Source organism: Alosa alosa, chromosome 4, assembly GCF_017589495.1.
Source record: "Alosa alosa isolate M-15738 ecotype Scorff River chromosome 4, AALO_Geno_1.1, whole genome shotgun sequence".
NCBI lineage: Eukaryota > Metazoa > Chordata > Actinopteri > Clupeiformes > Clupeidae > Alosa > Alosa alosa.
Window position 1 is genome coordinate 873,211 of NC_063192.1, and position 144,179 is coordinate 1,017,389.

At 39.8% G+C, this 144,179-nt stretch overlaps 2 protein-coding genes and 2 long non-coding RNA genes across 8 annotated transcripts in view; 1 reads left to right on the forward strand and 3 right to left on the reverse strand.

The window, feature by feature from the left end:
* Positions 1 to 3,249: 3,249 nt before the first annotated feature.
* Positions 3,250 to 61,429, reverse strand: mlh3 (mutL homolog 3 (E. coli)). 4 transcript variants are annotated; one of them, XM_048241718.1, is made up of 11 exons: positions 58,421 to 61,429; positions 51,747 to 51,823; positions 51,475 to 51,579; positions 50,082 to 50,166; positions 35,819 to 35,896; positions 29,273 to 29,381; positions 21,234 to 21,393; positions 14,071 to 14,094; positions 13,863 to 13,941; positions 8,433 to 8,584; positions 3,250 to 5,262 (listed from the first exon to the last, which is right to left on the reverse strand). In XM_048241718.1, exons 1-11 carry the CDS (start codon positions 60,963 to 60,965, stop codon positions 5,167 to 5,169), a joined length of 3,510 nt encoding a protein of 1,169 aa, XP_048097675.1. In that variant the 5' UTR covers positions 60,966 to 61,429; the 3' UTR covers positions 3,250 to 5,166. The 4 variants fall into 4 exon arrangements, with proteins under 4 accessions (XP_048097675.1, XP_048097676.1, XP_048097678.1 ...); XM_048241719.1 differs by lacking the exon at positions 3,250 to 5,262 and adding an exon at positions 8,868 to 8,902 and having other exon boundaries at positions 8,445 to 8,584; XM_048241721.1 differs by lacking the exons at positions 3,250 to 5,262; positions 8,433 to 8,584; positions 13,863 to 13,941; positions 14,071 to 14,094; positions 21,234 to 21,393 and having other exon boundaries at positions 29,289 to 29,379.
* On the forward strand, positions 15,882 to 17,856 carry LOC125293668. The gene is made up of 3 exons (XR_007193392.1): positions 15,882 to 16,094; positions 16,701 to 16,815; positions 17,454 to 17,856. It is a non-coding gene; the product is annotated as an uncharacterized LOC125293668 (long non-coding RNA).
* On the reverse strand, positions 17,770 to 19,140 carry LOC125293669. Its single transcript, XR_007193393.1, has 2 exons — positions 18,865 to 19,140; positions 17,770 to 18,064 (listed from the first exon to the last, which is right to left on the reverse strand). It is a non-coding gene; the product is annotated as an uncharacterized LOC125293669 (long non-coding RNA).
* Positions 61,430 to 69,705: 8,276 nt separating the features above from the next.
* ctnnbl1 (catenin, beta like 1) overlaps positions 69,706 to 144,179 on the reverse strand; it is an 88,699-nt gene continuing 14,225 nt past the window's right edge. Inside the window, exons 3-16 of one of the 2 annotated variants that reach the window (XM_048241724.1) lie at positions 124,311 to 124,417; positions 123,499 to 123,638; positions 116,276 to 116,373; positions 114,804 to 114,897; positions 110,828 to 110,919; positions 110,602 to 110,674; positions 108,465 to 108,523; positions 104,320 to 104,468; positions 98,954 to 99,135; positions 98,479 to 98,576; positions 95,842 to 95,922; positions 86,414 to 86,551; positions 74,658 to 74,730; positions 69,706 to 69,996 (exon numbers count right to left, since the gene is read on the reverse strand). In XM_048241724.1, coding sequence (XP_048097681.1) covers positions 69,908 to 69,996; positions 74,658 to 74,730; positions 86,414 to 86,551; positions 95,842 to 95,922; positions 98,479 to 98,576; positions 98,954 to 99,135; positions 104,320 to 104,468; positions 108,465 to 108,523; positions 110,602 to 110,674; positions 110,828 to 110,919; positions 114,804 to 114,897; positions 116,276 to 116,373; positions 123,499 to 123,638; positions 124,311 to 124,417 — 1,473 coding nt within the window. In that variant the 3' untranslated portion in view covers positions 69,706 to 69,907. Of the gene's footprint in view, positions 69,997 to 74,657; positions 74,731 to 86,386; positions 86,552 to 95,841; positions 95,923 to 98,478; positions 98,577 to 98,953; positions 99,136 to 104,319; positions 104,469 to 108,464; positions 108,524 to 110,601; positions 110,675 to 110,827; positions 110,920 to 114,803; positions 114,898 to 116,275; positions 116,374 to 123,498; positions 123,639 to 124,310; positions 124,418 to 144,179 lie in introns of both variants that reach the window. The other variant, XM_048241723.1, reaches the window with a different exon arrangement.

Here is a 144,179-nt window from a genome sequence, read left to right on the forward strand (position 1 = left end):
CATTGTTCGTGATCGCCATGTGGGTGAGGGGTACACTAATCCCGGTGCAGTGAGCTGCCTGCAACAACAGCGGTGCTCGGGGAGCAGTGTTGGGGTTAGGTGCCTTGCTCAAGGGCACTTCAGCCGTGCCTACTGGTCAGGGTATGATAAACCATGTACTAAGGATAGGCATTATCTTGTCTGTGTATGAGAGTGCGCACGCCTGTGTGGGGCAGGCCTATGGGTCCTTGTAAAGAGGTAACAGGCCCAACTACCAACTATCAGCCAAATGCTGTTTAAAATGAATTTAGTCTGACTATCTTATCAATAATGCTACTTTTCATGCCAGCAGCTGCTTGTGGTTCTAAAACAGCTTTAAGTGGCAATATTCTGGTCTACTCAGCATAATTGCATAGACCAGTGAAACTGCTCCCTAACTTGTAGTCTGACCTTCATTCATAAACTTCAAGCGTGACAACTCTGTCTTGGTCTCTGTATTTATCCCAATCCATGAATTAGTGAAACACACACAGTGAACACAGTGAGGTGAAGCACACACTAATCCTGACGCAGTGAGCTGCCTGCAACAACAGCGGCGCTCGGGGAGCAGTGAGGGGTTAGGTGCCTTGCTCAAGGGCACTTCAGCCGCTTTCTACTGGTCGGGGTTCGAACCGGCAACCCTTCGGTTACAAGTCTGAAGCGCTAACCAGTAGGCCACGGCTGCCCCAATCTTACATCCGTTGCTCTCACAGATTCCTGCAGCTAAGCTTAGATGTACATTTACATTCCAATAAAGGTTATTGATAACATGCCAAGAGACAGTTCCTACTTGCCTCAAGCAGTCTGTTATTGTTCCAGTACCGAAAAACAAAAGTCCATCATGTCTGAATGACTACCGCCCAGTAGCCCTGACGTCCACAGTGATGAAGTGTTTTGAGAAGCTTGTGAAAAACATTATCTGCTCATCCCTCCCTGCCTCCTTCGACCCCCTCCAATTTGCTTACAGAGCCAATAGGTCTACAGAGGATGCCATCTCAAACCTCATGCACACCACCTTAACTCACCTGGAGGAGGGGAATGGGAATTATGTGAGGATGCTGTTCATTGACTTTAGTTCAGCATTCAACACGATAGTACCTCTCACCTTGGTCACAAAGATGAAGGCCTTAGGACTGAACACCACCCTGTGTCACTGGATATTTGACTTCCTCACCAACCGTTCACAAGTGGTTAGAGTGGGGGGTCTGACATCTGACTCATTAACCATCAGCACTGGTGCTCCCCAAGGCTGTGTTTTGAGTCCACTGCTGTACAACATCTACACACGACTGCAAAGCCAACAGTAGTCATACATCCATCCTCAAGTTTGCAGATGACACAGTGATCTTGGGCCTGATTAGTAACAACAATGAACAGTTCTACTTGGATCAGGTTGATGAGGTGGCACAGTGGTGTCAATCTAACAGCTTGACACTGAATATCAATAAAACCAAGGAAATGGTAGTGGATTACAGAAGGCAGCAGCAGAACTACAGTTACACCCCACTAATGATCAGCGGGCAACCTGTAGAGAGAGTCACAAGTTTTAAATACCTTGGTGTCCACATTACTGAAGACTTAACATGGACTGTTAACACTCAATATGTTCTGAAGAAGTCCAGACAACGACTCTACTTCCTTCGTCAGCTAAGGAAATTCAAAGTTTCTACATCCATCATGAAGGCCTTCTACACTTCAGCGGTTGAGAGTGTTCTAACTGGTAGCATCATCACCTGGTATGAGAACTCCACAGTTAGAGATTGTAGTACTCTGCAGAGAGTAGTGCGCTCAGCTGAACGTACTATAAGAACTCAACTCCCTGCTCTACAAGATATCTATTCCAGAAGAGTACTCCTAAGAGCCCAAAAGATTCTGAAGGACTCTTCTCATCCTAACAATGGATTATTCCTACCGCTGAAATCAAGAAGATGCCTATGTAGTCACAAAGCCAGAACTGAGAGACTCAGGAGAAGTTTTTATCCCCAGGCCATCCGAACTCTGAACTCACACTATACTGACTTTGCACTCATTCACTCCTCAGCACTCTCAAACATTTCCCAACTCTGAACTCACACTATACTGACTTTGCACTCATTCACTCCTCAGCACTCATGACCCCCCCACACACACACACACACCCACACACACCTACAAGACTTTTAGCACTTTTACATCCCTCTCCCTATGCTACAGACCTTTTATTTATTTTCTTATTTCATCACACGTCAAAACACACACACACACACACACACACACACATACACATATCTGACTTTCTCCAACTTTTGCACACTTTTTATTTATTATTTTTGATTTCTCCTCCATCTACCCATGTCCTTGATTGCCTAGCCTTTCTGCCCCCCCACCCCCACCCAACACACACACTTATATCATCACTGTCACTTCACATACATACAGCACACTGCTTGCTACAGTAAGCCTCCTCTACATACTTGCTCCCACATACACAGCACATTGTCTTCAGGATCTTCTCCAACACACATCCTCTACATACTTACAGCACACTGCCCCCACCTACCCACACACACACAGTCACTGCTCCACTCCCCTCCCGCCCCACACACACATCTTCACTGTCATCACTCACATACATTACATACAGTACTCTGCTTGCAATAGTAAGTCCCTGCCCCCCCCCCTACATACACAGCACATTATTTCATTTCTCCAACACACTTACAGCACACTGCCCCCCACACACACATCTTCACTGTCATCACTCACATACATTACATACAGTACTCTGCTTGCAATAGTAAGTCCCTGCCCCCCCCCCCTACATACACAGCACATTATTTCATCAGGAAGCTTCTCCAACACACTTACAGCACACTGCCCCCCCCCCCAATACACAGCACATTGTCTCATGAGGAAGCTTCTCCAACACACATATTGCACACTGCCCTCTCCCCACATACACAGCACACTATCCCATCTCCCCTGTCATCCCCCCAACACACACACCAAGACCCCTGGCAGTTGGGTTAGCCCCTTGAGCCGTGGATCTGCCCAAGGTTTCTTCCTTGGTAAGGGAGTTTATCCTTGCCCCTGTTGCTCTTGGGTGCTCCTTGTTGGTGCCCCCCACCCAATCCCAATCCTCCCCCACCTTTTTTATGCAGCCCTTGCCACTTAATCTACTAAACCCCTCTTCTTCTTCTTCTTCTTCTTCTTCTTCTACTGCACTTTTTACCCCCCCCCCCCAAACTTCCTTGTATCCTTGTATCCTTGTACCTGAGGCAACCCTCAAATTGCTATCTTTGACGTTACAGTCAGGAACGCCTCATATAGGGATCACGTTTTAATGCAGTTTAGGAAAACAGTGCTCCTATAGGCTTAGCAAACATTACGAAAAAGCCCTTTCATTCCACGGCTAACTGTAACAAGTTCAACTGATGTTACTCTGCCGGACTTTTCCGTCTGCCTCTCTCACTTTCATGCACGCACACGTGAAGCACTGCCTTAAAAATAAATCCAACTGATAATAAGCTACTTTACCATGATAAGCCCATATAAAACTGTGAGAATGGAATAATAATAATGGTTTCCACACGCACATAGACTCAAATAGACCTATCCTGTCCCGACTTGAAGTAAGCCTTTACCTACATTAAAAGAAGACAGCTTTGTGAATTATTGTGTTTTAATCGCCACCGCCCAAGCAACACAACCAACCCATAATCAGCAAATAGCCTAGTCCTACCTCACTATAGCTACCAATATAAATGCACTTAAACTGTAGGCCTAGACACACACTAACAAACTCTTATTTGGCTACTTTTACAACCTTTTGTGTTGGCATTTAAATATCCAGTGCAAAACTAACATGGGCAGAATGATTGCTGCTGAATTTGAACCAATGATCCTTAGATCAAAGCTCGCTCCTCTAACCACTGTGCTACAGCATATCTTGTATATTGAAACTGCAATAATTTTTAACACTTAAAGCCCATTTTTCAAGATGAAGACCCCTGTGAATGAACGTGTAGATAAATAGTGTAGGAACTCGATTTTTTTTTATAGCTTTCCTGGCTAAATGGTATAAGTTAGGCCTATTAGACATGGTGCTGGCGACCCAAATAAAATCTCCTGCGACCCACCCGTCTTTGGGAAACACTGGTCTAATAGACCTAACTTATACCATTTATCCAGGAAAGCTATCAGTTTTCTATTAGGATATAGTCTGTTTACCACAGTCGGGGCCCTCTGTGCAATTTTGCATTTAGAATAGCTCTGAAACTGGGGGGCGAACGCATCGCAGAGGGGACAATGTGGACATCTCACTCGCAAAATGAAACATTTCTGTAGGGCGCCTGCCATGGACCTCGCAGTTGCAAAATGCAAGGGACATGAATCAGCCTATTTGCACGAACATTAACGGACACCAGCCCTTCAACTTCACTGATTAAAATCTAGTCAACTAAAGCAGACATCCATATGCCGGACATGGCTATTCAATTTGCGCCAAACGTTCCAGAGGAAAATGCGGATTCAACTTTCCAAAAAAAGAAACCTCCACAAATAGGCTACAATAAAACGACTTGAGTTATTTGCTATGTTTGCATAGGAATTGACGGTGTTATGGATCCATTTGTCTGCAAAGCAACGTAGCCTACAACATCTCTCTTTAGAAATACAGGAACAGCTTATGCTGAAGAGTGACGACTGCGTAGCATGCAAGAATATCCCCAAGAAAAGTTTGAGAACATGTGGTCTAAAACAATATTGGTGGTTGCATGTTAGATCTGAAGTGAAATGGGTCGCGATGGTCTGTCATTTTTAAAAAGTGGGTCCCCAGAAAAAAAGTTTGGGAAACACTGCTCTAAATGGTAACCGGTTAGAGCATTATAGAAGAACGGTTAATAAAAGTCCTAAAAAAGTAAAAATGACATTGCCTTTACAAACTGATTTATGGGCGGTGTAACTTTACGCACAGAAAATGTCCTTGCTTTATTTCAACAAATCTGCCAAATAAAACATATAATAAAGGATCAAAGACAACCGAAATATTTAAGAAACAATGTTTAGTCAGAAATAGACATCCAATATTGTGAATACTTCACACATGAATAGACATGAATATAAAGAGCTTAATACATTTCATACCATAAATAAATGTTTCAGCATGAGCTATACATATTTTTCTTCCCCTGATCTTTTTTTCCCATAAATAAGCCAAGCATTGTACATTCTCTTCAATTTCCGTAGATTGGGTTTTGAAGTATCCTGAAAAAAGAAAAAAAAAACATAAAACATAAAACATATTTTATTATTTGTAAAGCACTTTTGGTCATCCTTGATCCTTAAATGTGCTATAAAGATAAACTGACTTGACTACGAAAGGACCATTCACAATAAGAACTAGAAAATGTAATATATACAAAACATATATTAACATAAAATGCAAAACAAACTTTTATTTGGAAACAGTTGTGGGCAGAGGAAACAGTTGGTGGGAGTCATAGTTGATGACAACTGACAGTTTGAATGGCTGACCAGTTAAACAGTTGGATAGTTTAAATTCTTGGAGCATTGTTTTGAGCATTTTAATATGCATTTATTAATATAACAAGTGTTGTTACCAGTGATAACAACGGATCACGCAAACGTCTCCAATTAGGCCTCTTTGTCATAAAATTCGTTACAAGAATGACTGTCATGCTGTAGCACTCCACCATGCGTAGTCATTAAAAACTAGCTCGTCGTTCCACGTTACCCGAAAGTAGCTAGAAAATGGCTAGAAAACCATAGATTATACAACTGCCGAATCTAGCAAGCATCTTCGTGGCCCACTGTTGCGATTCCTTCGTTAGTATTTTGCAGAAAGCAGGTAGGCCAGTGGTCAAAATGACACGATAAGCATGTGTGAGTAATACGAGTGATTTTTATCGAGGGAGCTCCAATATAAGTGATAAGGCTATTTAACAATAAGTAATGACCCAACGGTGAACCTGAACAACTTTAGGAAAAACTTACAATTGGTGCAGCTACTTTCATCCAAACAAAAACTTTTCAAATAACTGGCACTTGCCTGCCCAATGTTATTTCTGTTATTTTTTTGTTTTGTTTTATTGACTGTGCACCTCTGCATTTTAATCATTCGCCCCCTCAAATTGAGCTACACTGCCCACACAGTGCGTTGAATGCGTGTGAATCCTGCTTGTGCTATTGTTATTGCCATGGTTTACGTGTGGTAATGAATGAAGCCATGCCGCGCATGTTATGCGCCAAGGAGATTAGACTACACTAAATTACATACGCTACTCTACATTATGGTTTGTCTGTTTATTGTATGATACAACAAAATGACAAGCGATAACGAGAGTCCACTATGCTTTGCCTGTCATTCTCACTTGTCACTTTCTTTCTATATTTCACCCTGGCATGAAATAGATTTGCGGGAGATTCTAATTCACATGCTCCAGTGAGCTTTCCGGAGAAGTTGGATGTCTGCTCGTTTTTGCATAGTTTTAAGAAAAATATAGTACCGGTGTACTTTGATGTGAAAATGCGTGGTAGATACACAAAACGCGTACAGGTTGGCAGGTCTGCCTAGGTGGTCTTTTTGGACCTTGCAAATGCTTTTTCATCTGTGCCTCAGAGTCTGTCATTGAAGGCATTCAGCTACTTTCAGGTCCCTGAGAAGATTTCTGCTTTAGTTAGTGCATTTTGAGGACTTTCAGGTAAGTATACCACATCCTTTGGAGGTTGACATCATAGCTGCATGTACCATTTCACCATTAGTTTTCACCATGACAATGGAGGTAATTATAAGGGCATCAAAATGGGTTGTTAGAAGGTGAAAGGCTGCAGGATGGCACTTGGCTTCCTCCTATCCGAGTCTACATAAGACACTAACACACAACAACGGCTACATGTACCCGTCAGTTGTTAACCAAGTTGAATGGTCGTCAGAAATGGGCAAGGATGTATGTGAAACCTAGCAAACGTATAAATGTATCTATTAAGAGAGAGAAACTATAAGAAAAGCTTTATAGTGATGGTGACATGTTTCCATCTATTGTGGAAAAACCTGTGAAGAGTTCAGGCAGGTGGTACAGTTCCACACTGAATGACTAATGACAGGTCTTGGTGCATAGACAATTAATTGTTGAGGCTATCCATTCCATCGATAGAAACTTTTTGGCTGGCAAGCTTAAGTTGGGATGCTTACAGTTTGGGCCCTTGCCATACATCTGGAGGCCTTTGTCTGTGCATGACTGCCATTTCAGAGGTGGATAAATTTGAGAGAATTGTTAACAATGTAGTTAGGAAATGGTTCGAGCTAACTATATTCCCTTTGAAGAGGTGATGGTGGAAGCAGTTTAAGTATGAAAAACTAGTAGCAGAGGTTAGAGAACTTGGCTGGCAAGCACACATAAGAATGGAGATCTGCTAAAGGCTTTGTAGCAAAGTCTGCCACAACACTTCTGTTAGATTTTGGTTTTTGAGGACTGTCACTGTAAAACAGTGGCTATGGCTAAGGTGCTCACAGACTACTTGGGGTAATCTTATAATCTGAATTGACTCTGTGATGTGTGAAATCTTTCCGCTGTGTTCCTGGACTGCATCAAGAGCTTGCATGTCAGCTGGGAATGTTGCTGATCGGATCATAAACGGCCACAGCAAAAAAGAGGAATGACTAAAGAATTAATTATATTGATTGGTATGTTGATAAGTTGCTGATCAGATCATAAACGGCCACAGCAACGAAGAAGAATAAGCAAATAATGTGTCGGTATTTGTTGGTAGAGAACCCCAAGTGGTATCTGATTTACCAGACCCACCTCCCTCCACACCATTGAGCCTTCTGGAGGTGTCATGGGTCTAATTCAATACAACACCAATAAAGGAAGGTGCCTGCTTAAAATCCTTGAGAAATGCTTTCGAAGGTTGTTCTGTTGGTGATGTTTTTTGCCCACAAAGGTTGCTTTGTTAGTCATTTGTTTTTGACGGTAAGTAGGCTTGGTTGTTGATTGCCAGCTATGCGAAATCCCCTATCTATAGCACTACAAATGTAACATCTCTCCTGTGTATATTTAAAAAAAAAACAATTATCAAGGGCCCATACTGAAAATTCCTGGAGTCTTCCTTTACAGTTGATGTCAAAGCCATTACCATGTTTGTATGTTAGGGTCAGAAAGATACATTCAAATTTGAGCAAGTATGTGACTTTCTTTATCAGAATAACCTACTAGACCCTATGCAGTCTGGTTTCAAGAGTGGTCATTCTACTGAAACTGCTCTTCTGTCTGTGACTGAAGCATTGAAAGTAGCTAACTCCTCTGCTCTGAGCTCTCTGATTGAAAAATCCAATAAGTACTTAAACCTTCTCATTCTCCTGTCAATCAAATACACTGACAAACACTGAAGAGAAGCAACACTACATTATTTACCATTTGCTCATTGTCCAGGTACTGGAGGTCCACGACTGGGGTAATGGAAGGCCGTCCATGAGCACATTGGAATGGTAGCTGGCAGGCTGCAAGGGATCTCACCAGACTACGACATTCTTCCTGACTTAGACTATGGTTAAATTTGATTGCTCCTGGGAAGTATGCATCAGTTCAAAGAGAGAGAGAGAGACAGAGATACACACGCATGCACACACACACACAGCATTAGCTTTTATAGAACTGATAAAGTTCTGGTTCATGGTAATTCTTAAAAGTACACAGAATAAGTTGAGTATTCATCATAAAGCTATAATTACAGCACCCGCCACATTTACTGGCACACCTAATGAAGTTGTAAAAAAGAGACACCCCCCCCCGCCCTTTTTTTTTGCAATCTCACCATGAAAAAATGACAAAAATATTCATCATCTTTACCTATTCTGTCAGGGATGTGTCCAAGGTATAGAGAGCTGAAAGATATATTAACACCATAACCCAAAACTTTTGTAATATTTGTTGTCACATCTGTCCAAAAGGTCTGGATAGCAGAACAACACCAAAAGACATGAGCATGATCAACCATGGTTTCATCACATTCTCTCCAGCAGCATAACTGGCTACCTGTTTGTTTAGCCTTTTGCTTCAGAGTAATAAAAAAGCTAATAAGATTTTTTCCAACAAAAGTCTCTCCAGGCCAAGGAGTTGGTTGTGGATGATTGTATTATCATACCGGATACATAATCATCCCCAGTGGCGGAACAAGTCAGAGCCGGGCCGGGGGCGGGGCACATGACCGGGCCCTTTAGGCTATTAAACTAATCATAACATAATTTTACAACATTTTACAACATAGTTTGACCTCTCTCTGTAGTTAGAAGTGTCGAACAACTTCTACCCATATTTTTAGTAAAAGATTCACCCACTGACTTTCTATTTGCAATATTTCTCTCTCCCTATCAACACAGCCTATCAATGCCTGGATTGGTGTATTTGTTAGAGAAACCTCTATAGTCTTCCATCTGGCTTCATACAATGGGTTACACCAGCATACAAGAGGCCTCAACTAAGTTGATATGTTGACAGGGCCATGCCCTCCCCTCTCCCTTGGTAACTGAAGGGTAGATCATTTTACCCCTATTGTTCCAAATGAATCGCGATATATACTTATTCCATTCTCTAAACTGTTTTAGCGGAATTTCGATTGGAAGTGATAGAAAAAGATATAATAATCTGGGGAGAATATTAATTTTAACTGATCTGATTCTATCACCAAAGTCAAGAGGAAGAAGTCCCCACCTATTAAAATCATTGTGTATCTTTTTGTTTATGTGATTATAATTAACATCAAATAACTGTGATTGGTCTTTAGGTAAATACACTCCCAAGTACTTAAATTTAAAAATTGTATTTCTCAATAAATTCTTGTGGGGGGGGGGTGTAACTGAATGCAATAGCCTGGGTTTTCTGTACGTTAGGAACATATCCTAAGTATGTTCCATATGTTTCCAGCATTTTCATCAGTACGGGCAGGCCAGAACCTGGGTCCCTTAACGTAACTAGTACATCATCTGAATATAGACTCACTCTATATTCCTCTCCCCCTATAGATATGCATTTCAATTCTGTCTTTAATATACTGCTTAAACAGAGGATTAAGCAGCATATTAAAATCTCCTGCACAGATTAGTGTTCCAAAAGTTTCTGATGCGAATAAATCAAACACCTTTCTGTAAGCCTAGCTTTTTTAACTTTTCGTGTTCCACTTCTGATAAGTGAGTCTCCTGCCAAAATGCTATGTTGATCTTCTCCGTTTTAATTTTAGCTATCATTTTACTGCATTTAATTGGATTATTTAGCCCATTCACATTCAGAGAGAGTACGTTATAGTACTGATAAAGCATTGAGTTTACCTTTGTAATGTTGTACCCCCATGCCCTCAAACAATCAACGAAAAGATAAAGAAAAAAAATAAAAAAACTCCAAGAACTATAATACAAAGCGTTGAACAGAGCTACCAACAAAAAAGGTGAAATATTGCCTTTAGCAAATGAGGGGTGTTGGCCACAGAGTGGGGTCCCTCAACAAGGAAAAAAAAGTCTTGTGGCTTTCAGTCTATGATATAAAGGTATCAGCAGTTAACGTAATCCAACAATGAGGAATTATTACCAGTTAAATCATTCCTCCTCCGCCACGGGGCCTGTCTCCGTCCTGCGATACCTTCTTCAATCTCTCACGAACCTGTTGCTGGAACTGCTCCCTCTCTCCACTGGTTCGGGTCTCAGTCATCTCCCATGGCATCAGTCTGGCCAGCATTTCCTCCGTAATGCCCTCGGTCTTGGTCCCACAAATTACTTTGTCCATGCTAAGCCCACGCTTTCGCAAATCCTCCACTGCTTGTATCGCGTTGTTATACATGACCGGGCCCGTCTTAAAATGAACTTGCATTCTAGCTAGGGGAGTCTGGAAACATATTCCATTCTCCTTCAAGGCCTTCTTAACGGTGCAAATTCCTTCCTCCTCTTCTGCACAATCATGGTCAAAATACATTCTTTCTACCAGGCGGTATATATGATCTTCTCTTTAACTGAGAACTGGAGGAAGCAGACCACCATAGAGTGCGGTGGAGCGTTTGCAGTTGGTTTCGGTCAGTGGCGTCGTTAGACCTGGGCATTCGGGGCTATAGCCCCGGATCCTCTGGGGATAGCCCCGGATCTATGGGCCGTCAACAACAACAAAAACTCTAATCGTGAATGAAATAAATAGCCCCGTAGAAGAGACTTTTGTGTTTTGTGTCCATTGTGTTCATTAACAGCAGCGCAAGACAATCTGACGGATCTGGGCAGGTTTAGAATCATTTGTTGCAAAATGTTGCAATTTCAATTCTCCTCTACGCTTATTACGCATTGCTGTTTCGCGGCTTCTACTAACTAGCCTTAGCTTAAATGTAAAAGGACAAATGGATATTAGAAGTTTATTTAGAGAAAAAAAAAAGGGCAGAGCAGGGACAAGAAGTGGAAACTCTTCAGTGTGTCATCATCTCCCGTGAACCCAGGAGGACATTTCGATCAGCTCAGTTTCAATATATCGTGATTTACTATTGAATCACATGCGCAGTAAATAAACCTGACCTCGTTTGAGGGGGCTTCCAAGCAATGCATGTTGGGCTTGATTTTGACAGAATGGAACTATTTCTTTGGGCAAAAGTTTGTGATCTACAACCCAAATGCATTGCTTTCAAGGCACCCATAGCCCATTAATTGAAGGGGATGACGTCCAAATGTTTATCCCGAGATCTAACGCCACACCTGTCAAGTGCACGACAGAGGTGCATGACGATGTTTATTCTACAGGCTATTTTAATGTGATATTTGGGGTGTTGTATGTGGTGCACTTTGGCAGAAGAGACGTTCTCCTCAGGGGCGCCTGCAGGAATTAATGCTATGTGTACTAATACTAATGCGTGACGTGAGTCATTACGATTGGCCTTCCTTTTCATTCTCAAAGTAGGTTAAAATTGCATGTTCATCAGCACGATTTTCAAAATCTCTCGGGGGAGAAACCCCCGAACCCCCGGACAAAAAAGAACTCTAACTTCTGGGCTCTAGCCCCGAATGTTTTAAATAGCTAGCGACGCCCCTGGTTTCGGTGCTAAGGCCCTGTGTGCACTGCCCCAGTACGATCATCTCCCAGTTTCGTCTATCATATTAGCGACGAACACAGTCGTGGAGCTGCCCTCTGCATCCTCTGGAATGCCATAAATTTGAATATTTTTGCGTCTGGAATGTCCTTCCAACTCGGTCAACTTTTCTTGCAATGCTCTCTGACTAGAAAGCAGTTGAGTGAGAGCACCCTTGACTCCAATGTCCCACCACTCTGCATCGGCCATGTTCTTCGCCAGTTCTGTAACACTCTTCTCCAGTCCTTCTATGTGGCCGGTCAAATCTTGCATTTTTCTGTTTGTTTCTGTCATGAATTCGGCAATTTGTTTTTTATATCCTCTCCAAAGCACTTGCGAAATACGAACAGATCACTTTTCAGTTCAGCTCGTAGCGTTGCCATTCCTGTAGCCACAACCTCGCTCCGGCTTCACGAATTGGCACCAAACTTTCGTTGCCTTCATAGTCTCCACCCTGTAGGATGTCGCTGGCTACAGCCTCCTTCTCTATATCTCTTCCCACGTTATTTTGTGTCCTTCCTCCTCTCTTGGATTTGTCCCCGCTCATTATTGTATATATATTAATCGATTTGAGTGAATAGGATACTGAATTAAATGGGGAATTTTAATGCTGATACCGGAGCTGTGAAATTACGCAGCCATGCCAGCCAGCTCGCCACCGGAAGTCTCATTGTGCGTCTTTTTGAAGGAATAATATGTAGCATTTCTTCTGCTGTTCCAAGCAATTGAATTCACAAAAATATGATTGTAGCTTTTCAGACCTGTTTTCAATGCCTTATCACATCCAACCAGGCTGTTATTTTGTTAATGCAGAGGTAAGACTTTGAGCAAAACATGACATATTCATACCAACTTTACCAGGGGTGCCAAGGAATGTGGATGTATGTTTAGTGTAAGTATGCTATTAATCACACAGGTTTAAAGATATAGAATAGAATAGAATTAGGGCTGTGCTAACGTTTTGCTGAGCCTACCCTAACTAACAGACAAAGTCCCTTACTAAATTTACTACATTTATTGCACACTTGAAAAAATGTCTTCAAAAGTATGTTGAAGGTGGTTACATTTATTTCTATTCCAATAACTTCACACACTACATTTCCGTTCACACTGTGTAACTGTTTAGTTTAATTTCTTGAACTGCTCTATTTCTTATCCTCGACTGCCACCTACTGGAAAAGGCAACAACCTAGTAATTATGTAAATAAAAATCAACATGTTTGAATGATTAAAAAAGGATAAATCACAGGGAGTATTCCACACATTACCTTGATGTTATGGTAGCCTACTCTGGACATGTCACTGACAGTGAGTGGTAACTTCAGTCATTTGCATTTATCATGCTAAAAATCTGACACCAGGCACTACGCTGATGCCTGAGCCAAATGGAAAATTATCATAAAAGAGAGAGACATTGAACTTTAAACTCTATAATGTTGGTTTGGCTCTTCATTGATTCACTCATCTGCCAAACTTGTTTTTAAGATGTTCATAGCAAAAATGGATGCATGTGATTAATTTAGATTAATTAATCACAGAGTATGTAATAAATTAGATTAATTTTTTAAGTGATTGACAGCCCTAACTAGAATAGAATATACTTTAATGTCCCCATGGGGAAATTTGTCTTGGACTCATCAAAGCATAACTTAGTAATAGACATACATCAACATGGACATGACAGACAACACGTTACATAATAATGTGCACCATCATATGAGGAGACATCAAAACCATTAGTAATCTGGACTCACCATGACAGGCCTGAGATGCTAGTACATTATGTACTGTTAGTGGTAGGGTGGTCTGTAGTCTTCTTGTCAAACGCAGCGACTAATGGAAAACACTATATTTTAGCAATATAATCAACACACCATTAAATCTTTATGTAGACTTGTAAGTTCCTGTTTAAAGAAGTGTTATGTATTGATAGTGTTCAAATAAATAAGGGAGGTGGCTCACCTTAATCTGCTCTCGGAGATACTCCTAATTTTGCAGTCAGTAAGCAGGAGAGAATAAAACAGCATTTTGAATGCATGTTGAAAGCTTTTGAATATCACATGCCCCCACCCCCCTGGTATAGTTTGAAGAGTAATACCGCTCTCTCACTTGTTTCCAAAAACCTTTTTACAACCTATTATCCAACTGACAACAATAAACATAACTGATGAGTGTGGCTGAACCGTTTCCCAATTTCAGGGTCTTTTTTTAATCTTTTGTTGTACCAGGTCACTATGCACTCTCTAAATCCACAATATGGTTATTCTTAATATGGTCAATACTTGGAATATTAATGTCCGTGTAAACGTTTTGTGACAGATGAGGCGGTGAAGTCCCCTCTATTTAGGCTACCTGCACAAAACATACCCAAGTACGAAAACCCTTGCTTTTCTTGTTAGGGAAATGGTGGATGTGATGTCCTGACAAGTTGGAATTAGTGCAACCACAATGATTAATCACTATGACTTTCCAAAAAATCAACAAACTTTATCTCTCACCACTGCTCAGACTACACCTGCAAAGACAACAGAGCTCAAGTGCCAATTTAATCACAACTCTCGGGCCCTTCAGAAGACTGAACCCAGAAAAAGGACTGGAGCACACAATTAGTTATTCCGAGCTTTACTGGTGCTGATGATAAACATTTCAATGCGATAGCGTCTTCATCAGTTATCAGAGTGTTTGTGTTCAAGCAGCTCTTTAATTTTGTGAAGGAAACGAGGATGTAACGATAGGAACGATAGGCAGCTTGGACCTGATGCACATAAAAAAATTACTGAAATTTGGCACAGTTTGATTTGACGTGAAGCAATTACTCCATAGTACAGTGTTCCGTACCCAACCCTAATAAAAATGTATAGTTTTTGTACAATATGCTCTAAAGAACTGATGTTCCTCAGTATTTGAGTGTCTCTCCAATGCAACATACATTTCTATACATCCCATTTCCTCTTTCCATAAACGGTTCTCTAATGAAGATCATGCAACATCCATTGTTAGGATAGTGAGGGCTGTCCCTGAGTCAGACAAGTGACTATGTGATACACAGCTCTGGAAAGAATTAGGCAAATTTGAATATGACCGTCAACTCATTTGAATGTCACTCCGCAACCATAGGATGACATCAGACAAATTTACAGTGGTCTCTCAATTTTTTCCAGAGCTGTACATTAAATGATGATTAATTGTAGATGGTAAAACAATGAATAACAGAACACAGGCTAAGTCTCGAACAGTAAAACTGCACAGACCCCAGAATTCTACAAGCCTCCAATAGCAGGAGAGACAAAATGCATATGGGGTATTGTGCATTTTTGTGAGTTTTTATCCATGAAATGTCCATGTATTGTTATATGCCTGTATGCAATGGTTTTGTCTAGACACAATGTAATTGACCTGTCGCTAAGCCCCACCCCCCATTGTTACCGTGTGAAAACTCGGACAAACAAACCAGACTTGATTAAAAATCAAGCGGCAACATTCTAATCTGAACAATGAAGCCTACCCGGAAGTTCGAAAAACTGCAATACATCGCAAATCCGCTAGGGACTGGTCCCAAAAGCGAGCAAATGTCCATAGACTCCCATGTTAAAATGTCCGTTTTCACAGCGTAAATACATGTTTTTAAAGCCTGGTCCCATGGACTTTTATTGTACTTTTCGGTAGTTTCCCAGTGCCTGACAACTGTGAGGGGGGTGATTTTTTTTTCTAACTCATTAGTTTAGATCACATTTAGATATAAAATATGTGAATAATTAAGGGCGTGGTCGGCTTGATTGACGGCTGACGTCGAGGCATACAGCAGCAGACGTTGCCAGCTGAGTGGAAACCCTGAAACTTTGACGTCTCAGCCATGATTATACACAAAGTTACCACATCCTTTCTGAACATTTTTATTCAAAAAGCTGACATAAAATGGTTTGCTAATCTATTAATTGAAGCCTACTAACCGACACTTTCAGAAGACTTCGTTCCAGTTTTTTCAGGTAAGTGACATTCATTCCACTACTATTTCACGTAGCACTAGATGTTAGCATTATTTAGCATCGAGTGGGCACTAACGTTAGGCTACGTTAGCGTCATATCGCCTCAAATAAGTTAATGTCGAAAATGATGACCGAATGGCAGAAGCACACACATACATTTAGTTAACTTGAATAAAGTTAACGTTAGTGAAAACCATTGTGCTCCCGTTATGAGTTAGCTTAACGTTGGTCATACTAGCCAGGTGTGAGTCAATGAACAGACAGCTCTAAAGTTAACGTTAGTTCACAAACATACTGGGGCAACAAAGCATGTTCTCGTCAAAAAACCTTTTGTAAATACGCTCTGTGGGAATGCTTAGTCCATTGACAATTTATACAGTCTTTGGGTTGTCACGTTTAAGATAAAAAAAACTTCAGCCGAAGCATTAAAAGGCTTGTTGTCGGCTAGCTGAGGCAAAATTGTGAACCGCTATGAACCATTGACAGTATACTTTGAACATGGAGCTGTGATAACAAGCGATAGTTATAACTGACGTTTGAAACTCTTATTGATGCCATTTATTTGTTAAACACAAATTTGAACGAACACTTCTTGTCTATGCAAAGTTTCCCTGTAGGTAATCCAGACAGGCTGGGTGCTGGAGAGGGCTCTGGAATCCTAACTTCAATTCTCGTCTGTGCAGTCGACACTCAGAAGCATCACTTCAGCACTGATTCCATGGTACTTTGACATTTTTCATACATTTAATTGGAGCAACCTACTGGTTGTATATTCCAGACATCGTTACCATATACTGAACAAACATGAATGCATTTCAGACATTTAGAGTGGCCTTTTATTTTGAGCAGTCCAGGGCACATCTGTGCAATAACTATCAAAATAATTTATCATTAGCATCTTTTGATAAGTCACACACAGAAAGTAGTTGCATTATGCCTTCAAATCAGCAGGTTTTGGTTGGACACAGATTGCATAATTAAACAATATGGCACCAGTGGCTGGCTATTGTTTGACTGGACCTTGGCCTAACTGTTAATAACTACCTCAATAGGGTGTAGATATGAGCTTACACTGTTTCACTGAAAACACAAAAATACAAGAAATATTTATTCTACATTACTTTAAATACACCACATTTGTTTTTGCTTATTGCCCGCATAAACAGGGCATGTGCAATACGCGTGTCCTGCCCCCATTCAGCTAAGTGTTCTGTGAGTTTGTTGTTCATTATAAATATTGGGAGTGAGTCTGCAAATCTTACTTTGTTGTTGTCATATTTTTAGTTTAATTTGTGAGCACTTGTTCATAGTTTACAGTAAGTTCAAGGATGTGACATATACCAATATTTCTGTTTTCAGATCTGGAACATTTTGAAATCCTACCAGATGGGGCAGAAGTCATTGAGCAGTGGCATCTTCTGATTTCAAGGACTTTGTTCACCTTTATTTACAGCATTTGCATCTGTGTCTTTAAAGTGATCTAATATGTATTGACTATGTACTGGCTTAGTACATATTAGTTTTTGTTATTTTAGTTTCACAAATTCAGTGGTTACCTGTAATGCTCAAGATATACAAGTAAAAAATCACCTTTACTTCTGCATCTGGGTCTTCAATTCAACCTACTGACTGAAGCTGACGGATTTGTATAAATGTTTTTGAAAGCACAGGCAAATTGGTTTGGCATGAGTTTTAATGTAATTCACAGTTCAGAAAAGTTCCATAAACATTTCCAAGTGCAAGTTCAGTGCCATCAACAGTAAGTTTGCTTTCTGATATTTAAAGAACAGAAATGGGTTTGGCATAAGTAAAGGGTAGGTGTAACAGTCCATCAATAGACATAAAGTGAAATGTACTGTATAGTCTCAATGGGTTCAATATCACCACACCCCAGCCAAACCACTTCACCTGGACCTCTAGTCCCAGGTTAGAACCCATGGACCTCCTTGCCGCCTCCTCCCCATGGCGAACTGCCAAAATAGAAAGGTAAACTTTTCATTAGTACCTATATATCTTACAAGATAATACAATAATGCAAACCAACACTACTTGTTGTAATCAACAAAAGTACAGTTATTGCACAATGCTGTAGTACTATTGTGCGATTTGAAATGGGTCTTTTATGCCAAACACCGGACACTGTAACTGGATTTAACGTTTTGATAATAGCCTGACAAGAAGGGGAAATAAGGCAAGCTAACCGAACATGAACGCTGGATCGTGAAATGGCCACCGATGAGAAATTTCAATGTCATCTTAGACCAAGCTACCACTGACAACTTTAGAGCAATATAGCGATTTCAAAACGTGATATTAAGAGTTAATCAAAATGAATTCATGATGTACAAGTTAACTAATACCCTACTAGGATTTTGTTATCAATTCACACCACACGTTGACAGAATACAGCGAGCTGGCTGATGTTATCGTAAATTAATTAACGTTACAATGATGGCTGCCACTGAGGATATGAGATGCTAACGTTAATCACAAAACAATAAAGGCAAAGATACATTTTTGTCAGTATGAGTTGCTGAACCTGTAACGCTAAACTGCTAAATTACTCTACGTTATTTTACCTTAACTTCAGCAAGGGAGGGATAGCTAACGTTAGTTTATTTTACCTAGAAGCTAGAATCTGCAAACTCAACTCTTCATTCTCAACTTTTCAACCGTTCACCCGAATACCTTTCAGCATACAAAATTAAAAAGTGTCTGAACATGGCATGAAGAAACATACATGAACTTCACGTTAGCAGATCAAACTTACCAGCAAATTATGTTGCAGCAAGTCTGTGCCAGTCCATCTTGTAGGCCTAACGTTACAGATAGCTTAGCTGAGGCTGCTCGGCTGACGACGAGGCGGGTTCACCGGCTTGCTCAGGAGGTGGGCGGGGTTAGGATTTCCCAAGGTTTTCCAAGATGGCGCCGCCCATAACCCCCCATAAACGGCTTCATAACCGTTCTTCAGAAAATCTATGGGTGACGTCACAGACGCTTTGTCCATTATTTTTTACAGTCTGTGTTAAAAATACATTGTGGACAATGGCAGCTGACAGTATATGAAAGCAGGCTTTGAGGACGTTTTGGTCGATAAAAGGATTTACTTTCCTCCAGAAGCTATCAAAAGGGACTTAATTATGCTATGGATGGGTGTATTCAAAACTTTAGAATACATACAAGGTGACAAGCAGTTGTGGTGAGTAGCCGTGCAAATCCCACTGACGTTAATGCTAGCTAGCTAGCTAGTGGAAGATTGATACTAAGATATGTTAGGTTACGTTAATATTTGATGTAGTAAGAATATAGTAGTTGGTTAATGAGCATTTTCATCTTGGGATTTAACAGGGAACCTGTGCCCATGCTGTTGGCTTAGTTGCCTACATTACGTGAGCTGTTGCAAACGCGAGAGACGTCCTGTAGGCTACTTTTGATGAAAATATACCCCGTTTTTTAGCCTCTCGGGGTACCGGCTATCAGTATTACACGTCCCCAATGCAAAACGTTTGACCATGGTTATCCATCGGGGTTTTTTGAGTTAATAAACTCCATAAATAACCATTAATTTGTCATTTAATGCCTGCCCCCTGTTGTTTCCTATGGAGTTGTCCGAGCTGATGTCCGAGTCCAGTTGAGGCTGGACTGTCATTGGCTCATCAGCGTTCTAAGGGTGGCGCTTAGCGACAGGTCAATTGTGTGCAATCAACCGGTATAAGATCACTTGGATTTGCTGCAGGAACTTTGTTGTTGGTAACATGTCCCCAGTCGTGATTTCTATCCTCGATTGTAATTAAAGATGGTACCTTTTTTACTGCTAGCTGTGTTGCCTTATTGCCAGAATTTTTCCCACAGAAGTTATTGTAAAAAGCCTGTCACGGAGCAGTTGCCATGTCACTGGTCACATAGCAGAGTCACATAGCTCAGCTGGAGGCTCCCGCAACTGTTGTAATGCGGTGTACGTCTGTCTGTCTGCCTGTCTGTAACTGATGCTCGTAATGAATTGTATCACGATGTTTGACCCACGGTTCGATACGAATCTCGATTTTTTATTTTTTTTTCGGGGATTGGCAGTGGCAAGGGCTGCATAAGAAAGGTGGGGAGGATTGGGATTGGGTGGGGGGGCACCAACAAGGAGCACCCAAGAGCAACAGGGGCAAGGAAAAACTCCCTTACCAAGGAAGAAACCTTGGGCAGATCCTACAATATAATATATCTATTATTTTATATCCTGATATAAAAATATTTTTTCTGAATGACTGATATTTATGACAGCACACTTTATGCAGATTAGCCTATAGTCTAGAGCCTAGGCCTACTATTTTTTATTACAACTCTTATTACTTCTTTAATTTAGCTGTCTGGTTGAAGCCTGGAAAAATTGTAAACAAAGGCTAAGCTAGCAAATTATGCTACCATCATAGTCTACTGATTGGACTGTTCAGTTTCCCCATGTGTGTTTAAGTTTCAAGGTAATACTTGTTCTCCTTGGGACAGGCCCTTTTGGGAAACGTTGGTATTGAGATGATTAGTCAACTTCAATGCAAGAGTATTAAACAAATATGTGCAGCATGCTAATGATGCTAAGCAGATTTAATAGTAATTTAGATAGTCGTCTATGCGTCCTTGCTTTCACGATTGTGAATGTTTTATTTAAGTCGCGCGTGTTCATTGAGCAGGAGAGGGAGGGAGAGTGAGAGGGAGGGAGCGCGAGAGAGAGCAGGGCAAGGAGAGGGGGTTTACTTCTATACTGTTTGGTATAGTTGCACACATAGTCTACAATGAAAGCAAGGAGAGGTATGAAATTATTATTTATTTATTTATTTGTTTTTGGACAACGTAGGCTACCGATAAGTAAAGCAGGAGTTGTGGGTTGCTTTTTTTGAGTTGTGATTCTGCCTTTTCACACCGCGACACAGTATCGTGGATATGAATGTCGCGATTTCGGTTTCGAATCGTATATCGTTACAGCCCTAGTGATTAGAGTGACACAATCATGAAGGATTCCGGGCTCATCAAGGATTCCCGAGCTAACAAAGATCCAGCTTTGAGAACTACAATTTTCCTATGGCTTTTAGAACAACAACAAAAAAACACACATACATCATGCATTAGAATGTTGAATGACAGGCAAACTTATACCTCTACTAGAGACTTGACCACAGAGAGTCTACCACGGCGCAACTTGGTGTTTTCTCTCTCCAGAAAACATGCAGGAACTTTCCGCAATAACACACACGACTTGTCACTGTGAGGAAATTCCATATCCAGTCCCAGAGAGCTGAGAAGAGGCTGGCAGGATCTGCAAGAGTATCAAAAGCATCACATTAAAAAAAAAACACGGTCACTAAAAAATACCTGTCTAAAGTAGTTCTTAGATATTTAGTACATCGTATTCCCTCAACTACAGAATTATGATAAAAACAAAGTCTATTTCAATGTGAATAGTTGCAAGAGTTCCACACAGACCTCAGAGATAAAGAAGACTTCAGAAGTACACGTTTGTGCTCATAGGCACAATATACTTTCCAATAGCACAATTCTGAGCTTTGGGGGACCTGTGCATCACGGTATTGGAGCTAACTTCCCAAGAGCAAATAAAAATATAGGCTTTACAACTTCCAATTGCAACCACCAAATGTGGTGTTGTTTTAAAGGAACATGCCGACTTTTTGCGTGTGTGCTTACATTAAGGGATACTTCACCGATTGGCATTAAGCTTTCATTAGAAATCATTAGAAACCTGGTAGTATTTTCGTATGATCACATTTCTCTCCCTCATTTTCCCCTGAGACAAGAGATATCTGTATTTCCTGCCTGGAAAAAAAAATCGTCCGATGATGCAAAAAAATTAATTAGCTAGTTCTGCATGTTTTCAACCCACCCATAGGGGGTGGGACCCCACTCCCAGAATGTACAAATAGTGTCCTCCATCTTTCTTTGAAGCTATGCTACCAGGTTAGGCCCTTGCTCTTCGGAGAAAGCTGAGAAGTAACGATGATGGCAGAATGGGATATTGAAGATCTGGAGGAGGCAGCCGCAGCAGCTGCTGCAGCAAAAGAGCAAGACCTGCCTGTCATTTAGTAGGAAGAGCCTGGGCTGACTCAAGCTGGAGAGGACTGGTGGTGTCAGTGCTCTTGCTGTCCACCAGGCCATGAATTTCAGTGATGCCAGTTTCTTCTTGAAGAAATTGCGAAATCGGCTAAGGAAACAACAGTGTGTAACCAGAGTACCATAGCTTTGCACCACATATGGACAGGGGGGTCCCGGAGACATATCTCATGAGGATCCCGAAGGTGAGAGACTGGGGAAAGCCTAACGTTACTGCGGCTATCAAGAAGCTGTTGATGCTCAGGATGAGCTATAATAAGTTTAACATTGTTCATATAGGCTATTTCTTTTTAATTAAAAGTTCATGTTGGATGTGGTTTATTTTCTTATCCTTAGTGTTGCTCTATTAGATAAATTGTGATTTCAATTGGGAAAAAAAGGTTGACAACATAGTGTTTAATTCCTCCCTCATGGTCCGGATGAATGAAACATCGGGCATATGGGACAAAATAAACATACAGTTTAAGCGAAACATACATAGTTTAACCTATGTAAACTTTGATATTTTTCAACATATCCTAAATTAGGGGCGGCTTTTCATATGGGCAGTAGGCTATGGGCAGCCGCCCAGGGTGGCATCTTTCCAAGAGTGCTCGCAAAAAAAAAGTCGGAGAATTTTTTAGCTTTCATTTGCGTTTATCAGTTTTCTATCGCTCATTTGCACGTCAAGTCAATCATATGTCACTGTGTAGGAAGTGGGCACGCTATATACTTTGCAGGCGCCTGTGCTTGCTGCTGAGAAGGTCTCATACATAGAAGATGAGAAGGGGAAGGAGGCATGCCGCCGGGGGATCCTTCTCCCCGGAGCGGGGGAGTGGGGAATATCGCACAACTAACGCAAGGAAATTACCAGTGCATGAAAATGCAAAACAAACTTTTATTTGGAAACAGTTGTGGGCAGAGGAAACAGTTGATGGGACTTGATGACAACTGACAGTTGAAATGGTTGAACAGTTAAATAGTTGAGTAGTTTAAATAGTTTCCTAGTTGTGGACAGAGGAAATAGTTGAACAGGATCTGTAGTCTTAAGAGAGCCAGATTGTATGCTTAAAGCCTGAGACAGAGTATATAGTTGAATGTAGATAGTGAAATGGATGTTGATAGACAAAGTTGAATGGATGTTGATAGGCAGATTGTTTAATGGATGTTGATAGATAGTTTAATGAGTGGATGAGTGAATGGTTTGAAGGGGATGAATGGATAGAAAGTTGGATGGAATGTGCCTTATATCCTTGTAGAATGGAGAGACACAGAGAGAGTTGGCCTAGTTGAGCAGAAAGCAGTTGATACAGGTGCAATCAGTTTAACTGGCTCTTTGATGGGGCCTAGTTGAGCAGCTGGCCGTCGATACAGGTGCAAATCAATTTAATTAGCCTATTGTGATGTCATAGTGCCAATGCAAAGTCTATGGGGAAAATAAGCTTGTTTTTTGCTAATATCTCAAAAAGTATAAAGTTTACAAAAGTGAAAAATACATTGCTCAAGTGTCCTTTTCAAGACCTACGTTACAAAGTTTGAACGAAGTTTCTACATGAAACGGTCGAAGCTGAATTAGACGCAGAAATTTTGGTTAGGAGAATTAGAAGAAGAAGAAGAAGAAGATGACTTCGGATAACAGAACAGTGCATTTTCATGCACTGTAATTAGTAGTAAATTCTGCTGCTGCTGGACATTAGTCAAATGTCGGATATGGTAGCCTATGCTGTCAATTCGCGGGGCATCTGACATGAAAATATGTAAAATACACGACCTTCGTGCAAACAGGCAATAATGATGTGCTGTTAACGTTTGCAAAATAGCGATTTTTGAAAACTTACATATGAAGAACAGGACCTTGGATATATGGCAAAAAGATTGAGTGCCACATAAAACAATGATCGTTTTAATTTTAGAATCCTTATTAGTACCAACATGTTACATTAATGAGTCCCTCTGTGTGCTTGTACAGTGGGTACTGGTTAAAAATGGACAAGTACAACTGCAGCCGCTTGGGGGCAGCATAAGTCCGCTGTGGTGTTCCATGGTCGTACCGGACGGAGCGCTCGACAGCAAGGGCTGTGATTGGCCGCTTTTTTAGTGTGTCGTTTGTCTGCGTTTTTAGCAGCCCTGTAGCCTATAAGCTTTGTACATAATGTCAAACATAGTTTTGTATTCAGTGGCAGGATTTCTTGATTGTACAGTGCCTGTCTCTCAGTAATGTTTTAAAATGAGAGCTTCGTCAGCTGGCAGTAGGCTACTTTGTCGGCAGTCATGAGAAGTTTGCTTGCTAACAGAACATAAATATGCTGCCCAGAAACCTACACTAACAAGGTTGAAATATAGCCTTTGCCTACAGCATCTCCTTAACAAAATTTTAACAAAATGACAGTGTTCATATGACAAAGAAAAACGAATTCGGTCACTCAAGGCTGTGCCACAGCAACCAGTGTACAGTCTTACCCAATACTCGATGCAGCTAGCGTTCTCTGACGGTCGAGTGGGTTAATGCACGTGTATCCAGAACAGGTCTGTTCTTTCAGGCAGTCCCGAGTTCGAATCCAGGCAGGAGTAATGATGCGATGTTTTTCTTTAGAAATCTTTTTATTGAATCGAAGTTGTAGCCTACTATAGACAGTCAATGAGGTGTTCTGAAGTAGGGTTAGGCTGGGTGTAGGCTACTTTGAAACTTCTGCGGGGTAACAATAGGGATAGCAATAGGGAGGAGATGTCATCAGCTGGGGCCCCCGACAAGATCTCCCCTACGGATTGCTATACACTATATTTTATACTCCTCAGCCCTTGAGAAGTGCCACCCTCTCACGCCATCTTCCCATCATGCATCCTTTGTAATGCATAGATAAGTTTTTCTGGTTCCTTCCAGTTTGGTGAAATAAGGCCTTCTTATCTTATTCTCTTCCTAGCTATAAGGCACAGTGGCCTCGTCATCCCTGTCCTGTCCAGTCCTCACCAGCTTGATAACACCCCCTCTCCCTTAACCATATAAGGAGGAGATCCTCTCATCCTGGTTCCCCCAGTACTTTTCCACTCACCCCACTCCTCTGACAGTCGGTCTGGCCTACACAAGATACAATGACCTTACACTGCTCACAGCAAAGTGGCATTAAGACTTATGACACTCCTGACTACATTCTTCTAAAAGATGAAAACCCATGCAATAGTATAAACCCTTATGAAACCCATGATTACATCCCTTCACATCCTGAAAACCCACCATAATACCTAATAGAATCCTAGGTAATATCAGTCCACTGCTGCCGTTGCTTATATGCCTACTACCAACTTCAGGGAACAAAGTATAACTATTGCAATGCGATGCAAGGGTAGTTTTTATTTCTAACACTATGCTATCAACATAGACATTTACATCGATTGTCTGGCGTTATAATTTAAGTTGAAGGAAAAAGCTCAAGATGGCAATGTTTATCAGGTGTTTGACAGAAATGGTTTGGATTTAATATAAAACTTCTGCTATTCAGCTTGTCTAAATTAACTACAATGTTGTTATTGATGTACTGAATGTTATGTAATAGTACTTTGTTTTTTAATTCCAATATCATTTATGAACTGAAACAGTTATTTTAAAACATGTATTCACACAGATGTTTTAAATCAGGGGAAATTATTTTTGATTTCCCCTGATTTCAGAGAGGCTATTACTACAATACTAAAATAAGATGTGGAGGTTGAAACAACTGTTTTTACACAGAAAATAAAGTTTGTTTTGCTTTAATAAATGTCTTAATCTTTTGTCAATTCAGATAGTTGATTCTAAGCCTCAGCCAGCTACAGCCTCCTGACCTTTAACCTCTACCTGTGACCCCATGATCTTTAATTCCTTATTAAGGCTTAATTAACTGTGTTGGGTTTAATGAGGATCCTTCAATCTGCTTGAGAGGTATAAAACAAACATTGCATGTCAAGTATGACCTCACGTGACCTTGACCTTTGACCCCAAGACATTAAACACCTACTAATTTTAATCAAGAACTTATGGTGAGTAAGTACACCAAGTTTGGTAAAGATACTTTTACCAGTATGGGAGATATCAGTTAATATTTATATGTGATAATATACGATTTTGGCCCAATAATCATTATATCATGGTCCATTTAAAGCTGTATATCTTTTTTCTGAAATTCTTAATCTACATGAAATTACGGTTCGATTGATACCAAATATCCTTTTGCTGTATTTACTTCCACCTTCAACCCTAATTCGCTCAGACTAATATGAAAAATATAAAGACAAACCTGCGCTCACGTTTAAGGGCAATTTCGTGCAAATGGCGACAGCCTCAATTCTTGCATGAAACTTCACCTCACTGAATATGAGCCAGCCAGACTCCAAGGCCATAGGTAAGGCCTAAGGCCTATACTTCTGTCATTCCACTTTACATTTCAAGTTACTTGCACATTAGGCCCACTTTTAAAACTAGTAGAAAGTGTATTTAAAAATCCTCTGTTGAATGAAAGTAACTGTATGTTAAATATCCAAACTTTTCTTGTAACCGTCTTTATTTTTAAAAAAGATCTGAAAACATACCTGTACAGGAAAGCTTTTAGTTAACTCATCTTATCCTGTAGACTTCTTTTTCAGATTATTCTACATCTGCTGCTATTGGAGGGCGCAGCCAGCCAGAAGCAGATGGGCTCCCCCTATTAAGTCAGGTTCTGCTCAAGGTTTCTTCCTGGAATATGGGAGTTTTTCCTTGCCACATGGCGTGCTTGTGGGGGGTAAGAGGGTTAGGGCTGCCAGTCTTATGACATGTTATTTTCTGTATTTTTGATATGTTGCTGAGAGAATCATAAACGGCCCCAGCAATGAAGAAAAGTGATTGATAATGACTGACTGACTATTATTGTGTTACATGCTTCAAATGTAAAGCACTTTGAGCTGCATTCTGTGTATGAAAGGTGCTATACAAATAAAGCTTATTATTATTATTATTATTATTATTATTATTATTATTACTTTATGTGGCTCTTCTGAGATAAAAAAAATAAATAAAAAAATTGGTAAAAGTGGCTCTCCAGGCAAAAAAGGTTGCCGACCCCTGGTCTAGCTAATGTTTTCATTTGACAAGCAGCAGTAATGGATTACATTTCAAAGTAATCTGACCCAAGCCTGGCTATATTGTCACCTCTGATTGTTTCATTATTGTGTGCATTCTATAATAATATGCTCAATGCTACAGTACAGTTATAACACAAACATGTGTCGAACAATTTTTATTCACGACTATTTGCGGAATTTCTATAATTAATCGCGATTAATCACATTTTTTTATTAGAATTCTACTATTTATAAACATTCCAGAAGTCCATATTAACAATGTAAAGCCTTTTTTTACCAGTGTATTACTATCTTGATTGGGAATCAAGTGAAGGCAAAGAAAGTTACTTTAGGAACTTAACTTTAAGACATATTTAGTTATTTCAAATAAAATTTCAAAAGATGTGCAGCGGGCCTGATGCAACACATTGTATTCTTCAGAAATATAGATGATATAAACTGAAATAAATGCTACAGCAGAAGTGCATACACATAAAGGGCATAACAAACAAAAAATACTCCATATAGCCTATATTCATTATCTTTAGAGTTCAGTTGAAAATAAGGAACTTAAGGAAATGTAGCATAGTAGGTCTACAGGACATTTCAATGAAGTGCTAACAGAAATAGTGTAAGTGTTGGTGTTTATCTCCATGACTACAGGAGGAGGAGGAGGAGGGCTCTGGGAGGGCTAGGCAGAAGCCTACTAGAAAGTGTCTGTGGCAGTTTGAGGACAAGAAAGGTGCATCAAAGGGTCAAAATAGTAGCAACCAAAGGGGATTGTTGATAACTGAACGAGTGACGGTGTAAGATAAAAAAATATTTGGCGGCACGCGATTAATGTGATTAAAAAGAATTAACGCATTATGCTTGGTCCTTAATCGCATCGCGATTAACGCATTAACGCTGACAGCCCTCGATATAACGGTTTAGTGCTGTATCTATATTATATTCCACCATTTGGGGAATTACACTCATTTTCCGCCTCTCCACGAGTTAAACAATTGATTTTTACCTTTCTCCAGTTCATCCAGCCGTTCACTGAGTCTGGTATACCACTTTTAGCTCCAGCCTAGCATAGATCATTGAGTCAGATTAGACCCTTAGCATCTCGCCTGGTAGCATCACGCTTAAAAGTGACTAAGATTTCCGGTAATTTTCCCATTTAAAACTTGTCTCTTCTCAAGTTAGAAAGTGTAAGACTAAGTGAAAGAATAACGGACAATGAAATGTGGCGATTTTCTAGGCTGATTTGACATGGAACTATACTCTCATTCTGGCGTAAAAATCAAGGAACGTTGCGAACATACCATGGGCACAGCAGCACAATGATATCTCGCAGCATCTGAAAATAGTCCCCGTATGCCTTCCAGCAACAAGTTTGAGCTGCAGCAGATTATTACGCTGGAATGAGAGTATAGTTCCGTGTCAAATCAGCCTAGAAAATCTTGGTCACTTTTAAGCATGATGCTAGCAGGTAAGATGCTAATGGTCTAATCTGATTCAATGATCTATGCTAGGCTGGAGCTAAAAGTGGTATCGCCAGACTCAAGAGAACGGCTGGTTGAACTGGAGAAAGGTAAAAATCAATTGTTTAACTCGTGGGGAGGTGGAAAATGAGTGTAATTCCCCAAATAGTGGAATATCCCTTTAAGTAAGAGCCTCTCAAAGAGTTTGTTGTTGTTTTACGGTTGTTGTTGTGGTTTTGAAATTCGAGGCATTTTCGATCCTCCAGTGTCTCAAAATTCAACTTTGTGTGCAAAAAGTATTGAGGGCACGTAGGGAGGGTCAATACAACACTTGTCACAGATCCAGCAAAAATGTGTTTTCGTTAGGATGCTTACAAATACTGTTCTGTGTGCTCATCAAGCTCCCTTGCAAGGATTTTTGTCTGTTCACATACTGCACACCACAGTAGAGTTACTTTTGGTTTTCAAATGCTTTCTGAATACAGGTTCAGGGCAGCTCAATGCAGGGGAGAAGATTTAGCTTATACCACATATTGGAGCAGCAATTACTTAAGAAGTCTGAGGTCTTCCTGCCTGATGTCCACTTCCAGGGGTGGTGACACAACAGAGGAACATAGCTTCTTTTGGCCTAGCTGCAGAGGATCATCCTCATATGACTCTAGAGTGGAGTAGAGACATCAGCATCAAGGAGGCTATTACACAGAGACAAAATTGAGATCAGTATTTTACATACAATAAACTGTTACTAAATGCATTCAAACTCTTTTTTCACTATTCAGAAGATTTCAATTCAATATACATCTCCTCTTAACCCTATGAGGCCGACGGACGCAGAGTGCATCCAAATTCACACCATTCTTCTCTGTTCACAAAGTACTCACCACACAGATAGTACATGGGTCATTCCACATCAGTTCAACCAGGGCCCACACACACTTTTTTTTTTGTCAAAGTTCACAAGCCCACAGCGCAAGAACTAAACCATGTAGGTTTAGTATTTTCAAATTTTGCATGCTGGTACATAAATAGGAATAGTATGTAGCAAAATCGTCACGTTTGGTCTGGATAATCCTGCATGGTCATAGCTGTCCCTCAAAGTTGATACAAATTTTATTGGAGTTTTTGGCTGGGCTCTGTTTAAGCCTTCAGAAGACATATTTGTACTCAACATAGGCTCCCCCCCTCCCCCACCCCCTGTAAAACTGTCTGTATCTTGAAAAGTATTGATCTTACATAAGAGTAATTTTACAATGTGTCTCCTGGGTAACATAGGTACACCTGGTAATTTTTTCAGAATTTTTTGAGACCTAAGTGCGTGGGCCCTGGTTGAACTGACGTGGAATGACCCACATGTATATCACGTGAAAGAGTGCAGTCTCAACTTTTAAACTGTGCTAGCCACTAGTTCACAAGAAAATTGACTTTGAATTTACATGAAATTCAATCATATTAACATTCTGCATACAGTTCTGTGTCCATCTCCACATCCATTCCTCGGTGGAATATCTGATGAACACTTCACTCAACACTCAAATTTTCCAGCCATTTCAAAAAAAACAAAAGTGAAACAAATCTATCTCCTCCAAGACCACTGATCTGATTCCCACAACATTTGGTACACTGCATCTAAAAACCAAGCATAACAGATGTCTTTTTCCAATTTTTCATTTGTCGCTCCATTTCAAAGTTATTCAAAGTCAATCAAATACAGAGAGTGAGGGTGTTAAGCTCACATTATGGTAATGGATATCTGTTTAATGCCAAATTAAGTAAACTGTAAATAATTCATATTTTGTAGAAAGTCTGGTTTCAGACGATTTGTAACGTGAGTTGTGAGCAGTACGGTAGAAAATGCTGTATGCTGAGAAGTGACAAATAAACCTCTAAAATATTCAAGTTAAAAGATTCAAATAAACTCTCTGTGTCAGGTTCTACTTTGATGGCCCCTAACCATTTGTACAAAGTGATTTAACCCAAAACATAACACAGACACAATACTGTATGTAGTCTCAAAAATCCTCTGAAACCTCTACAACAGCCTCTAAATATGCTCATTTCCCCTCTCCACGCGTCTTCCACTTCAGCGCTTGCTCCAACCCAGCTCTCCTTCATTCACTTGCTCCTATCCAGCTATTCAATGCTCACATTTTCATGACATCTAAGGTTGAGAGCGTCTTGACATCTAAGGTTGATGCCTATAAAATGGCTACATACTGTATCATAAGCTAAGTTTATGTAGTTTACCATTCAAAGTTTGCTAGTTAATCTTAGCAGTAGCAGTCATGTTAAAATAAGCTTAAATTTGTTTTCAACTAAATTAGACATAAATGGCAACAGAAATATCCTTATTCAGCCGTTCATTCATTTATTGGGTACAAGGCAATGTGGACTAGTGTAATTTGCTCTCTCCTTTGTTTTTCTTAAATGCTAACTGACACACTTACCCTAGTGATACCACTGAAGTTTCGTACATGTCTTTCTGACCCTGCTTGTAAGTCCAATTGATACAAAGCTGGATGCTCAATAAAATGTTTGCTTTATTAACAACAAAGCAACTGAAATGAATAGCTAATTTTTGATCCCCATATGCTTGTCTTTCCTGCAGTATAACAACTTTCGACATGGTATATAGTTCCCCTGAATTTCTGATTGGATATTAGCAGCACAGTCAGCTCCACTGATTCATTGATGAAGGCGCTATTTAGAGCCTCTGGGTAGAGTACGGAGGAGCTTCCTCCCTCATGCCATTCACCCCATGTTAAGATAAACACTGGATAAGGTCAGGTTCAAAATTCTTTCTTGTTTTTTAAATTTTGAACATATTAAAGTGAAATGTACAGTGGGTGTTTGAATGTGGGTAAATACCGCCAACAACCATTTAAAAATCTATTATCGCCAATTTCACAACTCTAATATCCACTTCAGTTGTATTTACAAACACTCAAGTTTCTAGTTATACTCCTATATGCCGGAGAATTGTAACCTGTAACCTATAGTAACCTATAGTATGGAAAGTAAATAGAAGTTCTAGAACATATATAACATGGGTTTAAAAAACATTTTTGAATTTCAGGAATTTTATTTCACTCTAATATGTCACCAAAATGAAAACCAAAAAGAAATATAGCTGCAAGCAGCAATAAGGGGGCCAAGCAGTCAAGCAAGAGCTACCATGGCAACTCAATGCTGCTACATCAGAGATAAGGCTGTAAGCAGTCAAAGCAAGTTTCATGTCTAGCAACCAAAGTATGGCAGAGATGTAAGGTCACTTCCTATTTGGTGGTTTCGCTGCCGGTTTCAATTGGCTTTGACAGGTTATTCTGGTTGACTGGTTATTCTGCGTCCTTAAGATGGGGTCATGGGTCCAATACCAAGTTTGGTTTCTGTACGTGAAAGCGTTACTGATAATATAAGCCTACTTCCTGTGATTATAGTGACCTCTAAAGTCAAGGTCTCCAAATTTCTTGAGCCTCCTCCTAATCGGGTAGTTTGGTTTAGATACGTGAAAGCCTTGCTGAGACATGAGTTTACGTCCTGTTTAGCCGCTTCGCCGCCGATTTCGATTGGCTGTTACGGGAAAACTGTTTTAGAAATGGCTACAAAAGTATGACTTTTGTGAGGTTTGGTCTAGGGGTTGACCAATTATCGGCCGGGCCGATTATTAGGGCCAATATTTAGCATTTTTATAATAATCAGTATCGGTCATTTTTTTCACCGATAAGCCTATATTGAAAAGGATAAAGAATGAAACGCGCTACTTTGTCTGTAAAGCGTCTCTCACTCCCTGCATTTGCTACTCTCTGGTCGAGAGCATTGTCCCGCACACTACACCGCTTGTTAGTAAGCACGAATGCAGCCAATCAAGATCGAAGACTGAACACAGAGAAAGTTTAGGATTCTCACTCAGGAGGCAGACTGTAGACTGGGCTTCAGCTGTACGGAGCTATTTTTCAAAGGTAAGGAAGGTACCTTACATTGCTGAAGTTGCAATGAATCACTAGCCTGGAAAATCCAGACCCTGATAATCTAGAAAGATTAAGGGTCTGGCAAAGAACAATGTAATGGCCCAACTCGAGGGGCGGCAAAAAGCATGCATTTAAAAATCACACTGCACGCAATCGGATAACACTACGACCAATGTGTACTGTCCTCCAACGTTGCAGCGCTGTCTTCATCCGTTTAGCTGGTTTCCCGGAATGTTGGGGTAAAGTAACGTGCGTCATTGCTCTTTGCCAGAGTGTCTCGCAAAGACAATTCCATTGTGCTCTCGCGAGAACTCTGGATTTCCAGGGTAATGAATCACAATAATCTACACTAAAGTTACAAAAACACCACTTTGTAAGCTATTGTCTCTGATCCGGATCAATAAGTAAAGCACCCACTTCCTTCATTTAGCGAATTCCCGATTGATGCATGTTACTGATATGTTGTTTACTAGTTAGCCTACAAACTCGGGTGCTGCGCGTCGGGAGTTCTTTGCCTCTGCCTCGTCCGTTAATTGGGAATAACGGGACACCTCGGCGGACGTTATCCCTAAGGCCTAAATAGAAGACAAGTCCTAAATTATTTGATAGTGAACGTCAAAAAGTCTAGTTGCTCCTTTTTGAAACGGACTGTCAGAACTACATGCACCCAGGGCCAGCCGTAATTTAAATCCGACCTGAACTAAATTGCGTCCTGAGCTGGCTATTAACATGCCTTTTAGGCTCTCAAAAGTGTAGCTTATAGCCTACATATGGACACAAATTGCATGCTTAAATAGCCTAAGAACTATTTTAAAACTGTTTTGTTAAACTATTAAACCATAACACTTGCCATCACGCGTGCACCTCTTCCTCGCCCTCTCTCGTGCACTCACACACACGATGGCAAAGCATCCTCTTTGTTACAGGTCCCTTAACAAGCACATAGCCCATTGTGTAGGCCTAGTCTATGAAAATAATTGCTATCACTCAGTTTTTGGATTAACATGATACACAGGATTTACACTTGTGATGCAAGTTGATAGACAATTAAATGAATAAATAAATAAAATGTACTATCTACCCCCCTTTTTGACAACTAACATATCGGTTTTACATATCGGTTATCGGCCTCCTGTTTTGGTAATAATTGATATCGGTATCGGCCCTGAAAAAACCATTTCGGTCGATCCCTAGCTTGGTCTGACGATCATCAAGTTTTGCGAAAATCGGACAAAATGTGTTTGATCCGACACAATTGATCAGACACAATTTTTTGTGTTTTTAATGGAATTCAATATGGCAACAGGATCAATTACATTAACGTTACAAGTTGGCATGTGTCGGCTTTAGGACCTCCCACAGTATAGAGAATGTCTAATAAGGGGAGAACTTCCACTCTCAGGAAACTTCCGGTTTCTGAACTGTTTGCAGTTCCTTCTCTGGTTCCACAATGATTCAAAATCCACTTTTCTCGGGATATAATTTTTTGTCTAGAAATTTGAATGTTGTATTCAAAAGGGGAGGTAAAGAAAATACACACTGCTGAGTATTATACTTTTTAAAGTAACTTATTTGTTCTAAAAAGCCTTTCAAACGTGTCAATGATGTCATTCTTTAGCAAAATGCTAGCGTGTTATGGGCAATAACAACCCAAACTGTAAGAAATCGAAAGTACATAAGTACTCGTTCATTTAACTTTCGACCTATAATCCAGATTGAACTTGCAGAAACTACAATAAAACTTTGATTTTTCAATGACAATCAGGTGAAAAAGACCAATTTAGCCGTCTAGCTCCATAGATCCCCATTCATTTTGCACTTACAAGTGGAACTGCAACCAAATTCGGGCTCTCCGTAGACGGGCTCTCTGGTATTAACAAACGCCACTTGTACGTTTTAATTCCAAACACATCAACAGTTACAGGCCAAAATACATTTTTGCTAATTGCATTAGTATCGATATAAGAATGACAGTCGGTGCTTCCCATAGCCTATGTGTCTTTTCTCCTCACACACACATGCAGCTTTTAACCCACAGCTGTGTGCCGCACAGTAACAAATAATAGTAGGCTAATGTTTAGTTGATTTGCTGACTTGCACCTCTCAAGTTTCTGTTGCTAACCTATCTAGGCTATGGAATTTAAAAGCTAATTACTTTCCCGTTCTTCTTAAATAGTGACAGGCACTCAATTAGATCTACACACCACCACTGTAATGACATTAAAGACAATTATAATAGCTTAAAAATCAATATGAAGCATTCAAATTACTTAATATTTTTAGCTACTAGTATTTATGCAGATCATAAAATACTATAAATTATTAACAATATATGGCTACAATATATTCGATATGGCTACAAAAAGCACGACTTTTGTGAGGGTTGGTCTGAAGATCATGTGTATTGAGTTTGGTAGAGATTGGATAACATTTGTGACCTGTGAAAATGTTGTTTCACTTTCAATAAATCGGGCAAACGGGTCAAAGGTTACTTGCGTGAACGCACGTCCTACTGGTGGGGCAGGATCGCTCAAGGTGCTGACATGAAATTTGGTTAAATTAATCATGGGACAGTCCCCAAATTTCACAGCTTTTTACCGGACAGTTCTATGGGCTGTCATAGACTTCAATGGCAGAGGAAAGTTGCATAATAATAATAATGAGAAAACATAAAAACACAATGGCTGCCTATGCAGCTTTTCTGCTTGGCCCCCAAACATTTTGAACCTGACTTTAACCAATGTTAAGATTTCTGTACTTGAAATGTTTGCAAATTATTGCATATTTCATTAGATAATGGCTCATTTACATATTTATACATACTATTTCATAAAACTTCCAATACAAAAAAAACATTGACATAATGTAAATAATCAGTATCAACATATTAATAGTTGTTGCTTGACAATATATCACCATAGTAGTTACCTTACGTAGACAACTCACAAATCACAGATATACTTTTTGGTCTTAAGAAAAGTCTGTAAATGTAGTTGTAGTGCATTTAGAGTAATAATTTCATTCATTTGTCCACACCAGACATTTGCCCTTTAACTTAACTTAACTTACTTGCTAAGGTAAGTATAGATAACAAAACTACCACAAAAACACACATGTACAGTGGGATTACCTGCCACAAGACCCTCTAACCGAACTCTCTCATGAGCTGCATGCTGGTCCACCAACACCAGAAGATTTGCTAGATGAACTGAAAAAAAAACACACAAATATGACAGATGCATTTTGAGATTTTGTACTTTGTCATACATCACAGCAGTTAAAGGATAATTCCGGTATTTAGCACTTTGAGTCCCTTTTCTGGTTTGTTTTGGATGAACTAGAGTGGTGGTATATATATTATATATATAATTTTGTTCTTAACTGTATATAAAAACTGTATGTAACACTAAAACAAGGGGCTACATTGAGATTTTTGGTGGAAAAGATCAGGCAGTCTGCCGAGAGACCTACCCCAATGGGCATCATTGGACCATTAAACAACACAATGATCCAAAACATACAGCCAAACAAGGCAAGAAATGGTTAACTGAGAACAATATCAACATTTTAGAGTGGCAGAGCCATAGTCCAGACCTCAATCCATCAAAAAAGTGAGCACAAGGCCAGAGTGACGGCAAATAATCGTTCCTGACTGAAAACCCGGATTGCTGTTAAAAAGATGTGGTCTAGAATCATTGTTGAGAAATGGAGAGGCTTGGTAGATATTATAAGAACCATGTTGAGAGTTGTTAATGCCAATAAAGATGTTTCTATTGATTATTTAAAAGGGTATGAATAATTTTGGACTAAAAACAATTCTTTTTTTGATTCCATGTTTCTACCACATTGTCTTACAACCTTTTGCCATGTGGCAGTGTCATTTTCAGTCAGAACAAACATATTGGTCAAGAGAAAATCAACATTACATCAATATTTGCCAGGGGTACGAATAATTTTGTTCTTACTGTATTTGCAGAGAAACATAATTTGTTTGGCTTTTTAATGCTTGGATTTTGTTAAAGTACCGTATTTTCCGGACTATAAGTCGCTCCGGAGTATAAGTTGCATCAGTCAAAAAATGCATCAGGAAGAGGAAAAAAACATATACAAGTCGCACCGGACTATAAGTCGCATTTATTTACAAATTTATTTCACAAAAAACAAGACCAAGAACAGACAGAGACTATGTAACTGGACACATAGAGGCCAAAAAGATTGAGAATTCCACCTGGAATGTTGAAGATGGATGAAGGAGTGAAATGAGGTGAGCTGGGCGATAAGAATGCAGCCAATTTAAAAAAGATTCACAGAACAAAAATTAAGATGTAGTACATGAAAATTTAGCTAAAAATGTGGAGAATGCAATGCAATCAAGCATTTTGGGCAATGTTGACGCACAAGCCGGCAGCAGAGCAAATGCTCGGCAGACTACCCCCGAGAGAGCGAGAGAGAAAAAAAGATGCACGTTTAAAAGAATGTGCAAACTTTCAATGACGCTATAGGCTACTAAGGACTACCCTTATTTTAGAGACTGTTCACATGTCTTTCTTAACTAGTATGAACATTTAATTTGAAAAGGCAAGTTATTCAACTCACACAGAATGTGACCAGACGTCCTGGTTTAACCGGGACAGTCCCGATTTTGAGTTGCGTGTCCCGAGTCCCGACAAAAGCCTGTCGGGACGCTAAAATGTCCCGGTTTACACCAATCACTATTAAAGTGTGGTCTTATTATATCCCGATCATTAACTAAACCCATGTAGAAAGACTATAGCCTAAAGCGTCCGGCGTATGATTTCGATAATGTGTGTGCGTGCGTGTGTCAGTCAATCGTAACAGTCTGCATATATTAATCTTTGCAGCCAACCTTATACAGTGTCTCTCTGTAAACAGTTGCAATGCTTCGTCATATGCCTCATTTTATCGGTTAGGACAATGCAGACGAGAAAGTCATCATCATTCTCAAAATAACCTATGGCTGTGAGTTTTGTTTTCAAATGTTTTCATGCATGTCTGGATAACGGGTGAGGAATGTTTAGGAGACAGACTATCGTAAATCCTCAAATTATGACTGTGGTCTTTTATTTATTTAGGCTGCGCAAAGCACAGTACCTTTATTTGGGGCAAGCTTGTATTCAAGGCAGGCCTTTATTTCTTACGTGGTGCATTTTATTGTGAGACATGCGTTTTGTTTGGAGCGGCATCCCACGCTATCAAAAGCAGAAGATGTTCGGTTTGGTTTGGTATTTAATTTACGTTTAGACTGTTTGATTATATTGCAAAATGTTGGGACTGATTGCCACTGCAATCTGGGGGTATTTGATGGTTCACTATTGTTATTGTCTATAGTTGAAAGAGTGTCGGGATTTCCACTTATTACTTATTGCTAGACAAGGCATCCACTTTCATTCATTCGTGGAATGTGCGCTGTGCTGTAATGGAAACCTTAAAAGACTTTATTGTAATCCCAAAACACGTCTCAAATGTTGTGTAAGCTATTTGACGTTGGCAAGTTAACAAGCTGGCAAACTAACTACACTCCACTGTTTGAATGGACACGTCTCGTGAATCCAAACATCTTTATGATAACCTAGGACTAGCAGTGCATTCAAAATAAAACTGCTTTGAATTGTACACCCTGTGCAGTGGGTACGGAGTAGGGAATACAACATGAGGACCCTTGTGATCGGAATGTAACCTTAGCTACTGCCCACTGTCCACTGCCCATGTAACCTTAGCTAATGCCCACTGATACTGTCTGTGGTTAGGCTTGCAATGCTAAGTGCTGTTCCCGTAATGTCTCTTGGACGGTACCGATATGATCAGCAAACAGAACTATCTGCAACTGACTCTATACAAAATGTACCCTGATATGTCTCATTAGGGCCTGAGCACCGGAGGTGAAAGAATGGCTATTACACTGATGACATACAGTGGGTCCCAGTTAAAAATTGACACTTCATTCACGATCAAGGTGATTCACGCAGCTGGGTGAAATATAAGTACAACTGCAGCCGCTTGGGGGCAGCATAGTCTGCTGTGGCGTTCCACGGTCTAACCGGACGGCGCATTCGACAGCAAGGGCTGTGATCGGCCGAGTTTTCAGCGTTTCTCTGTGTTTTTAGCAGCCCCTGCAACATGCTAGTCCACTGTAGCCTAAGCTTTGTACATAATGTTTAACATAGTTTTGGATTCAGTGGCAAGATTTCTTGATTGTACAGTGCCTGTCTCTCAGTAATGTTTTAAAATGAGAGCTTTGTCAGCTGGCAGTAGGCTACTTTGTCGGCAGTCATGAGAAGTTCGCTTGCTAACAGAACATAAATATGCTGCCCAGAAACCTTGTGAATAGTTCTGATTTTTTTTTACTACAGTAACGAGGTTGAAATATAGCCTTTGCCTACAGCATTTCCTTAACAGTAATGTTAACAAAATGACAGCATTCATATGACAAAGGAAAACGAATTCGGTCACTCAAGACTGTGCCACAGCAACCAGTGTAGGCTACATTCCTACCCAATAGACCCTTTCAACAAGGTAAACAAAAACAATGCTTGAACGTTCTATTTGGGCCCCAATCTACTTCCTCTGCATTAAGATAACATATGGAATGTTAAAACGGAAGCCTTGTGGGGCCAACTATGATGCTGATAATGGAACTCTCTTGAAAGGGTCCATAGGCTACTCGAAGCAGATAGCGTTGTCTGACGGTCGAGTGGGTTAATGCACGTATATCCAGAACAGGTCTGCAACTTTCAGGCAGTTCTGAGTTCGAATCTAGGCAGGAGCAGAGCCATATAAAGGCCTAGGCCTATTGTTATCATTTTTTGCAAGGTGTTGCTCCTGGCAATATTTGTTTTTAAGACGTTTGGCGATTAATTGATAGCTGTTTTTGGGACACGTTAAACGTTCTTTATAATGAGCGCATACGGGGAGTAAAACGACTGTTACGCGCTGTTACACCTGTAGGCTATGATTGCAATACAAAAATATGCGCGTGTTAGTTAGTTCAATAACAAGTGTTGCTTGTTAAAACATGTGACTAGTGAAACTCAAATGATTTTAGAAATATTTAGCCAAAGCCAAAAAGTGTTAGAGAGAAGGAGAGACGCCGGTGCAGCTCAGATGTCTTCTTAATTTTCTTTATTCTTTAGTAAAAGGTGCAGAACAATATTAAACTTAGACAGAATACGCACGCAGGCACAACTAGGCTACTTGTTGTTTTCTTTTACTCGGCTATCTATATATGGTTATCAGCACACAATGTTGGGCTAATTCACTAGTTATGGATATCACAAGTCTAAACAACGAAAACAGAAAGGATGGAGACAGCAAAGCTAGAGGAGTTATTCCAGATGGGCAAGAACAAGGTAGGCAATTGGTGTGCTTGTCAGAACGTTAGATTACAGCTGTTTAAAGCCAGACGTCGGTACGCTAGAACAAAACTAAAGGTAACTTTAGCTATAGGGCTGTATCAATTTGTCCAAATTAATAGGTCATCGTAGACGTTGTTGTTGTATTATTGCATGTGGATATTGTTATGCTTTGTAGGCTACTTTTTTTGCAATGCACGGACCTAAAACCGGGAAACACACAAATATTGTACACACGTGAATTTTTTTTTTTATGGGTGGGGGGTGGGTGGGTGTACATTACCATAGCTCTCTCTCTCTCTCTCTCTCTCTCTCTCACACACTCACACACACACACACACACACACACACAGTACCTTTCTTAGCCACAGTTAATTTTAGTGGTGATTTGTGTTATGGACATTGTTATGCACATTATTGACTGCAGTTTATTCTCATCAATGTCAGTCCATGAATGCATATTGATCAGTTGTTAACTAATACTGTAGGCCTAGAAGTTGCATTTGAAAATGTTACTGTTGTAGGCTGTTTGTTTTTTATTTCAGCCACACTGTTTTAAAGTGGTTAGGACCATTACACACCAATTTTGAATAAGCCATACTGCAATACCGATTTCATGGTTGCACCATGCACATGTTCGCCGATTATGTGGCCCTCAGTAACCTATAAATTCAATGATGTGGCGCTCTATGAAAATTAGTTTGACACCCCTGCTCTAAAATATCTGTCCTGGCCTGGTTGCACCGTCCCCTCCTTTGTCTACCAAAAAGTGTTACTTTGTGCCACGCGCTCCCCCACTGCTTGTGAAAGAAGGGGGTGGGGGAGGGGGGCTTAACGTGAAAAAGCTTAATGTCCCAAAACGGCAAAGTCATAAAGCGCTTTCAGATATAACCTCCGGAGTATATGAGGAGGTTTGTCAAACGGAGGTCCTACTCTTCGGATGATTCAGATATGATGCTAACCTGCGGACCTAATACTGACCTTATACGGACGTATGTGTGAACGACATGCACGCATTATTACAGAATCTCCGTGTGGTTGTCGAGTGAGGGGTGGGGGCTTGTAGAGTTCACAAGATCAAGATATGACGCAGAATATATCGCGCCGCTGCCTGTCACAGCTGCTTTTTGTTTACAAAATGTAGCCTATGCATTATGTAGGCTAAAGAAGAGAAATCTATTGTGCATAGGCTAATACTTGAAGTAGGCTAGTCACGTAAGTGCGCACTTGAAATTGACCTAGCCTACAGTATTTGTATGTGTGCTTCAAATTAACACATTTATCTGTTTTCAACGTTATGTACCAGAATTAGCTATATAGAACCCCAAATCTGGTTTGCGCTGGAGAGAGAGAGCATGCACAAACTTTATGGTAGGCTACCAGCCAATTCAGTAGGCTAACTCAAGACTTCAAGATCATACAACGTTTTTAAGCATGTTCAGACACAGTGCTGTGTCGTTCAGACACAGCACATTTACATAATGTCCGGAGGAAATACTAGGGGGGGGAGTAGTATAAACACCGGGTGAATTCGGACTTCCATATGACCGGTTATGTCGTTCAGATATACGGCCCCACCGTTTAACATCGGCAGAACCTCCGGTCTTACACGTATGTTTGAAAGCGCTTATAAGTGCGTGTCTGAACGAGGAGTAGAACATGCGGTTAAAATTCACACCTAGTGAGAGGGCGTGTTGGTGACGTTTCTTTTGTGCGTCCATGTGGTTAAATCTGACTTAAATGCCAGTGTTATGATGGAGTGGCATAGTAGGCCTACTGTCCAGAAAATCTCCGACCTGGAAAGATGCAGACATCACGGAGCTACTGTCCATGAGGGCATACAACATTTTGATAGAACACATGAAGGAAATGGCACATTGTAGCCTACAACTGCATGGCAAGGCCAAACGAATTCAAAAGACTGAATCATCATAAGCAGAAGGCGAAAAGGCAGTAGGCTAGCCTACAGCGACGTTGTTGACGACAATAACAGGAGTATTTAATAAATTGTTAGCCAACACGGTTCTCTGTTCATTGATAGGCTTAGGCAGAATTAGGCTACAGAAAAGAATACAGGATTGTTTTCTCTCCCGGCAGTAAAGACAGTAGATTCGTGTTTAAAATGTAAATGCAAACTAAAGGTATAGGCTAACTATGCATATGACCATCCAGAGGAGGCTGGTGATCTGTCAAGAATGATGAAGATCGTAAGATACAGATGGTTTTATTGTTGCTGTCATTATTACCACAAACACGAATTGACAACAAAACCATGGCGATCATGGGTTATATCTTGCCTGCTTATTAGGCCATGCAGCCCTGTCAGAACTCCGTGTAGCATGCATACTGGCAGTTTTCATAGACCATCACCAACTAGTTCAAGACTTTGGATATATCGTTGGATTGTGAAAAGCCCAATTTCGAATAACTCCAGTACAACAGATGAGGTAGGATGCATCTTTTGCAATTAGAATTTCGTGTGGGTGAGACCTCTTGCCTATCGGTAGACATGTCATCTCGAGTTCCACGACAGCTTAGCTAGTGCCACCGAAATATGACACTGAAATCCTTTCACTATTGGAGTCGCTTAGATAGAAACAGCTGTGGTTAGGACACTTTTGCTGTGGAGTGGAGACACCATAAGTTAGGCTACTCAGAAATTGTTTGCCATTGTAGGTCATTGCAGCCTAATTAGCATATATTTTCAAGCCAAACATCTCTGGTGTGGTTTTGACAATCAGAAAAGCAATATACTGAAATAGTTTAATGATGTAAAGTCAAGTGTGCTTTTGGGTCTGGTGTGTGCGCGCAGTTTTTATTGATGAGTCGGAGTGGCAAGTGCTGCACATAGTTGCAGTGGAATGTGGCTGTCCAGGGCATTATAAAACTTCTTGCTCTTAGGGCCTACTCATACACACCGCTGAAATGGCGTGAGCTGTCTACAACTTCACTTTTATGTTAGTATTTTGTTTGTTGCTTAAAAACGCTGTAGATGGCCTTGAAGTCTTGAGTTAGCCTACTGAATTGGCTGGTAGCCTGCCATAAAGTTTGTGCATGCTCTTCTCTCTCCAACGCAAAACCAGATTCTGGTACATTACGTTGAAAACAGATAAATGTGTTTATTTGAAGCACACATACAAATACTGTATGTGCGCACTTACTTGACTAGCCTACTTCAAGTATTAGCCTCACGACAATAGATTTCTCTTCTTTAGCCTAAATAATGCATAGGCTACACTTTGTAAACAAAAAGCAGCTGTGACAGGCAGCGGCCGCGATATATTCTAAGGCCATATCTCGTGATCTTGTGAACTCTACAAGCCCCCACCCCTCACTCGACAACCACACGGAGATTCTGTAATGTGCGTGTATGTCGCTCACACATACACGTCCATTATAAGGTCAGTATAAGGTCCGCAGGTTAGCATCATATCTGAATCATCCGAAGGGTAGGACCTCCGTTTGACAAACCTCCGCATATACTCCGGAGGTTATATCTGAAAGCGCTTAATGGTAGGCAGGAAGTGGGGGGAGGGTATGGGATGACCAGAGCCGTCTTCGCTGTGCTATTCAGAAAGCATCTTATTGTCTTTCCAGGCGCACACAGCTTGTTATAGCCCAGGGGTCTCAAACACCCGGCCCGCGTCCTGCCCAATTCGCCCGCGATTTAATGACAAAATAATAATGTAATCCGGCCCTTGAGGCTATTAATTGCGACAAACAACGATACTGATTAAAATAGACGATAGATCCAGGTACGGTGACAAATCTCATTTGTAGGCCTACTCTGCTCCACTATGTGCAAGACATCCAGAGCTTGATTCAAACCCAAAATCGCCAAGCAAAGTTTTCAGGAAATACTTGTATTACACGCGAGAAACACAAAGACGTGCATTTGTAATGACGCGGAAGCGATGCAGGCCATAGTGTTGCAGAAATTGAAGCAGAAATTAAGCAGAAATAGCCAGGCCTACACCAAATGTTGAAAAACGTTCACGTGTGATGAAGTCTTAGGTAAGCTATGTTATTCACCTATTCTAATTCTGAAGGAGAATATCGTTTTGGAGATTATGATCGATCGTCTATGACAGTGATAGTCACGGTGCGCCTGTGAATGGAGGTGCGTGTATACAACGGTGTCCACTAAGCATACCATGCTTTGTTTCGACCCTCTGCCCAACATAGCTTGGAGGTTGCAGTGGTAATCGTGATGATGGTGTCCGTAATGGATGTGGTACAGACAGCAGGGCTAGTAGAAATAGGGCTCTAAAGAACTACAAAGTCACCCGCAATATGATGCTTAACTTCTGGGTACTGCAGATTACCCGCGATAGGAACTGTTTGACCAGAATACTTTATTGTAGGCCTATATTGTAGTAATCTATTACTAAACCACAACATCTTAGGTGTTGGTATACATCTTAGGTGTTTTTCTGTTAATTTGTTGTGTGGGTAATATGAAAAAAAAAGGAAAGTAAACCTGCTTAAATATGTTCATCCAGTATTTACTGAAAGGTGCATAATTTGAGGTGCTTGCCATCCAGTGACAAATTAGATGGGTAAATTTACCCCCTTCATAAACTTTTGTTTTACTCAAAGATTTTTTACATTTACAGTATAACTTTATCTCTGACCACTTTCAAGCCATGGCCTTTTACATTTTGATATAAAATCCAATGGTGTTGCTTTCTTAACCCTGATGCCTAGTTTGCCAGATTTTAAAAAGTTATGAGAGGAAATATTTTTTATTTGGTGTGAAACACACACACATACCTGTTTTTATGTTTTTCATTTATTTTATAATTTGTATTAATATTTATTTTATCATTATTTTATTTATAAGCTAAGGTTGCTAGCACAGGTGTCTAAAACTAGATAAAAACACTTGCACTTTCTGTTTGCAGTTTTGTGTGGTATTTGAAAAAAAGAACATTGCATTTTCAGAAATAGCCGGCCCTCCAATCAGATGACGTTGGCAGAATTGGCCCCCAGCTCATTTGAGTTTGAGACCCCTGTTATAGCCTATCGAGTGCCTTAGCAGATAGGCTCTGCTCTTGGGTTTGGCCTCACAGCGAACTCAACCCTGTTGTTGCTTGCAGTTTGTTAAATAAAGCGATGCAGATTACATTATTTATTTCTGATTAATTGCGTCTTTTTTGCAACATCTGCTTGTTAGGCTGGGCTACTGTCAATGTCCTGTACAGGTATATGTTCAACAATTGCTGGTGTAGGCCTACAGGCTATAATCAATTAGGGACTGTTCGTTATTTATTTAAGGGGCTACCGGAGGAGTTTTGGGAGTGTTAGTCAAAAAAGACGTGACCCTCCCTCCCCTCCCTCAAAATTTTTCTATGACACTCCAAAGTGATTGAGAAAAAACGCATGACCCTTCCCAGTCCCAACAATTTAGGCTATTGATGCCTTCTGTCTACTGGGTCAATTTGGGAGCTTGCATGCTACGACTCCTTCCTTGAAATGCCTTGAAAAGGCTGTCGCTTGCACAATTTCACAAATAATCACTGGGACTAAAAACAAACCTGTCAACTTTTCCGGGGTTTATCGCGATTTTAACTTTTTCCTCGCTGTCTTAGGAGGAGCTGCAGGGCTGTCGCAAGGGGGTGCGAGGCCCTGTACGAACTTGACAGATGCATGAACTTACGTGCAGGAAATCATGCAATAGCTTACTTTACACATAGCCAAGGCTACCGTCGGTATATTTTAATAGTAGCCTAGTCTAATAAGCTACACCAGCTTGTCTTTAAGAGGGGAAATTGTATAGCCTATAACATTAGCTGAGTATTTGGCCATATGGTGTTTATCATAGGCTACATCATGAAACCAAATAGTGTAACAAAGGCAAACACTTTAACAGGGGAAATTAATTGGGCATGAATCATTGTGCTGAACGGTATTTGTCAATGCAGAAACACACAACATTCAAACTGTTGATAAGATGTGCACTATGGAAATTGGTCTGTAGGCTAACAATGTACTTGTACAGGTAAATGTTCAACAATTGCTGTACAGGCTATAATCAATTAGCTAAATCATTTGTCAAGCTGTTTAAATTAGGTGCTACATTCAAACGCAAAAGGTGCTTTGATATATTTTTCGTTTGAACGTCGGCAAGCAGGCATGCTGCGGTTGCAATGAATGAGGATAATTGGTTTTATCTGCGGATTTTTTTTTTGCATTCTTTTGAATATGACTCTATCCAGTCTCAACAGCACTTTCCACAGCTTATCGTTACACTATCAAATCTAAGTAACCGTGACAAATAGGGTATAAGATATATAAACTCACGCTATTGTATTATCATATATGTTTGGTAATGGCTCAGCTTTCTCTGATTGTTCTACTGACTTGGAAAATGCATCATGGGAGCAGTAAGTCAAGTCGTATCAAAAATAGTAGTGGCAGAACTCCAAAGTGACACCTTGTGGTTGTTTGTGTCAACTGCAGTTTGTGCCATTTCTGCTGAGGAAATGGGGTGCGTGATTCCTGAAGGAACCCGTCCAAACTTAACGGGGACCCACTGTATGATCAATTAGACATACTTTTCCTTGATGGTTCATCCGATTTATGTCAAATTTAGTGCACATAATGTTAAGATGTTGCTGATTTTAAATTGTGAAGGGTTTGTAGATATCTGAAAATGTGTCAAAATGGTGATCAAATGAATTAAAAATCTTGCCAAATAAAGTTGGAAATATGTTGAGTCACAAAACATCAATTGATTTGGCTGAAAATTAAATTCACAGGTTAATGATTATGATTCGAATGATGCTATTCACATGCCACAAATGCATGTCTGGCATAGCATCACCATCTGCCAATAGGAAGAAATGCTATTTCATTGGCCTTAAGCTAACAATTCCTAGATGTTTCATCAGATTCACTACAAGTTTGATTTAATTGAACTCACAGGTGTCCTGATTTGATATTAAATTTGTCACACACAGCACCCATCAAAGTCTCTACTCAGCAGGGCTGTACAGTGCAACACATGTCTACTTGTGTGTAGGCCTAGTATCCAAACAATCCAATTCCAAATCAAACAACGCCATGCAAATTATCTTTAAGTATTAAGCAAATGTAGGCTTTGTTTACCCCAGGTGCATTCAGATTAGGCAAGCAGAGGTAAAAGTTTGTGGGAATCGCCTTGTTGCTTGCATTTTTAATTTAGTTTAAAACGAAACACTGAGAATCCACACAACACCATTCAGATTTAAAACATCAAAGAAAAAAGTGCACCTGGACCGTTCGGTTGTATTTGTCAAATTTGAACCCGCTTCATGCTTTATGCACACTAGTCTCGCTAGGTGCTCGGGCCCGGAATCACCGCTTGCAGCTTTTTCTTTTTAATGTTATTTAAGGATATCCAACCAGTGACTAACGTGGAATACAATGGAATATGTTGCTGCTTCTTCAGTTCAGTCATCCTGCAATGAATTGTGCTATACTATAATGACAAGCTCTGTTGTGGGATGAACTAGTACTATGTATGAACTAGTACTATGCGCGCGTGTGTGCCTATGTGCGTGTGTGTGTGTGGATGTGAGTGTGTGTGCATGCGTGTGTGCATGCGTGTGTGTCTGTGTGTGTGGATACGTCTGTGTGTGCATGCATGTGTGTGTGTATGTCAATTTGTCTCCATCTCCGATAGAGCCTGACCGATAAGGGATTTTGAAGTAGAAATGTAGATTTATGTAGTAGAAATGTGGAGTCATCATTGAAGTCAGTGCCTTCTTAACCGAGAAAAGGCCAAAAATGTATTTTTGTGTCGTTTTTATGCTGCATTAGCAACATGATTCTATAGTTCGCACCAGTAATGTTTTTCGATGTTGCAGTGTATTTTGTAGGCAAACATTAACATGGTTAGAAGTCTTTCGCACCAGTGCGCCTAAAAATTTTTTTGCACTCGCACACCATTATTTTTACTCGCATGTGCGCGTGAAATGGGCGCACTGTAGAGCCCTCATCATCCCTAATCTGGGTACAAAGAAGCTTGCATCATGCTGAACGAACTTCTGGGTCAAAACCTTTACAACCGGAAAACAGCTACTTTCAGAGACGCCCACTGATCTCACTTCCGTTGTGTTCATAGGGTCAGTTACAAAACAGTAAGGTCTGTATACATGATAAATGCATAAGTTAGTCAGATGTAGAGAAAAGAACATGGTGTTTAAGGCCACCTGAGGTGTATGTTACAAGAGGTGGGATGGTTACATATCCGGTATGATAATGCATTAATCCTATTTAGTGTCAGAAAGTTCAAATAGTCCAGTGTAGGAAATGCAATAAGAGCAGATAATAATTGAGTTTTCAGTATTATTATTATTATCATTAATAATAATAATAACTTATTATATATATATAGTGCCTTTCATGGAACCCAAGGTAAACAACAAAAAGAGGAGGGGGTTAGGGGTCAAAGGACTTAGTGAAAAGAAATGCTTTGAGGTGCTTTTTGAACATGGGCAGGGATGGGGCAGAGCGGACATGGAGTGGTAGACTGTTCCAGAGCGTTGGCAGAGAAAGTCTGCAACCTGTATGATACCAATTAATCATTCTTTAGAACATGGAATGAATCATCTAATTAGTCCGTGAACCGAGATACCTTAAAAAGCTATAGCCAACAAGTGGATGGCTAGGTACAGCTATGCGCTAACAAGTGACTTTGCTTAAACTTAATATACTGCTGCAAGTTCACTTGAGTATAAACTATCCACTTCAACTAATATCAGTAATGTTCTCCATTGAAACTAAACCAGTGCAAGTGGCAGTGGCACACACTTGGTGGCTAGCGTGTTACTGTAGCTAGGCACTTCACTGGAAGTGAAGGGAAAGTAAACAAAACCCCGTTGAGGGAGTGATGTCACACTCTTAAAAAAGCCACGCCACTTTTTCTTTAGGGAAAACAGTGTAATTGAGTGGTATTGTTATTGTTCAAAATGCTGCTTAAACTACAGCTGGATACTTCTCAACGAGACCGCGCAATACAGATCTACCTTGATGAGAAATATCGTGGACCAGACTAGAGGTATGCACGCGGGTCCCGACGCAAAAGAATGCGGCGCGGGACAACTTTTGAAAGCTCTTTGCGGGAGCAGGCGGGATGAGAGAGGTGGATTCGCGGGTGCGGGACAAACCGATGATTCACTGCACTCCCGCAAATTAAATATGTGCGTAAAATTAAATATGGAAATGATTAAAGTACTGTTCATAACTATAGTTCAGCTGGATGTTCTGTTAGGCAGCATTAAAAAACGTGGTTTAAGCATAACTGACGGATAGCAGGCCTATAGCCTATATTGTCGTTTACGTGGGTTCAATTTGTTCCTGCTGCTCATTGTCAAAACTCAAAAATCGAAAGCATGACAGAGGAAGAGGGCACCAGACTAGGCCTACTTCAGTTGTTAGCCTACATTCAGAACCAAGAAACTGATATCTGGAGTCTTTCTCAGGTGTGTGTGCTTTCATGAGACAGAAATAAAAACTGAATAGGCGATCCCTCCTGCATGCGGTCTTTAGCGGGCGGGAGCGGGACATCATGTTACAGATGTGGGCGGGAGCGGGACTAAAAATTACACAATTAATGCGGGAGCGGGACAGAATATTGCGGGAGCGGGCGGGAGCAGGAATGAAAAATCAGTCCCGCGCAGACCTCTAGACCAGACCCGTATATCGCCATCTCGTGGCACGAGATCTCATCACACCCCTATTCTCCATGAGACAGATTTTTACCTTGACGAGAATCGTGATATTTTTGTATCGCCAGATCTCGTGGCACAAGATCTCGTCACACCCCTACTGATTCACTATAGACTATAAAGTATAATATGACATCCCAAACACATCCAGACTATTAAAGCCAATCAACATGTTTCTTCAGGGCCACAAAAGGCATGGGTGTAATCTTATTGGCTGTTGAGCTAAAATGTCCTTTTGGCAGATTCAAAGTAACAACTGTTCAAAGAAACAACTGAGACTGCAAAATAAAATATACACTTTTGTACTTGCCTTTTGGTTTATTGTTGAAACACATTTTCTGGTTTCCTGTGTTGACAAGACAAGCTAGGAATTTTTTGTCCACTTGATGAATGACCTTGAAAGTTAAAAATAAAAAGGAGAAAAAGAGGTTTTCCTCCAGTGTACATTTTGTCAAGGCTTAAAGGAATTATCCGGAGTAAAATGCACTTTAGATCAATTTACGGATGATTGGGAGTACATACGTTGAGTTGACATCCAAATCATGTCATTCGGATGTGTTTTGAGAGCAATCGACTCCTACGGACTTTCCCCTGAAGAGGGCAGCAAAGATAGCAACATTTCCGGAAAGGTACTGGCTTGATGAAATTCATTCTGGACTCTCTATCTGACCACATAAAGACCTCGGGATACTTCGGTTTGGCTTTAGGGACCCTCTACTCACCACCACGTAAGTGTAATGTTGTTTGGAACTGTAGAAGAGGTATAAAAATAGCGTTTTGTAGTGGCGAAATGACATGCCCGCGTCACTTCCAGTCTAACGAGTTTTGACTAAAAACTATAACATCGAACTTTCTCAAAACACATCCGAATGACATGATTTGGATGTCAACTCAACGTATGTACTCCCAATCATCCGTAAATTGATCTAAAGTGCATTTTACTCCGGATAATTCCTTTAACATTATTTATTAGGGTTGTCAAAATAACTGATTAATTTCGATTAATTAATTTGAGAAAAAAAAACTGATTAAAAAAATTTGTGCAGATTAATCGATTCCGTATGATCTTTGACCCCGAGCCGTTCTAGTCAGTAAAAATTAGACTGTAAAATGAAGGAGAGAGAAGAAAACATGTTGCCTGGATCATTGATTGGAACATTTACTTTTACAAAAACGGCCTGATGATGTTGATAAAAATCAAGTGTTGAAAATAAAGTCCTCTGCAATGTCTGCAGCAAGGAATTTGCATATCGCCGGAGTTCATCAACTCTATAGTCGCACATCAATGCAAAGAAATAAGTGTTGACATTGAGGGGAGTGTCAATTTATTTTCATTGTGTCCCCTAGGTTATATCTGTGGCCTGAAATGCCTTGTATGTGAAAAAAAAAAACTTCTTCCCGAAGCACTTTTGAATTTATTTCCTCAGCATATTAGGTCATATCATAGATTATTATGGCCATTATTTGAACAGTGAAAATAATAATAAAAGAGTTTTTGAACTTTAATGTCACTAATGCTGATTATTCAATGATTCATTTGAATTTAAATATTTAAAATACTTTCACAGCAAAAATTATATATGTGATTAATTTAGATGAATTAATCACAGAGTATGTAATTAATTAGATTCATTTTTTTAATCGATTGACAGCCCTATTATTTATCTATCTTGGGAACTTATGTAAGCTTGTAAGATCCATGCCTTCATGGAAGTGATCATATCCTTGGTAAAACGATATGGTAACATTATGTTGTGTACTGGCACAGGTAGATGGTCTGCCACTCCACTGGTTACATCCAAAGCCACCTAAAATTTGTATGAGAAAGTAATAATGTAAAATAATGGCAGATTACATCAAAATAATGGCAGATTACATCTTCACAATTAACATCTTTGGACAAAACAGAATAATTAAGTGTAAGTAATTACACAGTACTGTTACACTGGCCACAAAGATATGTAAAACATCTTACATCTAGTGGCTGTATGAAGACTGGATTCTTCCATGCGGCGAACAGTCGTGAAAGGCCATCGGTTGCTTCAGTGTCAACTTAAAAAACACAGACATTAAAATGTCACAAACACAATCTTGATGAGTGACAATTTTCCTTCCATGTTAATGATCTTAACAATACATAACCAGTAAAAAATACCAATAATCTGGTTATACCTTTGTCATCTATTCCTGTGCCCAACATCCGTTCAGTTCTGCACTTTAACACATAAGGCAATACTACCTTTGTCTGACAGAGGTGACTCCTTGACTCAAACTCTAATGCAGAAGTAAAGTCCAGTCAAACCTAAAGGTCATTTAACCCTTAGAACCCTAAGCTGTTTTTAGGGCATTTTTACTACCTTTATTCATAAGGATTTATTCTGGTCATTGTGCCACACACACATATTATATATTGTTTTTTTCAGCAGAGTCTAGGTTATCCAGATCTGCCATCATTTCATGTATTAGTACTAGCATTGATTTTTTTTTTAAAGAGTTAAAATATAAAGTGTATTATAAAAATTCTTATATTTCGACATGTATCTCACCACAGCAAGCTCATAGCTCTACATGCATTTCATGTTTGTGTAGGGCAGACTGTCCTGAATCGGGCAATATAATAGCCATGTTGGAGGGATACTCTGGGGGTGAGCAATTTACAGAAATATGTGGTGTGTGATTTAAGGAAATAAATGCCATTTTTTATTTAGTGATGAAAAATGACTTTTCTGTGCTCCATATCTGTGACACGAACTGATCTGACCTGACTTGACCCGAGGTTGCGTGTTAGCCTGCGTGCCTATGGTGTATGCACTCATAATGATTCTCAACTTTTTACTGGATTGCCATGAACAAAGTAAAGGCAAAAAAGGTGTTTCTTTGTTGAACAAATTGGGATTCAATGTGAGCCTTGAATTGGATGCCATGCAGGAATTTGCTAGGATCTCAAAACCGGATAATGAACATGCTGTGCCATAGAGAAACACACGATAGCGTTGGATTATAAACATGCTTTGCCACAAGAACAGACAAAAAACGTGGGGTAAGTCCAGCTATATGAAGTTATTATTTTGCTGTCACTTCGCCTGTTTTATAACCCAGAAGGATGTACTTGGTATCAAATGATAGCTCTGAGTGTCCTCTTTCATCTGACATGTGTGGCATATCTATCCGATCACGGGTCCGCGAGTAATTCAAACAAGAGTAATGGGTGTGCACTGCAGCGTTGGTTTGTGTACATTATTACAGACGTTATTATTTTGCAGTCACTTCGTCTGTTTTTATAAGCCAGAAGGATCGATAAACCAATGGTACCAATGGATAGCCCTGTGTCCCGTCTTTCATGTGATATGCTTGCTATATCGATACGATCACAGGTTCGCGGGTAATTCAAACGAGAGTAATAGGTGCGCAGGTGAACGCAGAGATGTATAGACTGTAAATATGATGCAATTTGATTTAATTTCATGATTCTTTTTTATTTTCATACTTGATCGTACAGACAGTCTCTTTGGAAAGCCCCACTTCTGCTCTGTCATGCAATAAAGGTTTCATCTCGCTGCGATGAACAGTTCCGGAGCAATGTACAGAGAAGAAAGGGTGTGTTTTTTGACGCACTTTGCGTCAATCGGGTTCTAGGGGTTAAGGGGGCATTATGGTTTGGAGAGCATTAAAGTTATAGTGATAAATACTTATTCAGATAAATAGGAAACTACTTTTGTTAACAGCTTCAAATTATTTTTTTTAGATAAATATACCAGTTATCAATATTCTGTATGAATCCATTTATTTATTTATGCATTTCATAATTAATTTTTTCTTTCCTTTATTTTTCCTAAAGTCATTTTTGGTCCTGTCAATAGTGCTGTGTTAGCTCATCTGTCATTTGGAATGTTTCCTTGTTGTTACATAGTCATTAATATCAATATATAACCATTGCAATGTTCATCATCTTTTTTTGGGAAATACATTCATACATTTTTTTGGAAATAAATTCATAACATTTTGGTCTCCATGGAAATGAGAAAAGGCATGAGTTTACTTTGGTATGAACTTTTGGCTACAGGAAGCAACTGATGGAAACAGAGGTATGAGACAAACACTGGATTTATAATGTTTCTTCACACTTCTTGGTGTCTCGTAAGGACCCTATTCATGTTGCACAGCACTTGTAATGACATATTTGAGTCTGTTAACCTTTAGACTTCCAGCGCACCTTTGGGAAATGACTAACTTTAAGAGACTTACAGGGATCACGCTAAGCTAAGTGGTTGTCAGATTCAGGGATCACGCTAAGCTAAAGTGGTTATCAGATCCATGAAGTAGAACCAACGTTATTGTAAATTTAAAAACATGTAAATTTTTACTGCGACCGGAATGTGTCAAAGACGATGTGAAAATATAATAGCGGGGGGAAAACTCACTTTTTTGACCATCAAACCAAACAAGGAAGTAAACTGAAATGACCCTGGGAGTTTTGTATGGAAATCATTTCCTGTCCAGGGATGAGTAGACTAACTATATCAGCAACAGCACCATCTATCCATAGACCGTAATCCACCCATTAACTTGCATTACAAAAAGTAGTGTCAACATGACTTTGAGGAGGGATATCTCTTACTATGATAGTTGTAGTAAACATTTCAATGGTATTCATTTCAGAATAAGTGTGTATGATTTAAAAATAAATAGATAAAATCGTAGACCGTAATCCACCTAGGGCTGGGCGATATGTCTTTAAAAAAAATCTCAGATTTTTTCACACCAAACTCGATTTATGATTTTAATAATTTTTTCCCCTATTTAAAAACAAACTACAAATGACATACTAAATACAAAACAAATTGTCCAAAATAAGTTTAGATTTTATTTTGTTTTGTTTTAATTTTCCCTGTTTTGATTTGATATAAATTTCCCCTTGGGGTGAAAGTACAACAAGAAAAAGGGCAAGTATGATACCTATAGATCAGAAGACTTTGAAAAGATTTTTGAAAGTCTACAGTAGGCCATCACACGCTCCTACATCTAAAGCAGGGGTGGGCAAACTGCGGCCCGCAGGCTGGATCCGGCCCGCCAAGCACTTTAATCCGGCCCACCGAGCATTTCATTTGGTTATCAGGCTGCTCGCTATTTTTTTTCTTGCAATAGAGACGATGATGGTTAGCTTTACTGCAAACTTCTTTTCACTCTTCTTAGCGCGTTCACAATTATATGGAGTAGCATAACATTCAAGTTAGATCTGCTGCAAAGGAGATAACAAAGAGTAGGCCCGTCATCTCTATGTTACATGATGTTTCATGACATTGACATTGTAACGCGTCTGAGCGCTCAAGAGAGGTTCCAGCTGGCTTTTTATTGTTGATAATTGATATCCCCTTCTTATAAGAAACTTTAAAAAGGAAATCATGAAGGCAATAACAGTAGTTCCCACTACTGACCATTTATAAACTGTGAGAGGGCACAGTCATAGGTACAGCACTAGCCATAGCGGAGCCCAGCTGGCAGAAGATCATTGAGAACTAAATGTGAATTGTTCTTAAAGCGACAGTGCACAATTTATACATTTGTTAAACAGCATGAAATTAGCAGTATTTTTTGAGCAATTAATATTTTAAAACAAAATTACTTTTGATACTAAATGATAGGCTATAAAAAAATTATGTTTTTTTGTGTGTTGTGGGGGGACAATTTTCAGAACTGAGCCAAAAAGTTTGCCCACCTCACAAATATTAAAGTCAGATTACAGATTAATTTATACTATTTTTTTATTTTTAAGGTGCATAACAGTGACTAACGTTTCGATGTAGGATTACATCGTCATCAGAGTCCTTGGAAAGAATGGGCAGTGAAGCCCTTGATAAGGATCATCAACAGGTGTGATTGTGCGTAAAGGGGGCGTTGGCTACCTGAAGATACACCCATATCTACCATATCTAACACTCATCTACACTCATTACATTAAAGGGCAAACGCCCACAGGTCAAAAGTGATTAAAAACCATGTTGATAAATAAGAAGCATAAGGGTCATTCCACGTCAGTTCAACCAGGGCCCACGCACTTAGGTCTCAAAAAATTCTGAAAAAATTACCAGGTGTACCCATGTTACCCAGGAGACACACTGTAAAATTACTCTTATGTAAGATCAGTACTTTCCAAGATACAGCCAGTTTCACATGGGGAGGGGGTGTCGATTTTGTTCGGCCTCTTTTTTTTGTCAAAGTTCACAAGCCCACAGCGCAAGAACTAAACCATGTAGGAGGCTCAAATTTTGAATGCTGGTACATAAATAGGAATAGTATGTAGCAAAATCGTCATGTTTGTTCTGGATAATCCTGCATGGTCATAGCTGTCCCTCAAAGTTGATACAATTTCTTTTTGAGTTTTTGGCTGGGCTCTGTTTAAGCTTTCAGAAGACATATGAATTGAAGACGTATTGAATTTAGTATTGCCAGAATACAGGAAATCACATCAAACAAATTAAACATTTTCTGGGGGAGGACCCCCAAACCCCCCCTCCCACATATACGACAATTAGTGGGGGGCCCTTAATACATCTGGGCCCAGGGGCCCAAAAGTTCCTAATCCTCCCATGATTGGCCTGCTTATAATACCTCGCCATGGCATATGTTAGGTTCTGGGTACGAATTAAAAAATAACTGCAGTCATTAAATCAATCCTATCCAAGTAAGAGACCAACGCATCGCGCACCCATAGTAGAATAGCCTAAACAAAGTTGATCCAGACCACCTTTCCACAACATTACGATTTCTGGATCTTATTCCTATAATTTGCACACAAGTGTGACAATAATAATGCGAATGCTTACTCGAGGAAAGTCAAAGTAGCCTATGATCCTGTCCCATATGTATTTTTTTTTTTTTTAACTATTGAAAGCTATTGGAGATATGAAAGGAAAAACACCCGGCAAATCACAGGTCAAATCAAAATCTGAAATGTTTGATAAGCCAGTCATCAACAATCGTGGAACTAAATATTGGCGCTGTCTCTAAATAGGTTTCACATTCCCTTTTAATTCTTATCCTCTAATAAAGCTACAGTTGTCATTGTAGATGTAGGCTGTGTCCGACCTTGAGCGTGAAAGATAGTGTAAGCAGTATTTTTGTGCGTACGCAACATTTTTGTAGAACAAGCTTTGTACATGAGGCCCCAGGACTGGGAAACTTGGCTATAGTCAACATAATTGGTACAAAAACACAGAACTTGCTTGTGGGGCTCTAGATTTCATATAGGGAGGATGCAACCAATATCTATGGGTCATCCCGTGTCAAATCAGGTAAGGTTGTTGCTGCACTGTCTCAGATATTGTTTGTTTGTTGTTTGAATTTCTACAAGTTCCTAGATTTGGATAAAAGGGCAAAAAGAGTGACATTAAGGGTAGAATAAACTTGTTTTTGTAGATATCAGCTATTACTTTTTCTATAAACACAATATATTATTAATGTTATGCCTATATTTGAGCTCTCCACATCTAATGGGCTTAACTTAAATAACAAGGAAAGATTGTGTATTTTCGTCATATTCAAATGACTAAAATAGTATGTGGGTAGGCATTCTATAGGCAAGAAGGAATTTGAAAATCTATGTGTTGTTCAATGTATTCATTTAGTGCACAAAGTATCAATGTTGTACCATAGATAAAGACAGAGACATTTTCTCATAAACAAACATGAATAAGCAAAATGCAACCACACCTTGTTTTATCCTAATATGTTCATCTTTATATGCCGTAGATACCTCAAATATTGGCACAACATTAATAAGTATATATACTTTTTTGATCCTGTGAGGGAAATTTGGTCTCTGCATTTAACCCAATCGGTGAATTAGTGAAACACAAACAGCACACAGTGAACACACAGTGAGGTGAAGCACACACTAATCCCGGCGCAGTGAGCTGCCTGCTACAACGGCAATTTCGGGAGCAGTGAGGGGTTAGGTGCCTTGCTCAAGGGCACTTCAGCCGCAGCCCACTGGTCGGGGCTCGAACCGGCAACCCTCCGGTTACAAGTCCAGAGTGCCACGGCTGCCCCAATAAAATAATAAAGTATTGTATAATTTACAGACAAAAAAAACTGATGCCATGTGGGTACAAAAAATTGTTTATAATACCCTCAATATCACTTATTTCAATCTAGGGCCTTCTATTAAAATAAATGGACATGCCATTCAGCACAAACTTTCAATGGTCAAGTCATACTGAAAATGTTTGTCTTTCATCCTACACATTTTGGACATGCTAGGAATAATACTTTTAAGATATGAATGTCTTAACAGGGTTCCCAAGATAAGGCATTTATTGAGTGTAAAAAACCAAGGCCAAACTTTGAGCAAAATCTGAAACTGTGCAGCAACCATTTTCCTGGATTTTGTCTGATTTGACATAGAAGGACCCATTGATACATTTGAATTGTACTACCTCTTAAATACATTACATTAATAACCTTAACTTCATCATGTGTGCTTACATCACCATTTAAGCAGTGGTCATATGCAAGTTAGAAGTCTGCTTTTAAACTTTGGTTAGCAAGGCCACTGCAAAACACGCAAATCAATGGAGATGGAACAATGTAATAGAATTTCAGAATTCATACAAACTGGCATTTCAGAAAAAATACAAAAATACATTTCACCTCTTCTCTGAAGCACACGGACAGCAGCGTTGGTGACATCAGGCATGCAGGACACTTTTGTCTCTTCCTCTGACAGAGTATCATATTTGCTTAGTCCTGTTACTTTGTTGATGTAAACCATTTTCCCAGCAAAGTAATCATAGTGTGCCCGCCAGTTGTCTGATGTTGGGATCTGTACATTTCTCTGCTGTGATTCATCTGTGTGATATCCTTTTGAGTTGGCAGCTCTTGGAAGGAGGATCTCATAATTCTTGAGCTTATCAGTAGGGGAAATTGTTGAGGGAATGCACAAATCTATGGGGTTCAGTTCCACAATGGTTGGGGTTGGTGCTGTTGTTGGAAAGTTATGGGTATTAGTGGAGGAACCAGTATGATAGGGCCTTAATAATGAATAAGACAGGTCAGGGTTTTCTGAGGTTTTATAATCATATCTAGGAGTGGAAGGGGAATCTTCCACACAATAAGGAAGAATGGGACGCAGAGGGGTATTATCCAAAGCTTGCTCTCCATGGTCCACGTTTTGTATTGAAGAATGTGCCAATTGTTTCCAGTTACAGATATCTTTATTTCTGATGACATTAAGAACATTCTCCGTAGTAGAATCACAGCTTTCTATCTTTGCCTGTTTCAAATTAGAAAGCTTGGTGGCGACAGATACTTTTCTTCTGTTGTTTAATCTACAACCTGAAAATGTGTGTAGTTTTGACACACTACCTACAAAAGTTAGGGAGTTGTCCGTCTTGTGTTGCTTTCTCTCAGGAAATAAAAGGTTTGCAACATGTGCGTCCTGTTTGACTGCCAAGGCTGTCTCACTGACAAAGGTCATGTGATTGCTACATACATCTCGAGGCTGATGTTCTGTTTCATCTAGCTCACCAGACAATCTTCTAAATTTGCTTAGAGGGCTAGCTACATATGACACAGCCAATTTGTGACTAGGTGTGACTTCTAGAATCAAAGGTGCAATGTCGGCAGTGAAAGGCTGCCTGCAAATTTGGCTTGAGCTGTTGGTCATTTCTGTTCCATTTACTTTGTTAGCCTTACACTTTTGAAAATTTACATTAAGTGCTTTGTATTCATGGTCAAAATGTGTAACGCTATCGTTGATAGCATCTTCACAATTAACAGACACTGAATTTGATACGTTCCATTGCTTATCTTGCAGATTTGAATGATTCAGTAATACAGTGTTTCCTTCTTGAGATGATGTCTCAAAAGCCAGTTCAAGTTTGGTTGCTATTGCCACTTTAGCATCCATTTCACATTCTGTGGAATCCTTGTCACACGGCGGAGAACTTCCGCTCATTTTTGTAAAATCCACAGCAATTCTTCGGAGGACAGACTTTGAAGCCAGTGTCTTCCCCCTGACGAAGTCACTGCAGACAAGCTGATTGCTGTTTCCAATGTCAGAAAAAGCTGACTGTTGACAAAACAAAGGAGGGATCAAACAGCCCTGAGAGGCTTCAGGTTCAGGCATAGTCTCAAGTAGACTCTCTCTTTTCAGAAATGTTTTGACACCCTCCTCCATGCAATACAGGAGACTGTCCCAGTCTTTAAACTCAATGAGTGTTTTAGCTGGCTCCAAACACACATCATACTCTGAATAACTGCAGTTGATGTTGATCACATACACTCCATGAAGCTCTCCTCCAACACGCTCTTTAGGGCTGGAAGCAACCTGAGAGACAATGGGACTGCTACATTGCTTATTGAAGGTTGCACATTTGGAGAGGATACACTTCAGTAATTTGTGTATACATGTTTTTAGTATAAGCCTTCTATTTAGAAACAGAAATTGTAGATTATTGTTATGGTGACCCTCACAGCCAATGTGTCCTGTAATTTCAAACTGTCCATACAAATGTGTAACTTCACGAAGTTTTTGTGCCCTCCCTAGGCCATGAATCTGAGCAAACCGATAATATATACTTTTTACTTTAGACAACTGCACTAGCATGGCTCCTGTACATTCCTTCTTCATTGTGAAGGAGACAGACGGGTGCATGAGAGAGATGGCTTCAATCCTTTGTCTGATTCTTTCCATCTCCAGCACAGGGTCAAGACATTTCTTCCTTACAGGCATATTGCAAAAGAAGTTGCAAATTGTAACTGTTGTACCTGCAGATGGTCTGGCTGTCTCTGCCTCACATACACCCACACTCTGTCCACTGTTGAAGACCTTAACAAATGTCTTTGTGGAAAGCTTAGTCCTGGATGATATTTCTACCAAACCAGAAAGAGAGATGATGCTTGCCATAGCCTCTCCTCTAAACCCATAAAATCTCAGATTCTCCAAGTCCTCCAAACAGCTGCATTTGCTAGTGTTATATCTGTTCCCTACTCTATCAAAATCTTCTCTGTCTATCCCTAGGCCATTGTCGACTACCTGCAACTTGCAAGCCTCTACATCCACCTTCACTGCCACACAGGTTGCGCTGGCATCAATACTATTGAGAACAAGTTCCTCAACACACTGCTGAAGAGAACAAATAGCAATGCCTGAACGAAGCTTTGCCTTCACTTCATCAGGCAAGTACTTAATCATGGCGGAAGCGGACAAAACACTGCGATACAACGGCAATATGAATAGCCTAACAGTTTCTTATTAAAGAGATATATCAGTCAGCTATTTTCCCCAATATAATCTATGAACCGTTAATGTTCATATGGGTAACGGCAAGACGGCACAATTAACGTTGATGCCTCAAACATTTATCTCTATGTTTTAAACCAAAAATGCTCCGATTTTTAACGTTAACCAGCTGACGTTTGCCCAGAAAGCAACATTAACTTTGCCCACAGGTGTTGACTTTAGCTGGGGTAGTCAACTTGCTAAGGGTAGCCTGATAGTTACAGCTAAGGCTGGTGATTGCAAATATGCTTTTCAGAAAGCTTGCAATGAATCTGAATCTTTGTCTTTCAGAATTAACCACGGATAAACGAAGTAGCCTACTTCTGACGTCTTGCACAAAGTTCCGAGATATGTCCAGAAGGCTGCGTGAAGGCGGTGGTTAGTAACCATAGGAAGTAACGACAGTGACGAAAATGTCCGTCATTCGACAATATTTCAAAATAAAAGTCGGAACTTATGCTGCGTTCCAGACACAATTAGCGTTCCAGACAAAGTGAGCAAGCAGTAGCATTTCTATAAATCACATCACCATAGTCTTGAACTGACATAAAAACTGCAACAACTTGTTTCCTACATTTCATAGGGAGGTTGACTTTGTTTCTATAGAAGAAACCATTTTTTTTTTTACTAGGATGGCTATATGGTAATTAAATGCGAGTTTGTCATCAAGCCATATACCAAGATGTACTCAGAAACTCTATCAATGCTGGAACCAGTGGTTATTAGCACACCATTAACCTCAATGTTACTTGCTTTAGTAAATAGCATATATTTAATTTTCTCTTCATTTAGTACTAATTTAGTTAGTTAGTTTATTTTGTCCTTACATAGGAAATTTGTTTTCACATACCATTCAAGCCTCACAGACATGAAATACATAGATACACACAGTCACGGTTCTTCACCCACCATCTACCACCCTGCCACCACATACCCCACCCACATATATCACAACAGCACATATACATCACTATACATAGATACAAACAGGAAAACCATCACCAGTTGACATTACAGAGGAATGAGGGCGGCACAGTGATCCATCACCGCTGTGATCTGTTGTTAAGTGCTGCTATTGCAGAGGGCACAAAGCTTTTCCCGAAGCGTACTCGCTTCCACCCCATAGCCCTATATCTGCGTTTTGATGGAAGCAGAATGAAGAAGGGATTGAGGGGGTGGGTGGGGTCATGAGCGATGGTCCGTGCTCTGTTCTTGGTGAGTGTGCTGTTGAGGTCTGATAAATTAGGGGTGGGGAGGCCTATTGCTTTGGCTGCGGTATGGGTGATGCGTGTGAGTCTGTTTCTGTTGCCAGCAGTTAGAATGTTGAAAAAGCAGGGAAGGCAGTAGAGGAGTATGGGCTGGACTATGCTTTTGTACAGGAGGAGCAAGTGACAGGGGGCAACAGAAAGTGATCTGAGCTTACGGATGGCATAGAGTCTCTGTTGACTGCGTTTTTGTATGTCAGTGGTGTGTTGCTCAAAGCTGAGTTTATTGTCCAGGGTGAGTCCAAGGTATTTGAAACAGTCCACTATTTCTACGGTGTCGTTGTTGATGCAGGTGGGGTTGTGGATTGTGTCAGATGGTGTTCTGGTGTTGGTGATTACAAGTTCCTTGGTTTTACTGATGTTGAGCTGAAGGTAGTTGTCAGTGCACCATTGTGTGAGGTGAGAAATGGAGTCTTGGTATGCAGATATGGAGTTATTGTCATTGAGAAGTGCAAGTACAGCAGTGTCATCAGAGTATTTGAAGTATGTGGTGATGGGTGTGGGACTGACACAGTCATTGGTGTAGAGGGTGAAGAGGAAGGGGGTTAGGACACACCCCTGCGGGGCGCCGGTGTTAATTGTGGTGAGTGGTGATGTGACTGTACTAATCTTGATGGTAGAGTTTGTTGATCATCAGGTGGCGTTGGATGGTGTTGAAGGCAGAACTGAAGTCAATGAAGAGTAATCTGGCGAAGTTTGTAGGCGTTTCAAGATGTTGGAGGAGGGAGTGGAGGAGACATGCCACAGCATCCTCCGTCCCTCTCCTGGCCTTGTAGGCAAACTGGTGGCTGTCCAGCTGTGGGCTGACAACTGGGAGGAGGGTTCTGAGGATCAGTTTTTCCAGGCATTTCATGATTATTGAGATGAGTGCAACTGGCCGGTAGTGGTTGAGTTTGGAGGGGCGGGGTTTCTTGGGTATTGGTATGATAGTAAATGTTTTTCACAGCACTGGTACAGTAGCGGTTTTGTATGACTCAGCAAACAGTGAATAGATGGTGGGGGAGAGCTCAGCTGCGCAGTCCTTTAGCACCCGGGCAAGGATGCCGTCTGGACCCGGAGCTTTCCCGGGCTTGCATCTCCTCAGCTGCTGACGCACGTCCTCAGTTGTAAATGGGACCTGGGGGTCTGGTTCCAGGGTGGGAATGGCCTCCAGTAGAGTCTTGCAGGTGTCTGAGTGGTCCACTGTGTCGAATCTGGAATCAAAGTTATTTAATTCTATGGCAAAAGAGCTGGGGTCTGATTTATCCTCTAGTTTGTGTTTACTGTTCAGTCCTGTGAGTGTTGAAAGGCTTGTTTTGTGTTCATGGTGCTGAATTCATGCTCTAGTCTGTCTTTGTATTTGAGTTTAGCCTTGAAAATGTCATTTTTTATTTGCCGGTTTATGTGTTTGAGTGTAGTCCAGTCCTGCCTCTTAAAGGCCTCCCGCTTCTCCCTCATTCTGAGTTTGATGTGTTTAGTGATCCAGGGTTTAGAGTTCGGAAATGTCCTGATGGTCTTTGTTGGTACGATTGTGTCAACACAGAATTGTATGTAATCCGTGATGACAGGGACCCTTTCCTCCAGATTCCCCTCAAAGACACACCAGTCCGTGCATGCAAAGCAGCCTTGCAGCTCTGCTGTGGCGTCCTCCGACCACTGTTTGGCGCTGTGGGTCTCAGGCTTCTCTCGTTTCAGAGCCTGTCTGTAGAGCGGAAGTAGGGTGATGACGTTGTGGTCTGCCGAACCGAGTAGCGGGTGAGCACGGGAGGTGTACGCGTTGTTAACCCATTTCACCCCATCGGTCACAATTGTGACCGAAAAAAAAAAATGTACTTATAAGCCTCTAAAACTGTAACTGGGGAATATCCCAATACTCTTTCAGTAAATATTGAAACAATAGAGTGTTGCAATGAAATGTGTGCAGTGTCAAATGTTGAGTAAATTGTCACATGACCAGAGCTGTTTATTTCCTGGTTGCACCTTGAGAAGAGGATGACGGCCTCACAGCTCCCAAATAAAAGGTTTTAAAGTATGTTAAAATAAACATAGGACAAATATTTTTTGTACACATGGTCTTTAAGGTGTCTAGTTATGATATATACATTTATAATTATTCAAATGTCTTTGGTGTGTTTGCAGAATGAGTAAACATGTTAACTGTATGTTTACTGCATGTTAACGGTGGGATAGAATGTTGTATCTAGATGCACACATACTTCTACACCTACATACACACACACATATTCACACACACAGGCATACACACACTCAAATAGATACACATACACACAGACATACACACTCACACACAAATACACACACACACACACACACACACAGATATACACACTCAGACATACACACACACACACACACACACACACACACACACACACACACACACACACACACACACACACACACACACACACACACACAGATATACACACTCAGACATACACACTCACACACACACAGACACACACAGACATACACACTCACACACACAGATACACACACAAATACACACACACAGATATACACTCACACACATACATATACACACTCAGACACACACACAGAGACATAAACACTCACAGACACAAACACACACACACGACATACACACTCAAGGGAACTTCACATTTCACGCGACATGCACTTTGCCTGCTGCTCTCACACACCCACCTGCAGATACATACACACACATACTGTACATATATATATATATATATATATATATATATATATATATATATATATATATATATATGTACATATACAGATACACATACACACAGACATACACAGACATATATATATATATATGTGTGTGTGTGTGTGTGTGTGTGTGTATGTATGAGTGTGTGATTGTGTATATATGTATATATACAGATACACATACATACAGACATACACAGACACATATATATGTGTGTGTGTGTGTGTGTGTGTGTGTGTGTGTGTGTGTGTGTGTGAGTGTGTGATTGTGTTTCTACCTTTTCTTATTGGGGGCCAAGCAGCGAAGCTGCGAAGGCACCCATTGTGTTTCTATTTGTTCTTATTGGGGGCCAAGCAGCGAAGCTGCGAAGGCACCCATTGTGTTTCTATGATTTCTTATTATTATTGGGGGCCAAGCAGCGAAGCTGCGAAGGCACCCATTGTGTTTCTATGATTTCTTATTATTAAGTGTGCTTGCAAAGCAGCACACTTATTGTTCTGAAGTTTTCTTATTATTATTATTCCTGTAAGCCCGATTTTGGGCCAGCTCCTGCTCCTAGACCTTTTGAGATATCACCACCGATCCAACTCTGGGACGTCCGGCCGGAATCGGTGTAGTGTGGAATTGAAAATGGCGTCACTGACCCTTGTCATTCTTCCGCCATATTGGATTGAATAGAAGCTTAAACTAAAGTTTCACAGGTCACAAATTTGGTCAGAACTTCCACGAAACTTGACATTACATGATCCTTGGACCAAGCCTCACAAAAGTTACAGAAAAGATTTTTGATTTTCAGAAGCGTTTGCCCGTCACAGCCAAACGACATCGGCGGCGAAGCTCCGAAACAGGAAGTTGTCCATATCTGAGGAACACAGTCACATATCGATACCAAATTTTGTATATGAACTCGGGACTCCAATGTAAGGGTGCATAAGCTAAAAAAAAGAAATATTCCAAAAGTTTCCAGCATTTGGCAAATCACCCACCCATATTTGGTAACTATCACCTTCCACATTTGCAGTTGTACTGGTACATCTATCACAATGCCTTCCAAGTATGCACAATGTCTCGGGGCAACCATGCCCAATCATGAAATCCTTGCTCTGCCATGGGATAGTATGGACTTACGAACTGAAATAGCAAGGAGAACAGTAGCTATATATAGCTTACATAATAGAGTTGTTTTCACATTGACGGTATTCAAATTCATTTTTTCATTATTGTTAAATATCATGATGGGAGAGTATTATTAAAAATGTTACAAGTATGCAAATGCATATGTTTACGGGCATTTAGGTTTTACTGTGTTGTTTTGTTATAAAGACATGCAAGGCATTCTGGGCCGTAATGAACAGTGATCGGCAGCACTCCATAGGCTACGTATTAATATGAATAGGTGTTTCTGTAAGCCTAGGGACAATAAACAACTATCTCTGTTACAAAAACGAGCTGGTAATCACTCATTGAAGAGGGAACTATGATAAAAAGATTGTTTTCCTAAAAGCATGGAGTTGACGAAAGAATAAGCAAGCAATGTCACGTTAATGTTAAATAGCCTACATCTGAACACTAGGTGGCAACGTTGTATTACATTTCACTAGTGTACTTGAAATAAGGTGTGAGCTTCACAAGTAAGTAAGGTGCAAATATTGTGTAATTTATCATGGGAAATTATTGGAAATGTTATTTATTGTTTATTCTAATTGCAAACCACACACATCCATTCGTAATCACACGTACACTTTCAATACCCTGAAAAGATTCTCATTTCATTTATTTGATGTTGCCTAGCAACGGAGCGTTCAGAGCAAAGATTCTAAAACAGAGCTTCAGAGAGACACGTTTTGAGTTTGTGGCCAAGTACCTAAAATATCGGTTTCCATGTGTATGTGCTGGATGGCGTGATTCCTTTATGAAAGTAAGTGTTTTATAGAGTTACAGACATAATGAGTCATGTTGTAGTGGTCAACATAAATGTGCCCCTTCTGTTATTAGAATGCTAAGCGGAGATTTTAACATCATTCATTTCTTGTGTGGCTAGAAGCTAGCTAGCTAGGTCATAGGGAGGAGATGTTGCTGTAACGTTATGAGATTTATGTTGCTTAGCGTAATGCCATGGTCATTTGATATGAGATGCTTGTACTCGTAACTTAGTCACTCGTAACTTTAGGACTCCTATTTTATTTTACTAAGAGTAATTCAGGAAGCATTTTAGCCCTAATAGTAGCGCCTGAGTCTGTGACAGCTTAAGCGAGGACTCCTAATAAGACCGATTCACAAACAATGTTTTGTGGTGGCATTTCAACGTCGCTGATGTTTTGAAATCGTCCTAACAATCGAGGGAACAATTTTGCATTGTAGGCATAACTAAAGGGATGCAGTAACACCACCAACAACAACCAAAACTAGCCTACTCATTGTTTACATGTACATTAAATGTAACGTTTCATTGTGAATCAAATTAAAAGATTCTCCTCGTTGCCATAGGCATATGGTGACAGATTAGTTTAATAATGTTGCTGCGTGAATCACGGTAAGCGCGAATGAAGTGGCCACTTCTTAATAGGAGTCACTGTATGGAAGTAGGCTAAGTAAAATAGAGATATTTAAAATAAGATAAACTTAGGATATGCCCGCTTGACAACGGCAGAGATAACTGGCCTTTGGCCATAGCAACCATCCATTTAGAACGACTGGCCTTCATAGCAACCAAGGATCTTAGCTGTGATTCATGTAGCTACAGTATGCATACAATGTGATGCAAAGTTTAGAAAGGTGATGAAATATACAGAGACAGGTCAAGAAATATAGTGCAATGTAGACAGTAGTATACAGTTGATTTACAGAAGGTGGTTTAGAGTAATATGAATTAAATATAAATATGTGCAGTGTATTAGCAGTTATTTCATACAATAAGTAGAATAATGTATGTAGTAGTAACATTATAATAGTAGAAATAATAATATAGATATATGCAGTGTATTAACAGAATATAATAAAACAGAATAAATATGGATATTCAATATGACAAATATATAACAGATATGTACATGGGTCAATGATGGATAAGGTTTTTCAACTGGCCAAATTTAAAATTCTAAAAATAAAGAATTTCTGTTTCAATTGTTCAAACATTAAGAATGTTGGGTATATGAAAATCCATATTAAAATTTCAAGTAATGTGATTTTAGTGTTTTTTCATGAGAATGAATTGGTTGCGGCCTTAAAAAATGTAATGTGGTGCGACCATAGATTATCTTAAAATTAAATGTATTTCCTTAACATGCTTAAAAGTTTGTTTACAAGTTCTTAATAATATGAACTGTTTAGAAACAAAGTATTTACATTTCTTTACTTTTTGTGAATATTGGACTGATATTTTTGTTCTATACTGTCATTGTCACCTTATAAAATATATTTAGAACCCTTATTTTTAAGTTTTATAAAACTGATGGAAAAGTCTGAAAAATAGCATTGACTTAAACATACTATATGACTGATTAATAATTTAACCACAGAATTTTTATTTTTCATTTTGAATTTAACACAGTTATTGCTATTATTGGTTGCACCACATGAGTGGTCGCACCAAATGACTCAAGGATCTCATATTGTTAAAAATATAGAAAGTAGTAGTAGTAAAGTAGAGAGATTAATAAACTGTTATATTTTCATTTCATGAGGGTAATATAGTGCTTGCAAAGCAAAAAAATAAATAAAAAATACAAGTTTTACACAAGTAAAAGATTTTTAAGTTGCTAATGATGTTGAACATGTCCATATATTGGTAAAGGTATAAAAAGATAAGCTTTGTGAGGGCATTTGAAATATAGAAGGTGATGAAAACAAACACGCATAGAAAGAAACAAATAAGTGTAGACAGCTTAAGGGAGAAAAGGAGGTAAAAGTGTGTGAGTGATCGAGGGGATAAACAGAAGAAATTCAGGACGTAAAGTGAATGGGATTTAGCAGATGATTTTAAGAGATGGGGCAGGAAAAGATATTAATATAGACAAAAGTGCACGGTTGGATGGAAAGGAAGAGATAATAAAAGATAAAGAAATTAAAAGATAGTCTGTCTAACAATGGCAGAATGAAAGCTTTTTTGAGTAAAAGAGTGAGACATTGAAGTTAGGCTAACTACATGGGGAGGCTAGAAGACAGACAGATGATGGATAAAGAGAGATAGATAGTATTATAGATAGGTAGTGTGATAGATTGATAGTGTGATAGATAGCATGATTGTGCGATAGATAGTGATCTGTGATTGATAGTGTGTTAGTGGGATAGTTAGCATGATAGATATATTGTGATAGATACAGCGATGAAGAGAGTAATAGGCCTAGTGTTTAACAGATAGAGATAGAGAGAAAGAGTGAGTGTGTGTCTGTGTCTGTGTGTGTCACATCCACAGCAAACCTGAAACGGCACATTGAACTGAAGGACCCGGCTAGCCTTTCAAGGTATGTGCAAGCAAATAAAAAAATCAAAAGACAGCCAAGACATTGGAAAAAAGAACTATGAACTAGTTCATTTTTGGAACTGTGAACTTAGTTCAAAATGTTTAATTATGAACTATGAACTGAACTAGTTCATTTCAAAATTTGTGAACTGAACTTTAAACTAGTTCATGTAGAAAGTTAACTTTCCCCAACACTGGTAATGCACAAAAAATAACAGTTTCTCATTTTGTGGCAAATACAAAACTTGTTTTATTCATACAAGTAATTACAGTGCTTGTACAGATCTGGTTACTTCTATTCTCCTGTATTAAGTCCATGACTAACTCATGGTACGAGTGTCTGTTCAGAATCAATGGCATTTCCTACAGCAAATATTTTTTTCTCATTAATAAAGTAAAAAAAGAAAACCACTTTATCTTAAGCATGTCAGAAGTTTTCAACAAGTTCCATAATTCTTCTATGTTCATTTTCTCTGAACTCCTCATTCTTCCCATTTCCAATGTTTTCCACATATTCTGTAAAAAAGTAGTTCTCATTTAGTTCAGAAATTCATTGTCATCAAATGTATTCTCATGCAATGAACCTATACTCACAATATCCTGTGAACACATAGTGGTTATACACACAGCTACATCTCCAAAGGCCTATATCTGCTGACAAGGTAATGTTTCACGATTCTTGCGATATTGGTTAGGCTATCGGTCTTGAAGTTGCATTGCTGGTTTTCTCGGTAGCGACTCGCAATGTCTAATGTATAGCTATGATAGGTGAACGATTTGCCTATTACAAGTTCGTTCACCATCAAATTTGCTTCATAAAGGTAAAAATATTGCATAGTGTACAGTGTACCCTAGTTGAATATCAATCCATTACATTTAATCATAGGCTATTTATATCTAATACCATTGTTAGCTGTATTTATTTTATATTGCCATCATGCCATATCAATATAAAATGTAATTCAACATGGAAATAGCTCAAATGAAATAATACTAATAAAAAGACTTTAGCTTTCCCAAAAGTATATTTTATTCAACGTGTGAACTCTGAACCCTGTGTCTTTACATAGCTCAAGTTGTAAACAAGCAATATCCTACAAATAATTTTAAGTTCTCAAACTAAGAATTTTAGGAAGAGCTGGAAAAAACATCTGAAATGACCACCATTCTAACTTTCATTCACCTGGTGAGAACTATGTGAACTCTGTTGTCTTTGTATGGACATTTCAACAAGTGAATAATATGAATACATAAAATATATATTGAATAGAAATAATTATCCCACAAAGTCCCAGAAATATGACTTGAATAGAAGTTAGGCCTATTAACAATTAATTTATACACTTTTAGAATATTTTGAGCACTGATGCAGTCAGCATATGCCTATCTTACATTGTTTGCAGGTAGGCCTACACTTCATTCCGTTTTCAATGGCAAACTCGAAACAGCACCAAAACAACCACCAGTGGACAAAAAAATATTACATGTGTACTGTTAAGACTCACCATAGAGAATGAATGGGGGAAATTAAGGATGTTATAGTTTGACGGTGTCGTACTCCTGTGCGGGCCAGATGCTATACCACAGACACATTTTGTGGGGCTATCCAAAATGAGGTGGTGGGCCGTAGTTAAGGGACCACTGCAATATGTTTTGTGCATATTTCTTCATTAAAAGTGAAGGTAAGCAAGTCATGCTATCAGAGGCAGTTCGTTCATTGAGGAAAGGGATGACCAACCTATCTAACTTTTAAAAGGAATGTACATTGTAGTAATGTACATACATTTAACTAACTCACTTATTAAAATGAGATACTTACAAATTGCCTTTTTAACACAATATTACTGAAATCAGTTAGAATCCTGAAAGCGACCTCTAGTGTAATTGAAACTTACTGCACAGACAGACAGGTTTAGGGAGCTTGATTTGTTTTGTTGCACAGCATTCTATGGTTGAAGAATTTGTTCCCCAATCCTAGCATCTCTACACTGGCTGCCTGTTAAAAGTCGCATTGCCTTCAAAATATTACTTCTAACATACAAAGCCATAAATGACCGGGACCTGAATAATATTAAAGATCTCCTAGTCCCATATAACCCACCTAGACCGCTACGATCACAGAATACTGGACTTCTTGTAATCTCAAAAACTACAGTAGGAGGCAGAGCTTTCTGCTACCACGCACCCATCCTCTGGAATAATCTCCCTCCCTCAATTTGATTAGCAGACACCCTCCCTATTTTTAAGTCTAAACTTAAAACATACCTCTTTAGTGCCTCCCATAGTTAGGTATGGTGTGGTGTGGAACTTCACCCACCTCAGGGTTTTTTGGAATGGACCACCCTGCTGAGTCCTCGTGTGACTGGCACCCCAGTCAGGTGTGTGATTGTGGTCACTGACCATACCTGCGCTGGTGTCGACTACCCTTCACCATGCCTTAGTTATGCTGCTATGGCATAGTGCAGTCATGGACTTTTCATGTGTCACGCCGTACAACCCCTCCCTCTCCTCTCTCTCGCCTATTCTCACTATGGTATAACCAGTGTTGTGCCTGAACGTGTTCATTGAACGATAGTTCATGACTGCCTGATGAACGTTACTGTAAACTCGTTCATTCTGGTGTCTGTTAACGGCACACTCTCTCAGTTTAACGTTCAATAGGGTGCCAGATTTCTATAGAGCCTTCCGGGAACCCCGGCTAAAACATACCGTAAACAGGCCTTAATATGTAGCCAGCCACAAAGTGAAATTGTGCCCGGTGCTTCGTCTGATAATTTGCTGCGCAATTGATCAAGGAACCATGTAGGCTACCGCCAGAAAAAGAAACAAACGTTTCTGCAATCAGGAGGAAATACTTGCTAATCAAACATAGAGGCATACAATTAAGTGGTGGTATGAGCGTTCATTCTATGCATGCGCACGTCTGTGCGAGAAACTCAACCACTTGATAACGTTGGTAGCAAAGCACAGCTTCAACCGGTTGGAAGGCTATTTAATTATGTAACGACATTTAATAGAACGACGTGGATTCTTGCAACTTCCATGAAAATAGAGCAGAGACATAATACACTGTCTAGCATTGAGTATTGTATAGTCAAATTTGAATATAACATGGCCAAAAGCTATTGTAGCATAATTAGTCTTCCTGTTAAAGATCTGCAGATCAGTGAATCCTTACATTCAGGCATTCAAATGAAATTTAATTAAAAAGCATGTCAATATTGTTTCCATTTGCCTACCAGTGTATGATGCTTGCATTAGGGAAACATCCCAGAACAATGGCACCATACTTCTCAAAACTGTTGTTTTGAGAAGTATTTCTCGTGCAAGCATCACACAACCATGCAAAAGCATACAATGCAACTATTGTAATTATATTTTACATTAGTAAAGCAGCAATGTTAGCACTTTAAACATTAACTGCTTTGAAGTGCATGTATAACAATAATAACTGTGATTATTATTATTATTATTATCATAATGATAATTAAAGCAACAATGGGGAAATTCTGTCCCCTCAATGCTAATGTAAACCCTGGTTGGATAAGGATTCAAAATTGGATATGAAGATGAAATCTGATGCACAGTTTCAGTGTTATAACTGATAAAATAATTGCTGTCTGTGGTTCTATATGGGCTGTGGCAATAATTTTGAAAAATAATAGCTCGCAGTAACATATGGAAAAAAGAACTACGAACTAGTTAATTTTTTGGAACTGTGAACTTAGTTCAAAATTTTGAATTATGAACTGAACCAGTTCATGTAGAAAGTGAACTTTCCCAACACTGGGTATAACACTACATAGTACCATTGATATACTTATTGATATTAACCAGTCATCAGCCATCTGTGTGTTTGGCCCTCATCTCACCTGAAGTCCCATCCCTACGACTGCCCTATCATCGCCTATTACTGCCCCCCCCCCCCGACCGACCCACCACTTGCCCAATGACAACTCCTAATCCCCCTGGACAATTCAATTTCCTACACTGGACTATTTGAACTTTCTGACACTAAATAGGATTCATGCATTATCATACTGGATATGTAACCATCCCATCTCTTGTAACGTACACCTCAGGTGGCTTTAAACACCATGTTCTATTCTCTACATCTGACTAACTTATGCATTTATCATGTTTATTACACGGCTCTTCAGAGTGCTGCAGAAAGTTCCATTTCTTCCCAATGTTCGGGCCTATGTTAAATCTATATAAATCACCGGCAAAGTATATCACCGCTGTCAATGGCAACGGGTTGATTAACGTCTTTAATATCCCTCCGCTGCGCGTCGGGGTTCTGTTCTCCCTGTCGGGACTTATTTTCTGAACACGTTAAGATGGCGAATTTAGATTTTTGCTACTCCAGAGCAAACTTTCACTGCAACTTGCAATAGGTAGTTAGCTTTGATTAGCACCCAGATCTCCTTATATGGGCAATGATAGCAGCTTTGGGTGTTTTTTGTAGGCAAACTTCAGGCCTATTATGGGAGGCTTAAATCATGATTAAATCCCTATCAAAATTACAACCATGCTTCTCAAACTGTTGACTACGCTCCAACTGTAGGCTATAGCTCTCAAATTTAAATTTATTTAGGCTATTTTTAGTGGGGAGGGCTCATTCATCAACAGAATTTCTATGCTCTAGATGATCGAGACTCAAGTCAATCTGAATAGTGAGTGTTGTAGAAGATTATGAGTCTGTAGGAGTTGCGTTTACCATCACTGGGTCAAATGAGGGATTAAATTAGCCTGTAATGCAACATTGCAGATCATAGTTGCAGTGCTCACTATATAGAGAAATTCACAAAATTTGATACGCATCCAGAGACTGTAGTAATGTTTGAATGTTTACTTAGTAAACTTTGAATGTTTACTTCATAACATATTTTCCCAAGCAGGTCAGGAGACTCTGAAATGTTTGTTACTGTAGAGCCCACTATAGATTGAATATTACATCAAACTGTGTTGGCACAAGCATGTTTTGGTTTTGGGCTGAATTTTGATTGGTGATTGATGGTCATTTTATTGAGTGATCTCTTTTCGGGGAGACACTAATCTAGAGCACCAAAATTCACATTTCCATCAGGTCCGGAAAAAAGACTGGCCAATCAGCGACGAGATGAAAGATGACGAAAATGGAAGCTATGGAGAATCTTGTGTGGACTATATCTTACCCCGCATGATATGACGGACAACTTTGGTGGAACCTCCTCTCAAATTCAAGATCTGATGGACTCTCTGGTGGACCTGCAAGACAACATTAAGTCAAATCAAGTCAAGTTTATTTATATAGCACATTTTTATAAGCACAGAGCGCAACCCAAACGCTCATAAAACACACAACATCATACAGTACAGTAATGATAACGTGATTGTCTGTCATAAAGTTACCATATTGTTCAGAGACATAACAAACACATTAACAACTAAAGTAATTAAATTAAAACAAATAAAAACAAGCTGCTGGACAGAGTGGCGTCACTCGCCAGTGTACCCGAACCTAGCACAGATAGACATGAACAAAGAAATAGGCCTAATAAACAATAAAAAAAAAAAAAAATCCAGGGGCTGGACGGAGCGGCATGACTTGCCAGCGTACCCATAAGCCAGAACATTTATTTTAAATAAATAGGCTATAACAAATAATAATAAAATGTAAAAAGAAAAAGCAAAACAGACAATTCACAAAACAATTTACAAAACACACGCACACAAAATAAAATAAAATACAAATAGACTAAATCATGGGAATTGGTGACTCTCCTGGCATTGAACAGCTTAAGTAGCAATATTGTGTTCTTGAACAGTCCATTGCAAATTTGGCTGTAAACATGGGGTCAGGTACTCTTGAATGTCCAAACAGGCCAGACCTCACGGAAACACGGGTCAGCTGTTGCTCTCTGGGCAGAGTAAATATTGAAGCCATTTAGCAGATCAGCAGCTTGGCGAACCCCCAAAAGCGACAGATCCTCCATCGCTAGTGTGAAAACCTTCACATCTCCATCCCCACCAGTCAGAGGCTTGTTAAGGCAGCTAGCATGACCACTCAGCAACAAGTCGGTAGACATTGGGAATATGAACAAGTTTCCACAGAGGCAAGACCAGTGTCTTCAGCCCCGGGCAATCTCTCTGCCCAGACACTGAAGTGGCAGCTCTGAATTAGCTGCAGTCGGACTTCAGGTAGGCAGAAATGGAGACGGTACACACCATTCACAGTCCAATGCAGTTCAACCAAGGCTCCCCACTCCAATAAACGTTAACGTTAGCCTAATGCAGACATTTGCTACTACGATAAGCTTAACACCAGGAGAGAATGCACTAGAATTGACACCCATTCAAAGCAAATAAGCCTAACTTTACGCGGTTTCTAAGCTTGAAAATTTTTTGTCACATACAGCAAACCTCTCCTCACGATCCGCTAGCTGCCTGTCCCCCTGAATTCACGTAAAAAACGTGGCTCCTGGACAGCCCAGGCTCCCAAAACTGCAATAAAACAGCCTGGACCATGGAACATAACAAACTGTTCCAGCCAGTCTCCGACAAGATGCGTGTTCATGACAGTTTCAGTTGGATGGGAGGGAGGGGCGAGCTAGCTCTCTGCTTTGTTTGAAACATCAACAGAAATGATGTTACCCTAGCCTGGGTTTTCCCATGCTGCCTTGCGCACGCAATTTAATTCACGCTGCTAGGCAGCCTGGATACCATGGAGCAAATTTTCTCAATTAGGGGACCAATCACAGAACGGAGGGAGGGCAGTAAGACGATGACGACACACCGTAGCCTTTATGAGCCACGTACAGACGCATTTGATAGACATTCGTAGCGCCCAATAAACGGCTCTTGGCATTCGTAAACCATTCGTTTGAAATACAAAAAAATGAATGCCTAGTTTCCAGACCCCGTCTCATTTGAGATGAGGGTATGACGTTAGCCAGGCTAACGTTACCCATCGTGCTTAGAGAACCTTAAAGAGTAGATACAAAAATTTACATAAAATTATGAAAATTCAACAAGCAAAAACAATATAAAAAAATCAAACAAAAACAAATTGCCACACGGAGCGGCGGGACTCGCCTGCGTACCCATAACCTAGCAACCTGATTATATATAGATATTAACATATAAGTACTGTAAGTACAAAGACCATATTCTTAAAGGAAAATGGAGACTGATTTTAACTTATGAAACAGCTTTACTTCAGGTAAATTATCTAACAGCATAGAGTTTTTTTAAAAAACGACACGTATCCATGCATCCATTCATGAAGTAAAGACGAAGACGCTTCACTATAAAACAACAGTATATGTGAGACAGTATATGACTCACAAGAAAGGGTTTTGGGTAGTTTTATGTAACCTATGTGTATGGATTTATTATATTTGAATAATACTTATATGTACAAAGATGCATTGATATTGCTATGGCAACCAGCTAGATTATGGGGGTGCTGTGCTGCAGTAGAAAAGGAAACACCTGGCCCCAGCAGTGGCGCGACTGGCTGGGGCACCTGCACCGTACGCCGGCGACCCGGGTTCGATTCCCGCCCTGTGGTCCTTTCCGGATCCCACCCCGACCCTCTCTCCCACTCACTTCCTGTCAAGCTTCACTATCCTATCTAATTAAAGGCATAAAAAGCCCAAAAAATATACTTAAAAAAAAAAAAAAAAAAAAAAAAAAAAGGAAACACCTAAACCCAGTAGAGTCGAGGCGAATTGAGCAGGTACCATCCAGTGGAAAAGCGACTTTAGATACCATACCATTATGCTTGGTGCCCCAACGGAAGGGTGCCAAAAATGGTACGGTACGGGTCAGTTGTTTTGGTACCATTCACAAATCAGGGATGTGATTGGCAAAGGTAAAAAAGCAGGAAAATATATGCAGCACGTAGCGTTTATGGTTTGAGTACTATAGTGTAGGCTACTGTATGCATTTATATCACCTAAAATTCCTAAAATTAATGAGGCACATCCTATGCAGGTGTGGAACTAGAAAAGGGCCTTAGAAAAGGAAATTATTTTGCCCCAAATACTAGGGGGGTCTTGGGGCATGAAAAACATTTGAAAAATAACCCCTTAAATGATGACATCTAATAACTTTTATGGGATCTATTGATAAATTGAGATACATATATTTAAAACATTATAGGATATTACAATACAGCTTATAAGGCCTAAAGAACTAATTTATAAAAGAGCAAAGTAGCCTAGGCCTAAAGAAGACTAAACCAGACATGTCTGAAATATATAGGCCATCATGATCATTTTGCCAACAATGACAATTGATTTTTTCAGTTTATAACATGTTTTGTTTATAACTTATAATAAACCTTAGAACTCCAGCCATTCTTTGCAGGTTTTTGCATTATTATGTTGTAATGACTTTATAGAGGTCTCAGTTATATCTTTTTTTCCAGCACAACCTAAGCAATATCATTAAAGTATTTTAATTCCATTTTAACCAACTATATACACAAACATGAGCAAAAAACATCAAATATGAATTTATTTATTTTTAAATAAATGATTGGCAAAAAACTAATATAGAGTAAACTTTTACTAATTAAAATTATACACACACTTATTCTGAAATAAATACCATTGAAATGTTTACTAAAACTATCATAGTCAGAGAGATATCCCTCCTCAAAGTCATGTTGACACTACTCTCTATAATGCAAGTCAATGGGTGGATTACGGTCTATGGATGGATGGCGCTGTTGCTGATCTAGTTAGTCTACCCATCCCTGGAAAGGAAATGACTTCCATACAAAGGTCCCATGGTCATTTTTTCACCCGCTATTATATTTTCGCAACATCTTTCACACATTCTGGTCAGGGTAAAAAATGACATGTTTTTAAAATGACCATAATGAGTTACTCGAATAACTCGATTACAAAAATTACTCGAGGCAAAAACCCTGCCTCGAAGCCTCATTAAATTCCTATGACGCACACTATACGCACAGGGATCTGATTGTTCCACACGGACTTGCTCAGGAAGCACACCACTAGCGTGTGAATCGTGATACATTCTGAATTTAGCTGGCGCGATTGCGGAGTCAAGATGTCCATAAATGGCAGAGAATGTCTAAAGTTTTCAAGTAAGGTTTTGGGATCATTACATACTCAAAAAGGAAAAGAACGAGCATCTGAACCGAAAACATCCACTCCATGCTGTTTCACCAAGCGTCTATAATGTAGGCTCAATCAGTCTATCTAGCCTATCTATCTACGTAGCCTATAGCCTACATTGATGTTGGCTGATTTTAATCACATACAATATTTGTAGCGATGTCGTGATATAATGTTTAGCTTTGATGTTTTTAAGTAGCCTAGTAAACTTATTCACGTTCAATTGCAAGACAGTATGCCTAAAAAAGAACCCCTCACATGCATGCACCCTCACACACCGCACGCGTGCACACACACAGGTTGCTAGGTTACCATAGCAAATAGGCTCACCCCAGAAATTATTATGACCACCGCGCAGCGAAGCGGCGGTCATATAGGTTTAGTCAGATTTTTAGTCGGTTTTTTCGCATGCCCAAATTTTCGTCAAGGATTCCCAGGACACTGAAAGACCAGGGTACACGAAACTTGGTGGGCATGTAACCCCACATGGATAGCATGGAACCATCGTTTTTCGTTTTGATTTGTAGCCCCCCCGCTGGACTGGACCCCCGAAAGGAGGGTAGGGCAGACACAGTTTTCTGTGAATATCTCGAGAACCGTAGGGTTTAGGAGGACCATTTTTTTTTTTTGTATGTTGATCTCAAGGGACCATGTCAACCCATTCCATAACCACTCATTTCATGTATAGCGCCACCTAGTTAAACACAAAAAAGTAAAAATGAGGTGTTGTAATCGCAGGTATCTGTGACCTAACATAGTCAAAACTGCACGAAATTGGAAGTGTAGGATCATTATGACACCCTCTGTATGCACGCCAAGGGGCCACACAATAAATTAATTTATGTTACTATACACCAACTGGCCTGTAGGTGGCCAGACACAGTTTTCTGTGAATATCTTGAGAACTGTAGGGCCTATGAGGTCCACCTTTTTTTTGTATGTTGGTCTTAAGGGGGCATGTCAACCCATCCCATTACCACTTATTTCATATATAGCGCCACCTAGTTAAAAATTAAAAAGCAAAAAATTAGGTGTTTTCATCACAATATCTCTGGCTGACAAGGTCAAAACTGCACAAAATTAAAAGTGTAGGATCATTATGACACCCTCGAATGCATGCCAAGTTTTGTGTACTTTCGTTCATGGGGGCCTTACAATAAAATAATTTATGTGTACATTTAGTGGCGTACACCAACAAGGATTCGGGACACTGAAAGACCGGGTACACAAAACTTGGTGGGCATGTAACCCCACATGGATAGCATGGAACCGTCGTTTTTCGTTTTGATCTGTAGCCCCCCCGCTGGACTGGACCCCCCGAAAGGAGGGTAGGGCAGACACAGTTTTCTGTGAATATCTTGAGAACTGTAGGGCCTAGGATGACCATTTTTTTCCCTATGTTTGCCTCCAGGGGTCATGTTAACCCATTTCATGTGCACAAACAGATACACACAGACACACACACACACACACATACATTCACAGTAATCATACGTATGACACATACTCACACAGTAGACATATGTACGCTTGCATGCACAGGCACATACGCAGGCACACACACAAGCACACGCACACACACACACACACACACACACATAAACATAAACATGTACACGCACACATGCACACAAGAATTTCTCAGAATTATGAACAGGCAAGATGGGGGTGGGGTTGTATAAAATTAATTTTACATGTGAAATCTATGAACTAATCATGTTTTGGTACTTGTTGTCTAGCAGATACCAGTGGGAATTGAGTGTGGATAATGCAATTTAGTGAGACAGTTAGAATCATATAGGCATTTCAGCGTGATTTATTTTTGTGGAAAAAATGTGCTGGACTGGGCGGCGGTCATATTTTGTACCGCTCTGCAGTACATCTAGTTTAGTATAGGCCTACTTGATGATAATATATAGGCTGCCCCCTAATAGTCCTCAGGGCCTATGTGCAAAACAGTGAATCATGTGATAGGCCTACTGATATTGATGCTAATTGAAGAGGTTGCAATTTGAAGGTTGTTGATATTTCAGTTCCAAAGAGAATTGAATTACACCGCTCTCTCTCCTCCCATTGTAGGTCCAACACCTCTCCTCCTAAAATAAATGGTAGGCCCTAACTTTTACAGGCTACTGCGCCAGGATTGTGTAGGCTAAAAATTAAGGCTAAGGATTAAAATGCAGACTGTGCCTTTAAATAGGCAACTTTTTATCTATCAGCACAACGCTACTGTAGGCCATTTCCACTTAAAATTCAGCTCAATATTATGTGCAAGACTGATGTTTATCAAGCATGCTAAAGCTTTAATCTCTCAACACTGTGACCATGCGTTTTCTCATGGTGAGATGGCCATCCCGAAATATAATTTGGATGACATGGGGCAAGGTTCACGGAGGTAAACATTGCAATATATGTTTATTGCTCTTAAGATTCCAAAATGAAAGACTATACAAGTGCAAAGTAATGCATTCTTAGTCAGAGGTAGCATTCAATAAAGTTCAGTAGTGTATAGATCTAATTGAGTGCCCGTCACTTTAAAACGTTTGTGAGGAAATCCTTACAATTAACATTAACACAGTTAAAAGGCTGCTGATGTGTGGATGCGATTCATAGTTAGTTAAATAACGGTTCATACTTCTCCTTGGGACAAGCACTTTTGAGTCTTGGAAAACACCTTTCCGTTTACAATCGGGATTTTGCAAACATTCAGAGTCAATAAAATGAGCCTGAGTAACGAAATACAAGCAGCTGTAAGTAATCATGCTAAACTTGACATCCAAACAGTATTCTAACGTTAGATTTGAGATACTGATTGATTGCATACTGTAACTTAACTTAGTTTAGTTTAGTCTCCTCAATGTAGGCTACTATGTTGTGAAAAGACCGTAGCAGAGTTTACTTTAACTTTAATGCAGTAGTTTTGAACAAATTTGCGCAGCATGGTCACGATGCTAAGCGGATTTAATAGCAATTTAGCCCACTGTGTTCTATGCAGTGCAGTGCTTCTATGTGGCAACAACAATCCTTCAACAATCGTGAATATTTTGTTAAATGCACATGCAGAAGAGGAGCAGCGGGCTCGTTACAAGAGAGAGCGGGCGGGGCGAGGAAAGGCTGCGTGAGTAAAAATAAGTGCAGCTCAATGAAATTATTTTATGTTATCTTTAATTTAAATAGTACCACATACATCAATGTGTGCTGGCCGGTTTTGATTTCGTGGCGCCCAGCACTGAAGGTGTAAAATTAAAAATATTAAGCAGCACACGTTAGGCTTGGCGAATCGACGCGCATATTTTGCGTCTACATATTTTTTGTGTCGATGTCATCGATTACATCGACGCGTTGTCCCAGCCCTACTGCCACAGCTAACTTCAAGCACAGTACCCTAGCTTACACGTGCAGAAATTAAAATTCAATATCAGGATCACGAGATTGCCATCACTATCGGAAAATCCTGACAGGTCAAACTGGATGCAAACCCAATGTGAAGCCAAAACGAGAGAAAAAAAAAAAACTTCATAAATTATGTCTTTTTAAAACAATTTGCTGCCCTTTACCGTTTCATGGCTTTTGCTGAGAAACAAATAGTTTTACACACACACACTGAACTTGAATCAAACATTCTTCAGAACGCAACTGATCAACCTGTCTGCTTTCACCATAGACTGTATATATAGAACTGGACAGTGTGCCGTCTGTTAAGAGTGATGCGAGCGCTAGTCCAGAGCCCCCTGGTGGCTGGTTGCAGTACAATGCGTAACTCCGCCCATCTCCATGTATTTCAATGGGCAAGTAGCCAACTTTCCGTGTCACTTTTCTCACCTAAAACTATTATTGCATCTACAACTTTTTATTCGAAAAAATAGTTTTCAAGATGCTTCAATACACACTATTTTTCTTTTCTCGCTGAAATTATTTTTTTTAATGTTATTTTAACAAATCTAAAAAGGGCGTGTTTACATCTATGATTGACAGCTGGCTGGCAGCAGACTCGACGCTTTGTCGCTACCTTATTTTAACGACACCTGATATCGACACCTAATCTAACCTAAATAAGTGTTGCTGTTATTATCATTAGGCTATATCTTATCACAGTCTGATTAAATACATATTGATAGTCATAAATTGTGTGATTGTTTGTAAGAGACATCGTTGTTAGTTGTGACAGATTCTTAGTGAAAAAATATATGTGCTCTGTTCTTTCGTAGATGCTAAGTATATTAGCTTATAGCATGCTAAATCATGCTAGCATTAGCCAGTTGAGAGGTAAAGTAAAAGGGCTCTGCTATATTGATCCGAAGTAACGTTATCCATAGTCACAATCATTTACAGTCCTACTTGTTTCAAATGGTTTAATGTGACCAGTGATTGCCGCCACCACCGTTGCAACTTCATTTGAATACACTTAAGTCACTGGGAGAAGGCGATGTTAAGTTTCATTAACGTTAACTCTTGCTTAGTTTTGCACGAATGGCAATAAACGTCACCTAGCCTGCTAGGTCGACAACCTCGGTATGACCATTTATTAATAAGCCAGACAAATAACGTTACTTGTTTTTTAGTGAACACATATTGGACCATAGCTTAACGTGAGGAGGGATTCAAAGTTACAAATGGACAATTTGCTTAGTATGCTCAACACCGGTATCTGAAAATGCTGAGTTAAGGTATTGTTGTTACCTGCGATTGCACTGCTGGAGAAGCATTTGGCATTGGTATGATTTGATCAGGTCTTGCCAGTGATGTGTAAATCCTCCCGTAGACATACCCCATTTCAATACGTCTAAATTGAAAACTGTGACAACTCATCATAGGCTCTCTCAATATGTCTGTAATCGTATGACTCTACCACAGGGTTGCTAGTACTAGTCTTTCACCAGAGAGGGTGCTCCATTATAAATCAAAAATGTAATATTGCAGCCTTCATGTCAGCTGTAAAAATATGATAACATGGACCTACTACATCAGGATACTTTGTAGACATTTTACACATAATCAGGAAGCTACTTTGCTGTTCAGTGAGTCATGTGTTTAAAGTGGTACTACATTTAAAGAAACATATTTTTATTTTTTGCTTCAAGTGCATAAGAAAATACCACATTATGATGGCTAGGTTACACTTTTGTCCAAAGCCATACACAAATACAAAACAATATAATACTTAAATTTAACAGGGATCAATCAATAGCCTAATTAAATATAAACAATGAAAATGAGGCGGGGGGGGGGCAATAATAAATAACAGGACTACACAGTAAACCCACTTAAAAAGCATCACCATCTCAGTATACCCATTTAAAATAGGCAAGGATTGCTCACAGTATACCCACCACTACAGCTAACTAGACTACACCACTGGTTAAATGGCGCATTGCAATTTACAATTTGTGTGAGTTCAGGGGCATACAGAAAGTTGAAGTCTGGGTGGCATCAATAAAGAAAATAGAAACAAAGTGATGTGTACAGCCTCAAGTATGAATGATGTCAAGTTAACAGAAGGTTCAGAGCAGCGGCAGACCTATCTTGGTGCCACGCAAGTTATTGAAAGTCATGTGTTTCGTAGTGGTGCTGTGCCATGTCCCATGTATAAGGGGCTTCAGGTTGATCCAGTGACAGTGGGTGGTGTCAGGGAGATGAATGTCTGGGAACTTGGAGAAAGGGGGAGGACATGCCACCTCAGACCACCCCAGCCAAACAACTTCACGTAGGCATTCCCTTGCAGACTAATGGAGACCTCCTTGCCGCCACCTCCAGTACATTCAGCCATCACCCATACCTTATCTGCAAAAAGGAAAGTTACAATAAAGTTAGTCAGACAATTTTACAATATTACAAAGCATATAATGAGGCACTCAACACCACTAGTAATACCAATTAATTAAATATATGTGTGCAATAAATGTCACTGCCTACCTAATGTTAACTACACATTTAAACATGCGATTTTAATATTAAATTCTATATTTAAATATGTGAATTATCAACTTGCGTCAGCTTGAAAAATAACGTTATCAGTATGACTGATCATGGACGTTAGATGATAAATTGAGGTGTTACTTTCACCGATATCCCTGGGAATTTGTGACTGGTTCTTGGCGTAGTGTTTAATGCAGGCGTTTCATTTATCGATCATTCACTTATGCGGTCTACAACTACCGACCTACCGTCACAGGTGTAGCTCTAACGGAGGTGTCTTTGTCGTTAACGTTAGAAAAAATGCAACGTTGGTAAACTGGCTTGTAGGCTAGTTACATTAATATGACAAGTTGATGAGGTCCATGCTTCATATAACGTTAACTTATGTTGCTTTATCACATCATAAACTGTACTGACTGTGTAATCTCCATGTACAGTCAATGGTTACTCCATGTTGAGATGGCATACATTCAGATTGAGATATTTGAAAACAGCAAAAACTAATAAAACCGACTAAACATGCATCGACTCTTACGGGAGCTGTTTGCTAATCTTCACCTCAATGACCAATTTAGCCTACCGTTTACAGTAACGTTAATGTAGCTGCTAACGTTAGCATGTAATTCGCTGTCCGTATTTCTGTTGTTAGCGGATTAGTATTCACCATACTAATTTCTCAGTCTGTAATCAACATAATAAGCTCTCTTAGACGTATTTAAGAACAATAGACAAAAAAACTTTTCAGTTGATACCCAAACTTACCAGACAAGAACAAACCGAAGACTGTTGTTTGTGCTGTTTAGCTAACTCACAGCCGCTAAATTCATTCAGCCAGCTAGCCTTCGGCGCCGAGTCGACCTCATTATCGACCTGTGTTGTGGAAAGGAGAAGGGGGCGGGTTTCACTCGACAAGGGGCGTGTTTAACTCACTGAGTGGGCGTGCCTGACCGCGACTCCTCTTCACTGCGCATGCTTCAACTTCTGCTGCACAGCCGCACTTCAAATTGGTTGCAAATTTTCCAAGATGGCGTCGCCTCGGCGGCTTCAATTCCATAGAACACTGCTGAATGCAACCACACTGTCCAGTTCTATATATACAGTCTATGGCTTTCACTTTCAATGAAATCAACTAGTGAACCGACTAGGCTACTTGCGGAGTGATATGAATAAAAGATGTGAATTAGATGCACAAAACCCATCGTCATTGTCAGCGGCCAATTATACATAGCAATGGTCTGTTTTATACAGAAATATACCTCTGACATTTCAACTTCATCCGACAACCCTTCACTCAACATCACGATCTGCAAGCCGATTTGTGTACAGTCACTAAATGTACGGATCAAAACAAAAATCAATAGTTCCGTATCCTTGTGGGGCTAAATGCAGCCCGGTCTTTCAGTGTCCCGGGAATTGTTGACACAAAATTACTGAAGAAAAGAAATCCGGAAGAAAACAAAATCTGACTAAACTGCCACTAGCGGTGGTCATAATTACTGGAAAAGACATCCCTCCAACCTTGATTTGGCTGACAAACAATTAAAAAAAAAATCAATCATCTGCAATGGACTCAATACAAATGCAAACCAGCCAGCCACAGGTATTAACACCCATATTGTGTGTTAGCATTAGCGGTTGAATTTGCATGAATAATTGACCAGTATTTATTTAGTCAGTGATGTTAGTGATCAGGATTAATGGCATACATGGAGAAACTGAATTTATGCTTTTAATAAGACAGCCTGTGGAGAGAAGTTTGTGAATTTACATCCATGACATACATGTCTTTCTCTAAATAGACAGTCAGGCATGTCTAAATAGTCACTTGTAAAAATACATCTTGCTGTGAAAATCACCGTTTTCAGTGTTTTGGTAAGGTGTACCTGTGGGATCCCCGCGTTGCAGATCTCCATCATGATGTAACAAATGAGTTGGAGCACAAAAAGGCCTGCATCAAGACGCCGTAGGTAGAATTCCTCTTCCATCCCATCATCCAGTATTTCTCCTCGACGCACAATGTCCTGAGATAGCAATATTTAAGATAGATAGATGGATAGATACTTTATTGCCACACAACAATGTTGGTGTATTTTTGTTACAGAAATATTTATCTCAATCTAGTAAATAAAAAGGTAAATAATAGGGCTGTAACGATATGCGATTCGAAACCAAAATCGCGACACTCATATCCTCAAACCTGTGTCGCGGTGTGAAAAAGCAGAACCGTGACACACCCTTTCTAGTGGTTCAAGTAGTGCTTTGCAGCTTAAGCGGGCGCATAAGCAACACACATCTCCATGCTTTACTTACCGGTAGCCTACGTTGTCCAAAAATAAATAAATAAATCATAATTTCGTACCCCTCGTTGCTTTCATTGTAGACTATGCGTGCAACTTTACCAAACAGTATAGAAATAAACCCCCTCTCCTTGCCCCCCTCTCCCGCTCAATGGACACGGACAACTCGGCCTGCACAATCCAAATAAAACATTCACAATTGTGAAAGCAAGGACGCATAGAAGACGACTAGCTAAATAACTATTAAATCCTATTAAATATGCTGCACATATTTGTTTAAAACTTTTGCATTAAAGTTATTCAACTTATGCTTTGTCTATAAGTGGTGCTTGAAATTGCCGCTTTTAATAATTGCTACGGTCTCAGAATATAAACATGTAGGGCTGTATTTTGCACACTGGCGCATGGCGTAAAACTCGTTTTCCACCCAGCGCAAAGTTTAATTCCTTATTTTGCACGTTTAATTTTTAAACAGTGCGCCCAGGGGTGTGGTAATTAACAACTTAGGGAGTGGCTTAACACATTGTCTAAAAATCGCTATTGTACACCTGGTCAGAAGTCTATGGCGAGTTGTTTATATGTTATTTTAAGAGCGCATTGTCAACAGTCATATTGGCGGGTGCACCCATCATCCATGAACGCACACCAGCCACGTCCAAGCAAAAACATTACAAATTGCACGATTACAATAGGAAACATAATTAGAACTAGATTTGCGGTTCCGAGGAACTGCAAGAGTGGGTTTGATCTGGGGCATGGAACTCGGCCTCATCCAAGGATTCCAACGGTACCTCATTTATGAAAATCGGGCACACGGATCAAAAGTTATCTGCATTAACGAAACATCCAATAAGCTATATATAGCCAAATATAATTAGGCCTACAATAGTTTCATTGTTTTCGCATTGTTGCATGATGCTTGCATGAGAAATACTTCTCAAAACAACAGCAATTATATAGGTGCCGTTGTTTTGGGATGTTTCCCTCATGCAAGCATCATACACTGATAGAGTATATATGCTATTTAATTACATTTCATTTGAATGCCTGAATGTAAGAATTCAGGAAACACAATACCAGCTTAACATTTCTGTTGTTTACTAGTTTATGTAAATCACATAACACATGAACTGTTTACATACTACTGATAGCCCATTACTGTACACAATAATACTGTGTCCATTCATTAACCAGGGATTAAAGTGAAAAAAAATCGTTTGACTGAACTTTTTTCAGGCCCTAAGTCATACGCTGTTCATATCTACCTATAGAGATAGCACCCCTTTTGCGGTCGCGACCTATTGGTTTTTAATGTACAAAAAGATGCAAACAGCGAAGTAAAGGGAGTATTCGCCTTATTCACACGTCGGCCATTGTTTAAACCAAAACGAGGCTACAGGGTACACTTACTATAATTAATGCCACCTACAGGTGAATGCATAGAACATAACAATCCTATGGTTTGTGTACCCTGTAGCCTCGTTTTAGCCGCCAATGGCCGCCATGTGAATAAGGCGAATTGAGTGTTCTTGATTGAGATTGAGTTTTCCTGAACAAAAATATATTTTAGTACCATCCCTGACCATTGCTGATTAGCCATTGCTGTTCTTTTCTACTGCAGCAATATTGTAGAAAGGCTTTAACACACTCGTATTTAATTACTTCAGGCCAAAAGTGTTTAAAGGGGAGATTTTTTTCTTGTTAATATGCAATTCAACACCAAGTAAAATCTATAAAATCAAGTTCGCAAGACTTCACATTTCCTCATCAAAGTAACGAATCAGAACATTCTAGATATTGTTCATATTTCCATTTGTTGCCTCATCCGCATTTAATGAAAACATGGTAATTTTGAGTTTTACAGACAACTCAGTTTTCCTATGAGCAGTCTCTCAGTCTGTGTGTGCTCATGCAGGAGGTCTGCGCATTTGATAACGACAATCTGGAGACGGTGCTTTTGTCCTCAGCAACAGACTGTATAAGGTTGACAAGAGGTTGCGATATGGTGAGGGACAGGTCGTGTTGCGCTATGAAAGAACATGCGTACAGTAGCCTACTTTCTAAACGTAAAAACGGTCAACCATAGATAAATGTAGCCTACCTCTGTTGTGGTGGCTAGTTGCACCAGGTAAGGAAGATGTCCTGAAGTGCACGAACGTTAACCTTATGGCGGTCTTCTGATTGGTGGCGTGCTAAAACGTTTTCCTATTGCATCCATAAATAATTTTCTTGTAGCGAACCGCGCAAAAGCAAACCCCTGGCACTTTAATTTCTTTACACCATGGCTTGTTTAGTTCTCCCCCGTTTCCAACAGCTGCCCATCTCCATTTATTTTTTTAACTTTTGACACCTGCCTTGCCTTCCTTTAGCAACAACGCATCCATGACAGCTAGTGGCCTTGCCAAATAGACGCACACAAATCATGACGCTAATATGCGAGGTTCTGGTAGGCCTACTGGTTATGGTTTTGTGCTATAAATTAATAATATTTTATAGCAAAGTTTTAAGTTGACTATTTTAATTGTATGGTTATTTTTTGTCAACAAAAACAAAACAAAACAAAACAAAACAAAAACACTTTGCACTTAAGATAATAACCTGTAACAGGTGATTTGTCAGGTGACTGTTTGATTGGTGTGTGTGTATGGGTGTGTGTGTAAGTGCCTTGTCTCCTTGCTGTCTTCATGTCTGAAGGGCATTCAGCCCGAAACGTCACATGTGGTGATTAAAATCTTTTTTATGAGGAGTTTTCAGTGTGCGGACTAACGTCATTTTTTATTTTTTGTCAACATACACTCACAACCTACTGTCGTTAAAAGTGAGGCCTAAGCAAAATAGGCTACAAGGCTGTCTGTGCGTCAATCAACAACCACCTCAACAGTTCGCGATGATGACAGTGATATTATTTTTTTTTTTATGCTAACACGCCCAGTCAAAACCTTCCGTCGCAAATTGAGAAAAACATTGTCATAACAGACGGGATAATAAATTGCATAGGCTACGGTTTATATTGTGTCGCTTTACACATAATGTTAGTTGCATTGATTAAAAACTGTAACAATAATAGTAGCCTACATCGGGTGGCATTGCAGGCTATCTGTTCAAGTCATAGGTGACACCCAAAATGAATGACCTCCCCTGACAAGAGTTCGCGATAGTAAGAAATGGTCTACATTGTTGCACGGAAAGAACACAGCCTACGCTTCTTCTCCGAATTTGCACATAGAGCTCACAAGATCATACCCAAAAAAGTTAAACGGATTGGCCAACCTTATCAGCTGTCTCTAATGTGTCACTATAATCCAACTTTTAGACCGTTATAGTCCTCCATACGTGTTTTTTTTTTTAAGCAAACGCCCGAGACAAGTGTGTAGCTACAACATAAACAAAGCGAAACTCATGGCTATCTTCTTGAGCGGTCACTGATTGAGACACAGAAAGTTCTCAAGAACACTATTAGGTCTTTAAACATTTACCATCACACACATTAATTCGTCGGACCTAATATTTGTAGTTGCCTTAAAAAAGGAAAAGCAAAGGTGATGGTCCTCCTCCCCCCCCCCTTTTTTTTTTTCATCATGTATCTGCATCGATCTCAAATATGACATTTCTAAAATCAAATTGACGGAAATCCGTCCTACGACGGAGAACTTTAATCCTTGCATTAACATATTTTAAACATCAGGCGTCTTGTTTACACATTTAAACCATATTACATTTCGAATTTCGACTCCAAATTGTAGTAACTACATCTACGAAGTCTAAGGAAGATAACCATGTAGTCTGTTCAAAGATTACGTCGATTTTATGAGAACGCCAGCCCTCAGAAAAGCAGTAACTATTAATTCATTCACTTCCTTTTTTCTAGCTCGCAAAATCGCGGTTGTTCTGTTTACACATTAAAACCATATTACATTTCGAATTTCGCCACCAAATTGTAGTAACTACATCTACGAAGTCTAAGGAAGATAACCATGTAGTCTGTTCAAAGATAAGATACATTTTGACAGAACTACAGACCTCGTAAAAGTAGTACCTAAAATGACTCCATTCACTTCATTGCAAAATCGCGGTTGGTCTGTTTACACATTAAAACCATACTAACAACTTACATTTCGACTCCACATCGTTGTAACACCATACCAAGGGTCTTAAGAAGTGAGCAGAGCCTGTCTACGGAGAGCCTTGCCACTCCGTATTAAGTCCCATTGTACTGAATTTTGGATGCAGTTCCACCAGAGTTCCACTGGGGGCGATCGCCACCATGAGTGCAGAATGAATGGGAGTCAATGGAGCTAGACGGCTAAATTTGTCTCTTTCACCTGATTGTCGTTGACAAATCTCAGATTTCATTGTAGTTTGTATAACTTTAACATGGGTTATAGGTCAAAAAGTTGAATGAGCAGTACTTATGTCCTTTTGATTTCTTACAGGTTGGGTCGTTGTTGCACATAACACGCTAGCATTGTGCTAATGAATGACGTCATTGACACATTTTAAAGGTTTTTTAGAACAATTAAGTGACTTTAAAAAATATAATACTCAACCAAGTGTATTTTCTTTGCCTCCCCTTTCGAATACAATACTCAAATTACTTGAAAAAAAAAAAATGATCCCGAGAAAAGTGGATTTTGAGGGGTACAGCTCCATAGACCTCCATGCATTCTGCACTCGTGGACGAGCGCCCTCATGTGGAACCACAGAAGGAACTGCAACCAGTTCAGAAACCGGAAGTTTTCCGAGAGTGGCAGTTCTCCCCTTATTAGACATTCTCTGAAGTCAATTTGGCTGATTACGTTAACGCATTTCCAGGGCTTGTCAGCTCAAAAAAAGCAGTGGCTATTGCTAACGCATTCATTTTCAATGCTTAGCATGTTAACAACAGCAAATAGCTAACGTTAGCCTAACTTACTTATTGTTGACGTTGACCCGACACGTTCATAAGTTAGACCATAGACTGATAAGGACGTCCATCAAACTAAAAGGGTTCGTTCTTTGATGTCTTCAAATTCGTTCGAATTCCGTGTGTATCCTGTGTATCTTTCGTGCTGCTATCCTGTTGCCTCTTCCCTGCTGTTCCGGCAACAAGGTTTCACGCGAGATTTACGCCACATCCCAGAGAGTTGTGTTTTCCCAAGATGGCGCCCGTCTGTATATGTGAACGAGACGTGAACGGTACCGTTTTTCTTTTTAATAAACTGATTTTTAGTCTAATCACAGCACAGCACCCAGAATGCATTGCAACACACCGTCATGAAGGGACTCATCGTTAGGTCGGCTTTAAATAACATACAGAACCTATAGTAATTTAACGTTGTCTGTAAGTTCCACAGATCGTGGCAAGACAATTGAATTGATTGTGGACTTCTTGCCGGGCAGCGATGAGTAACTTGAATAGTAGTGTTGCGTGGATGTGCATAATATCTGTATGAATGTGTGTTTCTTAATGTTATAATCTATACAACTGTACACATGACTAGGTTTGAATGGAGCTAGCTGGGCATTGAACTGGGCTGAATGGATTGGGGAAATACTTTTTTTTTTTTTTTTTTTTAAATGACCTATATGAACATGGTTTGGCTTAAAAAAAAAAAAAAAAAAAAGATGAGACAGCGCTTCGCGCGGTCTTGCTGGATCAAACCCACTAATAAGAAAACTTAAGAACAATAGTGGGCTTGCTGGATCAAACCCACTAATAAAGATATTATGAAATACTGTACATCTCATGATGAGTAGTTATTCACCTTCATTTGCAAATTGGTAATGATGGTTAAAAGTGATTAGGGGAGAGGCGAGAGACACGTATGCAGCACAGCTGAAGACGCATTGTCACGAGATATAAGCAACTCCTCTGCAGGATAATCATTTGAGCAATATTAAGTGTTGCTTTTTCCAGCCTATGTTTTCGATGGTAACCCATTGTCAGTCAATAGTGAAAGTAACTGCATATAAATGTCTTGTCGTTGACGGACACCATGGTGAAGTTAGTTTCACTTTGCCAATGAGTTCAAATAATAGAGGAGTGCAAATGCGTGAAGGCTATGTTAGGTTTTAGTAAAGCATGGTTTAGTGAAATGACTATTCCATACGGTCTCGCAAGCAGCCTCCTTCAAATGCGCCGTTGAATGTCAAGATACCGATGCATTTATTTGACATCGCGCTTTGCGCCGTTAAAGGGAATGACATGTCATTCTCATTGGTTTAAATGATGTTATACGCCCCAAACACACCCATGACTGATTAAAAAACCTAGGAACACCTTGTTGCGCCATGCGCTCGACGTTTGATAATGAAAACCCTCCCAATGTGGACTGGACACATCCTACTAAATTTTAATAAGCTTTCGACGAGTGACGATGCGCTTTTGACTCATTGTCATGGTATGGCCCGTACAGTATTAGAGTCGGTCCAATCGTTATTAAAAGCTCTGTTCTCAAAATAACTTACTTATCGCTAACTTACTTATTCATCTGATTGTTTCTCATCCCATCTCCTCTTTTTCGTTTTCCGTCAGGCTGTCAGTGAGTCTCTTCACCATAGTAACTCAATGACTCGACTTTATCAGAATGCACAGTTTTGATTGGTTGAGTAGCAGTAAGCGAGATGATGGAAGCTACTGAAGTTAAAACTCTTATTGTTATAGCCTACAAAACATTTATCACAGCTTTTGAAATATTCCGTGAAAATCTCAATAGTTATGGTTTGGGTCCGGATAGGATCACGTCAGGGTCCGACCCAGACCTCGGTCCACCTATTGAGGACCTCTGATGTAGCATGTGCAGGTAAAGTGTTTAGATCCGTAAGAAGTATTTTCAGGCAGGTCATTAAGTTGTTCAGTCACATGGAATACTAATAATATCTAAGAAACTAAATAACAAATAAGCATATAAGCTACGACTGTAACCACTTTGCCCCTTCCTGTTTGGTACACGAGCAGCAGATGATCAGGCTGGCTGGCAGGATTTTAGCTGACCCCTCACATGCCCTGTTCCCTTCCTTTGAGTGGCTACCCTCTGGATATGACTCTGCAACCTAGGCTGTAGGCAGGCAACCTTTGTGCCTATGGCTGTTCAACTCCTGAACACTAAATAACCTTTCCAGTAGCCCGCCCCTGTTACACAGCCTATCCAGACTCTAGTGACCTGGTGCATGTATAGTGTTTAACAGGCACAGTGCAATTTATAGTGCAATGTAAGTATCTGTTTTTATGTACGTTTATTTTTTTACAGCCTCTATACCAGTGGTCCCCAAACTTTTTCTTCCGAGGGCCAGCTTACTATGCCTGGCTCTAAGAGGGGGCCAGAGACTCGGAGTATATCAGTAACCATAAATAGCTTAGTGCTGTGAACAACAGCAGTCTACCTTAGTTGAATATTCCATTACATTTAATCTATAGGCTATTGCAATTTAATACCATTGTTAGCTGTGTTTATATTGCCATCATGCCATATCAGTGTAAAACGTAACTCAAATTAAATAATACTAATAAAAAGACTTTTGCATTCCAAAAAGTATATTTTATTAAAAATGGGTGAACTCTGAAAATGTAAAGTTCTCAAACTATGAGAATTTTATGAAGCGCTGAAGTGGTCTGAAATGACCACCATTCTAACTTTCACTCACCTGAACTTGTGACCTCTTTGTAGGCCTATGAACATTTGAACGAGTGAATACAAAATAGAAATAATTATCCCAGAAAGTCTCAGAAATATGACTTGAATAGAAGTTAGTTATCAACAATTAATTGATAAACTTTTACAATACTTTAAGCACTGATGCAGTCAGCATAGGCCTCTTACGTTGTTTGCAGGTAGGCCTACATTTCATTCCGTTTTTGATAGCAAACGCGGAACAGCGCCAAAATAACCACCAGTGGACAAAAAGAGTATTACATGTGTACTGTTAAGACTCGCCATAGAGAATGAATGGGGGAAATTGTGGATGTTATAGTTTGACGATTTCATACTCCCGTGCGGGCCGGTTGCTATATACCACGGACATGTTTTGGGGGGCCACCCAAAATGAGGTGGCGGGCCGTAGTTTGGGGACCACTGCTTTATACACTTCTATGTAGTTTTATGTTATTTATCTGTGTACTACTCTATGTGGTTGTGCAAATTGCCCCTTGGGGACGAATTAAGTGTTTTGAATTGAATTTGAGAGTAAAAACATTCTACTCTTTAAAGATTCAACTTTTAACTGCAATGTTTAGGTATTAATACATTTACCCTAACCTTTGAACAAAAGGTGACAAAATGATTGTTTTTTTTTTTTTCTAAGAAAAATGAAAACATCTTGACAAACTGATATTTTGGGGGGTGAATTTTGAAGATATGTTTTAAAAATGATGTGGGTTCCCCTCAAACGTATTAATTATTTTTTCTTATTATTAATTTTAAAGGGCTATTTCTCCTGATTACAATGGTGGGTATATTTCATATTGCCATGTAGCATAACTACACAATAAGCCTTTTTGTGCCACAAGACCATCAAGTCTGAAAAAATGAACTGTTCCGTGCAGTCTGCGAAGGGTTAACTTCTACATTACACTGCAATGTAATGCTCTAATAACAATTCAATTTAATATCTCATCAATCTGAAAAACAAAAAGAATTTTGAACCTGACTTTATCCATTATTAAAGTTTCTGTGCTTGAAATAAATGAAAATGTAGTAATGACAAAGCTTACTTGACTCCTTGTATACCTTAGCAAAAATCACTATGAGGCTTATTCCCCTCAGCTATTAATGACAAATCCCTCTGGCTCAAGGACTAATTTTGAGGTCAGTTGTGATCTTGTGTGTTAAGCAGCTGTTTTCCCTGGGCTTTGCAACACTTTGCGGAGAACAAAAGGGGGGAGGTGCGACTGAAGAAAAGCCACATGTGTGACCAATAAAGCATTTGCATTGGTCCAAGATGCTGGTGCTCTAATGCAAACTCTAGTGGTATAATTGAGCATTTACAGAGCATGTTTATAACAACCTGAATTAATGGTAGGTGTTGTGTGTTCTTACATGTTTCTCGCCTTCAATCCTCTTGTCTGCTAGCTGCACAGATTCCATATATTTAAAGTGCATCTCCATTAATCTGTCAACCTGGAGGGGGCATAAAACAAATACACGAATCATCCACAACCTAATAATCTTGTAAAAGCACTGCATTATACTTCCACTAGTGGGAGTTCCCATACAACCTGTGCCAAGTCCAAACAAACAAAACAAGCTCCTAGGTACAATGAAAACGGAACATCAAAAAGCATTCTCTCTCTACCATCTACCAACTTTTTTACAAATTAAAAAAATGGACATACATTACACATGGACAATACCAACAGCTGAGTTAAAATTGGGTTAAATATTTAATTCATGAGCTTAATGACAGTATAGATAAAACCGTTCAGGTATGCCACGACCATGCTACATCCTAAAGGTCACTTTGAAGTGCTTTGACAAAGAGAAACATTGCTGCATCTTTAGTTTCTAGTTGATTTTGTTTCACAGCCTAGTAACAATCGACTTCCTGTGGTGCAGCACTGCTGCGACTCGGGCATGTGAGCATCTGTCTGTTGAAGGATTGATATACGTTTGCGCACAGTGGTCCTCATTTACAGAACTGCTAACTCAGGTGGTGACGTATGTGACATTTATGAACTAAAGGGGGCATCCCTTCAAAACAATTTTTTGTGATTTTTAATGGAAAGTTCAAAGCCTGGTGCTACAGAATACAGAAAAGTGCACAGGTAAAAAGTTTGGAAATTTGTTCCAAAACCTTTTCTCCGGTATTTGAGGAGGGTGTTGATCTTCAACCTGAACCGCCAGATTGCTTGCAGTGGAACGTAGCAGAGGGCGCCACAATGTATTAAGGTAAAATCTGCATCTCACCATGTCACCGAATCAGTGGGAGCCCTAAGCTCATTTCCCCGCAATAAGACGGTCCCATCACGGGGTGATATAAGAAAGTGACACCCGAAGTGCGTTCCTATTGTCACGTTTAAATGCAAACCTAACAGACGGCATCATATTCACTAGGTAGTCAGATTTCTCTATAATAGTCTGTAATAACAATATGTTTGTAACACAAAAGCCTAATTGCTTAATTGTAGGCTCCCGTTTTTTTTGTGAGGCCCAGTCGCAATTGTCCTGCAACATTTTATTATTTTTCTGTGCGGTCCGGTAGCACTGGAAAGTAGCAACGTTGAGCCCCCCCACACATTGAGCACAGCCCCGATTTAAAAGCTGCAGCCATGGGATGAGGTAGCACACAATCGAAAGTGGCACACAGTCTACGAACACGGGGGCAACATATTCCTATTATGCCTAGGGCGCAGGATTGCCTCCCACCGGCCCTGTTTAGAAACAAATCCTGATCTATGATACTTGTGTTGACACAGACTGATGTGGATATGTTGTCCATTTTCTTATATTCAGTGTCTCTTCGATCATAGCTGATCTATTATTACCTCTTTTCAATCATTACCATTTGGCATTTTATGAAAAAATACATCTCTCCCTCATGTTATATCAACATATTCCATTCACCCGGATATAGGCTACAGTAGATAGAAGCGTATGGCCATCTGTTGTTGTAAGGGTCTATTCTATCCCTTAATCCACAATACCCCACCCCTTTTTTTCTTAAATACATTCAATGTTCAATTATAACCTGTTGAATGATGTAAATTACTGATTGCTTTTGAAGAATTTTACTTGCACATGCACTAAGTTTCTTTCAGATGGGGGTGTCTTTCTGCTCCTCTCAGGCAATGATTACAGACAGGGGAAATTGCCCTCGGCTTGGTCCAACGATTTTATAATATATTTCATAATTTTCATACTTGATCGTACCAACATGTGCCTAGTCTCGTTGGAAAGCCACACTTCTGCTCTGTCACGCAATAAAGGTTTCATCTCGCTGCGACAAACCGTTCTGGAGCAATTTAACAGAGAATAATGGGGGCTCTAAGGGTTAAACCCCAATGAAGCCATGTCCATTTCAAGTGTGGGGGTGAGAAAATTATTCTTTTGGGATGTCAGGGGGACCTGATGACCTTCTTAAAGTAAACGGTAACACTAAAACAAGGGACTACATTTATATTCTGGAAGAAAAGATTAGGCAGTGTGCCGAGAGACTTACCCCAATAGACGGCATTGGACCATTAAATTACACAATGACCCAAAACATACAGCTAAACAAGGCAAGAAATGGTTAACAGAGAACAATATCAACATTTTAGAGTGGCCTAGCCAGAGTCCAAACTTCAATACCTCGTGTGCATTGAGATGGCTCCTTGAGACCAACATACAACAAAACTTTGGTCATCCTAGCCCCTACGGTTCTCGAAACATTCAGAGATAACGGTGTCCGCCCTACCCTCCTTTTGGGGGGTCCAGGGCAGTGGGTGAGCGACGTATCAAAACGAAAATCAATTGTTCTGTGTCATACTTGTAGGTTACATGCCCACCGAGTTTTGTGCAGCCCGGTCTTTCAGTGTCCCTTTCTTTCAGTTAAAAAAAAAAAAAAAAATGACTAAACCTATACATAATATAATAATAAAAAAGTTTTAAAAAAAATAATGCTTTGTGCCTTCACAGCTTCTCTGCTTGGCCCCCAATAATATATGATTCAGACAACTATTGAGATTTAATACTTACTTTTTCACAGTCATTCTCAGTGAATTTGCTAAGGAGCCTTGCTCTCTGCTGGGCTTTCAAATTCCTTAGCATGGAGGCAATGATGGAACACGCATGTTCTGATGGGAAACATTCACAAGTGATATTATACTTCAGCTGCTGCTAGAACAATGCACGAGTCTTGCTGTGGTGGATTTTACTTAAAAACAAACCAAAAAAAGAGGTGTAGTGCAAAATCTGACAGGTAAAGCTAGCATATCATGAATTAATGCAACAACCACAATTATTAGTCATCTGAAAACAAAGCACCCATCAGACGGTCAATCTACAGATCAATGGCTAGCTTTGTCACCAAAGTAAGTTTGAAATGAGCTATGAAGAGCCTTGAGATCAAAGATGATGGCTAAGACTTTTGGCTATAAGATAATATTAAATTACTTTAAATACAAGGCGTCTTCTACATAGTACAAGGTGTGTTCTACATAGTACAAGATACCTTCATGTTCCTTTTCTGATATCCCAGCTTTCTTCATCTTTTTTGGAGTTTTCATGAAAAGGGGAAAGATGGTTCGCAAACCCAGGATATCAACAAACTTATGGCAGTTGTCATGTCCTTCAGGGCCTATCATGCTATGATCCAAAACCTTCAATGCACCAGCCCGAGACATTTTCTTTTCCCTAAAGTACAAACAAATCAACAGGACAGGATTGTTTTACTCAATAAAAACATGTACATACAGTATATGCAGTATTAAAATGTAGGGGTGCATACAGTAGGTATTGTCACGACTTGGACCAGAACTCCTGAACGGTTTTGTTCAGAGCTGAAAATGCAACTGTGACAGAGGACAGATGTAGGTTGCTAGTGACAAAATATTAGCTTTCAGTATGGTACAATGTCTTTGTAAGTGACATTTAAATAAAAAGTGTTTCATTCTTCCCGGTTCTTCCTAACAAAAACACTGTTGATAAAAGGTAAACATTTAGATTTCGCTATCACGTCTGTTGTACAAGATATTGACAGCGCAATAACCAGAAAACAATGTTAAGGCATTTGTGGAGAAGGCGGCGGCATTTGTGGAGAAGAACCCTTGTATCGGTTGAAACACGCACCATAATCACATACCAATGGAGCAGTATCAGACTGTAATTCTGACTAGAATTGAGTAGGATGACGTCAGGCTACGAATTTGTAATTTTCAACGTTGTAATGTTGTCTAGAACTTATTTATAGCTAAATACGGGTTTACTAGATTTGCAGATTATCACATTCTGTTTTCTGTCATTTTATACAACCTCCCTACTTTTTTGGAACTGGGGTTGTACTTAGGGACTGTACGATATTTACCGGGGGGGGAGGGCCGGTCGTCAGGGGGTGGAGGGCCTAAGAGAATTTGTTAAACAGGGGAAGGCCCAGGAGAATTTTTTTGGCCTGGGGGGAGGGCTGAGGAAAAATATTTTTTCCTGATCCATGATATTTTTTTTCCCTGATCAATGATTCGTTTTCAATATTTTAAAAGGTTTGTAGCCAAATCATGATTCATGTCTCTTTGACAGAGTGGGCGAGTCCAAAAAGTCGCAACCCTACCTGAATCTCCCACAACCCCCCTCATAAGCTTGCAGGTTTTTAAACATGGCGTCTAGCAGTGTTGCGCGGTCTGCCCGAAATTAAGCGGTCACCCGCAGTTATGCGTCATAAACAAAATATTTTAATGATATTCGGGTCATTTGCGGGCGGGTCAGTTAAAATTAATTAAATATATATTTTCTACAAATAGGCCTACTTAAAAATATCACGAGAAGGCTAGCATCAATACAGTAAAGTCAACAGTAAAGAAGCTGAAGACGCGAGTTAAAATAATAAAGACACCCCTTCAGGAAAAGCGATATAAGCTATGGGAAATATTGGGAAAAGTTCTTAAAGAAGATGACAGTAGTTGTGGTCTATGTAGGCCTACTTCTTGCGAAGCCTTTTAAAAGTATGACAGCCAAAACGGGCAGCCTGCAGCAGGGGCGCCTGCAGGAATTAATGCTATGGTACGCACACACCCATCACTACCCCGCCCGATAACCATATATAGATAGCCGAGTAAAAGAAAACAACAAGTAGCCTAGTTGCGTGCCTGCGTGCGTATTCTCTTTCACAATTTGTTCCTGCTGCTCATTGTCAAAACTCGAAATCGAAAGCATGACTGAGGAAGAAGGCACCACACTAGGCCTACTTCAGTTGTTAGCCTACATTCAGAACCAAGAAACTGACATCTGGAGTCTCTCTCAGGTTGTGACACTGCCACATTAGTTTAGGTGCCATTACTTAAAATTAAGTATTATTTATTACATATATGTCTGTAGGTCTCATATAATATCAGTGTGATATGAATATGTACTTATTTATATGTATTTATCATGCTTTATTTCCACTGTGTATAATGGTATGGATATGGGTGATTTGTATGGGGACACTGTTATTAATACGCCCATCACGCGCTAACCCAAACTTATATAGGGGGGCTAAATGGGTGGGGCGGTCTGAAGAAAGTAGCAAGCGTGTGGGAGATTTTTGAATGTGTGGCGCCAGTACTCAGTGCTGCAGCTGAAAGTGTTGTAAACTGTTTCTCGTGAGGGGTAAATAGAGAGAAAGTATCCCTACGGATATAAATATAAATGAAACGCCGCTTGTACGGTAGGGGAGACCAGCGCGTTACCAAGAAGAGGACGCGTCAAGGAAGCCTTTGCAGTCGGCTGGCTGGATTTATGCACCGGAGTTGGTGAGACCGATTGTTTTCTCCTTTTTCTATTTTGCGTGGGATAACTGCAATCCGATCATCGCATTTTTTCCCTTTTTGTGGATTACCTTTTTGTTTGCATCGTGGGACAATTCCGGAGGCAGCTGGCCTTCTCATTTCCTTGTTGGGATTATACAGACTCTTGCGGGCGTCCTGGCAAAGGACAGGATATCTTCGCTTTAGTTTGGACTTCTAGGTTTATTTTCGGGACTAAAACAAAGGACATTTAATTCATTTGGGGTGGTGTGGGTCATTTAATGTATGAAAATATAAAGCGCTATACTGTGCGCGTTTCTGGTTTATTGTTTGGTGCGTGTTTTCCTTTACTGCTGGTAAACTGAAGATACCGTGGTCTAGGCTATAGTTTTGATTAAGTGTCGGATGCACTCTGATTTGTACATTGTTTCAGGCATCTCATAACAAACTGACCGTGTTTATTGTTAACTGCTTAATCTTTCAAAAGAGCCCCTTGTGCGTTTTAGTTAACACAGCCAAAGGTAAAAGGTTGATTGTTACAAGGTGTGTGTGCTCCTTTCGTGAGACAGAAAGAAAAACGGAATAGGCTATCCCTCCTGCATGTGGGCTTTAGCGGGCAGGAGCGGGACATCATGTTACAGATGCGGGCGGGAGCGGGACTAAAAATGACACATTAATGCGGGAGCGGGACAGAATGTTGCGGGAGCAGTACTGATTTTTCAGACCTCTGCAGACCTCTACAATGTATCTCTCTTGCCTACCTTGCCTCACCATTTCTGTTTTCGAAAGAAAGATGTATGTCCATGGCCTTCAAATCTTATCTTAGTGTTCTAATCCTTGGTGATTGCGTGCGTGCTTGCGCTCTTATTCTCATTCTCTCTCCTGCGCAAACATTGTGTCCTGCATGCCTACTGCGTGTAGTTCTACTGCATAAAGTTTCGCAAATAAAATAGTTTGTTTTACAGAAATGGCCTACTGTCACACTGCATGCAGCCTATAACCAAAAGCACACATTTTGTAAATAAGCGGGTCGGATCGCGGGTCGGGTATAATTTTGTCCTAATTAATATTCGCGGTCCGAGTCGCGGTCGGATTGATTAAAATATCGGGCGACCGCGGGCCGCTTGTGACCAAACCCGCGCAACACTTGTGTGTACCCGTGTGTGTATGTGTGCTTATGACATTTGCTGGCCGTTTTAACCTTGTAAACGTCATTTTTTGACCAGTTTTATTTAGTTCACGTAGGGGGGAGGGCCTAGGAGAATTCTTTTGAGTCGGGGGGAGGCCCCTGGAAAAAATCTTTTGACCAGGGGGGAGGGCCAGGCAGAACATTTTTTAACCCGATCGTCTGGCAACCCCCCCCCCGATAAATATCGTACAGTCCCTTACTGACTTACTGACACCGATATTTCTACCACAAAAATAACTATTAAGCCATTGTGTTATTTCCTCTCTGCTCTGGTTGTTACAATAAGCCTAAAAAAAATATGAGTATCAAATAAAATATGTATAGCAGGCTATTTCAAACCGAAATGTCTCCCCATTTCATTTCAACAAATTATCAACAAGACTATTTTGCACAGTCTCCGCGCCATCTCTCCCATGTCAATAAAAACAGTAGGGATGCTCCAATCAGCCGCCTATCATTATCGGCCGATATTCATTCAAAATAGTTTGATTGGAGCACTCTCTGAAGGCCGATCAGAGGAGCCGATGAGATGATGCAAAACACCGGACACTTACAGGACAGCACGTCCATTTAACTCACTAAAGAATTATGGCGTGCGAGTGAAAAAAATTTTTTAGGAGCACTGGTGAGAATTACTTCTAACCATGAAGCCTAAATGTTTGTCTACAAAATACACAGCAACATCGAAAAACATTACAGGTGTGAACCATAGAATGACGTTACGAATGCAGAATAAAACCTTGACTACATGCACCTCAACGTTAGCAGTTTCGTGTTACTTTACCTCAAGTTTTTCAGTTGCTAGTTATCAAATTCAAGGGCTGTAATATGCCTTTTAGTCCAGTTAAGAGATTGGCTGGAAAATGCAAAATATAACGTTATAGCTGTAGCGAACAGGGAAAAAAGCAGCCTCCCATCATACTCCCGTTTTCTTCAAAGGTAGAACGCTACTGATGACATCCATTCATGCTTGTTTACACCGAATAGTCTACAAGCTAAAGTAGAAAATGATGCAGATATATATAAGGATCCCTTGTATTGTAGCCTAGTGGCATAGACTTTACTGCTGATGACCTCGCCGTTTATTTGCCTGTCTTTCACATCTTTCACAAAATAATTATTAGGATTAGCTTAATGTATTTTTACATTTGCTGTAGTATTGTCGATGGGTTTAATTAATAAAACATTAATGGGGTCCTTGGCCAGAACCTAGTGGTATTTGGGGGGCTTTGTCGTGGAAAAGTTTGGGAACCCCTGAGCTAGAGAACCACTTGTGCAAGGGTATGAGGCTGCAAAGATTTAGCACAGATCCATAAATCCTGCTAATTTTATGTTTTGAAGTCAGCAGAGCAAGATTGAAATTAGTGTAGCGGCAGCACATGAAACCTTAGCAGGTTCTTAAAGGTAGCGGCTATGCTACTATGCTTTAGGGGAAACAGTGTAATTAAGTGGTATTATTTTTTCCTGACGATACCCAAAATGCAAAATGCCAAAAATGTAAAAGTGGCGGGGGAATCTTCACTGCTAATTTCATCAGACTAGGGTTAGTTATCAGTCATGCTGGCTGCAGCTGGATAGGCTACTACTACAAAAAACAGATTTTTACCTTGTCAAATTGGGACCATATCCTTGTCTAAATGTGTAACTACTTTACATGTTAAACATAAGTTCTGGTTTCTACAGTGTAGCAAAGGGAGAGAGCAGTCATCCCACCCCGGCCTTGAATCCGGGTCTCCGGGGTACCAAACCTGAAGTTCGATCGCAAAGAGCCAGGTTCGTTGGTATGACAAGTCAGAACGCATACTCAACCATAGTAACGGCACACCATCACATACAGTGCTCAACATTTCTGGCACACTGTAAAAATGAGAGAAAAACATCCCAAATACCAATGAGACTGCAGTTACATACCTGAGCATGAGATTCATCAGCTGAAGCCCTTCACCCTTCAAGAAACGGTCCCGATTTGCTCCCAACATAAGACAGGAACAGAGTGCATCAAAAAGGTTCTCCATCATTTCCTGCTCCTCAGGTGTAGATGGGTTGTGTCGTTTAAAAACCTAGAAATGTAGACATAATTTAAAGGTTGGTATATTTGGCTTTAGTTTGTCATTACAAAATGTATCCTCTTCAACTGGATATTGGATAAGGCTCCTTCTAGAGCTCAATGTATAATATATCACTAGATGTATAATATATCACTAGATTATTTAGTATACTATGCAGATTTAGGTATTTTTTGGTGACCTGACACCAGACACCTGCCAAGTTTTAAATCAGCCAGATGACCGGGAGATATGCAAGACATATGCAAATAACAGACAAACACAAACAGATAGATGTTCTTGTCATTAATAAATAGATATGATAAAAAAAAAGCTTTGGCCTTGCTTCCACACGACCACGGCATTTTAGGTGACCAAAAACGGTAACTTTTCATAACTGGTTCCAAGGTGGGAACTTTTGAAAACCCCGTTTTCCTCGTGCCATGTGGCCACCCCAAAACGGCATTTTAGTGACGACATAGGCCCACCCCTAACCTGACACTTAACCCAGCTGCCGCACTCGACTTGACACTCATTACAGCCTTCATACATGACGTTACCTATGATTACACTCAGTAAACATCACAAATGGGTGCTGTGCAGCGCCAATAGTTTATCATGACTTTGTGAACAGTTTTTTTTTCCCTGTGTTTTCTCGATGCATTCTAGCTACTCTCAGTGACTGACGAGAGAGAACTACCGGTAGTCAGAAGTTAATTGGAAGTGCGGTTTAAGTTTAAATGAATTTGTGCGTAGTGCCGGTGTCATTCATTTCTTTCCTATATGTTTTCTGGATGCATTCTAGCTACTGTGACTGACACAAGGAACTAGGCAGAAGTTATTAGGGAAATGAGGTTTAAGTTTAAATTCATTTGTGCGTAGTGCCGGTGTCATTCATTTCTTTCACGTCTTACATTAAATAAATGCATTCATAGTCTAGTTAAGTCAGATATGAGCCCACAAGTCGCTTAGAAATCATGTTAAGCCTACAGTAGATGCGCACTAAATGCTAATGCACGATTTGATGCAGGCAAAAAGTATTGAGTATTAGTAACGAAGGTAAATGGCATCATATCAATATTACACATGTAGCGACATAATAGTCTAGAACTTGGGTATGCCTTAGCGTTTAGTAGCCTATGCACTTGCGGTGATAGCCAACAACTATGCATTATGCAACCCCTGGCAAAAAATATGGAATCACCACTCTTGGAGGATGTCCATTCAGCTGTTTTATCTTTCAAGATAAAAGACAAAATCACAGATGTGCCTCAAAAAAAAATATTTTGATTAACAGATGAACATTCTGGCTTTGTTAAACATAGCTCCAAGAAAACTCAAATGACTCAATCCTGAGGAAAAAAATCCTGAGGAATTCACTCCACCTGAGGGGAAAAAATATGATACATATATATATATATAAATATGAGTAATATATAAATTATCACAAACCTAAAACATCATAATCAGTACTTTGTTGCTCCTCTTCTGGCTTTTCTTACCGCTTGAATTCTCTGAGGCATAGACTTCATGTAGAACAGTATTCTTCGTCAATTAGGTTTCAACTTTGACATATTACTGTTAACTGTAACTTAACAGATCAGCTTTACAGGATGGTGTCTTTTCTTCAATTTGCAAGCACCATACATTTTTAATGGGATTGAGATCCAGACTGTTTGCTGCCTTGTCATTGATATCTTTCCTGAAGAAAGGTTTTAACATTCTTTGCTCTATGGCAAGATACATTATCATCCAGGAAAATTACTTCCTTATTACCAAAATCCTGTCGGCTGATGGATGACAAAAGAGTCAGACTGTCTTGTTTTCTTCAGTCATTTTTATATTTTTCATTTCCATTCTGTTACAGTGGGCTAAAGCAATTATGGATTGTGGATAATTGGATGAGGGTGATATTCAGAGATGAATCACAAATTTGCATAGGGCAAGGAGATTATGCTGAAACTTTTGTTTGGTGCCATTCCAATGAAAAATACAAAGATGACTGCTTGAAGAAAACAAGAAAATTTCCACGCACTGATGATATGGGGTTGCATGTAAATTACCAGATGAGATGACATTCATTACGTCTGCAGTAAATACACAAGTATACGTTGAAATGTGGACACTTTTGTCATTCCATTAATTGGAAGACATGTTGGTGATAATTTCATTTTCCAGGATGATGTTTTATCTTGCCATAGATAGAGCAAAGAGTGTTAAAACCATTCTTAAAAAATGACATATCAAGTCAATAGCATGGGCAGTAGCCTAAAGTCTGAATCTGGAAATTGATGGTGGAAACTGAAGAAAATAGTGCATGACAAGGCTCCATCCTGCAAAGCTGATCTGTCAACTGCCATTCGACAAAGTTGGAATCTGATTCATCAAGAATATCTACATTTGTGATGTAGTTTATCATTACCATGTTACAAAAAAACTTGATAAACAATTCATACTGGTCCTAAAAATAAAGTATGATCACCAGAAGCAATAGAAACGACCCCAATGCCAATCCACTAACTTTTGGATGTGGACCAAGATATAATTTTTCTAAAAAAAAAAGAGCTATGGAGAATCCCATTAATTTCACTAAGCTTTAGGAATGCAACCATTAAGGGGCAACCAGTTATGAAGTCATTACTTTTAAAGACTCACAAAAAGGGAATCTGTGAGACAGGTCTATTATGTTTTCACCTCTGATGAGTTAAGTGAAACGGTAACGCTTCAGAATAACATGTGCTTATTAGGTATTAACAGTGCATAATAAGCAGTTAACAATTCATTACTAACAGTTAGTTAACCCTTAGAACCCGACTGACGTAAAGTGCGTCAAAAAACACACCCTTTCTTCTCAGTTACATTGCTCCGGAACTGTTCATCACAGCTAGATGAAACCTTTATTGTGTGACAGAGCAGAAGTGGGGCTTTCCAACGAGACTACGCACGTGTCTGTACAATCAAGTATGAAAATAAAATTTAAAAAAAATCATGAAATTAAATTGCATCATAGTTACAGTCTATACTTCTCTGCGTTCACCTGCGCACCCATTACTCTCGTTTGAATTACTCGCGAATCCGTGATCACATAGGTATGGCAAGCATGTCAGATGAAAGAGGAGATACAGAGCTATCATTTGATACCACTTTTCCATCAGAAACATATTTGTAAAAAGCATAGCTGGTATGATATAGAACATTATCGGAATATAGAATCAATATGAACATTTTCTTCAAAAACACAGATAGGAATGTAGCTCATTAAGTAACAAGAAACCCTATGACGCAGGATACCGGGTTTCGATTCCTGCTCGTTGCAGCAATTTTTTAGCTCACAGCTAAACCAAGCTAGATAGATAGATACAGTACAGTAGATATGTAAAGGTAGAAGGTCGGGCTTGTGGAGCTATAGGCTACATGGTCCTCGCTTTAGATTGGGGGGCTGCAAAATTTACAACAAATAGGTAAGAAAGGTCTTATAAGCGTATTAGTTATCCACCTCTTTGTCTTATACACCATTAACAAGCTGCTTGTTAACACTTACAACTGTTAACAAATATGCTTGTAAGTAACTTAAAAGGCTGCTTATTAACACTTACAAGCTGCATGTTAACAGTTAGTTAATGTTATTAAAGGATAACAACAGTTAACTAACTGTTAGTAATGAATTGTTAACTGCTTATAATGCACTGTTAATACCTAATAAGCACATGTTATTCTAAAGCGTTACCAGTGAAACTTTAAGCAAAAGAGTTACCCTATTCTGTTTGAATAATGTAGGAGAGTGACATGACTCAGTTTAGGAAGTGTAGGAAGAGGGGGGAATTAATGCAACATTGCTCCAATGGGCAGACAAGGTCAAAACAGTTGAAGAGGATGGGAAAGTTTTGCGATATAGGTGGCAACATTTGACTGTGAGGATGAGGATTTTATTTAATCAACTATGAAGCTAACTTCAGACTGGGTTTGACATCACTGTTTCAACCATAAAATAGCTTGAAATTTCTCACTTACAGAGAGCTGCTGAAGGAGTACATCAATCCCATCCAACTCTCCTAACAGTCCTCTTGTGCCTGAAAAAGAAAGTGTACCATTTCTGCCACTACTTGTTCACTTAAAACAATGTCATGTCCGTGTTAAAAACCCGAGCTGTTTGCGTTACAGTTGTCAACAAGACACACTACCTTTTGTTAGCAAATGGCTGCTATTAGCAATTGCTACAAGATACACTTAGTAAAGAAGCATTACACAGTGTTTTACCCAAACATAGCAACACCGTGACAGATAGAGGTTGAACACTACTCTCTCAAGCAGACAAATGGAATGTGGCATTATGCGGCACCAAAGGTGCAAAGCCATATTGTTAATTTAAGGATTATTTTGGCCTGAGCACATGAGATGCAGACTGTGGCCTGCACTAAAGGTGCAAATCCATGTTGTTCCTGTTCAAGCGCTGAAGGTGCAACACCCTACTGTTTCTGTAGGAATCACTATTATAAGGGGCCGAGACTGTGGCCTGTGCCAAAGGTGCAAAAGCCCTATTTATTTTAAAAGGATTATTATTATTATTTATTATTATTATTATTATTATTATTATTATTACCCGAGCACCAAATGTGCAGGCTGTAGTAACCGGCACCGAAAGATTTTTCTAAATTATAGGCTTGGCCCCAGGTGTGACCCAGGGACTCCACAGCATCCTCTTTTGTCACGAGTCTCCTTGTGATAGTGTTTGTCATTTTTATCCATTGCAGCCAAAAGTAATCATTCTAAAAGCTGCTGTAAGACATTATGCATTACAGCCCCGTTAACGATGTCGTATTTTTTTTATAAGATGCCGCACTGCACTGGAAAAAGTGTTAACATTACAGCCAACAGGCATGTGGAGGAAGAATGTGCATGAAGACATTGTTTGTCAAATTCAGTGAACATTAAATTCAATTTATATATCATGTACAGTACAGTATAGTCACTATAGGTTAAGTTGACTAATGTTTATCTCAAGTCAAGTCAAGTCAGTTTTATTTGTATAGCACATTTAACATGCACAGAGTGCAACCCAAAGCGCTCCACATATAAGACATTGTCATTGACACATAGGCTATACTAACAAAGACAATTGCGGACGGAGCGGCGTAGTCGCCAGATCTCATCATCTAAAAACTAAATGGCAATGGTGGAGGCTGTAAAACTGAGTATAGAGTCTAAACAAGTTGACAGTGAAATAAAGCATTCATTTTGTCTCATGCCAGTGATAGTGAAGTGAGTAGTGAGTACTGTCGGTAGAAAGAAGGTAGAAAAAATAAATAAAACAAATCAGTGCTACACAGGTCTAGTCGTCCTGCTAGTAGGGCACACAGCTAGGCATGGGGGCATATCACCATCTAGCGTGGCGGAGTAAACATTAATACTTGGTCTACGAAGATCATGACAGTGGTCCAGTCCAGTACTGTCTATGGTCAAATCCCAGCCGAGCTATACTGTAACTGTAGCTCAACTTACCTGTGCATGTAAACATACTGACTGACAAAAAATCAGAATGAGTAATTATAACAGACGAGTAGCACTGTGGACACACAATATTGTTGGAAAATTGAGATGTGTGAAACATTATTTGACTGAAATGGTAATCAGAAATCATTTGTTATAAAAAAAAAAGACTAAAATGTTTTGACTAAAACTTGACTAAGATACCTTTAGTTTTCTTTTGACTTAAACTAGACTAAAATAACGAGACTTTTAGTGGACTAAAACTTGAAAAATTATATTTGAATGACTACATATGACAAAGACTAAAAGGGACATTTCGTCACAAGACTAAGACTAAATTAAAAATAGGTGACATAGTGTGAAATTAACACTATTTTGTTATCATTGTAGGATGTATACGATGCATCTCAAAATGATCATACATTTATTCTGGAGCACACATTTTAAATTGGGCAATCACATTGTGAACGTTCAAACCGGTGTACCTAACCATCCCTAATGTCATCTATAACCATTTGCAAAAAAGTTGAAACCATCCAGGAAAATGTTGTACACCAGAAGACGAGGAAGAGTCAAAAGAAAAGGCTGAGGAAGATGAGAAAGTGAGAGCCAAGTAGAAGCAGCAAAGCTGATACCATTGTGCCATTTTCTGTTGTCATACCATCATTGTTTTGCAGTAGAATCGCCAATATTTCACTGCAGTAAAGCTTGTTTGCATCAAATGGCATCTTAACCTACAGAATGGGAAAAAAGTTAGTGTTTGCTCACACATTAATGTCTAGCAATTAGCAAAACTGCAACATTTTAAGTGAAATACCAAATACCAAGAGCAAGCACAAGCAGTAGACAATCAGCTAGCCTATTTTCCTTTTGTGTGAAACATTTACCTTGATCCTCTTCAGAAGCCACTGCATCAGACCCTGCTGTGCTGCTTCTGTGCAGAGACCAGGTCTGAATTCTGCCATGTTCTCAATAATAGCTGCAAGAAATATACCATCTGATAACTGAGCCAAAGCACAAAACACACCCTTTAAACACTGTTAAACACCATGTAAGGGATAACGCCCACCGAGTTGTCCCGATATACAGAATTAATGAACGAGGTGGTGGCAAAGAACTTCATGGACTTAACTCTGCCATTCATTTCATGTTCATTCTATATACCGGGACAGCTCAAAAGCTAGAAAAGTTATCCCACTTATCCCCAGGTTCCCACTCACGTGTAAAAGTGTTCACCCCCATGCTAAAGTTGACTAAAAAGAGGTATAAAAAAATCTTAATGTCTTAATTAAAAAAATGAGGAAAAATCCAACCTTTAAGGACACCAATTTTCTTTTTGAATGAATAACGTATCGTAAATAAATAAATGTTCTTAATTAAAATACAAATCCCCACGTTGATGCAGCCCATATAATAGGTTTCCATTCAATCCAAGCGTCTTTCCCTGAAAAAGGGCTAGGGATATTGCAAATTCAAAGTTCATGCCTGAATAACGTTAACCTGACTCCGCCAGATGGATGCTTCGCATTTGCTCTGCATGTCCATCTGGGAACTTTCCGTTGGAGAACTTTTGGGAAGGGGCGAAAATACTGGTTAGCTGATTGGATAAACCATCTGTCTATCACCACCTATGTTGGTTATCGATGGGCCAAATCAACCAATCAGATGAACTTAGTGTTCTTCTAATGCCTTCGTTTAACATTAAGTTAGGTAACGTAATTAACGTTAACATTTTTAAACTTACCATTTGTATGTGACATGAACCTCATCAACAACAATCGCCACCAAGTTTTCACGGTAGGCCCTACACTTCTGAAAAAAGTATATTCCTCCATTACCGACTGGAATCAGCCGTGGAGGATGTCTGTGTCGTTCATTCCTGCTAGCTGCATGGCTGAGACTCATAACTTCACAGCTTCTCAGTACTGAAGCGAAATGAAATTGAGCGGAAGTATGTAGACGGGTGGAGCCAGGCTATGGGAAATCCTAAAGACCACACCATTAACCCTTAGAACCCTAAGCTGTTTTTAGGGCATTTTCACAGCCTTTATTCATAAGGATTTATTCTGCTCATTGTAAGTGCCACACACACATATTATATATTGTTTTTTTCAGCAGAGTCTAGGCTATCCAGATCTGCCAGATCATTTCATGTATTAGTACTAGCATTGATTTTATTTTGATTTTTAAAGAATTAAAATATAAAAAATGTATTATAAAAATTCTTATATTTTGACATGTATCTCACCACAGCAAGCTCATAGCTCTACATGCATTTCATGTGTGACTGTCCTGAATCGGGCAATATAATTACCATGTTGGTGGGATACTCTGGGGCTGAGAAATTTACAGAAATATGTGGTGTGTGATTTACGGAAATAAATGCCATTTTTTATTTAGTGATGAAAAAGGACCTTTCTGCGCTCCATATCTGTGACACGAACAGATCTGACCTGACTTGACCCAAGTTTGCATGTTAGCATGTGTGGTGTATGCACTCATAATGATTCTCAACTTTTTACTGCATTGCCATGAACAAAGTAAAGGCAAAAAAGGTGTTTCTTTGTTGAACAAATTGGGATGCAATGTGAGCCTTGAATTGGATGCCATGCAGGAATTTGCTAGGATCTCAAAACCGGATTATGAACATGCTTTGCCATAGAGAAACACACGATAGCGTTGGATTATAAACATGCTTTGCCACAAAAACAGACAAAAACGTGGGGTAAGTCCAGCTATATGAAGTTATTATTTTGCTGTCACTTTGTCTGTTTTATAACCCAGAAGGATGTACTTGGTATCAAATGATGGCTCTGTGTCTCCTCTTTCATCCGACATGCGTGGCATATCTATCCGATCACGGGTCCGCGAGTAATTCAAACGAGAGTAATGGGTGTGCAGCGTTGGTTTGTGTACATGACGTTAATATTTTGCAGTCACTTCGTCTGTTTTTATAAGCCAGAAGGATCGATATCCATGGCCCTGTGTCTCCTCTTTCATCTGATATGCTTGCCATATCTATGCGATCACGGGTTCGTGAGTAATTCAAACGAGAGTAATGGATGCGCAAGTGAACGCAGAGAAGTATAGACTGTAAATATGATACAATTTGATTTAATTTCATGATTTTTTTTAATTTTCATACTTGATCGTACAGACAAGTCGTAGTCTCTTTGGAAAGCCCCACTTCTTCTCTGTCATGCAATAAAGGTTTCATCTCGCTGGATGCATGGATTTCAGTTTCTTCCAGTAGCAGCAACTGGAATCCATGCATTTCCACTGAATTATTTTTGGAATCTGATCCCTTATCATACCTGTTCATTCTTACTTTCGCTTTCGACTTATCGTGACTAAATTAAAGATGGCTGCAAACGCTAAACCGCGGAAGATACTGTCTGTATAAATCATCTTGTAAGTAAACTACCAGTGCTTTTTCAAAGTTCTCAATGTCTCGTTTTAAATGTCAGGGCCCTCGGAAGTCTACCAATGAAGTGTGGAGATACATTGAGCCTCGTAAATGGGTGTAAAACAGTGATTTATTTGCATGGCTAGCCCGATGCCGAAGCACCACTATTGAAAAAGCTGTTGGTAGCATCGGCTAACTAGCGCCAGATTTTGGAGTGCAGGGGACAAGCCGAGATGGGCTATGAGACATATGTTCACACTCGGTATCATGTTTCAATACACTTTAGGTCAATATCACACCGGAATTCTCCTTTAAGACTCGCCATAGAGAATGAATGGGGAAATTACGGAGGTTATAGTTTGATGATGTCGTACTCCCGTGCGGGCCAGATGCCATATACCACGGACATGTATCAGGGTATCTGCACATTTTCCAAGTGCAAATTTAAAGACCTTTAAGACCTTTTCAAGACATCTAAATGGAAAAATTAAGACTATACCACGGCAAAAAAGATACAACTTAAAACTGTTTTATGCAATAGTTTTTTTCTACTAATTTTAACACCCACCCCATTTTGGATGTCTACAGACAAAACGTAAGGCATATTTTTACATATTCTTACCATTTTCACACCTTTAACGACACCTGTGAAAAACATCTTCACTCTGCAACCACTACACTTCCTTCAGTAGCCTTAGAGCCACAATTACATCTAAACCCGGATGGAGACATTTCACTTTCGCTCTCTCGCTTTTCGCTGGCAGTCCCATACACAAATTTAATACCTCCTTTTCAAAAATTCAAGACATTCCAGTCAATTTAAGACTTTTTAGGCCTTAAAAACCGAAAGTTGTATTTAATACTTTTTAAGACTTTTTAAGGATCCGCGGGAACCCTGATGTATTGGGGGGCCACCCAAAATGAGGCGGGCCGTAGTTTGGGGACCACTGCTATAGACATTCACTGTACTCAGAGGATCCCCATTTCACTAATTGTGAGACTACTAGCACCATTTGACTGGCATTTGACTAACTTTGATGAATTACACCAGTCACTTTAAAATACATTTTATATATTTATATTTTGTTTTTGCAAATTCTTGTCAAAAAAGCAGGATTATACTGACCATGATTCCCTTTATAAAGGCAACGAAAGGGGATATTATACAGGGGGTGAATACTTTTTGACATTTACTAATTAACTAGTGAGCATTTATGGCTCTGAAATGTGTTCTCTAGTTAACTAGTGTGCATTTTGCCCTCACTTGTTAACTAGAAGTATTTTGGCTCTCACTAGTTAACTAGTAAAGAAATATGTTGACAGAAAAGGCTGACTTGTATAGAGCGCTGATGCTAGATATAAAGATATCCGAATAAATCCACAAAAAACTTGGCTTGCCAGACTTAAACACCACTAAATGGAAGCTGGAGATTCAAATAAAGAATCTGTCCACTCACCTAATGTGTTGTAAACACCATCTGCCTCCTCCTTTACTTGCTCATTGAGGCGTTCCATATTCTGCACAAGCAAAGCCACAACCTGGCCCTCAAGCTATAGGCAGTAGTAAAACCAAAATATGACCCATAAAACATTTGCGCCAATCAAACCAAGTAATAAGATCAGAATCCTCCTGACACCATGAGCCCTTAAATGAAAACACCCTTTACAGTCAGTAAAGACATACATGTTAAAGGTATACTATGCAGTTTCAGGTATTGTTGGCGACTGTAAAACTCCCCCTAGAGTCGCGATATATTTATATTTTACTCTGCCGTTGTAAATAGCCTACTTCTCGTGGCTTGTTTCTCCTGTACATAATGTAAATGATTTTGTTGTGGAGGTGAAAGATTAACAACAGGCAAAAACTATCTCCAAAGAACTATATGACAAGGTAATGTTTCACGATTCTCGCGAGATGTCTTCGGGTCGACTATTCTTGAAGTTGCATGGCTGGTTCTCTTGTTTGAACTTTGACACTAAATAGGATTCATGCATTATCATACTGGATATGTAATCATACCTCAGGTGGCTTTAAAACACCATGTTCTATTCTCTACACCTAACTAACCTTTCATTTATCATGTATACAGACCTTACTGCCCTGTAACTGACCCTAGGCAGATGGGTCAGGCCCTTGAGTCGTGGATCTGCTCGAGGTTTCTTCCTATATGAATCTCCAATTCTAGGGAGTTTTTCCTCGCCCCTGTTACTCATGGGCTCGCTCTGAATGTTTTAACACTCTGTAAAGCACCATGAGACATGTTTTAAATTTAAAAAATTGAAGTTAGCGACTCACTACAGCTTTGCTGAATGGATATGCTAGGTGGCTATATTAGGTGAAAGATACGGAGAAGAGCTAATAGACCGGCATATTGAGCGGTCCCGGTATGCACAGTCATTGTTACCCAAGGGCCGTGAACCGTACCTTAATAAATTAGTCTTAGCAAATGGCGATTGTCTGCTCGATCCTGAGCTGATGACAGAATGGGTAGATGACGTTAGTGGCTAGAGATTCATTAGCCCAACATATACGGCTATCTGGTTGACAAGCCCAGCGTGTATACATGCAAAAAAGTAGTAAAGTAAGCATTTTTCTTGACGTTTCCTAGACGTTTCAGTCCATTCACACACACACAATTTAATGGGATGGAAAGCTTTCTGACCCTGACATGCGCACACCTTTTCTGCGACGTGGGCCTTGAAGGGATCTATTACAAGTTTGTTTACCATCAAATTGTCTTCGAAAAGGTTATATTAAGGTGAAAATTTTGCATAGTGTACCTTTAATGTTTGTCAGTTGAATTTCATGACCATCAGTTCTGAGTTTGACAATGTAATACAAATAGAAAACAGTGCTGTGAAAGGTGCCATAGAATAATTATACACATATACAGTAGATATAAACATTATGTGTTACGCTATGACTTACCAAAGCATCAATAAGGATTTCAGCTCCTTCTTCACCTTCCTGAAGTGTGTCAATGTCTGTTAGTTCTTGCAGTAGATCCACAACCGCAATTGAAATATGTACACCTAGTTAAGGAAGACCTTGTCCAATGTATGTACAAGAGGAGCATGATCACAGCAAGACACTACATGTGAATACGGTAACATTTTCAAATAATAGACATCACCATGAAACTTCCTCAGTTGATTACTTAGACAAGTATGAAAAAAAAAGTTGATATTTGAATGTTTAATAAATTAGGCATTATCTCATTAAATATGCACACATATGCAGATATATTTTCGGTAGATAGATCTGAACAACAAATATTTTTTCATTTTGTTAACACACAAGATGAAAAAAAAATTAGAGGGATTTCAGGATATCTGCTTTCATTACCTAGGAAATCAAAAGGAAATCATAGCCTTAACAAAATCAATTTCATATTTCTTTTATTAAAATGTCACATAAATCAGGCCAGGAGTGAATTATTAACAAATCCCTCTGTAAATATCTTCAGAATACTACTATTTGTATAACTGGAAAGTTTGGTGTACATAGGTGCTACATAGACTGAGATGTTTATACTGAAAAAAAATGACAAAAACTCAATTTGAACACAGTTAATGAGATTCCTAGCCTCAGCCTAGACTCGCCTTTGAACTTTCGCGATTGGTTGTGGATACAAAGGAAGCATGAAACATTAGAAGGCTAACTTTTGGTGAATTTAGGAGAAATATACAGGCGCGAGTAGACAAAATGTAATGAAATAAACACCTAAATGTGTAAATCGGACTTTGTTGTTGTAGTTGTGTGAAAGAATATACATGCCAAGGTAGCAAGAATATACATGCCAAGTGGTCGCTCGCTCTGCGTTTTTTTGTTTTGTTTGTTTTGCTGCCCTATCAGCAAAATAGTATAGTTAATCATTTGTTTAATATGGACACAATGCCAGTGTGGAGGCTTGTTTTAGACAAAATTGTTTGTTTGCTGTTGTTTGAAATAGCCTGCTATTATATATTGTATTTGATACTCATTAGGGCCAAAGCACCGAAGGGCGCAAGGCCCTATTGTTTTTGTAAGGATTATTGGGGGCCAAGCAGCGAAGGCACCCATTGTGTTTCTATTTGTTCTTATTATTATTGGGGGCCAAGCAGCGAAGCTGCGAGGCAACCCATAGTGATTCTATGTTTTCTTCCCTATTATTGGGGGCCTAGCAGCGAAGCTGCAAAGGCACCCATTGAGTTAGTAGTTTTTCCTATTATTGGGGGCCAAGCAGCGAAGCTGCGAAGGCACCCATTGTGTTTCTATGTTTTCTTATTATTATTACGCTTCCGTCATTGAAGTCAATGGCAGCCCATAGAACCGTCTGGTGAAAAGTTGTGAAATTTGGCACACTGATTGGGGACAGTCCCATGATTAATGTCACCAAGTTTCATGATGGCACCTCAAGCACTCTAGCGCCACCAACAGGCCAAAGTTGGACATACGTTCACATATGCAACTTTTGACCCGTATGGCCGATTGTCAAAAATGAGGTATCGTTGGAATCCTTGGACCAAGCAGAGTTCAACGCACTCTATGACGTCATTTTCCGCCATTTTGGATTTAATCAAAAACACTAAAAAGTTATCACAGGTCACAAATTTTGTCCAATCGACGCCAAACCTGACACACATGATCTTCAGACCAAGCCTCACAAAAGATACTCCTTTTCGTCTTCGGAACTAAAACCGTTTGCCCATAACAGCCAATCAAAACTTGCGGCGAAGCCGCCAAACAGGAAGTGAGCTCATATCTCAGCAACCCATTAATCTATCATAACCAAACATTGTACATGGACTCAGGACCCAATCAGGGGGACGCTCAAGAAATCTGGTGACCTTTGACCTCTAGGGGGCGCTGTAATTTAGAAATATGCCTTTTGGCCTGTAGCTGCTGTTGTGCTTAGAATTAAAACACACTAGTGTTGTCTGGTAATACTGTTGGAGGTCCTTAGGCCGACCCAAGCCAACTTGTGATGTCATCGTAATTGATTCGGCTGCCATATTGGATTTAATCAAAAACACGTACAAGTTTTTGCAAGTCACAAATTTCAGCGGATCCTCACCAAAATTGACAGAGACCATCTTCAGCCCATACCTTATCAGTGCATTGCTTTCTGGAACAATTGACAAAAGCATTAAGCCCGTAACAGTTAATGAAATTTGCTTAAGCCGCCAAACAGGAAATGAGCTCATATCTCAGCAACCCTTCCATGTATCATAACCAAACTTACTACATGGATTCATGACCCCATTAGGAGGACGCTCAAAAAATTCGGTGACCTTTGACCTGTAGGGGGTGCTGCAATTAGCAATATTGCATTTTGATCTGTAGTTGCTGATGTGCTTTATCGATCTTTTATTTTTTGATGTGAAACTGATGAAAACATGTTCCATCCAGTTCATTCTAATGCATGCGTGCAAGGGTGGGGTGGGACGGGCAGGGGTCCCACCCCACCCTTGCACCAGCTCAGTTATGTTTTGATGTGACACAGTTATGTTTTGATGTGACACTTGTTGAAAGTGTTGATCGCGAGTGTCTGCTGAGTTCTATCTTGTCGCCGTGGCTACTCCGGCCTATTCTGCTTGGCCCCCTCATTGCTGCTTGCAGCTATATTTGGGGGCCAAGCAGTGAAGCTGCGCGGCAACCCATAGTGATTCTACCTTTTCTTATTGGGGGCCAAGCAGCGAAGCTGCGAGGCAACCCATAGTGATTCTATTTGTTCTTATTATTATTATAATGAAACGCTAATTTGCCGTTGAACTATGGTCCCAGGACCCAATTAGGAGGAGGCTCAATAAATTTGATGACTTTTGACCTATAGGTGGCGCTATAATTAGCGAAATTACGTTTTGGCCTGTAATGGGTGATGTGTTTGGAATTAAAACTTACTAGTGTTGTCTGTTAATACTTTGGGAGGTCCTAAGTCCGACAGATGTGAAATAGTGACGTAAACATAATTGATCTGGCTGCCATATTGGATTTCACCAAAAACAACTAAAAATTTAGACGTCACAAAGTTGACGCAGATGATCGTCAGACCATGACTCATAAACGCATTGCTTTTTGGAGACATATTCAAAACCAGTTGCCTTCGCCGCCAAAATGGAAGTGAAGTTCTCAGCAAGGTTTTCGCGTATCAACACCAAACTCAGTACAGGGTCTCAGGACCCAATTAGGAGGAGGCTCAATAAATTTGATGACTTTTGACCTATAGGTGGCGCTATAATCACAAGAAGTGGGCTCATATTTCAGCAATGCTTTCACATATTGAAACCAAACTTAGTATATGGACTTGGGACCTCATCCTGAGGACATACAATAATTTTAGCGACCTTTGACCACTAGGGGTGCTATAATTTGCAAAACTTTCTCGTATAAAACTTGGTATGTGGAATCGTGACTATAACCTGAGGATGCACAATAAATTTGGTGACTTTTGACCACTAGGGGTGCTATAATTTGCAACACTTTCTCGTATCGACACCAAACTTGGTACAAGGACTCGGGACCACATCCTGAAGACTCTCAATATATTTAGTGACATTTGACCACTAGAGGCACTATAATTATCAACACTTTCTCGTATCAACACCAAACTTGGTATGTGGACTTGTGACTACAACCTGAGGGCGCACAATACATTTGGTGATGTTTGAGGCATGCGTATGTGTGGGGGGCTATTGGGGTGTGTGGGAGAGGAAGTTTATCTGTGTATATGTGTGTGTGTGTGGGATGGGGGGTTAATTGGGTGTGTGTATAATGTAACAACATTGGGTTGCCATGACAACTCCTGCTCAACTGTTTGGCCCCCTAGCGAAGCTGCGAGGCAACCCATAGTGATTCTACATATTCTTATTATTGGGGGCCAAGCAGCGAAGCTGCGAGGCAACCCATAGTGATTCTATTTGTTCTTATTATTATTGGGGGCCAAGCAGCGAAGCTGCGAGGCAACCCATAGTGATTCTATGTGTTCTTATTATTATTATTATTATTATTATAACGAAACACTCATTTGCCATTGAACTATACAGTAAAAAGTTGGGAAATTTGGCACATTGATTCGGTATAGTCATATGATTAATTTCATTAAGTTTCATGTCAAGTGCTCTAGCGCCCCCAATGTGTCAGATTTTGCATTACATCTATGCGCTTAAAGTTTCAACCATACAAATTGAGGTATACTTGGAATCCTTGGATGAGACCGAACTCAACGCACCCCATGACGTCAATTTCCGCCACGTTGGATCTTCCGCCGTATTTCATCAAAAACACTTAAAAGTCATCAAAGGTTAAAAAGTTTGTCCGATTTTCACGAAACTTGACGCAGATGATCTTCAGACCATGACTCACAAATGCATTGCTTTTTGGAGCCATATTCAAAACCCATCGCCCGTCGTGACCAATCAACAGGAAGTGAAGTGATCTCAGCAAGGCTTTCACATATCAAAACCAAACTAGGTATATGGGCTCAGGACCCAATCAGGAGGACGCTCAAGAAATGTGGTAAATTTTGACCACTATATGGCGCTATAATCACAGGAAGTGGGCTCATATTTCTTCAATGCTTTTACATATCGACACCAAACTTGGCTCATTGACTCGGGAGCACATCCTGAGGACATACAATAATTTTAGCGACCTTTGACCACTAGGGGTGCTATAATTTGCAAAACTTTCTCGTATCGACACCAAACTTGGTACCTGGACTCGGGACCACATCCTGAATAAGGACAATACATTTAGTGACCTTTGACCACTAGGGCTTATAATTAGCAAAACTTTCTCGTATCGACACCAAACTTGGTACATAGACTCGGGAACACATCCTGAAGATGCACAATATATTTAGTGACCTTTGATCACTAGGGGCGCTATAATTATCAACACTTTCTTGTATTGACACCAAACTTGATATGTGGACGCGTGACTACAACCCGAGTACCCATAGCATCCACATAAACATTAAATGTGTCTTAATTCACCATGCATGGCTTGAAATGTTTTACATTTCACAGTTTATTGAATACCATGGTAATGACAATATTCACAAGCTCATAATCCATATTCGGCATAGCGCCACCCACTGGCAACAAAAAGAATGACAAGAACACTGAGGTCACATGATAGATCTGAACATACTCCTCCTAGACGGTTTGTCAGATTCATGTGAAATTTGGCAAACAAGATGCTAAGATGACGCAGATGTTAAATTGTGAAGGGATTTTTGATATGTTGTAATAATTATGGTTTTAATATCTCACCACATAAACAGGAAATGTGTCATAAAGTCACAGTGCATTGAATAAATGGTCTGAAACTTCTCAGGTTAATAGATATTATGATTATAATGATATCCAGAAACCCAATGGGCCTGCCTGGCATAGCGCCACCACCTGGCCAAGCAGGAAATGTGCCAGAAATGGACGATGCCTTAACTGATTAATCTGAAACTTTATAAAATATTGGATATTATTGTGGTGATATTCACATGTGTAATTCACATGCCTAGCATAGTGCCACCACCTGGCCAAGCAGGAAATGTGCCAGAAATGGACAATGCCTTAAGTGATTGATCTGAAACTTTATAAAATATCAGATATCATTATTGTGATGATATTCACATTCGTAATTCACAGGCCTAGCATAGCGCCACCATCTGGCCAAGCAGGAAATGTGCCAGAAATGCTCTATGCTTTGAATAAATGGTCTGAAACTTCTCATGTTAATAGATATTATGATATCCAGACACCCAATGGGCCTGCCTGGCATAGCGCCACCACCTGGCCAAGCAGGAAATGTGCCAGAAATGGACAATGCCTTAAGTGATTGATCTGAAAGTTTACAAAAAATTTGGATATCATTATTGTGATGATATTCACGTGTAATTTCCATGCCTAACATAGCGCCAGCATCTGGCCAACCAAAAAGTGTATCAGAAATGTTCTTTGCTTAAAATGAATGGTCTGAAATTTCTCAGGTTAATATATATTATGATTATGGTGACACCCAATGGGCCTGCCTTGCATTGCATTGAAATATCAGTATCTGTACTCGGTATCGGCAAGTACACAAATGTAAATACTCGTACTCGTAGCGTTTTGAAAAAATGGTATCAGGACATCCATAATCCAAAATATATGCTACAAAGAAAACAAATTACACACCTATAATTGAGCAGCTCAAAATATTTTGCTAGGTCCACTTTCAGATTTGTTGCAAATAGCTACATTTAGCCTTGGAAAGGTCTGCACTCCCTGATAACATCAACATGTCTAAACATCAGCTAGTGCTGCCACGATTAGTCAACTTAGATGACGTTATCGACCATGAAAATTAGTCAACGGCAATTTTCAGTTACACTTTACTTAACAGTGACATGACACTGTCATAAACATGTCATAAACAAGTAAACATTTATGACATAACGCTTCTGTTAATAAGTAACATTCGTTTTTTGTCATAACAAGTTAGGGTTAGCATTTGTTACGACAGTATCATGTGTTAATGACAGTGTCACATCACTCTTATGTCGATACTGTCAAGTAAAGTGTTACCCAATTTTTTTTAGTCGACAAGTCTTTTTACTATTGACTGCCTATTTATTTTTGGTTTCCCATCTCAAAAGGCTCACTGTAATGTTATAACTATGTTATTAACTCTTGAGAAGTACAATGACTGTCTTTGGATGTTAAATAGGCTAATGTTTTAAACCCCGCCATGCACGCAAGTGTAAACGGCAGCTGCGTGTCTGCCTGCTATCAGAGCGATTCATTAATAGGCAGAGCTAAGCGGGGGTAACTAAGCTAAGCGTAGTAGGCTAGGCTAGTCCAGACCCCGACTAATATGGTAGCTTATTGTGGAAATAGCAATAAATGGAAGTTAAGATGGAAAAAAAAGGGGGGAAAAATCTGGAAGAAAAAAAACTATAACTAAACCTATATGACCGCTACGCTTGCTATGCTAGCGGCGGTCATAATTACTGGAAAGGACATCCTTCCTGCTGTGATTTGGCTGATCAAGGATATGACACAATAACATTCAGACTCATCTGTAATCGACTCACTACAAATGCAGGCGGTCATAATAACAATTATTGAACAAGCAATAACACCAAATATTTGACTTACCGTAAAAACAGGAAACAAGAAAAAGGATATCTGTGTTCTCATGACTGAGGAGGCCCAGTAAGGAATGAATAGCATTAAGCTCCACAAGAAGGTGATAAAGATCAGGCATGGTAGCAATGACATGCATTTCCTGAAGAATATCATTCAAATCCAGTTCAGTCTCCATGAACCTAGGACAAGACAATACACGATACATAGTAGGTAGGTACTTTATTAACCCCAAGGGAAATTTAAGCATTACCATAGGGTTACTGTGGGGAATTAGTAACTAAATAGTGCTTTCGACTTCTTCCAGCATTGTGTAGATCTGGCTGAAAGTGAGGCATGTTTGTATTGTAAGATTCAGCAGGATCTGCATATCTGGATCTGCATTTCTTCAGACTTCTTGTTATAACCTCTCTGTACACATTCAAAGTTTACAATACTTCTGTAGGGATCCTACCCATGCTACCACCAAAGTGTGGTAAGGGTGGTCAGGTCAGCGCGGCACAGAGCGTTACAAGTATCGAGTTACCAACTATTCAGGAACTTTACAGCCAGCGCTGTAGGAGAAAGACCAAGCGGATCCTCGCTTATTGCGGATTATTGCCCATCTATGCTACTGAGGGTCTTTGCAGACAAACTGAAGTATTTTTACCTTTGTAACAGAAGAGAAAAGGCGTTAATAAGGACTGTCCAGTTGTAGTCATTTTGTAAGAAGTCAATTACAGAACCCTCCTCTTTTTGTGTCCATTGACAGTAGCTTGTGCTGCATCCGGTAATAGACTTGTGTTAACTTCTCCTAGTAAAATGGTGGCAACCAGAAAAATAATAGATTTTTGTTACAGTATTGTCACACTCACTTTTCAGGGTTATCTGGGAACTTGATTCTTAGCTCCTGGTTTTTGTACGATCTCTTCTCGAAAGTCAGAATCATTTTCTTCACAGAACTCTCGTCCACTGGTTCAACCTGGTAAAACATTGCATAATGTGTTCTGTGAAGTGGCTAGTCTATGATCAAATTACAAAGACAAGACACAATGACCAAACAATTTTAGCAGATTTCTAGCGCCCCCTCATGCATATCTGGCACCCAAATGAAAAAATTACCGTATTTTCTGGACAATAGGTCGCATTTATTTAGAAATGTATTTCACAAAATCCAAAAACAGACAGAGACTATGTAACTGGACTATTGAGGCCAAAAAGATTAAAGTTAATATAGACGTGAAGGCAGTTGTTCATGAGTGAAGGAATTTAGGCTACAAAAGATTCACTGAAAGAAAATGCTGATGTGGTACACCAATATGTAGCTAAAATGTGGAGAATACAATGCAATCAAGCATTTTGGTCGATGTGGAGTCACAAGATGGCAGCAGATTAAATGCTCACGAGAGAGAAAAAGATGCTGTTTTAAAAGGACATGGCCGAAGCTGAGGCACATAGGTCAAAAGGATTCACTGAACACGGGAGGCTACCTCCCAGAACAAGAGAGAAAAAGATGCACGTTTTAAAAGAACATGCAGAGGAAGGAGTGAATGGCTGCCAGCTGAGGCGAACCGGGCGATAAAGAAGGCTTTTTTAAAGAGGGGCCGACGCTAATTGTAAAGCAATTTACAAAAGATTCACTGAACAAAAATGCTAATGTGGTACATGAAAATTTAGCTAAAAATGTGGAGAATGCAATGCAATCAAGCATTTTGGATAATATATTAGCACAAGCTGGCAGCAGAGCAAATGCTCGGCAGGCCACCTTAGTGCGGCAGATCAGTGAAACAATCGTTTACTTTGCGATACAAGCATCAAACTTGGCACAAATATTCTTTGGGACCCACTTTATCCAAAAACCACATTAGCCACGCAAAAAATCCAATATGGTCGCCATTTTCCAAGATGGCCACCATTGAAAGCCATTTTACTTGGTTTTTGACTTGGATTGGGATTGGATAATCACATTTTGATGATCTTGATATCTAAATATAGGTAAAAGGGTCTGGACTTTCCAATTCTACAATAAAATGTCAAAGAATGTGCTAAATTATGAAGATACATGCAATTAATGGAAAAAATAGCACATTTTAATACTAATTTTAGCATAATTAAATTGTATTTTGCTAATAAAACATATCTCGGTTGTTATGCTATGTTAATGTTATATATAATCATTTCAATACAATAGTGCAGATTGACAGGACATTAGCAGGAAAGAGAGAAAGGGCTGGATCGGGAAATGATCACTAGTTTAAACTGAACTTCAGAAGGGGCAGGGGGGGCTAAGTAAGTTTAAATATATTTTATTTTTATATATATATATATATATATATATATATATATATATAAATATATATATATGTGTGTGTGTGTGTGTGTGTGTGTGACATGTATTACCTCAGAACAACAAAGACTAACAGGAAATGTGTGGGAAAGAGAGACAGGGCCCCAGTAATGTCTAACGTCTAAGCCTGCATCCCGTAGAGTCCCAAAAACACTGAGTGCGATAGCAAGAATATCCGTGTCACAGGCCTTAATCAACACAGATTTCTTCTGTTGCCCATGTAGCTTAGCTGTGTGTGTGGAACGTTGGTAAACCTCACTCCCCGACGCCTCAAGAGTGCTGCTGGCATGCAAGCTAGCAGCCTGGGCTTTTAGCTCAATTGTCAGCACGCTCGACTCCCAATCCGAGGTGCTGCTGTTCGTGGGTTCGAGTCCGGGCGTGTGCATGGCTGAATCGCACAGGTTCAACACAATGCAGGTTACACGCAACTGCATGAAGGGCATGCAGAAAGATTCTAGTGTCAGCCTCTTCATGGTTGCAAGGACTTAGGCCTTCCAGGCTGTCAGGTTTATGCAAAAAACATTTTCTTCTTTGGTCACAATCACCACATTGTCTGGACACCAAGTCATAATTAGGTAAGCTAGAAACCCAAAAAGTTCAGTCTTGTTGTCATTGTCTCGCTGGAAGCTTTTCCAGTTAGGTGGTACTTTGGTTTTGTCAGACACTCTACTGTACGTCTGCCGCCCTGGTCTCATTTTGATCGTGTTTCAGCCTTCAGACTGGAATTGCAGTAGACGTCGAATATGATGTCTGTCCTAACATACTTTGATAGGCATGTATCTTTGGAATAACAGCATATTCTTCAAATGTCACTGATGCCTTTGGAGACAATGAATAAACAAGAGAAGACTCATCCTTTGTCTGGAGGAGAAAGAGTTTCCAGAATGTTGACAAGCTTCGACTTATGACCCATGTGGGGTTTTCCGGAGTCGCTCAATGATGCAGGGAAAGACTGGTTTTCATGCTTAAAGAATTTACTTCTCACGGTCACCTGTACCTGAGTCTGACTCTTGGCGAAAGAAGTCAGTGTTGTTCTTTTTAATTGGTTTGTAGAAGGAAGCTTTATGGTGGATTTTCATGATTTAAAAGGGATGTAATCATGGGCTTCATAAGGGTTTATGTAGTCATGAGTGTCATAAGTCTTAATGTCACTGCATTTGCTGTGAGCAGTGTGAGGTCATTGTATCCTGTGTAGGCCAGAGGAGTCAGAGGAGTGGAGTGAGTGGAAAAGTACTGGGGGTACCAGGATGAGAGGATCCCCTCCTTACATGGTCAAGGGAGAGGGGGTGTTATCAAGCTGGTGAGGACCAGACAGGACAAAGAGTAGGAGGCTGCTGTGTCTTATGAGTTAGGGCCTGTCCAGCTAGAGAATCAGATAAGAAGGCCCTATTTCCCCAAACTGGAAAGAACCAGAAAACCACTATTTTACATATGTTTCCTATGCATTGGACAGGTTTGCATATAGTTTTATGCATGATGGGAAGATGGTTTCCACCAATGTAAGCGACCCTGCTTAATGCCGATTGGTGAAAGGTGTTTTTTGGGGATGGCGCGAGAAGGCGGCACTTCTCGAGGGCCGAGGGGTATAAAATACAGTGTATAGCCATCCGTAGACAGATCTCGTCGGTAGCCCCAGCTGATGACATCTCCTCCCTATTGCTTTGATGGTTGGTCTGGACTTTGGTTGGGCTGTACTATCATTGTAATATGGAAAATAAAGATCAACAGTCTTCAGAAAGTCTTGTGTCTACATTGTCTCCTTCGGACGCCTTGTTCCAGAGTAAATTACTAAATAAATTCTTCTGTTTGTTCTCAAAGCTTTACATGGTTTAGCACCTCAGTATTTATGTGATCTTTTAATTCCTTACCGTCCTCCTAGACCTCTTCGATCATCTTCCCAGTGTCTTCTTTGTGTTCCTTCTGCCTCTCTTAAATCCAAAAGGTGACAGAGCTGTCTATGCTCCCCAGCTTTTGAATAGCCTTCCTGATGTTGTGAAATCCTGCCCCACTATTAGTAGTTTTAAATCCAACCTAAAGACCTACCTCTTCTCCCTAGCTTTTAACACTCCCCGGCCCCCTCACCTCTCATTCATTCATGCATGCATGCATGCATGTATGCATGTATGCATGTATGTATGCATGTATGCATGTATGCATGTATGTATGTATGATTATTATTATTATTATGTAAAGCACTTTGGTGCAATGCTATTGCTTTGAAATGTGCTATATAAATACATTTGACTTGACTAAATAGTCAAGTGGTAATTGTTAATTGGATTCGAAGTGGACTTTTTCCACAACACTTATTCACCCAAACCATTGAAAAAGTCTTTGGAAGAAACAGTACCTTTCTCAAGATGAGGGCCAACAAGCTCAGCGGCACTAGGGTGTGCAATGGCTTTTGACTCTAGCGTGAGAAGATCTCTGGACTCCACCTAAAAAGGGTTGCCCAGGTCCTTTATCACACCAAACAACTTCTGGACCTTGTGTGAAGGATTTCCGAGACTGGTTAGTCTGTTCATGGTGTCCGACATCTTCACTAGCTACTTTGGCCTGAGATGCAGACTCATACTGAGAAACCAAATAACTAAACTCTGGTCCAGATACCATCCATCGCATTAGGGCTGATGGGTTCTCAGTTATCCAAATGGTACCACCATCACCTTTAACAATTGCATTGGCCTGTGCATGGGCTTGATCAAAAGCCAATCTGGAAAACTCTGTGGGTCTTGTGGACCACAAAGTTCCCTTGCTGAAATTCATTGGCCAACTGAGGATGTGTTTGTTGTAAAGAGACCATGTCTCTAAGGTGTATGGAAAGCCATCTAGCATAGTTGACATTATTGTTTGCAAAGAAGAAGGGGATGAGTGCAGACAATGATTGACAATGCAAAGTGAAGTTTGCTACTCTGAAAGACCTGATCAAAGAGAACTAGGGCTGGGATAAACGATTATTTTTTAAACGATTAACGATTCTAGCGATTATTTTTTCGATGCATCGATTAATCTAATGATTCATTTTTTCAGTCCAATTCGATTCGATTATCGATTATCTCCCCATTAATTGACTAATAGCAACTTATACATGTTGATTTACATATCTGAATGAACAAAAACATGAATTCCTTAACATTGGAATTTATGTTTATTGCTCTTAAGATTCCAAAATAAAAGACTATACAATTGCAAAGTAATGCATTCTTAGTCAGAGGTAGCATTCAGTTCAGTTCAGTAGTGTATAGGTCTAATTGAGTGCCTGTCACTTTAAGACGACATTCGTGAGGGAATCCTTGTAATTAACATTAACACAGTTAAAATGCTGCTGATGTATGGATGCAATTCATAACGTAGTTAGTTCAAATAGCGGTTCATACTTCTCCTTGGGACAAGCACTTTTGAGTCTTGGAAAACACTTTTCCATTTACATCGGGATTTTGCAAACATTCAGTGTCAGAGTCAATAAAATGAGCCCTGCATGAATAACGAAATTGACAAACAACTGTAAGCATGCTAAACTCAACATCCAAACAGTATTCTAACGTTAGCTTTGAGATACTACTTGATTGTATAACTTTGCTAAGGTCTCATCACAACATAGCACATTGAGGAGACCAAACTAAAGTAGAGTTAACTTTAATGCAGCAGTTTTTAACAAATTTGCACAGCATGGTCACGATGCTAAGTGGATTTAATAGCAATTTAGCCCGCCGTGTTCTATGCAATAGAGTGGCGAAGTCCCGCCCCTTCTACTTCCGGTCCATGGGACCTATCTTGCAAAAAACTAGATGTACCGCATAGCGGTACAAAATATGACCGCCGCTCAGTCCTGTACATCCGTTCCGCGAAAATAAATCACACTTCAATTTGTCTCCATATTTTACTCCATCCCCCACTCTTGAAACTTTTGTTTATGCTTGTTTGGCATGCCTGATTGTGTGTGTGTGCGGCTGCACAGAAAGTAGCCTACTGGTGCTGAAAAGGTGAATAGATTGTAGAATAGCCAAAGAAGATGTAGCATTGTTATAAAACCTTTAAAATCTCTAAACAATCACAAGTAGGGCAGTTCATCACAGTTCATCCATTGCAACTGGATTGATAAAAGGTCACTTACACCTGTAGGCTACATTGTATTTGGGAAAAGCAAAAGGTATCAGCATAATGTTATTTATTTCTTTATTTCTTTATTTATTATGTATTTATAAACAAAAACATCTCTGTCAGTTCCATGCCGTTTTTTTAACAGCTATCAAAAACAAAGGTCATTTTTGGATGGATGGATTTTTTGTGAATGTTTCTTCTTCTACATAAGATTTTAGTCATCTTTAGTTCATGTAATACTTTATTGTCAATGCACAAATTAAGTAACAGTAGTCTGAAACGTTATTGTTAATGCACAAATTCCAAATGGGCCTTGATGAAATGCGTCGCTAGACTGTTCATACACATTTTAACGGGCCAAAGTTGAAGAGCTGTTGTCCGTTATTGTTTGTGCAAATATAGGCCGATTCATGTTCCCTTGCATTGTGTAACTGAGGTCCATGGCTAGTCTGGCTTTCATCAGACCAAGCTCAATCTTTTAAGAAATCAAAAAATAAATAGCGGGCAGATCAGGCTGGGTTCACCTCTCGAACGATGTACGTCACCAACGTAATGAAACGATAAGAGCTGTTATGCTAGTTAACGGTTGCATCTTGCTGCCTGCTATGTCACTTAACAGTATGTAATGTACAGTCTATGGACAAATACAACTTACCTGATGTGTTTAATCCTCTGACTCATGGTATTTTCTTCGGCAAGGAAAGCCCAATTAAGACCTGTTGCTGGTATGCTTGTAGCCTGGCTAGCGCCACCACTTCTCAATGAGACATGGTCTGGGAACCAAACGTTCATTTTCTCGTATTTGAAAAAAATGCCCAGATCCGTTTATTGGGTGCCACGGATGTCTATCAAATGCGTCTGTGCATAGCTCATCATCGTCTTGCTTTCCCACCTGTTCTGTGATTGGTTCCCTATCTCAGGCGAAAATTTGCTCCATGGTCTCCAGGCTGCCTTAGCAGCGTGAATCAAATCGCACGCAAGGCAGCATGGGAACACCCAGGCTGGTATGCTTGTACAATCTAGTGTGGCTGTGAATGAGCTAACGTCACTAGCGCGACTGATAGGTTTGTAGTCGTTGGAATTACGATCTTTCACAATGTTGTAATTCAATAGTTACAAAACAAACTGCAAATGTCTTTACATGAAAAAATGTCTTTAAAATTGACAAACATCATATAGGTAATTTAAGGCACAAGTCAACCGGGACCAGAAAATAATTTCTTTTTCGCCATAGACTGCCGTTCAAATTTTTTTTGAAAGACAGGTCCCATGGAGGCAAACGGAAGGGGCGGGACTTCGCCACTCTATGCTTCTATGTGGCAAGCAACAACAATCCATCATCAATCGTGAATATTTTGTTAAATGCACATCCAGAGGAGGGGCAGCGGGCTCATTACAAGAGAGAGTGGCCGGGGCAAGGAAAGGCTGCGTGCGTGAAAAGCCCAGCTCAATGATTTCGTGGACCCCAGCCACAGATTAGTCAACTTATGGGAAACACTGAAGGTGTAAAATTAAAACTATTTAGCGGCACACATTATGCTTAACGAATCGACGCGCATATTTTGCGTCGACGTATTTTTTGCATCGACGTCATCGATTACGTCGACGCGTTGTCCCAGCCCTAAAGAGAACATCACCAATTGCATTGACATCACAAGCTTCCAGAATTGAAACTGCACTCTTCATCTGCCTGTTCTCACACCAGTCTTCCCAACTTAAAGAATGGCCTTGATCGATATTCGAGAGAGAGAATAAATGATATTCGAGTGAGAAAGAGGATCAACGATATTCGAGAGTGAGCTTCGATAAACGATTTTCGAGTGCAGTCCAATTATTTCTGGCCGCCATCTTGAAAACTAGCCTTGAAATAGATTTCTCTCTTTGCACCATTTATTTTGCCATGTTAAAATACATATAAATTGATGTCTAGATCATGTAAATACACCCAGCCATTCAAGTTCTACAGCAAAAACATTTTTCTTACATTTGATGTGGAGGCCATCTTGAAAAATGTCCACCATGTTGGATTTTCATGTGGCTAATGTGCTTTCCTCAAAAAGTAGGTTCTAGGCCCCAGCAGTGGCGCGACTGCCTGGGGCACCTGCACCGTACGCCGGTGATCCGGGTTCGATTCCCGCCCCGTGGTCCTTTCCGGATCCCACCCCGACTCCCTCTCCCACTCACTTCCTGTCAATCTCCACTATCCTATCTAATTAAAAAAAAAAGCTAAAAAAAATTGATTATTCGTGCCAATTTTGGTGCTTGTATTACAAAGTGAATGATTGTCCTGGAATATGGACTTAACCTGCCGCACTACCTCCGAGAGAGTGAGAGGAAAAAAAGATGCGGATTTAACCCATTCATGCTGGATGCTGCACGACGCAACATTCTATCTCCCGCCTGTTGCTGTATAGCGCAACATTGACTCTCCTGCTGGTTGCTGCGTAGCGCAGCATGCTTTTTATTTCATGTTTCTAGGTGTGCAGAGGCTTACATAGTAAGGTTTTGGTAGACGTTGACAATTCTTAGTATTTTTTCAGAAAACCCTCAGGAAATGAGGTTATTTAGTCTAGAATGCCATAGGATTCTATAGGCGTTTTTAGCAGGCATTTCAGGAGTAAATGGGTTAACAACAGGGCCTAAATTTCAGCGCGGGATTGCGGGTATTTCGCATAAGTTATTAATAGTGCTGTCAAACGATTACAATTTTTAATCATGATTAACTATAGGAATTCAGCGATTAATCGCGATTAATCACATATTTTATCGCATGATTACAATTCTATTATTGCATTTCTGAACTTTCCATGAGTCCATATTAACAATATAAAGCAATTATTGTGCATCTTGATTAGGATTCAAATGAAAGCAAAGCAAGTTACTTCATTAACTTAACTTTTAAGGCGAGGTCTATTTGATTATTTCAAATCAAATTTCAAAAGATGTGCAGCAGACCTGAGGCAACACAATATATTCTTCAGAAATATTCTAGCTAATAAAGGGCATAACAAACATAAAATACTATATTCATTATCTTTGAGTTCAGTTGAAATAAGGAACTTTTCGACATGAGTGCACTGCCATTTTATAGGCCTACAGTCTATGGTGCACTGTCACTTGCCACACACAACAGCGCCGAAGTTTTTAACACGCAAACACTGGATGAACAATGGATTTTATGGAGCGGTGTCGACCAAATATAACTGAATCGTGATTTACACAGCGGCAAAGTGCGATGCTGGTGTGGTCGTTTTATTTAGTTATGTAGCTTTATGAAAATATATTCTTATTATTCTTATTATGTATGAAAAGATATTCTGTAAATTGTCTGAGGTCCATGTGATGTAACAGCAGGGGTAATTATAGCTATGCTTAGGGGCCAGGAGTTTACGTATAAGGACATGTATGCCTAAGAGAGAATGGATAGCCTCAGTGGCTGGTCAGAAGGATCAGAGGTCATTAGAAGGAAAATACCTAGGCACATACCGTATGTACTTCCTAATGTGGTAAAAGACGACACAGGAGATATTTTCTATTCTGAGTTCACACAAACAAGTGTACAGAAAGTCAGAAGCAGCTTGCTTCGCGAACCAATGCTCTGGGATGCATTAAAGCCATCATCTGCAGTATTCATCTATGTTGTTTGGAATTCTTTTGAGTTTGTATTATTCGATTACAAAAAGCCACCACACCACAGCAATTTAAAACACTATTCAGCTGACCGGGAGTTTAGAACTGCGTTGGTGTTTATTATACGAATCTACTCTTTGGCCGGCTCGTAGGCCCAAACAAGTGTGTGCAGCATGCCTTTACGTAGCCTACTAACCCATTTTAGTGTAAAACAAGTTAACATTATATCATTGATTCCAATAGGAAAGACAGCTAGCCTAATCACACCTTGACGTTACATCTAGTTATTAATTTACAGGCCATTCAATCATTTTACTAACACGGCAGTTATGAAGAATTATGTGTATGTAACTTACTCATGTCAAAACTATGTACATTACCACCCATTCAGCATGTAGCTACACTTATATGAGTGTGCTATAAGTGTGCTATATAAATAAATAAATACAACTTATATCCCATGTAAAACAGTTAGCTTGCTAGCTAGCTAACTGTGGAACTTCAGTATAACATAGGCATAGCCAATTAGATTAGCCTGTACCTAACACCCTGCCAAAAATCAAAAACTTATCCAGAAGTGCCCAATCTTCATGATTTTTCACATATTCCTTCCCAGCTATGAGAGGTTTAACTGGAGATGATGTGCTTTCATCCATGTAGATATGTCTGAGAGGCAATCCGAGATCCGTGCCAAGACCAGGGGGTCATCAGATGGAGCTATGTGTCGTCTGCATAGAAGTGGTATGAGAAGCCATGCGAACGGATAATCTGTCCCAAAGAGGTGGTGTAGATAGCAAAGAGAAGGGGGCCCAGCACTGAGCCCTGGGGGACCCCTATGGTGAGAGTGAGGTGCGGACAGCTGTCCAAGCCATGATATGTTAAACGAGCATCCTGTGAGGTAGGATTCAAACCAGGAGAGAGCAGAGCCGGAGATTCCCATGTTTGAGAGTATAGAGAGAAGGATACGGTGATTAACCGTGTCAAAGGCAGCTGATAAGTCAAGTTGAGTGATGGAGGATAATTTGATTGTTGTCGCATTTGTGAAACATAAATGCAGTTATATCATCTCATTCATTTTCTGATCATACTGAGAGGAGCTAAGTTAGTTAGCCACAGCCTTAGCATTTAGCTAATGCCATGGTTTGCCAGTAGAAGTACGATGAATCCTTAAAAACACTGGACTGGTGTACCCCTTCCCGGTTGCATAGATATAGCAAGCCGTTTTAACATGACAGGTGGAAATATGTTGCTGATGAACAGCATCCATATTTCCCTTACCAAGGTGCCGGAGTAGGTGACATAATTTACCTGCCAACATAAAAATCTATGCAATGTTGGCACTTGGCTGGTGCCAATTAAGACCCATTGAGTTCCAAGCAAAAAAGTCCACTAAAATCTTCCATAAAACAGCCTTTTCTAGACATTTCAGACATTTCTCTGTGTGAAAGTAGCCTGGAAAATCGAGACCCTGGTAATCTAGAAAGATTAAGGGTCTGGCCACGAATAATGAAAATGGCCCAACTCAAGGGGCGGCACCACGCATGCATTTGAAAATCTCACTGCACGCAATTCACCCTTCGCTAAGGCACACACGAAAACCGCCACAGGCCAATCGTGACTTAGCAACCTGTGACTAGGCACGGGAGGTCTGACAAGCTTTTCGAGTTGCCATGTTAACATGTGGAGACTGAAGGCCTGTGGGTCATGAAGGGCACTTATTTGGATGTATGGTGCCCTAACCCACGTAAAGACACAGTGAAATAACATGTTACACTATAGAAACATGATATAGTTGGGAACACATATTGTTCCAACTATAAAAAATGGCATATTGCATGATATTTCCATAACTGCGAGATACACGCTTCACGATGACGGCAAGTTGTTAACAGACGTTCACCAAGATGTATAAGTATAAGTTAGAGATGCACAGATATGGAATTTTAGGGCCGATAACGATAACCAATATTTATTGGTTTGTTGTGGCCAATACCGATACGATAACATAATTTTATTGCAGTAATTTTACCTACCACCAAATGATGGACAGAACTCATAATAGTCCACAATAGTACGGCAGTAAACAACATAACAGTAGCCTAGCCCTACAGTATGTGTGGCTCCTTTAAGTGAACCTGACGTCAGTGAATTGCTAGTGAGTGGCTAGAGACCCACGGGTGGGTCGCAGGAGATTTTATTTGGGTCGCCAGCACAATTTATGTTGTGTAATAGGCCTAACTTATATTATTCAGCCAGGAAAGCTAACAATTTTCTATTAGGATCTAGTTTGTTAACTACAGTCACGGCCCTATGTGCAATTTTGCATTTAGAATAGCTCTGAAACTGGGGGGCGAACACAGAGGGGACAGCGTGGACATCTCACTCACAAAATTAAACATTTCTGTGGGGCGCCTGCCATGGACCTCACAGTTGCAAAATGCAAGGGACATGAAATCAGCCTTTTTGCACAAACATTAATGGACACCATCTCTTCAGCTTGACCGATTAAAATCTAGTCAACTAAAGCAGACATCCGCAGGCCCGTCACTAGAAGGCAAGCAAACCAAGCAATTGCTTGGGGCCCCAAGCTGGCCAGGGGCCCTGTGACGGGGCGCATACCGCAGCGACACGCTGCTTACGTTAACAGAGACTGAGCGCGAACGTCAGCTTACGTGTTTGTTATGTCTGTCTTCCATGCCATTCATCTACTTATGTGTTTCATGTCTGTTAACCATGTCATTCATCATACAATTACAGTATTTGCCGTTGCTGTTAATAAGACGTCTTATAACATTCTACTAGGGCTGGGCGATATTTCGGTATCACGACTACGACCGATATATTTTTTTAAACGATATGTAGTTGAGACAATATCGTAATACCGGTATTATGTCAAATAATGGGCCATTTTAGCAAAGCCACTCTATGTTCAGACCATTCAGATAGCCGCAGCTCTGCTCAACTGCGCCCCTTCGTGTGCACGTTCTCCCTCGCAGCACTACAAACTTTCAAACATGACGGACACTGAGTCAGATTTTGTTTACCTTGTTCAGAGGTTGGTGCTGATGCTTATTCCGTCGGCACATCAACGGCTAGACCGAGAATTATCGTTGTGAAATCAAAATTCTACTGGAGCTCCAAGCGGTTTTGTACATGCAGATTTAAGTTACAACACTGTTTACAGCTCTTCGACTCACGGTAAAATGTAATTTTTGGTACATAGCCTAGCTAAATTAAATACACTGATGAATGCTTGCGTTTAGCGATATACAGTAGCAGATCTAAAGTCCTCAGGGAGACAACCTACACGCTGATTTTATTAAGAGGATATGCACTTGGTTCATGAGCAGTTAGGGGCATCATTTTTTATGATTCCTGAAACCCCATTCAATCGTGCATAGGGATTTTTTTCTTAAGAACGGAACATGCAAAAATATCACATACAAAAGCGCGGTGGCGTCTAACACACTCTTGATGAGTGACTCCGTTCACGTTGTTTAAGTAGCCTAATTGTTTAAAACTATTTTTGTTGTTGATAGGAACATGTCTAGGCCATCATAGGCTACATTTGCTTGTCATCTAGGCCCCATCAAACCCTTACGGGTAAAAAAAACTGCATTGTGTGACAAAACTGCAGGTTTTTCAATATTTTTGTGCCCAAAATATTGCATTGTGCAGTACAATGTAGGCCTGCGTTGTCAGTCAGGGTCAACCTTTGGTCTTTTGTTATTTGCACAGCTTTATCAGAGCAACTGTAGCCTATGCCTATTGTAGGCCTATGTTATTGTTTACACTTTTTTGCACAGCTGTGTTAGAGCAGTCTGAAATCATTATAATTAAAGCTGGTTGAGTGAATACGAAACACTTAGCTCTTTCTGTTTAAAATATCGATATATATCGTATATCACCAATCAGCTCCAAAATATATTGGGATATCAGTTTTGGTCCATATCGCCCAGCCCTACTCCTTGTGCAGTTAAATATTTACAAACAGGTATGTGCTGTGTAGCCTACTTTTTTCTTATTTGCACACCTCTATCTGTATGCCAATTGGTTTATTATATTGGCTTTTAACGGTAGCCTATGTTTTGTGTTACCTTTATTGTAAAGCTGTAGGCCTGTGTTGCCAATCAGGGTTGACCGAATATTGTTATTTGCACAGCCCTCAGAGCAACTGTATGCCTATTGGTATATGTTATTGTTTACACCTTTTTGCACAGCTCTGTTAGAGCAGTCTGAAATGAATATAATTAAAACCGGCTGTGTTGTCATAATTGTTGTGTTGAGTGAATATATGAAGCACTTCGCTCTTTCGGTTTGAAATATCAATATCGTATTGATATCGTATATCGCCAATCAGCCCCAAAATATCGGGATATCAGTTTTGGTCCAGATCATCCAGCCCTACATTCTACACAACGGTGAATTTACCTAGGCTACTTTTATCCATTACAACTCTTTACAGTTTACAAATCATACATTTCCATTCATTGTCATTTACGTTAAAATAAGCACTCGTCAAACTTGTTTAAAGATGTTTAAAATATGTAATTACAATTGTCCAGATATTTGGAGAGTGTTTTCTAGCAGTTTAGCACATTTATTGTTAGCCCACCGGCGTTACCCCCAGTATTTTTGACAGTGTTGGTATGACCCAATTTAGAGGGGCACTTGGGCCTAATTTAAGCCTCCCCAGTGAGTTGGTAGGGAGAGCAGGACATGGACAGACGTGAGTCTTGTAGCTCTCCTATCTGCGGTATTGTTGACTGGTACAAAGTCAGTGTTGATTATTGTCTAGACATTTTTTGACTATCATGCAAGGCTGTACGTTAACTTTTTTTGCAAGTAGCACTGGTGCTACAGGGGTTAAAAGTTTTGTAGCACCAGCCACAAATTCTGTAGCATCGATATAAAACCTCTAAAATCTCTAAAAACAATCACAAGTAGGGCAGTTCATCCCAGTTCATCAATTGTGGTTGGGATCTAGGCCTACTGCAACTGGATTGATAAAAGCTCATGTAGTTGCAAACATCTCACCTGGCTACATTGTGTTTGAGATGAACAAAAGCTATCAGCATGATATGTTATTTAGTTGTTGTGTTTTTGTAAAAACAAAAAAACAAATCCTGATAGTTCCATGCAGTTAGACTTTTCAATGGGTATCAGGAAGACAGGTGGTCATGCCATTGATTTTTTGTTATTTTTTCTTATTCATGCATTGGAAGTCAGTTCATTTATTTTTGAATAAGTAGAAGATATGCTGAAGATTTTATTCCACCAAGATTTAATTCACGTTTAGTTCATATTTCTAAGATTTTAGATTAGAGTAACCCTACATTCAACCTTATTGTCATTGCACGAGTGAAATACCGTAATTACATCTAACCAGTGGTGCAAATGAGTAGGCTAACTGACATGTCAAACAGTGCACCCATGAAATGCATCCCTAGACTGTTCCATACACATAGGCTACAGTATGTAGCTTACTAAAGATAGCTGAAGGTCTGTGGCTAACGCAGCTGTAATTAAAGTGTCGTGAAGGTTTTTTTGGAACCGATCTTGTATAGGTTATTAAGCACTACTAAGCGAGACTGTTGCGCATGAAGTGGGCTCATATTTGACAGATAGAAGCAAACGTCCCAGTGGAAGTTTTAGATCTGAATGGTGTTGTTTGGATACAAAGTTGTTAATTTAAAACTAAACTAAAAATGCAAAGCAACAAGGCAATTGCCACAAACTTCTAACTCTGCTTGCCTAATCTAATCACCTCAGCCCGGCCCGGTTGGAAGATACTTTCGCTTTAGGCTAAACATAGCTATCACTTGTTCAATTCGCGAGGATAATTTGCAAGGTGTTGTTTGATTTGGAGTTGGATTGTTTGGATACTAGGCCTACAAACAAGTAGACATACTTTTTAATCGCGTAGACTGCAACTAAGTTGAAATCAAAGTAGCCTACATCAACCAAACAAACAAGCGTTTCACCGGGAGCCTACACTGGGCACGTAACGAAGAGCTCCGTTCGCAACGCGCAAAAACAGAAGACGGGTTTATTTATTTTTTTTACGTAGCCTACGCGCCTCCATCACATCTGGTGTAGCCAGTTGCACTGATCACAGTAAGGTAATTGATGTAGCCTCCCTGTCAGTCTCACACACATGCATTGTATTGCCATAAGCAAAACTGTATACTGTAGCACCAGTGCTACGTTGGTAAATCATCCATCGCACAAACTATTTTTTTTGTAGCATGTGGGACATATATGTACGGTATATACGGTTATAGGTTAAGTCAGATTTTTTTTCTTTTCTTTTTCGCAGGTCCAAATTTCCGTCAAGGATTCCCGGGACACTGAAAGACCGGGGTAGACGAAACTTGGTGGGCATGTAACCCCATATGGATAGCATGGAACCATTGTTTTTCGTTTTGATCTGTAGCCCCCCCGCTGGACTGCACCCCCTGAAAGGAGGGTAGGGCAGACACAGTTTTCTGTGAATATCTCGAGAACCGTAAGGTTTAGGAGGACCTTTTTTTTTTGTATGTTGATCTCAAGGGGCCATGTCAACCCATTCCATAACCACTCATTTAATGTATAGCGCCACCTAGTTAAACACAAAAAAGTAAAAATGAGGTGTTGTAATCACAGGTATCTGTGACCCAACAGTCAAAACTGCACGAAATTGGAAGTGTATGATCATTATGACGCCCTCTGAATGCACGCCAACTTTCGTGGAATTCCGTTAATGGGGGGCCACACAATAAATTAATTTATGTTACTATACACCAACTGGCCTGTAGGTGGCCGGAGACAGTTTTCTGTGAATATCTCGAGAACCGTAGGGCCTAGGAGGTCCACCTTTTTTATGTATGTTGGTCTTAAGGGGGCATGTCAACCCATCCCATTACCACTTTTCATGTATAGCGCCACCTAGTTAAAAATTAAAAAACAAAAAATTAGGTGTTTTCATTACAATATCTCTGGCTGACATGGTCAAAACTGCACGAAATTGAAAGTATAGGATCATTACGACACCCTCCGAATGCATGCCAAGTTTTGTGTACTTTCGTTCATGGGGGGCCTTACAATAAAATAATTTATGTGTACATTTGACCGTACACCAACAAGGATTCCCGGGACACTGAAAGACCGGGTTACACGAAACTTGGTGGGCATGTAACCCCACATGGATAGCATGGAACCATAATTTTTTGTTTTGATCTGTAGCCCCCCCCGCTGTACTGGACCCACCGAAAGGAGGGTAAGGCAGAGACAGTTTTCTGTGAATATATTGAGAACCGTAGGGCCTAGGATAACCAATTTTTTCCGTATGTTTGCCTCCAGGGGTCATGTTAACCCATTCCATGTGCACACATGTGCATAAACGGATACACACGCACAAACATACATTCACAGTAATCATACGTATGACACATACTCACACAGTAGACATGTGTACGCATGCATGCACATGCACAAACACAAATACGCAGGCAAACACACAAGCACGCACACACACACCCACACACATAAACATAAACATGTACACGCACACATGCACACAATTCAAGAATTTCTCAGAATTATGAACAGGCAAGATGGGGGTGGGGTTGTATAAAATGAATTTTACATGTGAAATCTATGAACTAATCATGTTTTGGTACTTGTTGTCTAGCAGATACCAGTGAGAATTGAGTGTGGATAATGCAATTTAGTGAGACAGTTAAAATCATTTAGGCCTTTCAGCGTGATTTATTTTTGTGGAAAAAATGTGCTGGACTGGGCGGTGGTCATATTTTGTACCGCTCTGCGGTACATCTAGTTAATGATTAATTAATTGCCTACGGGCCTTATTTTGGGGAAAAATAAAATCCCATCTTGATTCCTTCCTGAGAGTGTTCCACCTTTTGCTCAACCCGCCTCAACACACTTACCCTTAACAGGCCCCAAGACATACTGGTTAAAAATAAAATCCAACGACAAACTGAGCGCCCCTTTGATAGTCAATGCAGTAAAGTGCAACTACACTGTTACCGGCAATACCGGGATCTCCCTCAAGGGGGCCCCTCTCAGTAGTCGCTGACAGCAGCCAGCCAGCCAGGTTTGTGGTCTCTGCTGCTGCCGCAAAAATTTAAAACCTCGGCAGTCATAATGAAGCGGAGTTATGCGTCCGGAAGCCAGAAGAGAAAGGCAGAGGATGACAAGAAAAAACAAGATAGTGGTAAATGATAAATTACACTAGATAAAATAGCTCTACTTGTCTTGTACAAATGGTGTAATGTCGCAGCAGGAAGGCTAGCCTAGCAAAAAAATGTTATGTTAACTACCTACCTGAAGGCCCATGCTGCTTTAACAAACTAGAACAGTTGGCGCAACTTTTTTTTTCGAACGGACGGAATATGGTTACATACGGGATAAGGAAGACTCAGATCTGTTCCAGAATTACTGTTTATCGTATTTAATGACATAACATTGCTATAGCTTTGTAATAGGTTTTGATGAAAGTGGCATAGCTTCTCTGCTATACTAACTATTCGACCGTGATAATCTATTTACCAAATGGGGGTTAGGAAAATCACACGATAAATTCCGTGCATCAAAGCAGACTGGAACATTCATGTCTAGTAGCCTAGTATTCATGCACGCCAGCTGTTTACTGTCTTTAAAGCATCAGCAGAATGCAGCAGCAGACAGCAGAATGCTTAAATGCTATGTTAAGCTACAAGTAGGCCTAGGTCAATGTATAACATTAGCTTGGGATGTTTTTACAGTAAGCATTGGTAGTTGTGAAAGCAGCTGCATCCCTTCTAAATATCAAAATATGGAAATGCTAACATATCTTTTCTTTCTCCCTCAAGGTGCTTTGCTTAAATTTCTCAGCCCTCAGGCTCTTCCTAAGGATACCTCCACTGATGAAGATGGCCTGAAAGGTTAATCTTATGTGTGTGTGTGTGTGTGTGTACTTGTATTCATGTTGGATTTTAAATTGCTATACAACCTGCACTCTTTTTAGTTTGAACAATGCATCCTGCATAAGATGGCAGTGTTTTATTTTCTCACTTTGTGAGAACTGAAAAATGTCAATGTGAGTGTGTGTGTGTTTAAGTATGTTGGATTTAGTTATTGTGCACTTTGTTACATTTATATTGGATTTTATGGTACGGTGGTTTTTGCAAACGTTCAAAACTAATGCACAGTATGTATATATGCAACTGCAGTATTGCACTGTCAAAATTTTGTATTTGTATAAACTGTGGGTGAACTTAAACTGTATGGCTATGCGGTGGTTCCTGTAATGCTTTGCGTCTTGATTGGGGGGGGGTTGGGGCCTCCATGTCCATTTTGCTTGGGGCCCCCAAATTCCTTGACGGCCCTGGACATCCGTATACCGGACATGGCTATTCAATTTGCGTCATAGGCTGTAGATATTTTCAATTGTAGATGCACTCTTTAAATTTAATAGCAAACTCCTCACATTCCTTAATATTTCGGATTTAAAAACACTACAGCACATTTAAGCTGTATAGCACGAGTGAGAGTGGGGTTGGTCATGGATATTCCCACGGGTGTTGTTCGGCCGTAGGCAACAACAGCCGTGGGAATATCCATGACCAATCCCAAGATCACGAGTGCTATATTGCTTTTATACAACAATTCTACCATAAACTAAATAATCTGAAAACACCCCATTATTGTTTAAAAATGTTAATTTCTACATCGTTCTTATGCATCAAAACATAGTTCCCTTTTCAATAGACAGCGTCTTGGTTGCTAGGTAACCAACATTCCAGATCCCTCGTTACGGGTCTTTGTGGTTTAAATGTCTTCTTGAAAGTAATGTTGAAAGTCGGGCTGAAATCACATTCATATCTAGGTTTGCTGCATGCATGTTACAAGGACACTGGGCCATGTCATGTAAGGGACATGGTACTGCAAAAAAACGGAAACATAGTCTACATTGCAGAACCACTCAACTTTATTAATTTATGGTGAATAAATGTTACACTACTGTGCACAGCCTGACGTCACTATGCTAGCACGTTAGCAGCGTTTAGCTAATTATGCTAACGTTAGTTATCTACAAGTCTCCTCCAAGTGACAATCATATTATACACAATGCTGGCAATGCTGAGAGCATCTTCGTTTATCTTACTTACATTGAGTTGACTGTGTGGCTTAATCCACAGATGTGGTGAAGCACTGTTTCGTTATGGTTTGCTAAGGAGTAACCCATTGCTCAAAATAATGGAGGGATGGGATGAGAATATTGTGTCAAATCTTCGCATTGTATCACGGAGTGATTTATTATTAGCTGTGCAAAGTCTAAGTTGAAATGTCCAGGGATATTCCAACTCATGGAACGTCTCTCGGCCAATCAGAAACAAATAAATAGTTCCATAGAACCCAATTGTTGTATAATAGGCTACAATTTAAATGCTATTATTTCCTCTCGTTTTCCACCTTGTGAACTCTACTAGGCTAGCCTACAATAAAGGCACATTATCTTTTGGCTATTGCTCAAAAGCCTCTTGTTCCATTCTTACAACATACCGTGACGGACTACCGAAAAGATACGCCTTTTCCAACATTCCATGCTAATGATGAAAAGTTTGAGAACCTGTGGCCTAAAACAATAAAACAATATTGGTGGATGATTGTTTGCTCTGAA

Excerpts from the sequence above, each read along its gene's own strand:
- mlh3 (XM_048241718.1), bottom strand. The coding sequence starts at position 60,965 with ATGATTAAGTACTTGCCTGATGAAGTGAAGGCAAAGCTTCGTTCAGGC. Across the intron at positions 51,824-58,420 it reads CCGTGTGCTTCAGAGAAGAG|TTGACACTGAAGCAACCGAT; the intron begins GTGAAATGTATT and ends GTGTTTTTTAAG. Across the intron at positions 35,897-50,081 it reads TTTCAACAATAAACCAAAAG|TTCATCTAGCAAATCTTCTG; the intron begins GCAAGTACAAAA and ends TTTTTTTTTCAG.